The sequence below is a fragment of the Pseudochaenichthys georgianus genome, chromosome 15 (assembly GCF_902827115.2).
Source record: "Pseudochaenichthys georgianus chromosome 15, fPseGeo1.2, whole genome shotgun sequence".
In the NCBI taxonomy this organism is placed as follows: Eukaryota; Metazoa; Chordata; class Actinopteri; order Perciformes; family Channichthyidae; genus Pseudochaenichthys; species Pseudochaenichthys georgianus.
Genome location: NC_047517.1, coordinates 16,912,178 through 17,034,073, shown reverse-complemented (window position 1 = coordinate 17,034,073; position 121,896 = coordinate 16,912,178). Strand labels below are relative to the sequence as shown.

Sequence of the window (121,896 nt, the reverse complement as noted above, 5' to 3'; positions counted from 1 at the left end):
ATATCAGGACTGGCTGTTGCTCTGAAGCTGACAAGGACATATTGGCAAATGAAGATAATTCAGCAGGCCGTCTTATCTATTCGCTCCGGTCTGCTTTATCTAATTTGGCAGTGAAACAACACAGACAATACAAGTCATGTGTGCCGTCCCTTTATTCCCACACCTACAACTCACAGGCTTGGCTGAGTTTTTCCTCCATGCTGGATGTGTGAGATTTCAAGTTTTCCTGCCAGCAATGACCTTTCCTGAAAATGTTTTTTTTTCTTTACCCTTTTCTGATTTCTATTGAAGCGAGTGGCTTATAAAATGTCGCCCTTCACTAGGTTCAGCTAAGAGTGACAGATAAGGAAGGCCCGGGGGAACCTGGGAGGCAGATGGGAGAGATGACTGTCTGAAGGTTTGGAGGATCTTCCTTTTTCTCCTCTCTTCCTTTCTTTTGTGTTGTGTGTGCGATGCGGCTCCCCAGTGAGCCAGAGGAAATTTTAAAGCGCCTGCAGAGGAGAGATGAGCTGCACAGACAAGCAGACCAGGTGAGAGAGCTAATCCTGCTGTTAGGCCTCCAGGCACACAACACAATGGAGTTTTGGTAACTATAATGACAAACCAACTGTTGAATTTTGTTTTTTTAACCATCCTCAGTGCTTAATTCCTGAGTTGTGGTCAACAGAGCTGTGGACTCGGGTCACATGACATTACCTTTTTTACTCTAAAAACACATACAATCCGTTAATTAACGGTATGATTCCACAACTAGTCGACTCTTAATCCCCAGATCCACTATGATAGAATTGACAGCATCTAATCAAGTTTCAGGATGGAACCTTGATTACTTAGATTACTCTAATGAGCGCCAGTTGGAAAAATGAACATACAAAAACGATATGGTGGTCAACAAAAAAAAGGACATACAGTATGCAAAATAAGTGGGTAAAATATTGCATTACATTTGGTAATGAGCGCATAATGACTTTAGGACTCAAAACTTAAAGCTTAGGACTTCACCTGTGACCTCCAGAACGAAGACTTGATCCTACCTAGTTGTGAATAATTCATACATCCAACTTTCTGGTAAATGTGAAAAATAATGGAATCAACATATTGAACCAAGGATTAAACACAACAGCCATTCTGAATAATGCATAGATAGACTTTCTCATATATGAATAATTCCCTGCTATCCCAGTAGAGTAGATGAATCCAACAGAAACCTCAAATCTAATCCATTGTTTGCAGGGAACCTGATATTTGGCTTGCGGTAACCACAGTCTGACCTACACACACAGTCGATAGATTCCCCTCTCCCTTCGTGCACTGCCAGCTGCGCTTTGGCCCCACTGAGCCCTAGTTTAGGTAACGTGATCCTGACTTGGGTGGCACTCACAGCAGGGGAGCATCTGCTGTGGGACTTTGGAAGTAGGACAACCTTGTCCTCAGTCACATGCTATTATGTGCGATGAGCACCAAATAAATCAGTGTAGGATTTGACTGGTGACGGTCAGTCCAGAGCGGAGGACGAACGCCAACATTCAATATATTTACTGCTGACAGTCAAATATTAGAAATCAATGCATGGCTGTAAGCTCTTCCATCTGGTTAAAGTGGATGTTCGATTGGGTCTAACTTTACTGCCTGTCAGCATATTTTTGCAAGGCTGATAAAATCCCAACATGCCATTGCACGCTTTAATTGGTTCCGTGTATTTTTTTTTTAATCTTTCATTGACACCTCCTCTGTCCATGGATCTTTCTCCAGATCTCCTTGATGCCAAAGTCATTTGGTGCCTCTCTTTAGTCACTGGTTAAGAGCCTGAGCGTGCCCTCAACACAACCTGAAATCCTTCTCCATCTGAAACACTTTTGCCTTGTGCCAGTGTGAGCTCCCATCTGCTGTCCTGGCACCGCACAGACAAATGTAGATTAACTACCTCATCTCAAGCACGCTGGCCAAACCCAGACAAATCCACTCACAAATAGCCATCCAGGCATTTTTATACCAGCATTAGGGCGGAGTGGCGGTTGATGGAGAGGTCAGAACAGGCTGTGACCTCCAGCTTCCCTCATAAAGTCATACTAGGGTGAAGCTTTTATTGGATTTGCCTCAGACAAGCTTTGCTGACACAGAGGTGAAGCACAAATAAAAACATTTCAAACAAGCCAACTGCAACTGGCTCCAACTCCCTCAACAGTGAGCCAAAATGTGGGAAAAAATGAATCCAAAAAAGATACAGCCAAACCAGCTCTACCCACAGATCCAAGCACCTGCACAGCCACAAGCCCTGAGAGGACGCCATAGATTGGACCACACTCCAGCAGCTGGGCTGGAGGTTTACGCAGGAAGGAGGAAACTAATTTAATTGTTTTTTCTCTGCACACCCAAAAAGGCTTATGATTAATTATTCAGCATGTCCTTCACCAGCGGTGAAAGGAACATCTGTCATTTATTTAAAGCACAACAGCTCACAGGGAATCAAGTCACAAACACATTATGGTTTCATGTTTCCATTCGAAAGTCTTGGCACACCTGCTGTTTACAAAATAGCAGATCAAAGTCTCACACAAGAGGTTGTCATCCTTGTCTTCTCCTGAGGGAGCTCAACAATTGTACTGTCCAAAATGGGCTCTTCTGATCACATCTGATGAGGACATATACTCAGCTTCATATTCACTTTAATTGTAATGCTTTTGATGCAGACTGAATGTTTGAATTTCTGTAAAAAATATCTGCCAGTTCAATCGACATTCAGTTCCATGTTATTCTGATCCTGCATTTGAGGCACTGGGAGTTTTCAGAGCTCACTTGAAAGATGGATGAAGGAATAAGCTGAACTTTGATGACCAGAACATGTAAATATACATTCACATATCAAGCAGCTATCTTCAAAACTTCAGAAGTCTTTGAGTGCAAGAGAGATTTTTTTCTTTCCTATTTTTTGAGTCCCTGCAGAGCTGTGGTGTAGGGCTAGTAACTTTGAAACGTTTTCACCCACTAAAAGCAAGCATTTCTGTATGAGGGATTAATCTCTTACATTACGAATTTTTGAAAGTGTTAAATAGTTTGACATGCACTATATATTTTCGTAACAAGAGTTGGAGGAAAATCTAATTGCCACTCTCACCTGCACACAAAATGTATAAAGCAACAATTAGCTTAGCGTAGCACTAGAGGGGAACACAGTTAGCGTAGTTCTGTGCAAAGGTCACACCACCTACAGTATAAGGCTCACTCTTTTACATTGTATATGTTGTTCGTGGAAACTTTTTCTTAGTTTTTACGGGGGGTCATTTGCTATTCATTTGAACATAGCCAGGCAAGCTGTTAACACCTGCTTTCAGTCTTTATGCTAAACTAAGCTAAGCTAAGCTAACCCTCTCTTTGGCTCAAACTGAGCTGAGCTGTTTTTTTTAAAACAGAAAAACGATTTCTTAATGACATATTAAGAAAAACAAAAAAACTCAACAACCACAACCCCCCAGAAATGGGAATATATGTTTGAACACCACTGGGGTTAACTTGAGGGGATCATGACATTTGAAATTCTGAATATTGGAAACAAACGCATTTAAGAACACAATAGGGGCTTATTTTTACACTACATTTATTAAAAAAACAAAACCAAAAAATGACCAAAACCAAAAAAAAGCAACCAGTGTCCCACCAGGGATGAGACAGTTTATGGAGAGACACATTTTTAAAAGCATACAAACCAGCAAACTGTAATCTAGCAGCATCCAAATGTTGGAATCTCCAAAATCATCATTTATATATTTAAATATATAGTTGTTTTTTTGCCCTGGCAAGCTACACACTTTACAACATACACAGAGCGTTATCTCTCCTTAGTGCAGAAAAAAAATACCTTTAATAAAATAAACAACTTTAGGTTAAATAAGCTTAAATAATAGTGTTAAATACAAGACACTTCTGTGGCAGATATGTACAGAAATAAACACATTTGGCATTGTAAGTGTGGTTCACTGGCGCTTGCTCTAATGCTCTAGAAACCACTGCATAAGAACACATTTGCTGTGATAAACTACACACTATCAAACACTCTCACACACACATACACAATCATACATACAATTTGATATCAGTGAGCCACAGACAAGGCATGTGTTTATAAAAGAGAAATAAAAGCAAAGAGAAACAATCCATTTACAACCAAGAGTTTTAGGCACAGTCTGTCCTGTTTTATAAATACATGTCAAGTACAACTGCTTCTCGACAGGATCTCTTCACGTTTGTGCTAACTTATTTTTCTCTTTTTTCATTTTAAAACACAGTTTTGTAACTACCACTTCATTATTGCTAGGACATTGTGACAGTGAATGGAAACTACTGATGAATGTGTGTAGGGAAAAGCACCTTGAAACATCAAAATGACTGCCATGTGACCCTACATTACAACACTGAGGAAAAGTAAAAAGGGGAATTTGTTCAAAGAAAAAAAAAAAAAACCCAAAACATCAAAAGCGTGAACGTTTTGGGAGCCAGGGAAACAGAAATCCAGAAAAAAAGGGTCTCTGTTGAGCTACATTCATTTTCCCCCTTGGACTGTATGTTTCAAGACCGCCACATGTGGATTCCTCTTGGTGCAAGCAGACCGTCAGTACCACTTCATTAAGTCCAGTACATTCCTCCCCCTTCCTCGCCTTACCCTCTCCACTTTCCTGTGTCTGTTAAGGCCGGCACAGAAACAGCTGTGTGACAGTGTGCAGTACGATACAGTACAGCTGAGTATACAGCACAGTAGACTGACGTGACATACGTAGGTAGATTATATGTTGACTACAGTAAAAGAGCTTTACATTCCACTACTGTAAGAAGATCCCAGGGACTAGAGCAAGGCTCCCAAGGGTTCTCAAATCCTCACTAGCGCACAAGGTTTTCCCATGAGCCCCCTTGGTCAGGATAAAGAAACCGTTAACATCAGAAACAGCTCCGCACTTCAGTCAGAGGAGGATCCCAAAACTAAGTTCCAGATCAGGGTTTCAAGTCTCTCCACACAGGGCTGCTACAGTCTCCTAAGCAGGGGCTTTTTAAATAGTTTTCATTACTCTGGGGGGCTGGTAATGGGTGGTTCTATAGTTTGTTGGCTTGTGGATCATCTGGGAGTCTAAAGTAGGAGTTGAGTGGGTGCCCAGGAGGAGTGAAGGCCGTCTCCTGCGGGTCTCTTCCTGCGGGTCTCTCAGGGTTTCTTGTCTATGCTGTGAAAGAACCACTCTGTGAACTTCCTGAGCTGAGCCGACGCCGTCTGGCTCTCCTCCTGCAGTCGCATGTTGTCCTGTCTCAGGTGTTGCACCTCCTCCTGCAACATCGCCTTATCATCTTTCTCCTGGAAACACAAAGAAACACACAGACAATCAACACCGGGACATGAGGCAAAAATAAATGGAAGTTGATGAAATCCCCCGCTATAAGAACATGCATCTGTCGTCAGCGCTGTGTTAATGGGAGGCATTAACATGGCAAAGCAGCCTTTTCTCTGTTCTGATTAAAGTGCACTTCCCGTCACTATGTTAAGCGCATTAGTCGAGGTGGGGAAATGTTGGGCTGGGACACAATGAGGGAAGGAAGCAGGATATTGAATTAAGTGGATGAGTTTGTATTACACAGACCGCAGGGCATGCATTACTCAATGTCTGCTCTCCTGAGCTACGTGACACAGACATGCACTGTTTTCTGACCTGGAGGAGGGCAAAGGAGGGCAAAAAGGTGACAAAGACAGAATCAAGAAATCAGTTTGATATATGCGACCTCACCTTTCTGAGGTCATACTGCAGCTGTCTGAGGATCACCTCCAACTGGTTGACTTTGCCGGTTAGTGTGGCGGGGGCGCCGCTGTAGGGGGACACAAGGGTGTTGTTAAGACTCAAGAAAGACACCTTTTTCGAATAAAACACAAAGACCTCTTCTACAGCGATACAGGAGCTGATAATGGACAGTGAGATAAGCCCCGCCCCCTTTAATTACTGTTGTTACGCCTGTCAAGCTGTCCGTTTTCCCATTATTTGAATTGGACGATGGAGTTTTGTGTCTGAAAACATGAGGGTAGCTAGCTGATTATAACAATGTTATAATCAGCTAGCGACCTAGTGTAGGCTAATGCTAAAACGCTCTGAGCTGCCAGCTTACTTTTTTTATATATATATTTTTTTTTAAATCTTAAAATATGTTAGACTCACACTTGATATTATGCTAACAGACAGATCTTAAGTGTAAGTGGATTTGGAAATAAAGGGAGTGCATTTTTCATGTTTTCCAATGTGGAGCTGCTAAGCCTTACCATTTTATTACAGAATTAGGAAACACAAAAACTTGTTCTCACATAATCCTGAAAGGTTTAGTTGCTTACAATTTGGGAAATATTTTGATAAGCAATAGAGAGCTTAGGTTTATGCTAGAGGATGTTTCTCTTTCACCACAGAGAAGGATTTGAGTATAACAAACAAGCGATGACTTTTGCAAAGATAACATTACCTAATGCAGATTTGGATTCATATTACCTGTAACCCAAAATAATATTATACATGCATTAGTTAATGACACGTCCCTTTGTAGTTACAGTTAGCAAATAAATCATGGATAGAGTCCTTAGGTATAATCCTAAACTGGACAGGCCTACCATGTCGAGTTAGGGTTGCTAAACTATGATTATTAAATCTCTGTTTGTGGGCAGGCTCTAACAAACAGTCCTTTTTTCACTTGCTACTGGAACATTGGTAATTGTGTGTTTGTTGTTTTAGCCTACTCTGCTCCCAGGGCTGCTCCCTCCGCCTCCACCACCCGTCTGGTCAGCTCTCTGGAGATATGTAGAGCCTCCGCCCGCTGCATGTCCGTCATGGTGCAGAAAGAGGCCACTCGCTGGTCTGGAGACAGAAGAGGTGACGCAACAGGTCATAATCTGCCCTTAACATCAAAGACAGGAAATGTGTTCAGAAAGGCACTTCATGGTGCCAACATGCTAAACACAACTAAAATAGAGCGGAACAACACACTCGCATGCATGCATTCGTGACAGGATGGGGCGATTCATTCATGCTTTTTTTAATGAATGAATGGTTTTGGTTGAAGCGCTGAAAGGCAGTCCTCCCATACTGAGAGACCTATAGCCAGACAATAGGGAACAAGGTGGAAAACAGAGCATTTTTTAAAGACCATCACAGATAAAGTTAGTCCCTTGGGTGTTGCTGCGGTGCTTCTCCCTCTGAGCTGCTACTGACAGCTGTTTGACTCATAATGGGCTGGATCCCAGAGAGCTGTAAGGCACTAGTCATGCTTGTTTTGCCATATCAGGCCCTTAAGCTTGCTCAAAGCCCCATGGAAAACCCAAACTTGGCATGTTATGCTTGGGGACTGCTCAGTTGAGGCGTAATGCTCTTTTCTTTAGAAACCACACTCTTTTTCTCAAGCCCTTGGTCTGAGACTAAAGATAGGAGGATCTGCATATTCATAGAAAATATTAAGGAAACCCTTCTATTAATTTAGCCTCCAAATGAAAACTAATCCACTCCAAGACAAAAGCTGATGGAGCCCGGAGTTGAATGCGACAGGAAAGGGAGACCAAGCTTAATTTACATATGAATGAATATTTGTGCTCATATGTGCTGGCTGCATCAGAAAGATTAAAGACTTCTAGGATAGCAGTGACGGGCACAGGAAAAGCAGCTTGTCATTTTTTCCCCGTGACATGGTGTCCAGATTCTCTGCGCAAGCTGTTGATAATCAAACCAAAACAGATTACACTGAAGAGAAAAAGAAATCTATGCGAGTGAACATACCGTGCTGTATGTATTTGCGAGGGCATATTAACATAATATGCAATAGTTGACAAAGAGAGCTTTCACTGATTGCAACAAAAGACTGGTTGCTGAAATGTAGACTGTTTTTTATTTCATCCGCTTTCAAATGTTAGGAGGCCACAGTATTTTAGCTCTAAGCTTATCCAAACTGAATATGAGCAGTCTCTCTGGATCCACATGACCAAGGATACGAGTGCTATTATAACTGCTTTACATCTCAGGCAACCTCTTTCTGCCCTGCCTCCAAACAGAGCTGGTTAAACATGGCACGATGTCAGCCTGGAGACACTTTCTGCTCGGCAACAAGACTCCAGTTTACACAGCGTTTTTCTGGGCCATGCAGGCTGCCGTGACAACTGCCTTCATAGTACTCCGCATCATCTCCACTGATTCCACTCGGCTTAAATGATACGATGCGGGCTGTGCAGCAGGAAATGTATCAAAGAAGAAACTCCACAGAGGATTAATTAATTACAACAAACAAATGGTCACATGCAACCCCATCGCTGGGGTCTGGGGGTCAGTCGGAGTTCAAGTGGAGAAAATACTCATGGCATGTTAGCGTTTCCGTGATAGATGGGAAATACACTGGCATGAAAGAAGTAGCAAAACTACTAAAAGAGGGGGGGAAATGAAAGAAGTTGATGATGCTGCTGACCATGAACTGCTGAGACATGTCAATGCTAGTTAAATGAAAATAAGAGTGAATGAAAAGAGATTTTGTTTTGACAGGAACATATAACTCATGTTGTCCAGAGATAACAAACTGTAATATCACCGCAATTAACGTAAGCTTTTGATTCCTAAATTGCTTTCCCAGAGCCCACAAAAAACACAATTACTCTAAAGCAGCCATTCAGACTGCTTATGAGAAACAACATTGTACCTTAAAAGGAAGATTTTTAATCTAAGGAGTGAACGTGCCCCTTAGGGACAGATGAGATTTCTTTTTGTGGACTAAAGAAAATCCAACATCTTGTCGACCATATTCAGATTTATTGGACAAAAGAAGCAAAGAGCAGCCGAAATACCCAAATGATCACCCAAACAGCTTAACAGTCAGTATTCCTGTAAACACTCTCCCGAGTGGCCGTTTGCTGGCTTCAGAGCATGACAATTGGCACCATGCCTGTGCTGACAAATGGTGGCTCACTTTTCCAAGCCACAGTGCTCAATGGGAATCACTATGGGGCTCAGAGCAGAGGCGCAAAAAGCAAAAACCATTCCCTTAAATTGTCCCTACAGCACCTTAGGAGACACTAGAAGAAAACACAAAGCGTACACAAACCTGCACATGCAAGCGAGCTAGCACTTGCAGACGAAAACACACAAAATTGCACACACACACGCTAAGCAGCCAGGAAGAAGGGGGAGGTAACACGAAGTGCCAGCAGCTCCCGCCAGGCTGGTTACCTTCAAAGGCTCGTGCTGCATCAACCAGGTGGGACCAGTCCAGGCCCGAGGCAGGGTCTGGGAGGGGCATGAGGCCCGGGTCGCTGAACTTGGACCTGTCCGCCAAGGAGCCGTCAGAGAACCAAAAGTCATCTGCAGAGACAGGCAGGCACTCGGATCAGTGTCCAGGCCTGGCCTGAGTTTAGAGCTAATCTCTGAGTCACCCATCAGTTTGCATCACAGCAGACAAGAAGGGTTGGGAGAGGTATGGGGGGGCGTAGAAGGGGAGGGGGTTTATTCAAACAAATCGTTGCTGCTAAAGGGAGGTTATTAACCTTACTCTAGCCTTGCACATCAAAACACCTAGCTCGAGTCTATGCTTGGTAAATCCAGTCCTTGATATCCAATCATACCTCCAGTCCAATACTAATCTGAAGCGAAATAACAAATCCTCCTAATCGTTGCAAACGATTTCACTCTAAAAAGAAAAGTTTTCTATTTATGTGACAGCACAATAGGTTCACATTAAACCACCTTCTTTGCGTGCCACTCGCAAGGGCGCTGTCTGAGGGGCGATAAATTACTTGTCTTAGTGAATGTCTTCATGTTTCAATCAATATCTCCTTTCCTTCCACTCTGTCTCTCTCCGCCCTCCCTCCCTCCCCGTCAGCCCTGAAAGATGGGGAATGCAATAAACAAGCTCCCATTCTGCAGAGAGGCATTTAGAAAAGCACGAGTGGAGAAGCAGAAAAGGAGACGGCGAGAGCTTGAGGTGATGCTGACACTCTCCTTTCAATTTACCCAGCGTCTTGGAGCTTGAGTGATTCACTGTTTACCAAATTGGGCTGTTTCAGTCAGGGAAAGAGAGAGCCTGTGTTCTCAACTACCCTTCAAAACAATCAGGAATCCATCAGGTTGACAGTCAGAAGAGGCCAAAGAGAGAAACATCTTTCCAAAAGCCATTTTCTATCCAAAGACGGCAGCCAGAGACGGGGATGAGGAGCGGTATGGAAATGAGACGAGAGGGACAGCGAGGGAGGCAGGCAGGGACTTATGAGTGAATGAAACATTATGTATGACAGACATTGAGACACTCCTGATGGAAAAATAGGCATGTTCATGTCACAGATCTTCCAAAACCTGCAGCGGCGCAGGCAGGACACATCACACCTCTCATCACTAATGCATATTCAGAGGATGCTTGGAGAACAGAGGGGAATACTAGCCAACAGTGACAGGTGTCTGCTTAATGCAGACAGAGCCACGTGGAAGTCGCACGCAGCCTCGCCCAGTTCCAATTAGTTGTCTATATCGAGGAGTGTTGCTGGAGTGTGTACCAGTTGGGTTAAGAATATTGGTAGGACACAAGTGGCTCTTCAAACAAGTATGCATGTCCTGGCTTTTATCTGGGGCCAGAGAAGAGGAATGATAATCCAAGAGCAACATAGATGCAGAGAAACATCAGCTTTCCTGTCTCTAAGAGGTATTTTAATAAGACAGAGTTCTGTTTTGTTTTCTTTAAAGGGCACAGTATGTCATTTCAACCACTAGGATGCTCTCAATCAAATCTGAATTATCTTCAGTGTCTCCTAACAAACAGACCTCATGGATGAAATAGGTAAAACACTGTCTAAACAGTACACATTAAACATCTGTGTTTTTCCTGTGGAATAGCATGGAGGAACTGCGTGCTATAGTATAGTATATCCTTGAAAAACGAACAACATCTGAAAAATGTATCTAGAAAATGTGCAGTTTGACTGGTAAAATGAGAAATGAAAGTTCATCTGTACTCACTCCTCAGGTTGGAGGCTCCCTGGTTGTGGACAATGCGGGGGGGCAGCGTGCTGTGGTAAGGTGGCGTGGTGCTGAAGAGGATGTCGTTGGGCATGGCTTGGTCCAGCATGGAGCTGTGCGAGCTGGTGTAGGACGAACCCTTACGGTTACTGCACACACTCTCGTCTGACAGCGTCCGGTATAGGGAACGTCTCGGTGACAGACTGCCCACCGCTGACACCTGAGAGAAGGAGAACCATTTGTCAACAGAGAGGCACAATCATGCAAATGATGGAGCTGAATGACATTTCCTCGGCACAGCAGGTTTACATGAGCGGGCAGCTGGGCGGGGAAGGAGGAAACATGAGGGAGCAGTGTCAGGAATCAATTACAGCCTTTGCTCTCTGGAAAATGCAGATGGATTGAGCACAGCTGGATGGGGTCTGGCAGAGTGGGCGGAAACAGGCCACAGGCCTCATGGAGGTGGTGACGGAGGTTACTGTGTAGTCACTGAGCTTAATGTGAGAATTAACATTCTGAAACTGCAGAAAGTGCCTAATCGGGATGGAGAAGAAAAATATAAGCTGATATGCAAGCCAGAGATGTATTTGATAGAATAAAGTCACACAGCAATAAGTGTACCAGAACAGAGTATTGTATTGTAAATGGGAGTATTATTTCCCATGTCAATCCTAATCTTTTCAGTGCAGCGAGCATGACTAATTGAGTCAAAATGGCCTCATTTATAGGAAATAAGCCAAGATGAAAAATACTATAGTTTTCCTTAAACTAAAGTCCAGCATGTGTTATTACCCCGGGATTATTGATTCAGATCAATACAACGTCATTTAACTAGTGTAGAAGTCAATTTAATGAAAAGTCACTCATTTGTGAATGAATTATGTTCACATTTTCTTTTGTATGCTTGTTTACAAGTCAGACAAAAACAAATAAACACAGTCCAGTAAAGCAATAAAGTCAAACTAAGGTGTGTTTGCTGCTTTGTGGGACTTATAAAAGCCAATAAAAGCTGTTAGAATATCTGTGGTTTGAAAAGCAGCATCGTCCTGATGTGCAGTCGTCTGTGCAAAGAGAAGAATTACACAGCCCATCATTGCAGGGATAATCGAGTTCCATGACTGAGGCCAGAATTTTTACAGAAGATCTCCTGTTTTAACACACAAAACCACTAAAGCCAATCGAATCCATCATTGTCCCTTTTAGCTTACATAAATATTACAGAAGTGACATCAAAAGTAGCCACAAATGATATGTGGGACATTTCGCCAGATGGGTAAATATCTGCCTTTGGCTTCCCAGCTGTAACCAACACTAGACAAGCATTCCCGCAGGCCAACACCCAGCCATCTCCATTTCAAAAGACTGATCCCCCACAAATCCCACCGTGACAATTTAACAAACATCTAGTACGTGTTTAAAGCGGCGATGTGCATTAGAACTCAAAGCAGCATACATACACCCTGCCTCTAAAGAACACTTCAGGGGCTTTAACTCAACAAGGTTGTCTAACTGCAAGTTTTCCCACCCAACTTTACAAGATTAGACCCCATAACGCTCCTCGCTCATCAAAACAACTTTGAACAGGATTTGCTGCGCTCTCATATAAAACAAAAATAGCACAGATTTAAAGATCTAATACATGGAGTCGGTCCAAATGAAACCATTTGCAAAAAGGGCTTAATGTTTTTTCAGAAGCCTTTTATTTATTCTTTTATCTATTTTATTATTTATTTATCTACAGCAACACATCCGAACACATCTTGGCGTCGGTTAACTGCACATAATGCGGAAAATATTGCTTTAATCAAACCTGAAAGATCATCAACTATTTCAGTGTGTCTAAATCCACCTCAGCTGGCAACGGTCCTCTCCCTGGTTTGGGCTGTTTGAATTCCTTTGCACAAATGCAACGCTCTTATCAGGCGAGGCAGCGGTGACACATCTACCGAGATTCTTCCTGACTTTCTTTCCCTCGGTGCTCGCTCTGAACAAAGACAACAACCAGCATAAGAAACCCTTTGACGTGCCACTTGGGAGGATGTGTCGGACAACCACCTATTCAGATGCTTTTTTTCTTTCCCACAGGAGGTCCAAAAGAGGAACGCTGTGGGAGAATGAGCTGTGAGCGGCCTTTCCTTTACGTCAGCTACACAATAGTCTGCCTGTCTGTGGCACAGCGTCTCAGCGGACACCGTGGCCGGCGAGGGAAATCTCTCCGCACCTGCTCACTAACACAAAGACTGGCATCGGGTGACTACCGGAAGTGACACACGAATTAACCTTTTAACGATCAAACACATTTATTAAATGTGTCATAAATCAACAATGTTTCCCACATTGTCATTACTGTATTTATAATCCTTTACGTGCCAGCTGATGATTGAAAACATGCAGTCCCGGAGAAGCTGCTCCCGGAGAGAGAACAGTATGTGTTTATAGGGATCAGATGTTCATATGGTTGGAGTTTCTGGCTCTGTGCCCTCCTGCATGCATCTCTTTCCCACACATTGTATGATCATACTGAATCAGACTGGAGATTGAGGTTACAACAAAGAATATACCGCTCTTTGGATCCAACATACAGTACTGTGCGCCAGTTGTTTTCATTCTTTGTGGAAACTAGAAGGAAATCACAGCAACGGCCTGACACACCTGCTTTCATGGTTCTCTTGTCAGCATCACATGTTATGTACTGGAAGCCCAGTCAGTTAACAACAAGGCAAACCGATCAGAGCACGCAGCTGCTTCGTGTGAGGCACATGGCCTGCTTGTGCAAGAGGGCATGCCTTCTATCTTCTGTAAGAATGAAGTGCATTTATATTAGGATCGAGCAGCATCCAAAAATAACCCATTTGTATGTCTCCAGGGTCCCTTCCGGGTAGATAATGGATGGGGGGTTGGGCAAATGGAAGATGCAATTAATAGAGTCTGCAGGAACATCAAACACTGCACTCTGTGCAACTCCCTGCCTTTAATCCATGACATCCCGACTGAGCAAACCCAGGCCCCATTATAAATGAAATTATCCAAACACTCCGTGCCAGTCAATTGGGGACTGAAAGTGTCTCGTGTCGGAAGAGACGAGTTGGATCAGCTGTGAGCTCAGCAGCAGGAGTGGCTGATCGGGAGCAGATGTTTGTCCGGCTTTTAGTTGGTTCCCAGCAAGAGGCTATCTAATCTGGTTCTGGCCTTGTTGGTAGTACGCCTGTTAAGTCAGCATGATACAATAGCCTGAGGGGTTTGTGGTCGATCCTAACAATGTCATGTCATCACGCTATCAATCATTATTTCACAGTTTCAACAGGTTTTATTGGTCAACCTCAAAATGACTGTGCCATTAATAGGTTAGTTAGTCAATCAGCTACGATGACCTTACCTTCCGACTTCTGTCTTCTCCCGGAGGGCTGTCCAGGAGCATCATTTTAAGATATTCTTCCTTCGAAAGTCTCTGCAGGGATTTCCCATCCTGCTCGGCAGCCTGGAGCCTGCAGGCCTCCTCTGCGTACATCTGCCTGTAAACCATACCGATGAGGGGGGGGGGGGGGGGGGGCACAGAAGAACAGAGCTCATCAGAAAGGTCATAATGAGCCACATCCTGCATTGGAGGCCTCGGGCCTTCACTGCTTGCCCCAGCTATTTAGAAAATAACGTCAGTATCACACAAAAGGGTTCAGGGTGGATCAGTCTTAGCATGCCAACATCAGGTGCCTCCATGCTAGTCAGGTGAACTTGGGGGTAACCGGGAGGGAGCAGGGAGGGAATTGATTTTCAATCCCACCCTGTCCCATCTCACTCTGCCAAACCGATGGTTAAAGACACTGTGAGGAATGCAGCCAGGCTGTGAGAGGGAGAAAGGAAGGAGGAAAGAAGGGACTGAAATTACATTCAGAGACAAGTGCAAACCACACACTGTGGAGGAGATTTCAGACAACGACAGAGAACACAAGAGCTGCTAGACAGGATTGGCAAAGGATCAACAAGAGGTGACATGTTTTGTTTCTGCAGTGTTTCTGTCTGTCATGATTTTCAGGGTGCTGAGTGTGGAGGAGTTTTACTGGGAAGGGAGGATGTGACTGACCTGCCTGGTGAAGTGGTGTGGCTGTGAGACCTCTGCTTTAAGTGAGCAGCCTGTGAGCATGACACACTGAGTGCTGTTGGCAGGGCGCTAGATGGCCGCGGGGGATCTGCAGCACGGTGAGACGATGGGCAGCCTGGCTGACGGTTACCTAGAGACACTGGTGCTGAGAGTTGCCCTGTTTTAAGCTTTTGGCACCATGGCAACCAAGCCCTAATAGACGGTATAGAAAATGTGTGATTGCCGAAAGCATTCTGACTGATCCATGAGATGCCTGGTTAAAATAAAAGTGATGTATTCTGAAGGCTGCATCCAGGGAAAAAATGAATTAAGCTTGGTATACTAGCGAAGATAATGGAAAAATTAAATAAATTATGATAGAAAAAGATTTTTGATTGCATGTTGATGTTACCTTCCTCTGTCCCTTCTACTTTAAACAAGTAAGAAACTTGAATCCGAGGAAACGGCTTACTCATGACGAGAAGATTAAATAACTAAAACATGTATTTTGTTTTTAAAACAAAACACTCCTTTCAAACCAGCCTGTCCGTTGTGGAGTGTCTTGCTGCCAATCACTGTTGGACACTACCTGGACCACAAAGGCTAGAACATAGAGCACAAAAAGAGCGGGGGTGTTGGGGCGCACTTAACCACAACATGCCTGTTTTGGGTGTAGACAGCTTGCTGCATGTCGCCTCCTCTCTATCACCATGGCGGCTGATAAGGAGTAAGTATTGTGGACAGTACACAGCAGGATTTGGGAGGAGATACAGCAGAAATGTCACAGCCACTGACGCACAGCTGGTTGTCCTCCACTCTCAGCGTGTGCCACGAGTGGGGAGGTGATTCTGGGACAAAGGGTGGGGGCTGGGGAGGTGATTCTGGGACAAAGGGTGGGGGCTGGGGAGGTGTGTGTGGGGGGAGCAGACTGGGCCATGGGGGGTTGACTTTGACTAACTGAGTACCTTGAACGATCAGACAGCATTTTGAGGAGGAAGGCTAACAAGCTCTCCGCTCCTCTGGAACGAGAAGCAGAAGCAAGAGAGAAACAGCCGAGGGTTAGGAGGCACACAGCCTGCGTTACATACAGTGTTAGAGCAAATGAGAAAAACATTTTTAGAAAGGGGGAAGAGAAACTTCATTATGTTACAATATCTGTGAGTAATATGATGCCATTCATCATGAGGCGCTTATGTAAGATGAAATACAACTGTGGGAATATAAAAACAAACAATGGGGAGGGTAACTGAATTATGGAGCTTTTTCATAAGTCGGCAGGAGATGACTTCACTGCATGTGATCAATCACATAGTCCTTAAGTGGCAAATTTCACAGGCTTAATGAAATTACTTGGGAGCTAACGCAGGGGGTGTCTTCCAGGGCAACTCTCACATTTAACCCCTTTTAAAATATGCCCACAGCAGCCCGGACATAAACACCTTGGAAAGCGCACACACACACACATACACACACCATCAAAGCTGTGTTTCAATTTCACCGTCAATGGCTCTCTGTTCTCTACAGAAAACTATTTCATCATCAGACAGATACAGTCAGTCGTCACTGCTTATATAAAGACTGAGGGGAGTAAACAATCTCAACCTGGCTGAGCGTCCGCATGCATTCCTCTGCGGTATTTCTATTAGGCTATTGTGTGGCGGGGTGTGTCCTTGGGCTGTGACAGCCGTGTGTTTTTGTGTGCGGATTGTTGCTTGGCTCCCAGCAGAGATGCTGATCTGGTAGAGGCTCAGCCCGGCAGTCCACGGGGACGCGGCTTCACGGGAACAATCAATAACAGCAAGTGACATGTGCCAAGTGTATTATGTCCGCGGCTTCATTGAGCTTATTTATTTTGTGACTGTCTGCTTCAATCAAGGCCAGTTTATGCACACTGGGTGAGCTGGTGGAGAGGGTTGGGCACTTGTATTGGAATTGGTCTGACTCTAGTGCAACAGAAACTCTTGGAGAAGCCTCTACAGCAAGAGAAGCAGCACCTATCGTGATTAAAAAGAGTGTCATCTAGCTTTGCATGATGGCTACTGAACTTGATGTGAACGAGGAAAACATTTCTGTTAGTGGTTTCGGAGCGCATTTGGTGATGATCTCATACATGATCTCTCTGGCTTTGTCTCTCACACACACTCACCCACACTCTGAAATGTTGGGAGGTCCCTCAGTGCAGTGGGCATCTTCATCCTCATTCGTCTTCATGCCCACTGGGAGTGTGCAACCGGACAGTGGGCGTGTCTGTCCACAGGCCTCTGAGCTGGGTCCCGGCCCCAGCTCTGGCCCTGTGCTGCTGCTCTGGGGGATGGTGTACACCTTGGAGGAGTCAGCTGACATACAGTATCTGGCACCGCGGGCCAATGGACTGCCAGAGTGGTGAGAGCCACTGACCAAACAGCAACAAAAGAAAAGGGATAATGTAACTCATAAGTGATCAAAATGAATGAAAAGACATGAAAGCATAAACAAACATCAACAATGACAAAATGTGCTATTAGTCAACTCGCTCTAATGATTTTCAACTTAAAGTGATTGTTGAAAGCTCCGCTGTTGGCATGGACATGATGACATCATCTCCTCCACAGAGTCAAGCTAATTCACCTCTGACCTACATTGGAAGATGACTCAAAACCAGTCCAGCACGTACATATTACTGCTGAACTTTGTCCTTTAAACATTTAGTCAAATATCAACTGACAAACCGTATTAAAGGGTCAGTTCATTTGATTTAGACAGAAGGGTATTTCCCCCTGTTACTCTGACTAGACTTGGCATGAACACATGCTAAATGCATGGCTAGATATCACAAGGTAAAAGTGGGAAAAAAAATAATTTGGAGGAACATACTCTTGCACCTATGATCAAATAGTCTAAGTAATGATGTATAGAGAAAGATATATATATGTTTTTCACTAAAATGGTTAGTATTGTAGTGATATTCCCCTACATTAACCCGTATGTAGGCCTAACCCTACTAAAGCAGAGTTTGTTTCATGGTAAATGGGTAGTATATGGATTGCATGTGCCTTTCTTTCTTAATGGACAAAACACTTTACAATTTCCCTCCTATTCTCACCAAATCATTCTCTCATTATTTTTTACATTCACAGCACATCACATAATCCTTTCTTTTTAAGCTTCGAGCCTTTTCTTCACTAGTGTTTCAACTTGGTGAAAATGCCTAGAATAACTCTGTATCCTTACGTAGGGCATTAAGGCATTCATGCAGAATGAATGCATTGTATTTGACAGCGATGAGAAAATGAGCCATGCATCAGACAAAGAGCGCTCTGCCTGTCTTTGCTCCTCTTAAAATGGTTCACAGTGCATCCTTTGCAATGTAAAGGTAATCCCCCAGAATGAGACATATACTATGGTTTCCTATTCATACCTTTTATAACATCTAGGGAAGACGGTGTTTGTTCCATATTACATGCCTGGTTAGCTGCCAAACTGTAACATATAGATGCCAGGTTTTAGTCCTAAGGTCTTGTTGTCTATTGGAAAACTTTCAGCAACATTCTTCTAAAATACCTCAGAGACATTGGAGTTGGCTTAAGCTGTGGGCACTACACACTCCGTTTCCATATTCATAACCATCTGGGCCACACCCTGCGAAATGTGCTCCTGCTGCTTCACTGTTTGTTCAGATGACATGTCAAAGCCCATTACGTAAAAGGTGGGAAGCATCGGAGTAGTCAAGGTGATGGCAGGGGATCTTAACTCATTTCTGAATGATGTCCTGGAGTGGACAGCTCTGACAGGTTACTGATCTCAACAGATTGTGCTAACATAATCCTGTACGCCATAAACATATAGATACCCATTCCATTTCATAGAGACAGAGTGCGAATGGCTGCAGGGCCAACCCTCTCTCACACCCTCCTCTTTCCCAGATGGGTCCCAGTCTGGTGACAAGGACTTGGATTACTGTGTGATGAAACCCCCCCCCTCACTGGCTTCAGCACAGCTGGATGAGTCAGGCAGCGGGTCAGGAGTGCGGAGCACGGATGGGTGAAAAGGTCAGTTAACAGCCAGCAACCAGCCTTTTGTGCATGTGTTTGCTTCTGTGTGTGTGTTTAAAAGAACAGATAATGTGGCTGAAGAAATTGCTGGCGGTGGTGTGTGTGTGTGTGTGTGTGTGTGTGTGTGTGTGTGTGTGAGACTGTAACCACGTGTTTGGACACAGCGGATATTGCTCCGAGATTCATACCATGCAAAGGCAGTGATTTGTATCGGTGGACAAATCAATAAGCCACAACAGATTCAAGTAATTGTCAATTGAAGGTAGAACGTCACAATCAAAATTGGCGAGTGTACGAGTATACAGTGTGGTGACAAATAAAAGGAAAACATAACATTCAAATGTCTTAGCATAGACATTCAGAGCAGTTTAGGTTCAATAGGTCGCCCATCTCATTCTTGACTGACCACAAACACTTTTTCCAGCAGCAAAACAGTAGATACCTAAAACAAATAAAAACTGCAAATTTAAAATCTTTTAGGGGAAAAAATAAAAATAAAACACACTTCCCGTCTCTTCACTTTACCTTGAATGGGATGAGATCTCGCTTAGGTCTCCGATGCTTCCTTCTGTCACATGACTAGACATAATGGCCGACGCGTAGCCGTGCGGCATGTACAGTTTCCCATGATCCTCTTCTGACGCCCCGTCCTCATGGTGCTCCGACGCCCAGGGGTGTCCCTGCTCCCCCACCCTGCCCTGCAGCAGCACCCGGGCCCCGGGGGCGACGCATGGATTCGTGTCGATGCCGCTGTCCGTGGACGCCCCTTTGATGTAAGTGAGGCCCAGCATCTCCGGGTCCATCAAGTCTCCGGAGCCAAAGTGCTTATCGTCGCTGTTGCTTGAGGCGTTGCTCGAGAGGGTGTTGCTACTTGAGTGGCTTGAGTTTTTATCGCCAGTCTGGAAGAAAAAGACAGAGCAGGAGGGTTAAAAATACAGTAAATCAGAGGAGGTCAAATCATTCTTACGGTTGCTTTAACATGATTGGTGCAAAACGGGGGGATGGGTTAACCCATCAGGCTACATCACGTGTTCATGTGTCTCTGACTGAGGCTTCCTCAAGCCCATGGCTAGTAAAAAGGAATATAAAAAGAGGATATGCTTAATGTACATATTATGTTTTTGACTTAACCTGAGAGAAATACACATGATCAAGCTCCTAAATTAGTTTATAAAAGGAATGTATTATATCTTATTAGGTTTTGATCAGAAAGCTGTCGCTGTTCATGATTAGGATAAATAAATTGATGTAAAATATGCAAGGCCATGTCTAATTTAGTTTGAGGCATCTAAATTGTAGAACAACAACCACAACATGTTAATGTATTTACTCAAAATCCAACCTCTAGTGAAATGGGGTTAACAGATATGTCTGATTGAAGAATATGAACTAAGACTTCATGATAATGACCCGTCATGTGTGCTTCATCATGCTATGCTAAACACTGCTAAATCATGAAAGCATATTAAATTGCATCACATCAAAAACAGCTACTCTTACATGAAAAAAGGGGGGAAAGGCTGTGAGCATTATGGCACTGGGAATGGCACTGAAAGCACTAAAAGATGCTGTTAGCTGAATCCAGCAGCCTCTGGCATCAGAAGGAGAAAGGAAAGACGGAAGGAGAGATGGTGAATGGGCCAAACAAAGAGATAAATGAGAGGGGAATATAGAGAAAGGAGAAAATGAGAGGCACACGCACTTAATATATTCAACCTTCGAGGAAAATGTGTCCTAGAAAAGTGAGACAACCCCAAACGATGATGAGCTGAGACCTCCGTTAGCATGCTGATGAAGAGAAAGTGATAAGTGCAAAGAGCGACTCGAGGGGACGACATGAGGTTGAATATCCCAACTGAGCTCCTGGTTGCTGCAAAGCACAACAAAGGGCAATTTGACCTCACCCTGGCTCAAACACTAATGTGGGGAGAGTAGAGTTGGGCATTTACTGCAGCACAGGTACTGTAGAGGCTGCTTTAAAAGCTTTTAAATGGTGTGCCCTTTCACAGCAAGTTGACAACAAATTTCCAAACACTTGCATTAAATGTCACAGACAAAGTAGGTCAGACCTGTACCCTGGAAAGCTTGTTGGGAGAGTCTTTGCTGCCTTCTCTCTGCTTCAGAGGGTTCAGGACCTTGGTGGAGGGGATGTGCCATTTGGCCTCTGTGGACAGAAAATAAAAAAGCTAAGCATGTAGAAGTGCAAAAGTGTGAATATGCAGCAAAAAATAAACTTTATAAGAACATAGGACTCACCTGCAGATCTGGTCCTCTCCAGCGTGGGCTCCCGCTCCCTGTGGATCTCTCCGTCTCCCCCCTGGAGGTCACCTGCCTGCTCATGGAGGATTGGGGAGGGACACCTGAAGGCAGAAAGTGGATTGGACACATTGTGAGTGAACCTTGTATTCTAGTCAGAGAAAGGTTTCAATGCATTTACTGCTGTATGTACAGCAATTAGCTGAAGATCATTCAAGGTCAAATCACTTGAGCTTATAATAGAATAAAGAAGCTGCCAGACCACGCTGACAGAAGACCTCCTTTCATTCGATTTTCCAAGCCAGGCGCTATTTTGCTCCTGACAAAGGGAAAAGAGCAGCAAATGTTTTCAATGCGGGTCTTAATTCAATCCTAAAGAGCTACATGTAATAAAGGTTAAGACGGATGAACAGAGGTCGCAGTGTCTGCTGACCTTTAGCTCTAACCGGAGATCAATCAGCTTGTCTGTGAGTCTGCCTCGGCTCTGACAGGCCGCAGTGATCACTGAGAGTTCAGTGCACTTTTGAGGCCTCTGACAGAAAGGCAGCAGTGTGAAGCTAAGCCTCTTGTCATGGTCTGTAACCACTTACAGACAGACAGCGGTCTCCGAAGGATTCTACTCAGTTTGACACATGTTACGCTTGTGCAGTCTGAAGCCCTGCATACCATTATATGATTGAAAGCAGGAATAAAAGCGATGTATATGTGCTGTTGAGGAGATAAAACTCAAACTGAAAAACATTGACAGAAAAAACATCTTCCTGGATACTTTCATTTTGACACCAGCTAAGATCCTTCTCTTTTAGGATTTATTTTTCTTCATCAAAAGCTGTCTTTCTCCAAAATTACATTGTAGTTTGCTAAAGTGGCACTTTACTTGCAGTAGGTAAGAACAACAAAGAATTCTTTATAAGCACTTCCCATCATATGTAAGTGCTATTCCTTACTGAATATTCAGAACAGAAGGATGTGAAGTTCCCACCAGAAATACTGTACTGGGCTTGGATTTCTTTTATGTGAATAAAACGGAGTGGCTTGATTTTCAAAGTGGCCATTTGTGTTTGAGCTAGCCTTTGTGTTCTTCTGAATGTAGCCATGAAAGTAAGGCTTTCAGTTCAAATGGAAATGATCAGAATGCATGTTAAATGAAAAGAAACTCATACATAAAAGTCATCCCCTATCATCTGCCCTAATTTTAAACTCTGGATGTGGTATTAGACCCTGTGAGGCATCATTTTGTTGGAACTCTTCCTGTAACAAAAAACAGAGTGACAAATTGCCAAAAACGCACTGATGATTTGATAATTTCATGTGGAAAAAATTGCTGTCATTTTTCAAAATTGCAAAATCTCGGTAATAGTGCTGGGACTGATTGTCGCTGCATTCATTACTGCAGAGCCGCATATTCCTGGAGTGACTTTTTACAAGGCTGTTTCAAAAGACTGATGTGGTCCCGTACCCATCGTATCCGGGCTGCTGGGACCAGGTGCCGCTGCCACAGGGTCCAGGGTCACTGGAGGAGGACTGGTTACTGGGGGAGCTGCGGTAGTGCTGGTCTCCCTTGTTACATGACGTGACCTGGGGGTTCTCCATGTCCTGCATCGTCCTGCAGAAACAGTGGCAAAGAAACACCGTCATAGATTAAAGGGGCCCTTTAAAGCTGGTTTGGGTTGTTTTCTTTCTGCAGTGTGTTAGACAGGTTGTGCATGCAAACGGTCTGCAAAGGCTGAAATATGGATGTCACAGTAGAGGGACAAAATATAAACATGAAACTCATCATAGTGAGTGAAATCTTCAAACTGCTTTTTTTGTTAAACCAAAACGATTGGATATTCAATTTAAAATGACACAAAACAAAGAAAAGCAGTGAATTGTTTTGAGATGATGACATCTGCAAATTAAAAAACAATTATTTGTAAGTAATTGCTATCCCAATCATCTTAGAGCTGCTCGGTCTGTACATATTATTATTTGAAACAATTGTATACTCAATAACTAAAGTAGACTCTCTAGCAACCGACAGTTCACAACTGTAAAAGCGTCCTATCCCTCACTGTGCAGATATAATGACTTTATTATTGGCTGTCACTCCAGCAAATAGTCCTTTGCGTGTGAGCACTGTGGATAATCTCTAAGAAAATGTGAGAGCTGCCGGTGAGGAAGAAGGTGTCTTGTTCTCCAAAGACAAACAGAACATTAGTTATGGTAATACGCTGCAGTGGGTAATCCAGATGGTGCAGCCCTGTGTGTATGTAGAGTAAAAGACACAAGTGGCTTGTGCACGTAAGAGGACGTGTTAAATTCCTGAGCTTTAAGAAACAATCTGCTCTTAAACTGCTTTTTACAAAACCTCTTAAAGACGTTACGTCATTTACTTACTTGGACTTTGAGCATGATCTCAGCTCAACTTATCGAAAGTGTCTTGCAGTAGGCACGGAACTGACTTAATGCCTTGAGACAAGACGTATGTTTGCTGACTCAAGTGTTAAATAAACACTGGATTCAAGTTATGTCTGCTGCCTAGAGGCCTTTTAACCAACACACAAGAGAAGGTAAAACGACCGGACAGATACAAGACTACAATAACATATGCAGGGTTGCTTTCACATTAAGTCTCCTGTCAGGTTGTAAACTCTTTCTTTTATCTATTTGTTTATGTAAGGAGTTTTAGATTGGGTCGGAGTGAGGCTTCCAAAATGTGTATATTTTCAATAAGTATAAGGGATCCTTCAAAGATCAGAAATATGAAGGTACATTTCATGAAAATAATCCAGTTAAACCTAATAATTCACATTCACATCACATTTCAAATTGCTATTGAGAAGCTGTGAAATGATTGCCCTGACTGATTTGTCATCAGGTTTCCTTTGTCTAGACCTCCATAGGAAACTCACTAAACTGTCAGTAGCTCAGTCAGGGAACACATCATCGAACGCTTTGGCCGGACCGCTCTTTTCCTCCAAGGCTGAAGTGTCGGTTGTCTCAGCCGAGTCCAAGCAATTTAATATGAAACAGCAACAGCTGCTTTTGTTCTCCTTCTCTTGTTCTCTTGACATAATATAAAGGTCTAAATGAGGGAATATTGAACTTTAATTTTCTCTCTGTGCTGCAATAACATGCAAGGCTATGTTCTGTCCCAGTTGGCTGCATATTATACAGTGCCAGGTGTGGACCAAGCTAAATGGAGCAGTGGCTTCCTTATATCTTTTGTTAAACACCTCCCCAACCACATTGATTTGAAATTAAATCAAGTACACTTTTATTGACACCACCCGTCATGTTCAGAATATTACGATAATTGTCTATATGAAGGTCAGTATGTTTGGGTTTCCAATGGACACCTATGGCTAACTATTTAAATATTGGATAAATTACTGATAGCGAGCAGACTAGACTTCTCTGCTTGGCATCTTAAAATTGCTCAATATGTAAATAAAAAACAATGATCTATTTTTCTTGGGCTTCTCAACAACCTTTTCACGTACGCCCTGGCCTTTGCAGAAGTACACACTGGGAAATCGGTGCTGCTGATCTACATTTTTGTAAATGTTATGATTTTATTTGTATTTTAAGTGTCTGTATAATATTCCCCTCCTGTCTCTCTCCCACCATCCCTCTTCAGTGTACGACTCCTTCTTCCCCTTTCCTCTTCTCCCACTCCCTCTGGGGAGCTACATATCGTGGTCCGCGGAAGAGCACTCTCTATGTTTCTGCAGTAATTGGATGAGATGGGCTGAGCTGTGTCAGTGTCCCCATCACCTCCTCCTCAGCAGGGTGCAGGAAGAGGGAGGGAGCGGGGAGAAGGAGGGGTGGGGAGGGAGAGAGAGAGCCAGGGAGAATAAAGTGCTCCCGCTGCCAGGGACTCTGATTAGGCAGAGAAGGCGACCATTATCCCAGTATAGTCAGAACAGACAACACCAGAGGGGGTCAGTGTGACACACTGGAAAGGTTATCATGACTGTAGGGGTTTCAGTAGAACGAACAAATCACTGCTTTACATGGCTCAATGGAGATGTTCAAAAGAGACACCGTCTAGGACAGGAACAAAGTCCAATTGTGGCCTTATCATCTAAAGGGAGATGAAAGGGAAGCCCTGAATTCATTGGACTAAAATGCTCCATTTATATGCATGCAAATAACTGAACACAATAACAGCCCCTCAAAGTGATACTGCAGCTCTTCTCTAAATGAGAGAGGCTCAGAGTTCAAAGATTTCATCTCAAAGGATTGGATCTTTTTGAGCGTTGTGATGTTTGGTCGCAAGCTTTGCTCTGCCTAGCTTTCTAAAAAAAGGTTGAAAGCTTGCCTTCCAAGAGTGTGTTGAAAGAAAAAGCATTTTGGTTTTTTTCGATCATTTTTATCCCAAAAAAAGATCATGTTTTTGCACAAAAATAGTCCTTTTTGTCAGGCAGATAATTGTCTCAAGTTGTGTTTCTTTATTTTTAGGGGATCAACAAAAAAGCAGTGAGCAAAATGTATTTGATTATCTTTATTTTTAAAGTCTAGAGTTACCTGGACCCATCTGGCAGCTTCCTATCAAAGGAGGTGCTTCTTGGGATGTTAGCCTGGTGCTGCCGGAGGATCTCCTGGCACTGCAGGCGATCAGGGCCCTGTGTGGGCGAGCCCCGGGAGAGAGGTGCTCCGCCGGTCGCGGGCACCCGGTGCCAGGTGGTGTTTCTCCTGAAGGGCGTCTTGTACTCGCAGGGTGTGCCCTCGCTGTCGACCTTGTACTCCACCATGGGTATGCGGTAGAGCTCGGAGCAGCCCCTGAGTGGGAAGGACGATGTGCAAGGAGACAAAAAATAAAGTTAAAGGTCAGGAATGAGACCAGGAGGTAAAGGCTTCAGTTAAGTTGCATTTCAGGTTGCACTCCATATTTATTAGGGACTCAAATCTAAGTTAACATGCCGTATCAATTAATTTTTACTAGGCATTTAGCTGTAAGGAGCTAAGTGAACAGTCACAATCGGTGCTGCTAAGAAACATCTACGTTCATTAACGTTCTGTTCAGTAAATGGTGATTCTATACACCTTTCTATTCCAGATACATTCAGCCCAGCATTTCGTACGACAGATTGCTCTGCTCTTAAAAAATGTATTCTCCTGACCTAGCACTTTGTGCATTGGCTCAAGGACATGTTGTCTATTATTTAATTGGCAAAACTGCTTCTGCACAAACCTAAAACACAGTAGATTTGAGATAATCAAATAGATAGTCATCGAGTATCCATAAGGACTCTGACCTGCCTGGCTACATGAGTAGGTGTGCTGTTAACACATAGTTACTACCTTTTTAAATGACTATTTATGCAAGCCTGTCTGGCAGACTTTTTATTTAGTTCCGTGGCTGTGATCCACTTAGTGTTTTATTTATTTGGGATTGTTTGAATAACCTTTCAACTTATTTTCATTGATGTCAAAATTAAAACTTTAAATGAAGTGTTCAAAGTAGATGAATTATACAACTAGAACTATGTTAAAGTGAGTCACATCCCACAATTACTAATTAACAGTTTACATCCATCTACAATTACAATTCATAATGAAACATCTAATGAATCATAAGAATAACAGTTTAGCTAACCTTCATTTTGTCATAATGATAACACATTTTTTTTATTAGTAATGTAATAAAATCCTACTTAACACTACATTACTATTTTCTTCCATTAATTAATAACATTTCTACTATTGCATTACCGGGCAGATTTCAGCGGTTACAGTACAACACAAGTGACCCTGAACATTCGGGGGGAGGGGATTATTCATCCATTCCCATGACTACACTAAAACACACTAATGCTGTCAGGAACAGTTAGCCAGGAGCGGACATCTAAATATAGTGTGTCCATCCATCTGCAGGCATATGTGTGTGTGTGTGTGTGTGTGTGTGTGTGTGTGTGTGTGTGTGTGTGTGTGTGTGTGTGTGTGTGTGTGTGTGTGTGTGTGTGTGTGTGTGTGTGTGTGTGTGTGTGTGTGTGTGTGTGTGTTGTTGGCACACACATGCCTGCACATGGATGGACACAGTTTCATGGGCACATCGGAGACGCATAGAAACCAGTGGAAAACACTTTGCCTTTTTTAATAGTCGAACATCTGTGCTTGCCACTTAATCAGATATAGGTCTCCCCTGAGTAGCTCTGCACGGGAGGTCTTTTCTTCCTTCCATCTCCATCCCATTACTGCTAACATCACTGAGGATCTCCAGGATGGACAAGGCCTGTGAGGCCATTTCATGCAACATTAATCTTTGGGGCCGGGCAGAAGCTTGGTGTGTTTGAAAGGGTGGGGACGGTGGGTTGGGGTTAAACAGCCTGGGTGCTATGCTAGCTCTCCAATAGCATTTCAAGCATGACCCTTATGATTACGCCAACCTCACCTCTCCAAGGTCCATTTTCCAGAATCCAATGGGGGGTGGAAAGCTGTGTATACACTGCTGTAGTCATACATGTACACACAGCGGAGCTTGAGGAGGCTGATTGCAAGGCTGCGAGTAATCCCTCTCAGATAGACCCTTTCATCAAACTGGGCCATGGGTGGCTGGGCTGTTTACAGCTGGCCTCCCACTGGACATGTGGGTGTTAAAAGATCTAACTAGACTAGAAGATCATCGCACGCTTCCTCCTTGTCCACCATGTTGCTCACATCTGGTCAATGTCACCAACGAGGGAACCTCATCCACGATGAAAGACTGTCAATGGCGTACTCTACTTCCTACACAGTTTACATTATTTATTTAAATGCATTTAGTTAGCATCATCACTGGTTCGACATATTGGCCAAGTGAGAGTCATTTGGGTCATTACAGCATCAGAAGACTTTGTAAAAGACGATGGAATTGATCGAGTTGAGTGTGGATGAGGATATCAGAGATTGTTTGTTTTTTTGTGAAGCCTGAGGTTTTGATTAAGTCATTTCTTGTTAACGTCAGAAGAAAAAGGTTGCCAACAAGAGTGTTAGATCTTGACTGTCGGTCAATTGGCTTGTAACAGGGCTGTGACCCACTCATTACCTTGATTAACTGTGTGTGTGTGTGTGTGTGTGTGTGTGTGTGTGTGTGTGTGTGTGTGTGTGTGTGTGTGTGTGTGTGTGTGTGTGTGTGTGTGTGTGTGTGTGAGATCACGCCAGGTTGCCACACAACATTACTCTCTGAATAGACTAAACCTAGCCAACAGCTTGTCAACAGGAAAGGTCTCGGCCGTCGTCACTTGCCCTGCTTTTTTGCGCCATAAAGAGCAAGAACTGACAAGGTGAATTTATCTTATGATGCTAATACTCTCCCTCAGCACTGCTACAAGCTAAGCTGGAAGAAGAAATAGCCATAGTAATCGCCTGATGCATGTGGAATGTGTTTCTTGTTTGTAATGTATAGGGGGACTCGGACTTGATGTGTATAAATCATGAAGAAACGGCAGGAAACGGGTGTTTGGTCAACACTTAATCCTGAGCCGGAGGAGACATGTCCAGGCAGTTGTAAGGAGAGGAGGAAGCCAAGAACTGGTGTGAAATAATGCTGTCTGCTTCCTCTAGATTCCACCAGGAACTGATGTATGGCTGCAACTAAAGATTATTCTCATTTTCCATTAGCTTGTCGATAATTTTTTTGTTCTATAAATCAGTTGTCTATAAAAAAAATCTCCACTGCTGTTCCCCAAAGCCCAAGATGATGCCCTCAAATCCCTTTGTCCACAGATACAAGACAATCCGTTTAAAAGAAAGATCCATAGTAAAGAAGTGGTAGTTGGCTGACTCATTTATTAGTTGAAAGCTAATCAGTTACTCTGCGTCATTCTTCCAGCTAACTGGTCTATAACTTATAGCACAATGGCCTAACATGAGCTTGTAGAGATTGGGAACATTTACAACTCAAAACCAAAATCCAGTCGACTAAAAATAGACTTATCGGAGGAAGTAATTTGACAGCACAATTGGCAGAACTTGACATGACAATACTAAAACACCATTGCTTGTTTGAAATGTTAAAAAGAGTGCGAGGCATGTTGGAGGTGAACAATCAGCCCCTTCAGCTGCTGGGTCTTAAAGAGCTACAATAGATCAGTGTGATAACGGGACCTTAGACCTCTGTCAGAGAGCCGTCACTCTAATGACATGGCCAGCGACTGAAGGACATGCTAATCCATTCCCAGAGTCAGAGTCTATGTCACAGCAAAGACCCACAGGTTGTGACCTCCACCAGGCCTTTGCGAAATGTTTTCAGGAGCTTTATAAGATCAGGTGTGGGGGAAAAGTGCATGGGTTGGCAAAAAAAGGGAGGAAAAAAAGCCCCTTTCAACAACTTCGTAGCAAAATGATCTAAAAGGAAAAAGCGCCTCCTGTGAAGAATGTGAGAGGATTAAGGCGAGCAATTTGTGATGCAGGTTTTCTGCGTTTTGGTTTAGCCGTGCTATCTTTCACAGGGTGTTGGCATGGGAAGTGAGAAATCCGGCTTAACTTCAGTCCAGATGAAAATCCATGATGACAAGTCTGATGACACTTCAAAAAGAAAGGTCACAAGTGGCCATCTGAATGTCACAGGCAATTCTCATTATCAGCAGGGGGCTGGTGCCGGTTGAACCCACTTACATTCGGGTTAGCCATCACTTTAAACATACATCTTTGTGATTAAAACGGAAAAGGTTCAGTACGGTCTGACGAAAAACATAAAAAGGCACTTACTCGGAAAATACAGTTGCTTTTTTGTTTGTTACTCTTTGCATGTCTTGTTGTAATCATCTACTTGAAAGTGTACTGATCCTCTTGTTTACTCTTTGTTCTATGGTGACCATATACCAAAACATACAATCCCTGCCATGTTCTGTACATCACATTCCTGTTTCAAAGAGCTAATCCATGTCATCTTTTTCTCATTAGCTTGATCCAAAGCTAACATGTTGAACTTGTTTAAAGCTTTTCAGAGTGATGATGGAAAAGCCTCTGGTATAGCGCTGGGCTAAAACCACATCCTTCCTTTAGTGTAAATAAATACAGTACTAGGTTTGGCTAATATTAGAGCCATATCTCTGCTCTCTACTCTACTTCAGGCTGAGCAAAGTGAACCCATTTAGGGCATAAACAAGCTTTAGGAGGTTTGCCACAAAACCAATGATACCCACTGGTCATTCAACATAATGTTAGCAGCTATAAGACCCATCAATCCTCACTGAATTTGGAGGAATCACAAAGACTGAACGAAATTCTAACAATTTAAAAACAGAAAGGAGGCGACCCACATCTCCCAGCCCCAACATTTTCTTATGAAAACATTTCTCCTTGTCATGTAGCGAAGCGATGTGGAGCCAGGGTACATTGTTTGGAGGTCATGAGATTCTTGTCCATTGTTGTTAGACTAACCCCCATCTCTGTGGCCACAGGGGACTGACTGGGCCCCTACTGAATTCCTTTCCTTTGAGATAACGGTGGAGAAACTGGAGGACTTATTGTTGACTGCAACACTTTGGCAACTCAAAGAAATAGCAGCGAAAAAGAGTTGAGGGCCCTCGAGATTCTTCACCTGACCTCTCACCTCTCGAGTTGTTGGAGCCTTGGGAGAAAATTCACAGGACCCCAGACAGAGCCTTTTTGGTTCTCATGGGACGAAGATGACAAAATGTGTTTCTTTTAGACAGGGAAATCTCCATGTAAAAATCAACAGCTCTACTAATCTGCCAGATGCATCTGTTTGCAACGCCATATATGGGTCAAGCTCACTGAATTATGCATCATAGCACCCATTATAGACGTACGGCAGAACGCATATCTACTTCTTTATAGCCTTCTATACGTGTGAATAGTTCTAGATTTTCCCACAGTTCTATATGTACATTTTTGTAACTACTATACGTTCTAATTTGCCGTTCAAAGTGCCGTCTAAGGCTTTGGTATAGTCAGTGAAACTAAGCCAGATGTCTTTCACTGGCACAAAATCTGTGTCAACAACTTCTTCTACAGAATCCTACATCCTGTGACCACATCTCAGACACATGCTTTTAGACATATCGTTTTGGACAGTGTTTGTTTCGTCTACTTTCTGCTACGCTGAACATCGATTACGATTGTATCATCATGTGTCATCACAGCTCTTGGTAAGAGGATTAGACGTCGGTTCTGCCAGAGAGGCTGCTGCGGTGGATTCACAGACGGTGCATGTTTGCCTATCAACTGGCTAAATATGTGACTCCTCTGTTGCCAGACAAAAACTTGAAACGTATTTAACACGTGCCAAGTATGCAGAATTCATTATGACACATATATAAATGCACCGTTGTGTGAGATCGTATTCATACAGGGTATTTTGAAAAGTCATTGAGATGATTTTTTTTTTAAACTAAGAAAAATGTATTCTCAATATATAGATGTCTTCTTAAATTCTTCATCCAGCTGTGAGGATGTCACATTTTCCCTTAACAATGTTTAATCACAGAATAATTCACAATGGCAATATTAAAGCAATAACAAAATAATATTTTCTTTGTGTTTTTGTCTAATTTTTTGTTGAAATAATAACATAACAAAATGTGTGTAGAGGTGAAGAGATTCTGTGAACATACTTACCATAATACAAAAGCATACAAAAAACCATTGCACCAATCAACAGTAAAAAGGGCAACCAGTTGAACTGAGAAATAAAGTATCCACAAGGCCTAACATTTACCAACAAGACATTATCATGTGTGTGTTATGATACCTTTTTTTAATTAGTTGTTTATCGTCACAACTGGGTTAACCTTATCCAGCAGAAGGATATCGAAATGCAACACTTGTGTTTAGAAATGCATGCACAATGTAATACGTTTTATTGACATTTTTGCAATTCACTGACAACCTTAGTATTGCCTCAAACCTCACACACGGATAAAGGGATGAAGTGAAGTTATTCTCTCTCTCGCTGTCAAATCACTCTGCTGATCTACAATAAGTGGGAAAAGCACTCGCTGGTAGACGTTTCTGTCAGAACAACCAAAACAAAGATGTCAAAGATGTGCATGTGAAAGAGTGATGGATTTGATTTCACAGGACTGTCTAAGCAGATGTGCTTTCAGAACAAACATTTCACACAGAACTTTATCTCTTGCCATCACAAAAGATTGTTTGAAATATGCCTCGCTCTTTCTTTTTTATGACAGGAGCAATGGAGCCTCCACGTGGGTGTGTCCCCCTAAAAATGGCAGGCACTCCCATCCTAATTACTGAATAGAACATTGGGCAAGGTTTTAAAAAACGCAATCTGCAAATGTGAGCTGTCACACAATGGGAGAGAAGGCTGAGCCATTAATCAAAAAGCTCCTCTCATTATCATTAGTGAGAATCGCTGACTGTCCATGTCTGCGTGACTCTACAGCCCTGCTGGAGCTTTCTCTCGCAACAAAGACGCATCAATACAAAGACTGCCCCCTCTCCAGAGAAATCAGCGGCGAACAACATCAAGCCTCATGCAACAAAAACAGAACGTAAGCATTTCTTTATGCTAATAATCTCAAACACGAGGGCAAATGTCAAGGTAATTTACCCCAGCTGCATAGCAAGAAAGAGAAGAAGAAACGACTCTTCTGTTATGACTTCATCCATTTTCGAGGAGCACCTGTTTCTCTGTTTTACTAACAGCATAGCAGCAGCCAAACATGAAAGACAATAAGAAGTCTGAATATGTTTTGTAAGCATTGTCTGTAGTGTTGATTGAAAGTGGCGGTGGAGTTACCTTCTTGGGGCGCCGTCTTCGTGAGGCTGGATTATAATCACTTTGACGCTGACGGATGTGCGCAGCAGGTCGATCATTTGCTCGTGGGTGAGAGTAGCGACCGCCACCTTGCAGATCTCCACTAGTCGACTGCCCTGCCTCAGCCCCGCCTTCCAGGCGAAGCCAAAGGGCTCCACGTCGGCCACGATGCCTTCAAAGTTGACGTGGAAACCGAGCTGTCCGAGGCCATTCCGACGCAAAGTCATCTCCGATGTCTCACAACCTCTAGTGGTGATCTGGAACCAGAAGGGAAACGGGGTTATTTAAAATAAAAGTATATCCATTTTGTCTTAACTGTAGTTATCCAGATACACGAAGACAGCAGGACTTTAGAAACACTTAAGTAGATACAAAAGTCCAACACATGAATGGATGCAATCGTTCTGAGAAAACAAACAACAAGCCTGAAATGTTGAGTGATCTTAAAATCCCTTAAGAGCTTTCTACGACACAGTTTATTACAACAGCAGCCTTCAACATAGGGCTGCTCAATTCATCGTATTTTAAATCGCAATTACGATTATGTCTTGCAACGATTACGAAAACAACGTAATCGAAATATAACGATTTTATTTTTTGTATTGGTTTTTCAGTTTAGTAATACTTCAAGTTCAGGGTAATCAACTGTTCTCCAATAAATTAATGTTTTAAAAGTAAATGGATAATCGTTTTTAATACTCGTGATATCAATTATTGACCCAAATAATCGAGATTATGATTTTTGCCATAATCGAGCAGCCCTACTTCAACAGTGTACAATTTTGATATTTTCTGATATGTGTGGGTTTCCTTAAACTAGTGAAATACTATTAGAGCACAGTGAAACCCTGCCCTTAAGCAGAAAAACACGTGCATGTTTGTTTGGCTAATTCAAGGAAGCTCTCAAAATGGAAGTTATTAGGAGGATACATGGCGGAGCTAACTGGTTTAGTGCACAGAGCTGCTTAGAGGCAGCTTAAACACACGGGAACTGCAAACATAGAGGCACACCTTTCTCTGTGGACACACATGGACTTGTCTATAGAACTAAGTCTGTTAACCAGAGATAACTTCACCAACACATAACCCACTGACCGCTGATGCATACAACAATATGTATTCTCCCAATTTTTTTGCAGTCAAAGTAACTGCATCCAGAGACTGAAAACTTCACTCGTGGATGACAGTAGCTGTTTATCCAATAGCGTTTGTAAATGAAACTTAAGTATGCTCTTTTCCAATTATGTACTTACATGCAAATGTAGTTGCCTAAGCCACTGCCTAAAAGCAATTCCAGTTCAGCTGAAGTTCAGACAACACTCTTGATTCAGCAACATTACAGTTAAACAAACAACCACCAGACCGAGCAAAATAAAAACACGCCCCTGTAGCCTATCTATGTTCGCCATAATGAAACAACTGAGCTTATTTATCCTGGGTGTGTGTACATACTAGTGGGCATGGACATTTTTTGTGGTAAAACTGCTGGAAACAAACCTCACACTGGATCCAATGAGTTTTAATCAACCATCAGATTGGTCGTGGTTCAATTGTGGGTGACTCCATTTGCCTCAGAGTGGCAGCTGGCTTCAGGGACACATTAACTCAGACTATGGCCTGTCAACACTCCACCAGATTCTCACACTGAGAGAAATCCTACCCCGCTGTGTGAGAGGAGATCCGTGACAACCTTAATGCATCTCCTAGTGAGACACAACCCTAAAACTTTATTAGGAGGAAAGGAACTTATCCTGTTGGTCGAAGTTATAGGTCACTGTCTCGGTTTTTGCAATAAAATCATGCTCAAAAGATCCCGTTTTAAAAGAGAGATGAAACTAAAGGAGCAGTTTTGTGTTATGACCCATGCACTAAACAATTCATCTGCAGAAAATGTCAAGGGCTAAAGAAAAAGGACATCAACTTTCAAAAGGGGAAAGTCTGGAAGTAAATGGTCTGTGTAGGAAGAAGGCATTGGCTGGGGAATTAGGGACCATGAATCAAACTGCCCTTTGTCAGGAAATTCATTAGGCCTAACTAATGGCTTCCTAAATGCCTTCATCATAGAAGCTAATGTGTCCAGGTTCTCCTCCGTATGGCCCAAATCTATAATGTCTGAATCCTAGAGGACACTTGTTATCTCTAGGAGGAATTTGAGACCTGTAAAGATATTTCCATGAAAGATGGTGACAGGAAGTCCGGCAGAGTGCTAGACTGCTGGTGATGTAACGGTACCATACTGTCTCAAAGAAACCCAAAGCATCAGCCTCAAATCTGTTGTCAAGCAGTGTTGCTGGCGGTGATCGTCAGTGAGAGTTCAACAGTCAGAAGTAGCTTTGACATTGATGACACCCTCTGTAGTAGCAAGTTCTACAGACATGAAAACCCCCCGTCATCCCTCTGAAGCTTCAAAGACCTGAAGCACAGATTGGTGTAACTAGGGACACTCGTATCTCTGGGCTGAATATTTGTGAATCAATTTCTAAATATAGGACAGAGGCTTCTGGTGGAATACGGAACCATTTTGCTTAATGGGGCAAGCCATAACCATAATCACATTTTCCCTCATCTTGCTCCTTTTCGTTCATAGAGTGGGTAAATAGAGTTTTGTGTTGGTTTATGAACAAAAAGCCTCAAAATGGTGCCAATAAGAAATGATGAATTGATTTGTTGATCGGTCAATTCATTATTTAAGTTATTAATTGAGGAGAAATTGTAAACATTGATGGAGGTGTTGTTCATTCTTTCTGTTATATTATAAAGCGAATTGGATTTTGGATTGCTCGTTGAACAAACCAAGCAATATAAAGATGTAATTGTACTTTTAATAGAATAATTTTTTTTTTGTATTAAACTCTTGTATTTTAGAATACAGTGCAATTGAAATGAGATCACCACAGCTAAATGTGACATGTTAATACAAAAGATTTTCCATATCCTTGAATATATTGCAAAAAAGAGCATGAAATGATGACATTTGCGAAGCTGGAACTATAAAATAACTGCAGAGAAATTATATGAAATGATTTATAATACCATAATAGCTGTTATTTTCAAAGCATTTATTGTCAATGTTGTCTTTCCCTACTACTACTCCTACTTTCCATCTTTGATCATTCAAATCTCCAGCAGATACAGTGAGTTGCTTTTATCTGCAGCCCTGCTGATGCATACAGTCAATAAAGGAGCACACACAATGTGGGAGGCTGCCTGTACTTTGTCAAGGAAACAAAATAAATGTGGCACCCGAGCCCTGACGACTTGTCTCATAAAAGCTGAACACGCGGCCACCCAGCTCAGCGGCACCCTGGAGAAAAGGACGTTATCACAAAGCTTTTAGCTGTGCTCTCACACTGGCCTCCTCTGTGTGTTACAGTGGGCAATCTGTTCACTATGGTTTGCATTACGTCACAGGTCCGGCAGCCTGTAAATCCTCCCAATGAAACACGATTCGAGACAACCTCCGGGATATTACAGACACCTTTGGGACAAAGTATGCAGGCAGCTTATACCCAAATGTGCCGAATGCTGCTGCTCCACTCTGTGTGTGTACCACAAATCTCACCCACTTATTAATACTCACCCTGAGCTTTGCCTTTGAAATATACCTCACAAATCCCATGGGTAAGTGGACAGTGAATGTGAGAGGATATTAGCATAGAGAATGAGGAAGCCATGTCCTTTGGCTAATCACAAATGCTAATATATCCTACTCTGTCCTTTCTTATGATGAGTTGAGTAGACACTGAATGACACCCGTGTCCTCTTTAATATTAATTATGGTAAATACTTCTTCGGGATCTTGTGCTTTTTGAGGCGGTTGGGGAAAATCTTTGTGCTCATGTTCACATTGTGCTCGTTTTAATCTCTAAGCTCTTTAGAAAATAGTTCCCTGCGAAAGGTGATCATAAAAAAGGTGTCATTATATCTGTACGTAGTTATCCTCAGAAAAAATAAGGTTCCTTCTTGTGTTTTTTGAGGGAAATAGATTTTTACTTGCAAGTTGTTTGCTGAACGAAGGACTTACAGTTTAAGCTTTGTTGGAAATGATGAAGAGCTTGCCAAAGGGATCAGTGGAGGAGAGTGTGCAGGCAGGCAGAATAAGGTCAAAGACCCAGGCTCAGGTTGGATTTTGGGATTCAAGCTCAATGTTTTTTAAAGGAAACAAAGGGCTGCCTGATGATAAGTCCATGGAAACTAGAATTAGGGAAAGCAAGCCTACACAGCAGCACAAGGACAGGAAACAATGCATCTGATGCAAGCGTCCAGTCTGAGGAACCAGGTGCTTTGGCCTATTTTGTCTAGACTTGCATACCCCAAAAAAACCAGACTGTAACCAGGGCTGTGGTAGAATATAATCAAATGTCTGTTTTTATTAACGTTCATTGCTCTCGATGGCAGTGGTCAAGGAGAGATGTTAGTACGAGAATTAGTACGAACCACACTTACACTGGGGTATGGAATTATGCGGCGGCATTCAGTTATCATGCTCCAAATATCTGGAACAAACTCCCAGAAACCTGCAGGTCCGCTACAACTCTTACTACTTTTAAATCCAGGCTGAAGACTTATCTTTTTGTCGCTGCTTTTAATTGAAACTGAGCCGTTGTGTTCATCAGTAAAGTGGAACTTCTGTGTGAACTATTCATATCTTAAACTGCACTGTAACTTTTTATTCATGTACTTTTTATTCATGTATTTTTCCTTTTAATGTTTCTTTTATTATCTTTTACTGTTTTTAAATGCCTTTGTCTGAATGTCTTTCATTTTTGTAAAGCACCTTGAACTGCCTTGTGTTGAAAGGTGCTATATAAATAAACTTGCCTTGCCTTGCCTTGCCTATTGACGGCCAAATGGTGTGTCACTGTCAATTGTGGGACAGCATTTAAAGAATTCTGCAGACTCTTATCAAGGCTGCCACTTTCACTTAGTTAGGAACCTTCCTTTCCAAAAGAGACTGCACCGACGGCAGCTCAGGGCCACAGAGATGTACAGATGGGTAAGGCAGAGCTACAAGATGGGGATGTGAAGTAGTGAGGCCAAGTGTCTTCTATTCTTAGCCTGTCAGAACCACAAAAAAAGCGTTTTCTTTGCTCCTCTTCAAAACTGGGTTGGTGTCCTGATTAAGCAACCCCCTCCTGTACCTGCGCCCAGACATCTGCCAAATTGAGAAAGGGCCAAAATCACATCAACCGTAATCCTCCTCCCTCCCATTTAATTTATTGTCTGCTTCAGGGAGTTTTGACAAAAAAATGCTATGATGTTTCATAACGGTTTATCATATCAAGTCAAGTGCATGTCAGCACAGCATCTGTACTTGTGTGACCTTAACGCTTAACTTATTCTGTGTGATCAGCCAAAGAAAGCTATCAACGTGAGGTCTGTAATCCTCCCTTGACTCCATTGATTTCACATTCAAGTGACACTTCCGCCTCTGGAAAACACAAAGAGGACCAGGCGGAGGCACGGAGGGGAAGTCAGAAAAACATTTTGAGTTATTTCTGTCAGGAATGCTGAGGTAAAGGCAGTGAAATAAAATAAAATACAAGAAGCCCAGCGTGGAGTAGCAACGCCTGAGACTTGACAGGATGGATATAGGTTAGGCAAGCAACAGTTCTGCTGCCATTAAGGCTTGTGGTAAGTAGTAAAGCTACAATGGCAAGAGCAATATTTGCAGAATGCACTGTTTCACCACAGAGCGAGCACAACCTTCCTTAAGTAAAAGGCCTCGCTGCACCATTAAAGTATGACACACAGTCACAATAGATTTTCCTGGCAAACGAGGGACTGCTACTTATGTGTAATTGATGTTAGTTATAGGTCTCTTTTTACAAAATGATGAACTGGTTCTTCTTAGAAATAAAGAAAGTCGTTTAGAAAATAAATTTCGACTAAAACAACCACTAGGAAGAAAACACTTTTGACGAGGCCCTGTTATTCTTTTTGGGGTTTTCCCTTTCCTTTGGCGTGTTATAAAGGTTTTGTGCTTTGTGTTTGATGTAAATGTCAACAAAGGCTAAAATCCTAAAGTTCATACCAAAGGGAGTTTCTCCTTTTGATCATTAAAGCATGTAACCATGTCACAGTCGAGGCACAAAACACAAATATGAACCTGAACATTAGCATTATAGGACCCCTTTAAGTCAGAAGTCAACAACACAGCAAAGGCTCTCACTAAAATGCTTGTAATAGTGATAAGACAACAATTGTGTCCGTCCCAACAATGTAACGCAAAGAGAAGACCAATGCAACAGGTCATCATTTCCAAAAGAAGATAAACTGAGCAACAGGCACAGATAAACGCAGCAAGCAGAGATACAGCCTATATGTTGCTTTCCTCTTCTCAGTTCTCCTATTCTTGGTACACTAAAGACGACCCGTGGCTGAACAGGAAAGGGTGTCGTGAATATTTGTCTAATGTTGATGTTAATCTTTCTTTGCATGTTTTTGTATTCGTGCCAACTTGGGCTGCACCTTGGCTGATCCATTAACAGCATTTCAGACATGCCACAGGAATAAAGACTTAATTGTTTTTACTGTAATATCCTCATTATGTCGAAAATAAAACTGGATGAGATGAAACCCTCAATTAGCCTCAGAGGACTCCTACAGAGAGTAAATTACTCCCACTCTGAGGTGGAAGCAGTGTTTTCAAATCTCTTTGTATTGTGTGGTATGATTTGAGACCGATACAAAGCCGTGGGCATTAAGTATCCTACAAAGGATCATCTCATCTTCCCTAGAAGGCATTAAGACGTCTAAAATAACTGCGATAATGACAGTTGAGTCTTTAAGGATCTTACCTCTAGTCTTTGCACCATCTCCCTGATGTCTTCTCCACAGTTGTCGTGGGCTGACAGCATGACACACTCCCCTCGCTCATAAAATATCTTGATGCTCATAATCCCCGAGGTCCATCCAATGACATCGCGACACGAGCAGTTGAAGACTACATTTTTTGATTCCTCCTCGATGAGCACAATAAACTCATTGGATATGCCCAGCAGGCAGTCCACGTCTAACGACTGGCCAAAGTCCCGTGCACGGACACTCCAGGTGATGGCCCCCACGCTGAGCATTTGTGCATCCTTCCTGGGTTTCACCTTCTCCTTCTTCTTGGCTCCGAGGGTGATGAAGCTGAATTTGACAGCAGAGTCAATAGTAGCCGTGCTAACAAAGTTCTCAGCCAGGTCCTTAAGGTACTCCTGCCGCGTGCGGGTCGCCATGGCTCGGAACTTCTCCGACTTGTGCGCTGCGTTTTCTCCGTTGATGACCTTGGCGAGCAGGAAGTCCCTGAAAACGGCTGACTTTGGGAAAGTCACAGACTTGGGAATAGGGGGCCCGAACGGAGGCACGTCTTTGGACCGGGACACGGCCACGCTGGAAAACAGGAAGTCAAACAATGAATCACAAGCAGTGCTGACAGTTAAGAGAATAAAGAAGTATTGAACTATACGTATAATGAGCAGCCATTTGAAGAGTGTTGAAATGATATGGCTTTCGGGGAATTTATTTCTGGTGGAAAGACTGATCTCAGACTAATCTTCCTCTGTTCAACAAATGCTATGTTATTAACAAAAGTTGTCTTGACTTCAGAAACACTCGAGGAGAGAGTCGTAAGCCTTAATTTCAAGGTGTCTCTGAAGATAATAACTGTATCATCACTGTGCAGATCAAAAGAGCCTTGTGATTCCTGCACATTACTATCAAGTCATGACAGAAACCACAGAAAGCACTCAGCAGGCTATAATTAATATTCTTTCAAATTAAGTGTTCTTAAAAGTCGCTGCAGAGATGAGACATTTATGCAAAGCACATCAAAAGATAAACATATTTCCTTTAATTGTCTGGAGGATATCAATTTGCTTTTCATCCCATGGTGAGGCGCTCTAATGTTTAGGGAGTTTGACTCAATGCCACCAAATTCGGATATTGCATTTTTACTCAGTTAAAAATAGCCATAAGAGAGCCTTACAGGCCTGGTCCACGCGTTTTCTATTTACCTGTAGCAGACGTTATCAGCGCAGGGGTTGTGGACTTTGACGATGACAAACACATGTTGGAAATGAGAGCGGATGTGTTTCGGAGTAAAAGGAAGGGCCCCAGGCTCCTGGAACACTATGGTGACGATATCATTGCCAATGTGCCTCTTCCTTAATAACTATAAAAGGGAGAGAGAAATGGAGAAAAAAAGCATCACATAAAGGGTTAATATAGTACAATAGTTCAAATGTACACAGTTTTATAAACATCCATTAGTAAAGATTACGATTTAAGAGTAAATTCAATGTTGTTTTTTTTAGGTGGGGCTATGTATGATTGCTGATCAAAGATGTATAATAAAAGTTAGTCACAAAAGCAGTCAAACTGACTTGTAGTCAGTTAGAAATATATCTATTTCTCTAACATTATCTAACATCAGGTACCATAAGGTGCTGGTCGTAGAACACCAAGTTACATGTAGCAGCAGAACACTAAAGAATACTGAATTGAGGAAGAGTACGTCTTATTTCTTACAGTATTTTCATACTGTTGCTTTAAGGTGTAGCCATTATGGACACACCTCTTAAGTATCAGTGTAGTTTTGTAGAAGAAAGCTACTGCAGCCTAATTCTGTCTTGCCTTTGATTAGACAAGCCAAGCAAAACCTTATTACAATGTGGAATGACAAATTGAACGAGATGTCTATACAGCATCAGCACCTTCACACAGCTCTGAACTCGCTTTACATACAGCTTTTATTTATGATTCCGAATTGTAATGTAAGATAGAGGCCTTTTTTGCATTTCTAACCAAACTTAGGCTTTGTTGAACAGAGAAGACCTGTTTACTTAAACTCAATTTAGACTTCTGGTATTGCTGAATTGTGCGATTGTTAACCTCATTCTCTGCCTGCTATAAAGTTGTCAGTGAGGGTCAGCATGAGGCAGAATCCATCGAAAGCAGGATTAGAGGGTTCAGTAGGTGAATTGAAAAAGATGAAGAGAAAGGGGTGAGCTCTGCTTGGGCTAAAAGATTACCTCCAGGGATTAAATTAAACTATCCCAGTGTATGAAATACAATTAGCGGAGGAGAAAAGAAGGGAGAAAGAAACCTCCCCTTTAATCCTGCCAATCAGACATTTTAGATACACATGATAAGATTCCGTATGTTAGAGTCTAACTGTGGATCCTGTTCCTGGATATGTATACCTCTGCAGGGTGTACCTACTGATTTTATTATGGGCTCAAAAAATACTTCCACTCAAGCAGTTCAGGGACTAAGATGGTGAACCTCTGTAAACCGCAGCTTTATCGGGCCATCGCTCACCAGTCTACATCCACTTAATTCCACTTGTTAGTGCAGGCAGACACAGAGGCCCATCTAATACCAAGTCAGGTCCGGCCCCTGGGGATGCATTGATTAAAATCCGACGGTGGGGTACCGTTACCATGGGGACGCTCATGCTTTCAACTGATAGGTCATTACCGTGGTGAAATGAGCCTCTGGGGAAGATTGGCAGGATTCGGAATTGAAGATATCCTTAAAGGAAGCTGCTCAGGGACTTATTACCGCCATTAGACGGCGGCTCACCACACTGTAAAGCCAACACGGTGGTCTGCTGAAGAGGATTGAGTGTGGAGTTTACTGACCTGTTGTCTGTTGTTGGGCGTGTAGGGTAGCATGGTGGACACGTGGAACATCAGCTCGTAGTCTTTGTAGGTGGTGTACAGAGAGTGTGAGCCCGTGGAGTCAGCTGTAACACAGGACAGGGCAGTCAAGGTCTCCGGCCTCATTACTAAAAAGGCCATTGTGTTAGATAAGCTGAAGATGTAATTAAATACAAATCACAAGTCAATACACTTTAACCGATATTGATTTTTTTATGTCGGCCTTTGTTTTCCTGTCCTACCTGTGGGCGATAATCTATTGCAGGTTATACAGTCAGTATGAAAAAGTACCTTATACAATCCAACTTAAACATGTTTAACTATCCCTTTATTGAGGCTAAAACAAAAAAACACACAAAACCCCCAAAAAAGCAATATTGTCCAGAGCTGAGCATCTGCACTCAGCAGGGTTAGAAGAGTGTGGGCTGAAATGTGAGTGTTTAGTTTTGGTGTCTTTAATCTTACTCTTGTTATCCAGCTGAGCTCTGTACTTAGTGAAGCCTTTGAGCCGCACCCTCTGGCCGAGCAGATCCAAGAACTCCTCCAACGCAGGGCCGGCACTCTCGTTGTTGTACATCTCTTCTTCTGTGCTCTGGCCCGCCTTACAGTAAAGCACTCCCACCTTGTGCTGGAAGCTTAGCTGGAATGGGGAGCATACACAGACACTCAGCGGGTAAGTATCCTTTCCTGTTGCTGATATGTATCACACACCACCACTCGTTACGTGCTGCACATTGTGCACTCAAAAGCATGCGAGTGCCCCCTTTCCATCATGTCACGGCTAATGTGAAGGCCTTCATAACCCTTCTAGGAGAGAGCTGAAATCCTCTTTTGTGACGCCAGGCTATGGATTTCTAGGAGCTTGGAGCCGAGCATAAATCAAGTCAAGCTAATAGCTGCTACTTCAGAGCAGCTGTGGCGCAACGAGGGATGAAATACTGACACATAGCATGAGGAGAACTTTGCTTCATGACAAGAAACTCAAAGCTTCAATCAATAACATTTTGATATGTTTTTAAAAGACTATACTTAAATTCTAGACGAAATAACAGGCCTTAAATGGCATTGGCAACACCCCACTAATAATACTCTTGATTCCACCATTGTTCAGCAAAAAGCGCCTCAAAAAAGATGCCAGAAATAGTAGTGTTCACAGACATACACAAGCAAGTTAAACTGCACAGGTCTTCACGGGGAGTTTTTTAAAAAATATTATCCGGAAAGGACAGGTCTGATAAGAACCTGTCTCAGGAAGAGACAGGACGGAATAAAACATTGGAGTAATTCTTCGCGCATGGAGAGAGTGGGAGGTCCTCTCCGCCAACATGAATTGTTCATGGTTTACAGCTCACTGATGCTGGCCAAGAGACAGAGTCAAAGGGGGGGAAATAGAAGAAAAAAAGCCCCCCTGTTTGTCACCTGTTACCCAACAAATTCACAGCTAAGGACAGCGTGATCTTGACCCAGGGTGAATGTGTCACTGCGGCAAAAACGTTTCTATGAATGCGAAGGCCAACAAATGATCTTTAAACTGAAACAAATTGGAATCGTCTTTTCCCTCCGTTACAGGTTATGGGTTCCCGCTGCGCTCCTGACACCGTTGTCATGATGACTTTCTCCATCAGGCCACCGCTCTGCACTAAAGCTCCTGCGTTTGGATGGAAAGCTATTATACGATCGAGCCCAGTGGAAATAGCCTCATGTGCAATGATGTGGTCTTCTATTTTTCATCCTGAATGATATGGACTCACTTAACCTCCTGCCCCTTTTAACGGACCTGCCGCCGAAGGCAAGGACGATCACATTGCCCTTTGGTGCAAATTTAGCGGTGCCTGAAAAGTGCAAAACCATCAGGACGAAAATACACGAGTAATGCTCCTGAGGCAAAGCTCATTGTGTAAGCGCCTTTGATGTGGGTTTTTTGGCGGCATCAGCTCATGTCAAGGTAGAGCAGCCATGAAAATAAAGAATTATGCCATAAAACAGATCTATGTTTAGCTAAAATAATCCACTTGCTAGAAATCTGAGCAGAAGATGCTAGTGAGCAGTTTTACTTATTCCTCTATCTATCCAGCGCTGCAGGGTAGATGTTTGCCCCTCTTCTTCTCTTTCTTCTATAAATGCAAAGATAGAAATACTTAATGAGCGGAGAGAGAAATGAGGACACTGCTCCCTTTGGAGATTTCTGCGGCGCACCTGAGGGATACAGCGGTGCCCTAACACAACATCGCTGTGACATCTGTCTGCACTGCAGTGTCCTCAATGCAGGAGACGTTTAAAAATAATGGCTCCCAAAAACAAAGCTACAAGCTTGCATCATTACACAAACAGTGTAACGATGACTTCTGCAGAAGTGTTCACATTCTGCAGAAATACCATCTAAAAAAGGGAATGTGGAACGTATAAGGGAGGAGAGAAAAGTCTCAGGGTGACTCAAAGTTAATCCTCAAGTTTCACTGTGACAGGGGATTGATTTACATAGGAGGGAGTTCAGTTTTGGAGTGTTTGCAGTTGGACGGGTTCATGAGTTTATCCTTTGTTTAAGTTGTAAAACCCAGAACTGCAGAGGAAATGTTTTTCTTTCTAGTTGAGGAAGATGGTAATTTGTTCAGCATAATTGAGAGGGAAAGATAAGTGACCTTTCTCTGACCTCTTCCATGATTTCTTCACTATCACTAAGCCCTTATCTTGTTCATTTTGCCGCCTTTATTATCTGGAGTTAGAAAATTAAAACTTGAAATCATATTTTTTTTTATTTGAAAGCAGCTGATAAACAGTTTTTATTAAACAAGAATTCCATTTTCCAGATGCAACAACAGATTCCTTTCTACATCAATGTTTTTTCTTATAAAATGAAATGCTTTTCCCTGTCCATCTGGCACACTGAGAGTTCACTGTGATCTGAAATACAGTCACATATGTTCTGTTCTCTTCTTACGTCCAGAGCCATTACAGCAGTGCTTTCAGAGATATTCTTTCTGCAGCGCTGATCATGAGGTTCATTTGAAGGCTGCCTGGCTCCGGGAAACTCTCATTCACTAGACTAGCTTTCTGTTCACCAAAAGAAAAGCTTTTTCACACACATGCACACCAACACAAAAACAGAGGACTCTGCAGTGAGCATACACACAACATGAATCCTGGGATAAAGCTTTCTGCTTGCTGTTGAAGAAAATGATGTACTCAAACAAAAACAGGCCTGGAGTCCGCTCTACTTTCTGAGTAGCAGCACTGCCTGTCCAATATTAGCTTCCTCGCATAAACACATTAGAGGGGCGGTGAAAGTCCAGTTTCATTCAAATGATTTTCGATTACGGGGTACTTAACATTTTTTACTTTTGCTCAACAAGCATAACATTAATGATTGAAACAGGACTGTACAAAAATACTGATGTCCAAATATAAAGTGGCTTCCACCGGGTGTTTGGTTTGAGGTCTGTGAGGAGGAGTGCGGGCTCTCCTCCTCCGAAAGTAGTTTCTTACATCACTTTATTGCTTTTTTCTCCCCTGTGTGTCAGTTTCGGTCTTATATCAAAGACGGTATCTATTCTGCATGCAGCCTCTCATACCAAAGGCATGAGGAGCTGCATGGCAGGTGAACAAATTCTCGTATCAGCTCCTTGAGATCTGGCAGGAAGCACTTCCTCGAGCACTTACTTACAAAGTTACTTTGCCATAATTGGATACACATAGTCTGTCATCATCTAAAGTGCATTTAACTTTCTTTGGAGAGGACACTACACTGCTCTTGTTTATGTGTGTAACACAATCTTAATATACAAGAGGACACGGCTGACACTTTCTATTATAAAAAGCCTTTCCCCAGTCAATTGGAAGGAGGGGTTCATGCTGATGAATATAATTACACTAATAAGCAGCCAATTCTCTGATAGTAAGACAAGCAGTACAGCACCAGCTAATCCTCAATCCTCTCAATCCTGCAGTTAATTAGATGAAAAATGAAAGGCCTTAAAATCACACAATGAATCCATCTCTGACACCTGTGACTATGAGAGCCCATATCACTAATAGCCATTTTATTCAAACGGAGATAATGCAAGATGACATCCTGCGCCACGCAGACAGAATACCAAATCATCTGCTCTCAGACAGAGTAAGCTGTCAAAAGTGAGTTACTTTGGCTTGTGTCCGAGTGTCATAACGGCAAAAAATGTGAGTTGAAGTAGTTGATGCTGGCTGCAGAGAGTGGGATTAATATTGATTCTAATTAGGTGTGATATTGGCTGTGTTACGCCTCCATGCGGGAGCCTGTGTTCATCTATAATAAGCAGCCCACATATGGGGTAAAGCTACCTGCTATTTGAAGTTAATCCTTTCCCCGTTTCCTTCTTTAGCTCACACAAATCAGAAATATAGACGGAAGCATCTTATGATATCAATACAGCACACCATTCTGTAATTCTAGCACATTATGTGTAATACTGATATGTGGCACTGAAGGCTTCAGATCAAACAGCTGGAACATATTTGTGGATGATAGTGAATTGGCTATGGCTTTACCTTATTTAAAGGATAGATTTAATGAGGGGGATGTTCATCAGCTGGTTAGCTTTGATTAGCATAAAGGCTGTAAATAGATATAATATAAACCTTATGAGGTTAGACAGTAGTGATTGACTATGGAAGTGATGCACTATTTATACAATGTCAGTATGAACTGAGAGTCTGTAGCAACATTTCCCCCCAAAATATCCTGTATTAGGTTATTCCTAATTTCCTATTGCAAAAAATTAAAAGTGTCCTACTGCTGCAGTTTGACCTTAACTGGGGAGACACGATTTGACTTGTACTATAGAGTAGTCACATGTAATGCAATGTATTGACTAGGGAGTTCGACTACAAAACAAGCTAAAAGTCTAATTCATGACAAATTGTCCAATTGTGGCTGGATAATTAAAACAACAATAATTTGTTTTGCTCACCAAGATATTCTGGGACCTGCAGTATTTAACAGCATTAATGTTAGCATTACATTAAAGAGGGGGTTGTCAAATCTTAAGAATTGCCTTAAGATCAGTGGTGAACAAAATATATCTTTGTTTGATTTATCCATACAAAAAATAAATAGTGGTTTTATGTTACCTAATTTATGCACTATTTTCTGTCAGCATGCAGTGATTTTCTAAAGTCTACACTAGTTTCCTGACAACCTCACAGCAACAACAGGACTCCAATAAGTCACTACAATCAGACAATAATAGGTCAGTTAAACTCCTTTAAAAAAACAGTTAATACCATCAATTGTCATTCTGACAATGCAACTTGTGAACAAAGACAAAATAGTTGCACTCAACACACTATAGGCTTCTCAATGTACTCACCCCCTGCTCGTCCAGCTTGAGGAGCTGCTCCGGGACCTTGGGGGAGTTTAGGGACAGCCTCAGACACGAGATGTTAATTTCAGGGATGACGTATTCCAGTACTTCTTTCAGCGGCAGGCCGCGGGCTGTCCCGTGTCTCGCAGTGGACGGGATGGCATCCTCCAGGATGGCTCCACGGAGTGTGGTCAGCTGGCAGAAAAGACCGATGATAAAGTTTAATCATCGGGTGTTATGAGGTTTTGATGTCCCTTGAACCATATATTAAACGGGACTGTTCAAAGCAAAATCAAAAAAGGTTTTTTCTTGCCTTTATTATATTTGTGAACAGGAATCATTTGTTTATAGTTAGGTAGAAATAAATAGTTACTATGTGAAACTGCTCACTATGAGGTCTTTGGTTGAATCTCTAACACTCGTCAACCCACATTAAAACAATCTAAATAAATAAATAATGACTTTTTGTTTGGGGGGGGTACCGTCCCTTTAAGGTAAGGTCGGCGTGTGTATTATTACCATATAGGTCATTAGGGTCATTCAATCAGTGATTGTATTCATTTGGATGCTATTGAGCCATTATATTTGACTTAGGAATTGATTTTAAATGTAGGCTTATGTGCTAACTGTTGTGTGAGGCCGTTATAATATCCTTTTTATGTTATGCCCTATTATGTAGGGCAATGGCTCCATTACAGCACCTTTGGAAGACATTAGGAACTTATATTCTAAATAATTAAGAGGGGCTAACTGAGCATTAGATGTTAAGTGGTATTTTACTAGTAAGATCGTTAAAGTGCCAGTAAGTATTGACCCAAACGGCTTGAAAACCCCCACTCTGTGTCCCCGGTGTTGTTGTTTGGAGCATCACAGACACATTTACGCCCATAAATCTCATTTCCATCCACGCTGCCTGTGAATGTCAGCAGTCAATTGTTGTCCGACAAAGAGGCTTTCTGAAAATCAGATTACTTAACAGACTTAGAAAGGATTTAGAGTGAGTCGGAGAGAGGCAGAGAGCGCCGGGGCTAAATGATGGGAGCACTTGCAAATAGATGCTCCGGCAGTTGGGGAGTTGAAATAGTGTCTGCGTGCTACTTGAAGGGCTAACGTGACCCAGATACATTGTTTCATGGTGGGAGTGGTGCTTTACAACAAGAATGGCATCGGATATCAGTGACATTTCCCTGCCTGACATATCTGTTACACCTGAATTATTCAGTGGAAGAGACCACCCAGCATCAATCAAGGAGAGCTTTCTGTACCAACAGGGACCGTGGCACTGTGCATTTTAGTTTGTGGATTAATCACGTTGTGTGTACACGCACGTGATGTGTGTGTGCGAGGCTGTGAGCCGGCGAGGACTGATCACGCTGACTCGGATAGACTACAGCATCAGTGTCTGCATGACTGACCAACAGAGTCACAACTGGCACAGACTCATTGTGCACGTTAGGGTGCTGGGAGGAATAGAGAGCTGCAAGGAGCCTCCTCTGGACTTCAGGGCAACTGAAGCATTCCTGAACCCCTGTACTGCTTGAATGAGCCCTGAGCTGATCAACCTTAACTTGTCTTGCTGAATGCATATGTTGGGAACATCATTTAAAAGCATGTTTTCGGGCCTGTAGACAATTGTTCAATAGAGCGATACAAATCTACCCCTAATAGTTCCACGTTGGTGTAAGACAACAAGCAGTGCAGAAAAAGTGCAGATGGGGTATTGTGGTTACCTGGCTGGTTCTGAAGGTGACTCTATAATTGTGCTGCATTCCATCTTTCTCTCTCCCGTCGTCCAGCTTCTCCCTGCGGATGCTGACCGCCACAGGTCCCAGATTTTCATCGACCCCAAAGTAGTTTTGATGTTCTGAAATGGGAAATAATTATTTGAATTAGACACACATTATTACTGCACCGATCCAGATTTGTCAGAATAAGAGTCTTTATCCTTTTTCACATTTGAAGAAATGCACTACTTTCGCTTCAAACAAATATCAATGTATAGCATATAGCCCGTGTATTTGTGTTTGATTATGTGGATTGGCCATGGGTGAGCTGTGACAGTGATTACAGAAAGCAGCAGGGGTCCAGTGGAGATTTGACATTGATTCATTTTGGATTAGAGGTTGGCATGTAGTGGTAGCACTGGGCTTTAGGAAAAAAACAAACAAATCAAAAAATAGAGCCAGGACACAGTTTGAACCTGGGTGACCAGTCACCGACCCAAATAATCTGCAGCATGGCGCTTCTCACACTATCAGACCAAAGCAATATAAGAACGCTTTTGTGTTGCATGGTTCAGTATTAAAGATGAATTTGGGAGTCTGAATAAAATATTTGCTTTAGATTATTCATTTTCAAGTAATGAATGAATAATCCCACCAAACGCACACATGTGTAATGCTGACTTTTTAAAACTTTTTAAGAACAAAAGGAATAGTTGGGAACCTTTTGAACCATTACTGATACGATTAAGGGAGACGTCATTCAATGTCATTTTGCTTTTGTTTTCATGACATTCATTCGATAATTAACCGTACAGAATGAGGAATATATGAAAAGATTTACAGTTAGAGCTACATTTAAACACAGTGGTTACACAGTAAGTGTCCTTAACCACCAGGAAGTCCCCTCAGGTCATGCTCAGAGTATTTCTGTACTTGTCTTTAGACAACATTTTAGTGTTTGTAGATTAAGCCATTATAAGAACTATGGCTAATTTCAGTGTCAACGTACAAATATTTGAAATCTGAAAGCTGCTTAAATAAGACACTCAAAATACACTGTACTTAATGATAATATTGTGTGTATGGGAGTGTGTGTTTAGGACATGGACTGGAGCAAGGCTTTGCAAACAAAATGCAGTGCCTTGAGCAAACAGCCCTTAATCCAGGCTAAAGCTGGGAGAAAGACCTGGATTCAGCCTACGACAAAGAAAAACCTCAGCAGAGACTTAAAGCGATGACATTCATTAAGAGATTTCTGCAGAGGTTTTGGCTTGGCAATGTAAATTCTCTGATTATTGTAACGGTGGCATTAACGTGGGGGCAAAGCACATATCATCATGAATACTGAATTAGTTGAATGGAGGCAACGCGGGGTTAACTGCCAGAGGAATGCAGAGCTTGTCAGGGACGGAGAAGTGAGTTCAAATGCTCTGTGAGGCATAAGGTCAAATGATGGTAGGAGGCCTTGTGGCCTTGTTGCATATGAACCACTAGGCATCAGAATACCAGCAGCATAGAGAGCGACGCAGTGTGGACTGTAGTAGTGAGAGCATTTTGTCAACGCATTTCTATAACATGTCACTGTTACTCAACACTTAGTTTTGACAATTTGCCAAAGGATGCAGACTGGATGAGTTTGATTGTCATGTCAAATGATGCCTCGCTTCCATCTTCCTGTCACTTCACACTTCTAAAAAGTTCGGCACATGTCTGCCTCACTTTTTTGTGACTCAAAGACTTTATTTAATGTCAAATATCTCCATCGGGCACGGTCAGGATGAGTAGCTCTCAGCCACCTATGACTAGCAATGCACTGGTCGATCTGCCACCATCTGATACATTTGCACATTGTGCCGTATGATGGTTAAAGTCAGGCATACAATGGCACAGACTGTTAGGTAAAAGCCACACACACACACACACACACACACACACACACACACACACACCGCATGTCATCGATAAGGTAAGGGTGCAAGCAGGAGATTTACAAGTCAAATCTGGAATGTGGAGGATCAACCTTTCTTTTCAACAATGAGGTCGAAATCAATTGGCCAAGTAAAGTTCAAAAAGTTGCATCTGTACCTGTTACGCTAGAGTGTTGGCACTGTAATCCAATAAAAAACAATTACCTTCCACTTCCTAAAAGGCTAAGAAACCCCTGGTTCACCCTCTATTGTATATCTCAATGTCTATCTACACATATATATATAACCATGACCTGTGTGTAACAAGTCTTGGCCCGTGGGTGTGAAGGAAACACTGTGTCCATTAGGGCGGCCTGGGGACAAACACTCCTGTTGCTAAGGGAAGGAGGACTTTAGGCAATCAATGGGATCAATGTTCAGCCCAGGTTGATAAAAGCTTGCCCTAAAGTGGTGACACACAGCCATGTTTGTGAGATTGAGTGTGTGTGCCTATTTTTATGTGTGTGTGTGTGTGTGTTTTTTGTGGTGAACCAGAGGTGATGACAGACTTGTCTTTCTGATAAAACACCTCGTGAAAAAAGGGCATAGGCTGCATCCACATACTGTGAAAGAGGCATCTTCTGTTAAAGCTATAACATGAGAATGAAGCTGACAGCAACACGGGGTATTTCTATTATACATTTGGCTGAATGAGCATAAAAACACAATACAGCTACACCAGGGATGCGTTAACTATGCGTGAGTAGGCTCAGTTGTACAGTCTGACATACTGTAAGTAGAGCAGATTCCTTTACGCTGGGTCTCGATTAAGTTTTCACGCTGTCACACTGAAGAGTATTTTTCCTAACACAGAGATTCTTTTTGAAGAAGGTCAGGCGTCTCTCAGTGTGAAAGGTGAAGCAGCTGTTTTCTGGGGAGGCTCAAGAATGGGTAACCCAATCTGCTGAGAGCGTCTCACAGACAGTGGGGAAACAGATATGTGAAATGCGGTGATGGGTCGGGGTCTGCGTGGTATTTCCAGTGTCGGCCATGTAGGTGTTTTAATGAGGGGACCTGGGACCTTGGCATAGTTTTACTGACCCTAAAGTTTCATAGGATGGGGTCGTCACACCCCTGCGGCCCCCACGGGGAACAGCTGCAACACACCCTCTCGCTCACCTCTCTCTTCTCACATGACTAATCACTGCTTCTCCGCGGGGTGGACATGACCGCTCTTCTCCCGAGGAAGTTAAACACACACCCTTGCGCCAAACACAAGACTGCTATTGTTCTGTCCCCTTATTTCATCTGGCCCTACAAAAATAAACCGGGCCGTCAAGATATCTGAGGCTATTCCATTTGGGAACTTGCTCACACAGCGTTGTGCATAATTTCAAGGAAATGGATTTGGCCTGGAAAGTTTAATAATCTTTAACATTGAGTCATTTCAATCCTCCTGTTATAACTCTGTTTAACGGAGAAATCACACATCATCATCATTAGCATTCCTTACCTCTGCCGTAGAAGAATTTGTGGTAGTAGTATGCTCCGAGGTCGATGTGCTCAATGATGTAGCGTTTGACCTTCTCCCTGTGGATAGGCTGGTTTTCTCGAGGCACCTCCAGAACAGAGACTCCTGCGTTGGTGCAGTGGGAACTTAAAGATGATTCGAAAGAGCAGCTCTCCGACATACCAGTGTAGTTGGCACTGTTGGCTCTGGAGAGGGAGATCTTCCTCTCGCCCTCGCCACCGACCTCGTTGCGAAAGTGAGGACAGCTCAGCACTAAGCCGTTGCTCTTCCGGTCCCCGTCATCAGCGTCCAGGTTCTCCTTGGGGTTCAACTCCTCCCTGCTGCCCAGTGGAGACTCAAACATGGGTGTATTTCCACTGCTACATGCAGCCGCCCCACTATCTATCCCTGCTCCGGGTCCAGGTCCAGTCATAGCCATAGCCATAGCCAACGCTCCACCTACGACTCCGCCACCGCTTCCTGCCACAGCACCAGGCCCGAGTCCAGCGGAGGCAGCTGAAGCCCCGGTGGTGGTGTTCTTCCTCTGACACAGGTTGGCTCTGCCTGCCACCGCCTCACTGATGTTGAAAAGAACGCTCTGGACGTCATAGTGCGCAAAGCATTTTTGGAAGCTGAGCGGCCGCCGGTCATCCTCTAAAGAGAGCCGCAAGGCATCACTCTCGCTCTTTATGGTACGCAGCTTCCTGAACAGGGAAGTTTCAGACGATTCGGATTTAAGGCGCCTCATGAAGGACTTGTCCGGCTCCCGGCTGTAGAGGAGAGAGTGGTCTATGTAGTCGTAGCCTGGAATGTGGACTATCTCACCCCTGGCGATCTGGGCTGCTGTCTGCAGGCTGGGGGAGAGTGCGACGTCGCAGCGCAACAACTCGGGGAAACCCATGGGCGGTATGCTACGGCGGTCCAGGGTTTCCACTTGGTAACCCCTTAGCATGGTGAAGAAGCCTTGACCAGCCAGGCCCTGGCGGTCAATGGAGGATGTGCTGCCGTACTCACGATGCAGAGACGCACCAGTGTTTGGATTGACAGCGTGCTGGTCCATTATGTCCTCAGAGTCAATGTCACTGATGGTTACATCGCTGTTGCTGCGTTGGCGGATAGGATGGAGACCATTCAGCGGTGAGTGGCTGAGGAGGTCGCTCAGTGAGTATTTGTCAGAGTAGTCTACCTCCAGGCAGACTGACTCTCCTTGCTCCAGTATTTCCACACAGTGTTCCTGCTGGCCGTTCTGAAACACTGGTATCACGCTCTGATAGTTTGGTGAAGGTCGTCCGTCCCATCCATCGCTCCTTGGTGGCCATTCTGTCGCTCTGGCCCTGACGCCCATTTTAGGCATGGCTGGAGTTCCATTTGTTTTATCAGGTTTCCCCTGCATGTTGGGGGCTGGTGGTCCCATGTTACCATTCAGGGCTTTGAGTTTCCTGTTGAATAGCTCCTCTGACTGCATGGCTCTGTAGTATTCTTCTGGGCCTCCCACAATTCCCGTGAGGTTTGATTTGTTATCCGTCACAGGGCTCAAAATACTCATATCCTGCCAGCAGACTCCTTGAAGAGCAGACTTTCAGGACACTTCTTCATTACATTATGTGATTTGCTCACTGCTGAGCGGAGGAGGAGCCTCGTTCCTGAGTCAATGAAGCAGCCGTCGTCATAACTCACAGAAGGCGGCTGGCACGACGATCGACACACAGCATTTGGATGTCAAGGACAAGTGTCTGAGGGGCGCTGAGGCACAGCGGAGCGAAGTCTTTTCTCACAGCGTGCCGTCAATGCAGAACGACAGCTGGAAGAGTTGGATCTGTGGCACGGAAACAAAAACAGAGAAAATGTTAGCACAAGGCGAGAGGGCTAGCACACTGTTACTGAGACATTTTCATTTCAAACGTAGGGAAAGGAAGTTGTGTTCCTTAAAATGACCCCAAACACAGCACATTCAGTTCAGCTATTAACAATGACAGAACGGCTGACCTAGATTGTCTGTACCCTGTTATCTTGAAATAAACTCCCACTAAGGGGTATGTAGAGCTGTATTAGTTTTGAAACTGTGTGGAGCATATCATCGAATACAGCTAATTAATGTATTTTCTAAGAAGAGCTGGTGCCATTATGGGTTTATAACAAGATAGATGGATATCATTGTTGGTGCTTCCAGCCAATGCCTAACAGATGGCGGTGAAGCAAATTACTGCAACAAGAGGCAGATGTTCGGCTAAATGTTCACATGTACCAATATCTGCTTCAACCGCTCGCAGCATCATCAAGCTGCAAATTATACAGAAGGGTAGTTTTGCATATTCAACCCCACTTCGCCTTTTGTATCTGATGGAGTTGATTAGGAGGAAAATTAACAACGACCCAATGAAGTAAATGGGCTATGACGTATAACAAATGTGCGGAAATATGACGTTGTGGTACACTCCACTATCATAACTACAGAAAATTATGTTTTCAAGTTTAACCCTTGTTCAGTTTTGTTTTTTTAACTTGGGGAATTATAATGAGAAAAAGAAAAGCTTGACAACAGCAGTATTATTGTTTAACCTGAACATCTGAGGACAGAGAAGGAGAGTGAAACATTGGTCGGCTTGTCCTAGAGAAACCACTTGGTTCCCCATTAGCCATTTATAGACCTTAGGAAATCAGCGGCGTGTTGGTCATATAGCCTTGTTTGAAACAATTTGACATGGACAATGTAATAAAGATGATAACAGACAAAGAATGCACTGTAAGGAAGTGAGCAACTCTTCTCTCATCAGTCCCATCCCATGCTATGAGATATGTCACAGGGTCCCGGGGGGGGGGAAGTGACTGAGGTGCTACGCTGGATTCATCTCCTCAAACACTGACTTCTGCATAGCAGATTACACCACGCCACAATACAGACACCAGGTCATCCTACATTGGCCTAAATGCTTTTTTCATGTTCTTTGGGCTGGTGGTGTGCCTCATTCCTCCCTTTTCTGCAATCATGTGAAACCCCCCCGGGTTTTAGAGTAAACCCTCCACATCACAGAGAAAAAGGGCACTGCTAGTTTCTTTTTGCTTCAGTGAATATGTGAAGGCAAGTTTAAGATGATTTGTCTTTGGAAGGTTTCTCTCAGTTTCAGCTCCGTCCACTTGCCTTTAATGTATTATATATTTTGCTACCAGACAACTGTTTACATTCCACATGTAGTTAGGGAGGAGGGTAAACTATTTTGGGATTAAAATGTGGGTCACATCAAGATTAGCTGCAGACCGACAGACTAGACCAAATACACTCGGGATGACCGGGAAATAATAAAGTATGCGGCCAAATACAGGTTAATGCAGGCATGACGCAAATGTGTAGAAGTAGATTGATAATGATAACTCCTTCTGCCAAACTATCCACAATCCTCTCCCTCCCATTTCAGACTGGTCTGGTTATGAAACCAGCTTCATTCACAACATAGAAACTGTATTAAACAAAGGTTTGGAGAGGACGGCAAGATTTTGTGTTGTGTCATGTGAATGCATAACGTAGCGACAAGCACTGCTCTGGGAAATATGTCTGTCTGTTACAGTTGGCGTTTGATGAATAATGGAATATCTCCCGGGTTGCAGTGTTCTCCTCAACAATGCCAACGCCTTATTTTCAATGCAGATTACATCTTTATCTTTGTCTGAAAAGGCTAACATGGAAGATCGTGTATTATTCAACACTATTCATAACATAAAACAAACAGTAACATAGTAACAACAGCTATAAGACAAAAATAAGAGCAAAATGTTTAATATGTGATTCTAAATCGTACAGGAGAAGTTGTTGTAAAATGTAATCATTTAAATAAAGTCCAAATTCCTCAAAATGGTTACGATTGCAGTACTTAACAATACATATGGTTGTACTCACATTCCAGCACTGCTGACTGTCTCTTTTAAAAAAAGATGAGCTGTATGCCGATGTGCTCGTCGTGTAAGCGGGCCCCAATGTTACCATTTATTTTGAAGAATGACCCCTATACAAAGTCTAAATCTGTATGTCTATTGTACTTTACTGCATATTGTAGAAGGATAATTGTTTCTGAAATATTTGTGAATCCTAATTCTCAACTTGACAAAAGAGAGAAAATGGGACCTCTGCCAAATGCAATATCCATCACCCCGAGACATCATGCGGGATGCCAAAAGAAACAAAGACTCTTGGGAAAATGACTGTAAAGTGCTACTCTTGCTGCTGGAAATGTATTTGAGGTTTCTGTAGGTCAAGCAAAAATACATGTGTCTAAAAGCTCAGGTCTTTTTCCCAGGCATGACAGTGAGCAGAGGTGACAATATGGCCGTCTGCTGACCAACGGCCAAATGGCACGCATTGACTCAACACAGTCCCTTTCACACTCACAATTAGAGCTAGTGACAGCAAAATGTGCCACCTGTGCAAACAGCTTTATCAATGGGGACACCCCAACAGAGGCTTTAACAGATGACTGAGAACAAGAAGAACAAAGAAACGGACATACTGTAATCTCAAAGCATGACAACAACACCGTGTGAAGGACTATTCACAGTAGTCTGTGGCGAGCAGATAGACAACAAGATGGAGGTGTAATGCTGTGTCAACACAGAGAAAGAAAAGAAAACAATCAAAGTTTAATATTCATTTCAACTGTTAGGAAAGAATTGACAAACTCAAAATTAGGGATGCTCCGATCGATCAGTCACCGATCGAGATCGGCCGATACTCACTCTCTACCGATCGATCGGTGCTCTCTAAACATGCCGACCGCGAGAGCCGATCGCATGACGTAAAATACATGACACTTTTCTCTGTGTGCGGCAAAACAAGCTCGCCAAAATGGCTTCACCGGTCTGGCATTATTTTAAGGTGTCCGAAAAAGACAATAAAATAGCGGTATGCAACGTGTGTGTGAAGCAGAAATCCTGCAGCTCCGCCCGCTGTGACGGACCGGTGAGCGGAGCGAAACACACAAGAGTTAGACCTAACACACTTAGCTATTTTATCTACCTCTGGAACAAGCTAAACTAGTTATTATAAATATATTTATTCTTCACAGTCGGGTCACTCATTACTGGATCAGTGAGCTGCATGAGATACTGACAGGCTGTCAGGAGAGAGAGAGAGAGAGAGAGAGAGAGAGAGAGAGAGAGAGAGAGAGAGAGAGAGAGAGAGAGAGAGAGAGGAGAGAGAGAGAGGGGGGGCGAGCGAGAGAGGGGGAGAGGGAGAGAGAGAGGGGGAGAGGAAAGAGAGCGCTTCCGCTCATTTTAATGTAAACTTGAATAATGTACATCATTTGAATGTAATAACTAAGTTGATTGTTGTCTGTGGAAGCTCCAGTGAATGAGCCCCATTAACTGAGTTGTAATCATCACTTTAAATGGAAGATTTAAAGTGATGTTTAAATCTTCCATTTAGGCCCCGCCCACTCGATCGGTATCGGCCGATACTGATTCCGGCGATCAGCTCCAAAATTGGCGATCGGAGCATCCCTACTCAAAATATAAAAATAGCAATGAAAGCTTAAAAAAAACGTTACGTACGTATGTTTATAGCACATACATCTGTTAATAGTCCACACATTTATTTATATATTATTTTGTGATAAAGTATCTTATTGTACTGCACAGTATTTCATTAAAAAAAATCTGTTTCATCTCATTTGATGTATACAGTTTACTTTTGTCATTTGCAATATGTTCTTGCACTATTTCATGTCTCTTCTCCTTGTATGTCTTAAGGGGATTTTATGCTGCTTTGTTGGACAAGCATGGGAGAGCAACAAATACTACGCTGTCGCTATTGTGCATGTGACAATATTATAGTCTGGAATATTTGAATGGAGCTTCCCTATTTAACCTCCAATTCCCATTTATTTTGAATTTAGCGTGCAAAAATGAAGGTAAAAACATAAGAATAAACAAAGTTCTTGTGTTCATAGTGTCTAGCTTCCCAATGTTTGTGATCTTACACAGGGTCAGTAAGAGGTTAGCTGGCCCTTATTTCCCAGTGAGGGCAGGACAGGGTAAACTGAACATGGTGGTCCGTGTTTCCCTTTCCTGCCTTCTATTAGCCTCTTCCCCTGTGACAGTGATTAATGAACACAGTTGTACCATGTCTCATTCCACATCAACCCCTCCCCCCTGCACCCCCTAATAGAGGGTGCCACAGGCTACTTGGTCAGCAGAATCCGTCTTCTGTGTGACCTGAAGGAGGCACTTTTCTGCCCTTGCCTTTGTGTCTGTGTGTGCAGGGGAGGCAGCAGATGGAGGGTGGGCAGTGTGCTTTGCTAACAGCCCTTTATTACTGGAGTAATGCATCGCCATTATGGGTGTTTAAGACACAAGGCCTGGTGAACAGGGGGAAGGGATGGGGAAGGAAAAGAGAGGCCTAATTACAGTAATGAACTCATGTTCTGTCTCTGATGTTGGATAGTTCATCCAGGGAGGAGTGGCCCAGCGGTTCAGACAGGTCTGAAAATAATCCTCTGACACTGTGGCCTGATTAAAGGCCCGGCGGATATTAATATGCTGTCAAAAAAGTTCACGTTCTGTCCATCGTCCCAAGATTAATCTTCCACTATTACTGATATTTCACCCGGGCAGGACACACGGAATGATGTCGGCCAACTGTGACAGACTCACTAGACTGAGTGACTTCTCATTAGTCACTTCTATGACTTCTAGAAAACTGTCCTGTGCTCATTGAGAGAAAGTTCCTCTTCGCAAAGCTGCCGATTATATCTTTTTGTTGCAGCGCTCCAAGTCCTCCATCTTTATTGTATCTTATAGATCAAACTGGGTAGTAAGGTAGCAGAACAATACTTCACTCCTCAACAAAACTGAGCTATGAGTAAAATAATTGCACTTTCGAAAAAGAGGTTTATGTAAATTAAGTCAATGCAAGGATGTTCTACAAAACAGCACTGCATATATTAACACCAAAGCTCCATTCGATGCCAGATGCAACATTATTAAGATTGCTCCACTCAGAGCTGACAGCACTTAAGCAAATGAGTCACATACTTTATGCTCAAAAAGCAAGGGCCTTGTCATGAGACCTTAGAAACTATTCTTGAGAGGAATGCCAAATCATCTGAATGGTTGGCAACAAGGTCCTTTTCAGGTAGCCATGATTTTCTAAAAAGCCAAACCTGTCACTTGTCTTAGACCTCGGGTAACATTTGAAAATATTGTCTGCAGAATTAACTAGTTGATGTGTGAAGGTTTGGTCAATTATGTGTGCGAAAAAGTCATCTGGGAGTCACAATTATGCAATCAAAATATCACGATTTGCATATGTGTGGTCATCAAAGGCGCCATTAAACTGCATGTCTCTGCCTGTAAACCCATTGCGCATCATTACAGTCTATCATAATAAAACCGCAGCCTATTGTAGTTAAAAGACACATGGCTCCCAATTAAACCAATTCTATTCGAGACATGTTTTTCACTTCCTTGAAATGTCACATTCCTCTTAAATATCCTCTTTAGTGTCCAGCACCTCGGGTCAATCATGTTTATTTAGCCCCTAGCAAGATGCTGGGCCACTCGGAGCCTTGGGGCGAACACAGACCTGTAATTATGGACAATTATCTTTAATAAAGCCCAGAGTAATTGAGCCCTATTAATGCTCCTCTGTTCTCGGGGAGCAGGAAGTAGTAGCCGGCCTCGTCCCCAAGACGCCGTGACCTCCCGAGTCGAGGCCAAGCTGCAATGCAGTCACCTCCCCTCACGCAGCCAAATTAGGGTGCCATGTAGGTTAGAGGCCAAGATTATTACACCCATTTTCTAGCTCATGGTCTTCATCATGTAATGAGTCAGGCAGCGTTACTATGTGAAGCTCATTTACAAGTCTTTGTCAGTCCATTTCTTTTGGTTCCTTTTTACCGGCCTTATACTGCTTAGTGCTGACAGGCTGCAGCCAATCAAACGTCTGAAGTATCACTCTGTTCATCCTTAGTTTCGCTGCCCGACACTTGGTTCCTCAATCAAAAACAATGAATCACATTCCATGACACATCAAACTCAAATACAATCAAATCTTCCTCGCACACAATAATAGTGTTTCGTCCTCCGAGGAGTTGATTTATAACAACGTGGGGGCTCTGTTTTCAATCCTCTATTGAGAGCAGCTGTTGCAACCTTGCGGTGGGAATCAGAGGGGAGTATGCGATAGTTTTGAGCGATATTAAATTTATCGTGAAGTCAGGGAAAGACGGGGAGAACCAGACGCAGGCATCTCCAATCTGATGAAAACACTTGTGTTTCTGCTTCAGTGGAGCGATTATTTACCTTAACTGGGTAAGCAAAGGAGAATGGGAGGTTAAGAAGAGAAGTAAAAGTGGTGGAGTGAGAAGAAGAAAAAAAAGGAATGGGAGTTTTGCCAAACCTAGCTCAAAGAGATTCCTGCAATTAAACCACACGACCAATTAATTGGGTGATGTTATCCTCAAGAGTGCATTACTGGGGCCTGGGAAAACAGGCATACCATCTTCCGTGTGTGTGTGTGTGTGTGTGTGTGTGTGTGTGTGTGTGTGTGTGTGTGTGTGTGTGTGTGTGTGTGTGTGTGTGTGTGTGTGTGTGTGTGTGTGTGTGTGTGTGTGTGTGTGTGTGTGTGTGTGTGTGTGTGTGTGTGTGTGTGTGTGTGTGTGTGTGTGTGTGTGTGTGTGTGTGTGTGTACTGCTTACACCAACTATGAAGGTATTGACCAAAAGAAAACCAAATGCACCATTCAACATCTTCCCCTTTCATCTGCTGCCCATACAATTCAACCTCACAGCAGGGAGGAATCTCCCACCAGCTGACACTCAAATTAGCACTGATGCTAAAGCCCTGCCATTAAGCGCCGATCCCACCCCTTCCTGAACACAGCGATCCCTCCCTATATCTGAGCCGGTAAGAACCCAATCATCTAACTCCACCCTCTCTTATTGTGGTCAGGCCACCAGCCGAACGCGCCAATATTGCACGCCGGGAGTAATGCTGAGGTTTTAATGGCCAGTGTGAAAAGAGGGTCACACCCTCAGTGGGAGGTAAGGAAACCAACAAAATGAGTTCCAGTTCATCGAGCCCGATATGTGGAAACAGCAAACTATATTCAGCCTGGTTATCATTTACAAACAAGGATAAGAGGTTAAAACCACACACGTTTACATTTATTTAGGCTAAGCGGGGTTGCATAAGTGGTAAGCTTCTGAATTAAACATAATACTTTGCAAGTGACCGGTGGAAATGTGACAACATCCTCCACCAGAGAGGATAGAGGGCTGTATGTCAGTAACCAAACAGAAAGGCAGTTCATCCCCAGCCTCCCGGTGTATCCCAACTTCTCCTCTTCATGTCACTCCATTTCTGTCATTTAGAGCTACACTATACTCAATTTGACATCTAATTTGGCTTGTCCTCAAAGGGTGTGACTTGAGGTCTGCACCCTCCACACAAAAGGGTGCAATTTGCAAGTTGTGGAAACATAAGGCCAGAAATCCTGAGGTGAAAGTTGAAATGAATAGATGCAGATGCTCCAGCTGCAGCTTGTGTTACAGGAGGGGGAAGCTGATTTAGAGTCCTGGTGCTGCTTTACAATGACAATAAGCAGACGAGGAGCTAGTATGTTTGTTCTCTAAAACAAACATGGAGACAGAGTGGAGGGATTATTTTCTTCCAACAGAGGAGGGGTACAAATGAGGAGAGGAATGTGTGCCAGCCACTTTTATGATGTGCCAAAATGAGAGTCCCATTACCTTAAAAGTCTCCCCCTATCTACCCCGTCCAAAAAGGCAGGAAATCCATGAACACTCCAAGTAAACACGCTTAATGTCATTTTAATCATTGGAGAAGTATTCAAATGCATTTTGACATATGCTGTATTTTATACTTGATTTAGGACCAGATTAACGCAACTAGTACATTATCAGTGCTGATGTCTCATAATGGCAATATGAAATGTGACGGGTTTAGCGAAGGAGCAGCATTAGTAAATCGCCGTGTGTTTGTGGACCATTCTCATGGAATTACTAGTTTATTGATTTTGAAGAATTGCCTTAAAGTGATTTGTTTTGGTGTGAAATTTGGTCCACCTGGCTTGAAAATAAAAAAAACAATAGCCAAGGAACATAGCTCCTAATCTGATGACTCAAATGTGGAACTGATCATGTTAAACCACACAGAGTTGCTTTGGCTCGGTTATTACTGTAGGTTTAATCCGGCTGCATTCATCGAAACACAATGCAAAACTCAGATGATTCAAACTTGCCATATTGCCCGAGTAAACATGCCAGTTCTGTTTTTTAATATACAACCTCCATGTTCTTAGCTTTAGACCACACTGACCATTTGACATGATGCACACAAACACACGCGGTGAGCTCATACCAACATCACAAAGGGCAGAAGCAGAAGACAGTTTTCAAAGAAGACAAGTGTAAGTTGTAAGTGTAAGAGCGGCTGGGAGAGGGGGGGGTGAACAGAGGGAGCTCCTGCAAGAGCAAGTAGGCGATTAGAGGCTTTCTGTTTACATCTCAGTGCACACAGACCCGAGTTGACCCTACAGCATAAGAACCATCAGTAGAAGAGATAAAAAAAAAGGAGGTCAGACAGCAGTACGGAGTTAACATGCACCCTCATCGTCTCATCATTTCCCGGGCGGCCGGCCTAACAATGCACTGTGGGAAATGCCCAAATTCACGGATACCCTGTCAGTGCCCCAGGTGCACAGACTTAAGAAGAACACACAGGCTCTATCACACAAGCGCAGCAGTGTATCCAGGACTCTATCCTCTGGCATGAGAGCTACTTCAAAAGAAACTCTTTATAATCTGTCTGCATTTTGATCTATATACAACCCACAAGTTAGAAAAACACACTTTGCTTCTGGATTGAAGAGACGAGACTGCAAAAAAAGGAAGTTGTTTCATACCAGACTTAAATACTTTCATAACAACGTTTGAAAATTGAGCAGCTTTCCACAGATATAAGACAGCTGGACTGAAAGAGGCCATGGAGATGAAGCTGCACTGTCTGATATCTGTGGTTACACAGCTAAAGCCGAGGTCACTGCCCTCCACAAGCCATCTCGCCACACCTCATCTGTCAACAGTTGTGCTCTCACGTGTAAAATCAAACAAAAGATAGTGGTTTGCTTTGCCGCGGACTCTGTGGTTCGGACTTGTGGTTATTCCTAGCCTTATCACGGAGGCAGCTTACACGAACATGAGTCTGTTTTCCTACGCCACTGAGTGCACCCATGAGTATGCTCCACTTTGTGCTAGCAGTAGCTCCATCTGGAATGTCTAAAGCGCGGGGGTCAGCCGAGATCCGACTCCATCTCACTTGGTTCAGGGAACAGTGAGTATTTACCCAACAGAAATGGTCAATTCTTTTCATTTCCTGCACACATTCAGATCTTATAATATCTACCATATGCTCAGTTCCAGACAAAGAAAGGGGGTTCTGCCAATAGAGAGTAGTTTGTTTCAAGCACTTTGATTGTGTATTGAAGCCAGGGAACTAATGGGGGGGAGCCATTGTAAATCCAATTATGTGTATAGTAATCCATGCAACATGAAGGCACATATCTTTCACTTCTGCTTCTCTGCAAACATCAGTTGAGTCTTCGGAAAGGAATCGATTGTGTTGTGAAGCACCGCAGCATGTTTTGAAGCCGCGCATGTTAAAAGGGTTCAAAAGCAACATGTTGTGCTATAAAAACAATCAGCGTGTCACTAGCATTTTGGCATGCTAAATGTTCAGTAAGTATCCACTACAGATGTTCTTCAAGTGCTTCAAGAGTCACGAATCTGAGCCAATACTCAATCAAAGTCATTTCACGCAGTATTTCTATTGCAAAAAAAGTATACCTTCTTGTGTAATTTCTAAATTCCAATGTCAGGTAGTGCATTAAGATGACAGCTGTTGATAAAACGTACAATTTACAACTGCAGCTTTGGAATGAAGATCTTTACGGGCCAAGATTAATATAATTACTAACAGCAATCCATCAAGTAGGAGCTTAACCACAGTCACAGCTCTGATGCTAGCTTCAAATAATCACACTGACGAGGTGTAGGGCAGAACTATGCGGTAAAGTTACGTTTTGTAAAGAAAAGAGCCCCTGTTCTTGAGTTGGAGTGGGTCTCATATAAAAGCAGCACAAAGTAGTGTGGGAGAAAGACGGGCCTTCTCCTGGCTCCACTAAAAATGGGAGTCTCCTACCCTGTGGCCCTGCCAGCTGGCTGTGTGCCCAGCGCCTGCCAGGCAGCACACTGCCATTGTCCTTTAGTTGGTTCAGGGTGATCTCAGAATTTAAATAGACAGGACTACAGAATTTGCCAGTTTATACACACATGAAAGTACAGCACTGCGGCAAACTGAGCCCCTCGATGCACTGAGTTAAAAGATTTAAGTGAGGTTGTAAACTTGGTAAAGGATCAGCGAGAGAGTCCCAACTCGGATACAAAATTAATGAACACCGAATAATATGACTAATGGAATAGCGTGTTATTAGAAATGTGGCTAGCGGTGCTACCACGAAGCACTTAGTTGTACGTCAGATAACATTAACAAGCCGCATTAGTATCACAACTGAGACGCACATGCATAGTTTTAGATGTCACTCCCACGGCCTTTTCAGGTCCCACAGACTGAAGCTTCTGTATGCTCCCGACAGAAGGAGGCCGTGTTTGTTTTTGGCTGCTCTAGTGGAGCCCCGCAAACACAGAGCACTGGGCTGTGGCCCTTCTCCAAAAGGGACCATCTGTCCCCCGAACTTGGGCTAGCCACACCAGCTTTCAGTGCTATGGTGGGACAGAGCTGGAAGTGCAGGGTTGATGCGGCCCAGCAGGCCTCCAGAAGAAAACTAGCATCTATTTCCATCAGCACACATCCTCCCTCAGCATGCTGCTTACCCTGCAACCTCCAAAGCAATGACAGCAGAGTGCACTTTCTCAGGAACAGAGAGAAAGAAAACAAGGAGAGGAGGGACGAGATGGTGAGAAGAGGGCTCGCTTTACAAAAGGGAAGCTGCTAAAAGATTCTTTGAGTTTGGATCGAAAGCTCTGGGCTGCCTCTCCTTTTGCTACGGTCAGTAAGAGTCCACATATGCCCCTTTCACACAAACACGTTTTCAGCTCCGGCTCGGAGCTAGAGCCTGAAAAGTACCGGTTTTTCCTGTTCACACCGCAGAGGCGCCGCCTCTTAGCTCCGGAATCCGGTTCACTTCCAGCTCCAAAAAATTGTCGGTCTAGAGGCAAGAGCTTCGGAGCTAAGACGCGGCTTCGCTTACGTCGAGGCGGGGGCAGGGGCATGGGCGGGATCAACCTTCTGAACAACAACAAAATGCCTGCGTGTGATGTTTGTAAAGTTCCAAGTAAAGTCGTCCCTTGTAAAGTCGTCTGATGCCTTCCATTTCGTTTCGTAAGAGGATAACCAAAGCGAACAGCGCTTCAATACAATCGACCATTATTGTTGTTGTTGTCGATGTGAGGGATGTCCGCGCGGTTTGGATTTTATGAAGCAGGCACGTAAACGGTGACGTCATGACGCAGCAGCGGCAGCTCTGGGCGGTGTGAACAGAGCGGGAGCAGAAAAGGGAAACCGGAGCTGAACCAGAAAAGCTCCCGCTCTGAGCTAGAAAGGGAAAAGCGCTGGTGTGAAAGCCGCAAAAGTCACATTAGCAGAGGAGTAGGTAAACTGTGAAACTGCTAAGATTGAGAGATGACACGCTAATGCGCAAACACATTCACACACATCACTCAGGCAGGAGCAAATGCTGACCAGCAGAGCAACCTCAGAGCAGCGGAAACGTATCTCCCTTATTTCAACCGCGGCACACATTTTCTTTTCAAAGTTTGTTTTTTAGCCTCGGACTAGTGTTGCTGACAGAAGACTGGCGTAAGATACAACATTTGGACTTCAGGGCAGCACTTGGAGGTTCCACCGCTGACACAGGATAGAGGTTTAGTCAACCGGAGGATGCGAGGGGTGGGGAGGACACGAGTAAACACGGATGAATCACGGGTTTACTCACCCTGCAACATCTTTCTGTTGAGACACAGAATCACAAATTCCTCTTGTGATACTCCCCAGAGGCTAGAGTGCTCAAACATACATACGATTGGCCTAAAACAACAATATGCTCACTTAAGAGATTCAAGTCAAACTGAGGTCAATATGCATTATTTAGCCTTTAAATGGTTTCCTTCGAGGCCGTTGAATGAAAACCAACATTAGGTATCAACTGTTGCCATGCTTACCTGATTGAGAGAATCCATTTTCATCAGAGCTATAAATCCTAAAGGCAGACGACTCAAAGCCATGCGAGCCGCTGTGCTAATGAGCCCACTGTGGAGATGCTATCCAAGTGCATTAATAAATCCATCAGCCACTTGTTGAGAGGAACCCGCCTCACTCCACAGCAGAAAGCCTCGAAAATAAACAAGCCTTCCTTCTGCGCCTTTACCCAACAACACGTCCGGGGAGAAAATGGAGAAAAATAGACTGAAAAGAAGCTAAGAGTAAAATAAGGAAGAGTCTGCCTGCCATCGGGGAGTCAATATAGTGAAATGCATACAGCTGCCCCTTAATGCTCACTACCCTCTCCCTCCCCCTGTGACCAAGCCACCAACAGAATGAATGATACATTAGCATATGTAAAGGAAAGTAGGTGGCTGTGTTGGGTGGGGGAACTGTTGGAAGTTGGTGGTTGGGGGGGAAGGGGTGGGCCGTGACATTCACAGCTCCTTGGGCTGACAGGAAGGACAAGGGAAAAAGAGGGGGAAAAGCTATTGTCACAGTGAAAAGATGCCAATCCTGTGCCCTTCCTTACGAGTGCTTACATTTGGAGCAACGGGAGATGGAGGAATCCACTTATCTGTTCTGAACCACAGCTTGGTACAAAAGTCTGTCTGACTAACTATGACTTAAACACACTAAGGTAAGAGGAAAAAAACACAACCAGAGAGGGAGAATTGCCCCTTATTTTAAAACTGATAATCCGTCTAGCACATGCCATATGCTGAGCCTGCATATCTTTACCTCCAGCAGAGCTAGGAAACAGACAGGAGGGATGTAAGGGGAGGAGAAGCAAGGAAGAAAAGTGTATGAGAGTTCATCTCTGCAGAGCGCTATACTCTGATGCCTCACTGCAAACAGCTGTGGGTTTAAGGGCCTACACACAGCAAGCCGGAGAATTAGCGGCAACAAAGAATGACGGCAGTGTGCTCAAGTGCAGCTTTGGTGAGCAGACGTGACGCATCAGAGACTGCAGCTGACAGACAGCAAGCCCCAGTCATGTCGGTTCTGCACCTGCACGGCGGGGAATAACAAGATAAGTGGTATATTACAAGTTGCAACTGGCAAAGTCAATGCTTGCATTCAGAAAAAGAGGCAAATGCAACACAAAAAAACATCCAATTTGCGGTTTCAAAACAAATTTGACTATTTAATCCCTTTTCTTCTGGTGCCTGCAACCATTATCAGCTTGGAAAGGCACCAGAGTGGTGACAGCCCTTGACGCCTGCTGGTCTACACAGACTGTAGGTGTGACTTTTCTGCCATGTCATGACCAAGTCTACAACCAATGTGTCTTTATGAGGAGATCTAGATCCTTTCATTTTGACCAAAAAAAAGGGAAAAACAACAAATGATCCAACTAATCGACTTCGATGGCAACAGCCCTAATTATTTTTAAAAAATGTATGAGAAAAAGTAATTGTTTTACTATTACATACAGACTTCTTAGTAGCAATTTCCTCTTATGCAAGCACGGATCCGCTGGTTTTAGCTTTATTCTTTGAAATGTTCAAATTCGACAAGACGTCAGGTTCTGTCATGAAGTGTTTGATCAGTTGCTTTTTGATGCCGCTTGTTGTTTGAGGTCAGCCCAGTGTGTCACGGCCCTATATCATTGTGAAAGTGAAGCAGTCTTGTGACTAAGGGTTTATGGCTGAAATGCGGGTGTGGAGACTGTTATAAAACCCTTCTCAACTACCACTGAAGCACTTCTGAGCAAAGCACTTTGAACAACTATATGACCATCATTAAAAGCTACACTTGTGCTTTACAATAACTATAGGTATGAAGAATGTGTGCGAGTGTTTATGTGACGCCAGTTATTTCTGAAGACGTCAAACTTCTTAAGATGCATAAACAGGGTAAATAAAGAACAACTCTGTGAGGTAAATGAGTTTTGATGATAGATTTCTCCTTGTGTAGTGCAACATAATTGACTTTCGGGGAGCTTAATTGGAAAAACACTAAAACAGTGTCACTAACCACTTCCTGATGACTACTTTGCTCTCTCTGGTTGGAGGTAGGAGCATGTTAATAGCAGGAAGTGACAGACTTTAATCAAGCTGTATGAATGGCAGCAAGTACAGGTCTTTGTGCCACAAACTGCTTTGATCTCGCCTCTGCAGGCAGGTTCTCAGCTTTGATTCAAACTAAGGGGAAGGAAAAGGGTTTTATTTGAAGAGTGGGAAGCCCCAGGAGGTAACACTTAAGAGTTCTTGTCACTGCATCCCAGCAAACTATTCATCAGCCTACACACATGTGCAGCAGGGCTTGTGTAGAAACACACAATCCCACAAACGCTGCTCGTTTGCACATGGACGTCCGGGTCTGATGGGTAATTTACACACCAAGGGTAGTCATTACACAAACGGATACACATGCAAAACGACAAACAAACACTACAACAACATCTTTCACAGCTCATCTTTCAAATGCAGAGTGCAGAGTTTTGACGGATTTAACAAAATATATACAATGATGAATGTTGCTTTTGAAAGAAATGTACTCGTAGTGGCTAAAGAGAATTTTCTTTGAGGAATGTAAAGTATATTTTCTTTTATTCAGTTCGGAAATGAAACGTATTTGGGATTTTTTCTGGACACAACATTTTTGTTGATTTTTCAAAATGACAAAACCTTTCTTCAACATTTTTAAAAGATGAGATGCCTGCTTTGGATCATAAGGTATACGGTTTAGCATGAATGTCGAGCACATCTACATCCTGTAACACCACAATATGGTTTTTTACACTTCTGATGTTTCAATGAAATAACAGATGTAGTAGTTGCTGGTAAACATGTTATTAAGTGAACTTTAGAGGTCCTGCTATATGGATTTTTTATTTTTAAACCTTGGACAGAGTCTTGGTAGTAGTTGACTTGTCTCCAGTTCTTATGCTAAGCTAACTCACCGGCTGGAGCTTTGTATGTATACATGAGTGGGGTATCATAGTCTTTGCAAGAGAGTCTAAATGTGTACATCCCAAAATCTTTTAACATTGCCTTTAAGCTTTAGTATTGGATATTCATTTCAACTGGAGAAGTCTAAAAGATTGTTTTCATCATATACATCAATATGTAATAAATGTATTCCCTTACTTGTTCAAAGTATTATCACAATACATTTCCACATTTCCACTAAAATATGTACGACTTTTACGTTTTTAAATCAAACACTCCTACTGGAGCTTGTTCTTACTCGAAAAGCCCAGAGGGCAAATCCTGTCGTTGTACAGTCAACCTGGTGAGACAGCCCCGCTCTGCATGCTAGTATGGGAGCCATTGAGGCTTGCTTCATAATTAGTACTAACCTAGTTAAAACAGCATAATGTGATAAGGAACTAGGGCTTCTGCCTGATTACTTCCACCGGGGAACATTTCATAATCTACCAAGAGCGAAAGGCACCTGCATCCGCTTAGATTCAGCCCTCATTCATGAGGGCGTGACGATAGCCAGGCATGTGATACATTTGCTGTCCAGTATTTTTAGTCCAGCTGATAACGGCATGCTGTGGGAAGGCAAGTTTCTCCTTAGTGATGCAGAGTAGGAGAGGGGCTGTTTAGGGAAATGGCCTGTTCCTCCTGCAGAGAGGAAGGGAGGGAAAGCAGCTGGCAGGCAACAGGCAGACACAGCATCTCTGAATGTCACTTCTCTCCCCTCTCCGCCCCCCTCCTCTTCTCTCTCTCCACCTCCTCTTCTCTCTCTCCACCTCCTCTCCTCCTCTCAGTTTGTTCCGTATCTGTTGTCTGAATTCATCAGAGAGCAGGAGGCTGAGCTGCCCCCCCCCTCCATGCCACTCCATCTCTACGAAAGTGGAAGACTGGAAGGGGGTAGTTGGCATATGAAGTGGAGGGGTGGAGAGTAAACAGAGCCTTCGCATCCCTTCATGTTGTTGCTAGGCAACTTATACTGCATATGACAGCCTTGAGTGACAGCAGACCTCCCTTCGGAACAAAGACAGAAAGTTGAGTCAGAGAAAGGAGAGGAGCAGAGAGCAGCACAGTGACGAGGGGTGATTTGGTGAATTTAAAGCAATAGAAAACACCACAATGAAACAAAGGTGAACCAAGATGATCACAGTCGTCCACTAATTTGGGGACCCACCAAGAATAAGCTACATCTGACAAATCAGGACATCATTATTATTCTGTTACATAATAACAGAATAAGAAAGCACATTTGACAAATAATGTAAAATAATACAACAAAACTACTCTATGGTAACTACTAGGGAAGATACAAGAACATACTTCTGCTTCAGATAAGTTGATGCCAAAAACCTTAAAACATGAGTACATGCAGATACAGGGAATCAGGACTCGAGGCTCAATCTTATAACTATCCAGGCTCCCAAGGGACAACCCATTACACTGCCATAATGATGCTACATTGTTAACTAAATAAACGGTTTAGAAATTGGCAGGCGAAGAGCTAGTTGCCATAATGGTCCTGTTCGAGCTAACTGCTACATTTAGGCACATTTGTGTAGGAAATTAGTATTGTGCGAAAGTAAAAACAGTATTAAGATGGTAACAATTTGAGATGAAACTTAAAAAATTGTTTTTTATAAAAACAATTAGGGATGCACGATATTGGTTTTTTGAAACCGATACCCTCCTGCTTCTCAAGATACTGATAACCGATAATAATATAATATATATATTTTAAATGTACCTGTAGTTTTTGCACACCTGGTGGTAAAAAAATGACTAGTAGTGAGCAAATAACATGAGCATTACTACCATGAACAAAACAAAGCCAAGAACAGTTCTGACTCTTCAAAGTGACCATATTTATTTTCTCAGACAAATCTGGCAAACTTCTTGCCAAAAGCCTCGTCGATAGGTAAAAGCCCCGGTGCCTTTGCAGCTGGCTTTGGATTCGCCGCTAGTTTAGCAGCGCAGGCGTCTTCGTACGCTTAACACACCATCGTAGCGATGGCGATGTTTCAGGTGACTAATCAGGTTGGAAGTATTATAGCTCGTTGCCTTTTTCCCTCCTCGTGGAACTTCTGCATTGTTAATACAAATAGCAAGCGAACTATCTAACTCTGAAACTTTTAAATAGTCCCATACTACCGACGACATGTTTGTTTACTGTCCTGGCTTCACGGCCGCACACCATTTACGTCACAGCCAGGCATGAGAGAGAATTAGGGAGCGTGGATTTGTGAAAAACTCCCCTCTTCCTAAACCACTAACACCACAGTACTGGCAAAACGGGAGGAGCCGAGTGAAAAACAAGCGCCCCTCATCCCAATCCACCCACACCGCAGTATTATTTTCTTTTTTTTTACCCAAAAAATATATTGTATATTATCGGGGCTATTAATACTTTTATCGGGTTTATCAGGATGACGTCATAATTCCTAATATCGGACCTGCACCACTAAAAACAATGTTTCCATAGTAACCTCAAAAAGACATTTGACCTGTTTAACGTTTAACACCTGCACTTAGCATCTTATAACTACTAATGCCAATCTTTTTTCCTCATCAAAGCAAATATTTCTTATTCTACATGGCAACAAATGTCCCTGGTATCAAATACTAAACGTGTGCCATTTTGACATCCCTAGACATGGCAGATTTTGCATTGTGTCAAGGGATTGCAAGCCTAAAGGGTTGAGAACAAGACTTGCACACTAACAGCACAGTACTTTTTAAAACATTCTGCCATCAGTCCAAACAACGTTATATCTGTTTGTACATGAGGAAGCAAACTTAATTGATGTTGCTGTAATCACACTCCAAAGCACTCTAATGGATTCATATTTGAACACTACAACATTGAGGATGTCTTCAGTAGTTAAGTCATTATCCAAGTCTTGTTTAGAGTTTGCACATACTCTCTCATTACCTATGAACAGGATCTGTAGAAACTCCCGAGGCAGAATACCAGCATTGCCACCACAAACTCCAAACTATACTTTGGCAAAAGTTGGCAGACACCCACAGCACATTTTGTGTGCAGCACAGATGACGTGCTCCATCCATAGGGCATATAATAAGGCTTTTTCTTGACGATGGTAGGGGCTAAAATTAGCACGAGAATAATGATCCTGGCCAGAAAGCTGGTTTTCATTGGAAATTTGGCAGAAGGGAGCGCTCTGGATGCCAGATCAGAGGTGCTGCCGTACAGATCTGTGCAAAGGGAGCATGAAGTCAGGAAGCAAAGGAAAGTTGACACTGGAATCCATACAGTTAACAGCAGTTTGGGAAACGTTGCCAGTGTTTTTAGATGAGCATGAAAGATGCCTGCACAACATCTGGCGAAAGTGGAAAGCTACAAACAAAAGGGAATCTATTCAGAAGATTGTGCTCTGACTCTAGATACCAAAACAACAACAAGATAGACATTTTTCCCAAACTGAAGTCCATGGCCAGCTGTAGCATATGTTGCAGTGCAGCATCTTCCTCCTGTAATTAATGGACTTCTCCAAAGGGAACAGTCTGATTAAGTGAAAACTCTTCTTATTCTCCACAGGCCCATGAAGCTCAGAGAGAAATGGCTCCGATAGAATTCCTGAGAACTTGGCGGCCCTTAGTTTGCCATGCAGCTGGCATCTCTTTCTATGGAGTCACTTTCAAAGCTTTTCCCCCCTACAAGTGGCATCAAAAACATCTGTTCCCACATGAGAGATTGCCCAGTCCCGGCAGGATGGCCTGCAGATGTAAGCAACAGCCAACATGCAAATGTACATGTAAAACCTCAGACGGCCACATTGTGAAAGTTAAGACAACAATGTGCCCATAGTCACAAAGGGGAAGGGAACAGATCGAAAAGATAAGGGCTGGAAAATAACGGCTGTGCTGAAAGTAAAAATTACTCCAAAGGATACAGAAAGGAAGGAGAACACTCAAATAACAAGAGATGACAGGTTCAAGCGAAGGAGCACAATAACTAGTCATTCTGAGCCGGCGTATCCTGGCCATATTGAAAGATGTACAGTGGTTCAATACCAGGCAGAACACCAATCTCAGCTCCATCATGTTCACAACCGTCCTGAGAGTGGGGGGGGGGGGGGGGGGGGGGGGGGGGGATGAAGTAGCACAGCTATATAAAAGGCTGCTGTGTCCGGGCGTTTGGAATGCTTTAAAATGTGCACTCTGCTAGTGCTCAGAGCAGTGTAAAACACTATGCATCATTAAGGGATGTGTGCTTAAGTACTGTCCACGGACCTGTAAAGCCACTGCTAGCGGGGGAGAGTGGATACAGGGAGGCAATGGGAACCAGTCAGAGTTATTTCCATTCCCTCAGCCCGTTTATGGAAACATTATTGGAGCAAGGTTCAGTTCTCATGGAGGAGGAAAAGATTCAGGAAGCAAATAAAAGTGAGAGACAGGAGAGAGTGAAGGAGGGAGTGGAAGAGAAAGAGGAGGGAGTGTAGAAGTAGAAGAGATACAGGGGGAGTGTAGAAGTGGAAGAGATACAGGGGGGAGTGTAGAAGTGGAAGAGATACAGGTGGGAGTGTAGCAGTGGAAGAGATACAGGGGGGAGTGTAGAAGTGGAAGAGATACAGGAGGGAGTGTAGAAGTGGAAGAGAAAGAGGGGGGAGTGTAGAAGTGGAAGAGATACGGGGGGAGTGTAGAAATGCAGCGTTTAGCTGTTTTCTCTGGAAAAGACCTTGCTCTGCTCTGTGTGTGTCCATCATTGTGTGGTTCTCCCTCTGGCAAAGGCCACAAAAGCCTCCATTTATCTAGCCTGAGCATCTAGCCGTATTGAGAGAAGGGCTCTGAAAGGCAGGCAGCCATCACATGTGCCAGGGTGACATGGCTTTTCCCTTGTTAACACTTCAGTCTTGCACCCAGAGTGCACCCCACACAATCCTCACCGGCGTGAGGGATTACTCCTGCTGACTAAACGGGCAAAAAAGAAATAATACATCTGTTCTATATATTTGCATTTCTTTGGTTGGATCACAATGCACCACTTGACTCGATGGAAAGCGAACATTCTCAGTCAGGCGTGAGAAACCCACCCCATCAATGAGGCCTTTTTCCACCCTCTGGTTTCTTTAACCGGGGTAACAGCACATCACAAGGAGCAGCCTGCACAAAACACAGTCTGTCAACTTGCAGGCAGACAGGGCCCGTTTATTCACGTTTCACACTCATCAGTTTCTATTTACTCAGTGTTCTCCGGATTAGAAAAGGAGACCAAGAGCAATTTTAGGACATTGCTATGTGTGCTATTCAGCAATCTGCAGCTCTAATTGCAGAGCAAGAGGAATTTTCTACATCTCTAGCATTGAGGCACAACAGCTGCAGCTGGCATGGCATGTGGTGGGTGTGTTTAAGGGAGGTGTGGTGGCTGAAAGGGTGTCAAAGACTAACCTCCCACTGAGAGCCACCCACACACGCGCACCTAAGCGAAACACACACAACTGCACGGGGTGTTACGTGCGCAGACAACCACATGTTCACAATCACACTGTGTGCTTTTGTCTCCATGTCCAGATTAATAACGTTAATGACACACTGAAAGCATCTGGGGAAATACTGAGCACTAAACTGTGCTTCCCTCTCTGCTGCCACTCAGCAGCACATCCTTGATCTCACTGATTTAGAGAGGAGTCAGCTGTCATAAACAGAAAAACTCCAAACGCATACAGTACATACACATATCCCATTCCTCAAGGTCATCATCTCCTGTGAAATATCTCCGTGCACACGCAGAGAGATTCTTAAACGCGTGTTGAGAGGAGGGATAGGCATGCTCTTTTTTCTCCCTCCTCAAATCTTGTCTTTTCTTGTCCCCACCTCCTTATACCATCCCCCTTCCCGAATGTGGAAAAGGTGTCCAGGGAGATGAGTGCGGATGAGTTCATTCCTCCACCAGCAGCCATGTGCACTGATGCGACCCGACGGGCAGGCTCTCAGTTATCGAGTGACCTTTGACCTTCAGAACTGATCGAGGCCAACGATCTGATGAGGTACTCTTATGAGGCGGGGGATGGGAGTAGAACGAAAAACAAACGTCTCGACAGTCTTAAGGAGTACGGCTGGATTGCCTATGGCAGCGTTTCCTCTAGAGACCTCCTTTGTACATGCATAGAGTCCATTGGCATTCATATTTATGCAATTAAGACCAACATAAAAAGGAGTATATTTAAATGTATTTCTTACTCACTGGAGATCAGGGGCAAAATAAAAAATGTTCACAGGAATGGTGTCTGACTTCGATCACAGAGCTGGCCAGACTTTTACAACAGATTCCCAAATAAGCACATATTCCCTTATTACTCACTTCCTTATCTCTTAACTGCAGCCTGCTCTGAAGAATGTCATCAAGATGGCAGCATTAGGAGGGCACCAGGCACTGGCAGCTGTACAACATGCTTTCGGGGTCACCTACGCCGCAGAATCAAGAGGAAAATCTCTCTTTCATGTTAGTAGATTGGAGAGCAGTGGTATATATCCAGCAGGGTTTAGTAAGACGTACGACTCCCACAGGCAGCTGCTATAAATACAATCTTACTCCGACAGAACAATTCTTTTTTTGCATTTAGTTTGAGTCTGACCTTGAAATACATCCTAAGAAATATGAAATATTGGAGTTCCCACCATTACTTTTGTACCTGAAAAAGCACACAGTACTATTCTATCCATATTAAATCAATAACAACCACATTGCTCCAGTATTGGACTCTGGGGGGAAATCCTATCAAGCAGAGGCTCATGGTGAAGTGTGTGTGTTTTAGGATCCATGATACAATGTTTGCAAACCAATCATATGTTTTATTGTAAACTGAGCCGTGGGTATGTTGTTGATCCTGCAATGTGACGACGACGACCCTGAGGTGACAAAGCAATGATGCAGCAGCGATCCATGAGGTCATCAAACATATCAGCGGCCTTGGTTTAACTGGGGAGTCTGCTCTGTTAGCCCAGAGGGAAAAGATAATGTGTGCGTTTACATGCTTTTGATTATTGTTGTGCTGTAACCTTATTTCTTCAGAGTCGTGTAAATAAGAAAATGTTTCATCTGCAAAGACTTCAATCAAGCAAACTCTGGAAGCATTGTGGAAGAAGTAAGTACAAAAGTAAATCCATCATCATCAAGCTGATCTCTGACCTTTGGTGTTGGTGTGCTCTACCTAAACACAGATTATCTGGAGACGGATGAGAACAGTGTAATTATACAGCTGCTCCTGTGGTCAGATATGCAGCACCTGGCTGTGTATCCAGCAGTTGTGTGTTCGTTGTGTTTTGGCATGCCGCTCCGAGCTGAACTGTATGTGGCCCTACAGCGCTGTTTACATTTTAGAGAGGATCCGAGGGCTTCCAGTAAACATAGCCCGGGGAAGGTAAGCAGGGAATGAACACACAGTGTAGCTGCTAGGCATTGTAGGAATTACAGACCTCTTCTTAGGATCCTTACATAGTGTCTGGGACATTGTTTGCCTGACGGTGTTACGCAATCTCCCCTTCCTTCGCTCCTTCTTCTTCTAAGGCTATAAACCCTTATAAAGGCCAGCACTCAGTGTCAAATGTGCTGCCCCTGTAGCTGCGGATCCCACCCCCTGTGGCTAACCTCCAAACATCCACAGAAGCTTTCAATACACTTCAGCGGACGAGGGGAGCGGTTGATCTCCTCCACATTGACAGACAGTGAGATTACAGAAGCAAGAGAAGAAAAAAAAAAATCAGGCCACTGTCACTCTAGATCATTATCCTCCGTCAACAGCCTTTACAAATCGCATAAAAGGAAGGCTAGTCCAAATGATGTCGCTAAGAAAGAGGGGGGAAAACAAGTGAGATGGAATATACTACTCTAGCTTTGAATTAGCTCTGCTTGGCTGGGCCTGCGCTCCTTAAACACATCATACCGCCGCAGCAGCAGCCCACAGTACAAGGAAGGGCCGGGCTTAGTGCCAGCGCCGCACAGTTCAGCTCCTCTCTGCTTTAGACTTCCCTTCCACTTTGTGTGAAAAGGTTTCCAATACACACCAGTAAGTCCAATATCCCAGGCTTGTCTCAAATAGTCAGACATCTATGTCTTCGCTAGCAGCAAGTTACATGAATAGGCCAAAGGCAACATCGTGTACAGGCATTTCTGTGCTCCAGTAAGTTGATACAAGGGCAACATTAATGTCCTGGTTTAATGGTGTGCATCATTCTAAGTATCTGAACTGAACTAAGAGACAAAAATATTCCTGTTTCAAAGGCATTGAAAGGACGTATAATGTTTATATAAACGTATAATGTTTATATAAACAAAATGAAGCTCGGTGAAAATGAACAAATAAAAATGTCCAAGCCATCATTTAAGAGATTTTGACGGTTTGTTGCTGCTGTCAAATGAAAGAATAACACAATCGGGATAATATATTTGCATCACACTAACGTGATATACACACTTGAAATAAAACTGCAAATGGCCAAAGTTTTGTTTTAGCTCGGGGATTTCCCAGTGTAAACCACATTCATTCGGTAAACTAAACTCATTATCAACTTTATGGATCAGTGGAAACACAAACAAGGGTAACAACCTCCTCCCAACAAGTTTCGTCAGCACTTTAAAAAAACACAATGACAGGCTACAGACCATGACAGGACTTTCTAATTCGTCTCATGTCAGTAAGCAGGCAACATGAAAGCAACCAACACAAAACAGACACTTTCTCACGCTCGATAAAGGGTTGTTTAGGAGAAAGTTCCTTCCTGTAAAACGGCTGATACCCAGAAAACTTGGACAAAGTAAAACGTCTCACAACAACACAAAGTAGCATTGTATTATCGAAGCTATCCTGCTGTTCATGTAGTTTCGACATAGACCCATGCTCAACAACGGTGTGTAAGCACTGCAGTGCTCTGGTGAGGTTAAGTGAAGGATACTGGCTCCGGCAGCAATGCTTCAGTGACTCACGCACACACATGCAAACACCCTAAAGCTGAGCACTTGATGGCACATCTGTCACGGATCTGCTCCATTTGACTTGTTAATTACAATCAACCTCCATCAGAAACACGTCAGCGTGCTTTTACGCTTCAAAACAAGTCAACCGTTGGCCATTTGCTCCTTGGCTCACCCAGGGTCAATTTGACAATCAAGGGCGCAGATGTTAGTACGGGGAATACGTGCAGAAATAGCCTACATTTTATTAATACCTGGTTTAATTTACCGTACCTTAAATGGGCCGAAAATGGCTAATATTACCTAGATAGAGATTATAAAATATATAGTCCTATAGATAATAGAGGAAAAATACATAAATAAACCAATTAAGTGTGAAATTATCCCATATATCCCTTGTAACCATCAAACTGACACAGTTTGAGAGGGGGCAAGGTCGGAACTTATTGGTTACATTTTCATGAATTCAACTTTATGTATCACGTATTGCTCATTTTGAAGTTCAATACCCGGCACATCTACTACGGTGGCGTTTAATGAATGAATAGACAGAGAATCATAGAAAGTCTACAGAGGCAGAATGGCATGCAGTCAGGTTCCTGGCTGTCACCCACACCCAGGCCTGTCTGCTTATTCAGACGGCCCATTCTTTTCTGCTACAGTAGGAAGGAGGTATGCATCGGCTCTAAACCAAATCCCTTCTTATCTCCCATTGGAGGCTGGCCGCGACCAGAGGTCAGCTGTCCCATTTGTCTGGGCCCACTGAGGGGAACACAGTCGGAGTTAACCCCATGGGTCAGGACTGGTCCTTGGACTCAGTGGCAATCGGGTTAATGACTGGCCAGCATTCATTCTCCCCATTGTAGCCCAGTGACAGACACGTAGACAAAACATATAAGGAGGGTCAGCAACTTCACTGGCCTTTCCCCCAACATTCCTGATATGGACACTAATGGGTCCCCATGGGAAGAGAAGGGGCAGACATAATTCATCATGGCAAGACACATTTTCCTATTTGCTTGACTATTGCAAATCCATAATGCATGAACATGATCTTTTTTGCAGGGACATCGTTAGAAGATTGATCCAATGGGTTGAAATGTGTTAAATAATAAAACCATTGTGTGTTCACAGCAGGAATAATACATGGTTCTCCCTGTTTATTAAAGGAGAACCACAGGATGTAAGTGCCATGCAGCCATTGGGGTCCCGTTGTCCCGTTATTATACATAATCAAATATTAAATAATCTTTATTATTTCCCAGTTGGCTATGCGCTAGAAGAACTGAACCAGCTGATTCACACGCCCCAATATAACAGTACGGTTTGGTGCTTTGCATCATGTGCGATAAAAACAAATTGTGATGAATATGTTACTAACTGGCACCAAAAGTACATGCGCTGGAAGGAACACATGTTTGGAACGTGTCGTTCAAGGAAAGTAGTATAAAAATGAACTTCTTGGCATCTGTGGTGCCTTAAGCTGTCAGTGTAGAATACAATCAGACTGTAATGGATTAAACCAGGTTATAGTTCGCCTTCATCTTGCTGTTTAACCTAATGATCAAGCCAAAAGAATGCATTACTTTATCCCAGTATGAATAACCAATGGGATAAGGTGATTGAACAGCAAAGACCTTCATTTCTATATTCATTTTAAAATGGGATGACCCACATTTTGCAAATCATAGAGATTATCTAGAGGATTATTGATTTTCTTTGAGATAGAAAAATATCTTATAGTTAAAGCCTGTCGTCTGCCATGGCTACATCAAGCCACCGCCATGGTGCGATCATCTGTAGCTCCGTCTGTCAGTCATGTGTAAGCAGGAGCTTAGTCCAGCAAATAATGTGAGGTTTTGAAAAGGTCATCGTTAAACAGTAGCCGGTCATAAGATTTCCCTTTCAGATCCAGCTGTAATAGTAACTAATCCGTGGATAGAAAGCAACAAATCATCCATTAACCATCTGCACTGTAACAACGGGGCTTGAAAACAGCTGTAATAAGGATACTGCAAAGCATACTATCTATCATCAATAAATTAATGATATTTCATCTTTTCCATTAATGGTCGAGCTGCATGCGAGCCAGCAGTGATCGCAAAGGCGGTCATCAGAGGGCCCAAACCTTTACTCTCTCCTCTGCCCCCGCGTAACACCTCTTCCTCAGTCCTTCAGTCTCAGCTGTGTGTCACCAGAGGTTGACATGAATCTCACCAGCAGTGGCGCGATCAGCATTTGACTTCTGTCACGTCACCATCTGCTTCATCCAGCAGCTTCCCCTCCAGCCACAGTGCTGCTTTTTCGCTCAAATGCTCCTGGATGAGCAGCAAGAGGGTGGGAAATTAAAGAGCCGAAAACAATAATAGACGTACAAGACACAAGGGATGGTTTGGTGTAGCAGCTATTTTAACCAATTTCACTGAGATAATAGCAAACAAAACAGGCCACAGACTAACTATAACAGCTCATTTGTGCACATCACATAAAGAATAGAAATACGTTGCTTTGAATGGCTGTTGGCGTCTTCCTGTGGTTCTCCGGAACACATGTGACACACGCCAGCGCCCGAGCAAGCTGTTAACATGCCGTCTTAAGGCTATTACACTTACACATGAGTGGTCATATAATGTGCACAGCAGACAAAAATGATGGATGACTAAGAAAACCCAACATGCTGACCTTGGAGCGGTTAAAGATCCTTTGGTTAGCTTCAGCCTTCCTCAGAAAATCCTTTTGTGTATAGTTACTTTCAATCCCTAACCGGAAATGTGTTCAGGATGATGAGCTCTTAAAAGCTCTAAGTGATCATCAGTGTTATACATCTAGCTGATAGCCCAAATCTAAAGAGAAATACGTCTGTGCTGTACATTATGGGCATTGCTCAGTAAACCACATACATCCATCACAAACGGACTCCTAGTGGAACAGGAGATCAATTCATGAAAAAACGTCGACCTAATGACGGCATCTGTGCTTTTCCTGACAGTGATGAGTGGGCTTAGGTCCTTCCATAAATCCAGACTGCTATCAAAACAAAGGCTGACAAAAAAGACGGCGAGAGAGTCTGACTCTCACAACAGGAGCAGGCAGCATGTGATCCCCTGTCTGCTGGTTGGTTGGTTTTGAAGCAACAGGATTTTGTTGGGAGGCCAACTGTGAATCATGGCTAGCAAACCAGCCGGTCAGTCAGCCTGCACAGACTAGACCAGAGCAGGCTGCCTGATCCCCGTCACATGCATAGGGTGTGGGATCTGTTGGAAAGGGCAGCGCCACATGGTTTGGCATGCTTCTTTAGTACAATGAAGAGAAATGCATCACCCCTAACAAACGTGGTCTGAAACTAAGTCCGTTAGATGTTTTTCCCCCTTCTACTGTTCTCCCAATCATGGCCAGTCAGCACACCGGTAGCAAAGCACCGTGGGAACAGAGACAAACAAGGGGATAGACTGTGGCGCACTAGAGGTGTTGTAACAAGAAGACTAAAATCAGCCAGTACTGTTAAGTCATTTCCCCAATCTAAAGAAAGGCCCACAGTTCTTAGTTAGGGTTATGTATTTATAGGCAAACACAACATATCGGCTGTAACTCTAGTCAGGCGTCTCCAAGCCCACTAGGCCAGAAGACATCCTAACCAGCTCTGCAATGATAACAAGTGGATATAGCCTGTGGGCATGTCAAAGGAAGTCGTTCCTCTGCCAATCATGACAGGTGCCTTATTGTTTGGCTGAGCACACATTGTGCTCTGAACTTTATTTTGAAAGACATATCTATCCGGCTCAATTACCCTTTGTCTGGTTAGCCATGCAGAAGGCGCTGTAAGATATAGATGAGAACATATTTCTTCTTGAGGGCTCTGTCTGCACACTATTGATGGCAGAATGCAACAGATCTTTATTCAAACTGTGATGTCATTATTATGGCTGCTGAATATGTCTACCTCCATGAGTGCGCTGCTGGCAGAGGTTGAGATAGGGTACACATGCAGCCTCATTTTCATCTAATTTAAGGAAGATATTGTCTTTAATGTAGCTTTCATCTATCTGGTAAAAGGTCTGCTTTCCCTTCTGTAACAGACACATTCATTTTTCAATTCAACAGGATAGAGTCATTCAAAATTCGAAGATCATCTAAGTTAAACATTGGGAATAATGAGGAATGGCATATATCCGATCTCAACTGAAAAACTGACAACAACTAAATATTTGCATGATGACAAAGAGAATGAGCAGATTAATAGGATTGTTTTCGCTTCTGTGCACAATAACAGCAAATTACTCACACATCACTAAAGATGTCTTAATGCTCATTCAAAAGAGCGGTCAGTTGAAAAATTGCCTTTCTGGTTTGCAGACCTGACAGCTTGAGTTAAGCCAAACATTTTGGGTGCTAAATGAAAATATGTTAAATGTTATACCGGGCCATGAACACCCTGGAGTCACATTAAAGCACTCCTGTGCCTACTTAGTTCAGCACAGCCCCCCGGAAAACTAATCTTTCCCAGACATAAAACCCTATGAAAAATAATGGTGTCCTATTGATTTTAACGCTCCAGGAGAAAATAAATCTTTATGCTTGATCTGTTCAGATGGGAGCTGTGAAGCCAGCAGGGCAGAAATGCAGAGCACTAAAAATCAAACAATGGAAACGTACATTCACACACAAGAGCACATAGTTGTTGTGGCTTTAGCTAGCCAAGAGCTCAGGAATGGGCCTATTTGTTTCCCTTTATTGGGAAGTTAGTTATTGTCGGGGCTAAACTTCCTGCAGGAAGACAGCAAAGGGATATGGTGGTAGAAGACAAACAACATTTCACTTGTTTACTCTCCCTGTGGAGTATACAGAACATTGTATGTCAAATAAGCCATGGGAGAAGCCCAGTAAGCATAGCAGATAGCAGACTGCCAGAGATTGTGTATTATCAAAACAAATATAATGTTAAAGGAAATCCTTTGTCTGGATCTACTGAAAAGCTCCCACTGCTGCTAAAGTAAACCAGATATGGACATAATACAACAGTAAAGCACAGTGGGGTGTGTTATATTCGTTGACCACTGTTTACATACATGGTTTTTATTCCACTCTGGGCTTCCCACAACAATTACATTTGGCCCGTGAGACTAGCTATGGGCCTCACCTTACAGTAAGCATGTGAAGGCTTTATTATCCATGACCAGTAGGACAATGATGCCTTTATCGCCCCCCACCGTTTTCATGAAAGCACTCCACTAGACAAATTCATTCAAAAAACATTTCCCTGCAAATCCAGTCCAATTAACCCCCGCGCGCACACCACCACCACCAGCAATGTTACAAAAATATGACGACAACATTAAAGTAACATTAACAGTCAGAGAATTTTAGAAAAACCAGCAATGACATTCTATAGCCTGCCTCATCTAATATGAACGCAAACATGTATGGTTTTTTGCATTGCATTTGTCTATGCGCGAGGCTAACACGCTCGTGGTAGATAAACAAACAAAGCTAAGTAAAATATAAGTCAGCGACACCATAGCTAATACCATGAATAGACACAAATATAGGCTATAGATAGGGTACAGCTGAAACATTATACTCTCCAGTCGTTCTATATGTGTCGCTTACATTAGTCTACATATGCTGCGGTGCTCGAAAGAAACTTTATCCTTTGTGTTCACTATTACCATCGATAATGCCCGTGAGTTTCTCCACCTTTCGCTACTCCCTGTGTGTGCAGCGCTGGCGCTCCTCACTTTTAGCTACAGCCATACTTTTTAGTTTGTTTGTCCGCTCGGAGGGAGGAAATTACATTAGAGTCATTACCTTACAACGTCAGCGTTGTCCGGTCCAGGTTGCAGAGTTGTTAAGGTTGCTAATTATCCTTAGCGGTTAAAAAAACAGATGAAGCTGCGGTAGCCGGGCTTGCATCTCTCCCTTTCGGTGTCAGCCTCCAGACTGAATTGGCACAGACGGTGGCAATATGCATCCAGCACCTATCTGTGACAACACGCAGCACCGAGAGAGGCTCCGCCCACCCTCAGCCTGCACCTCACTCCACAGACATTTTATCATAGGTTTGTTGGTTAATATTTTGCAGAAAATAACTAACTAATTTACATTTAAAAAGGGAGGTCATAAGCCTGTCCTGTTTAAGTCCAGTGGCCTTTGTGACATTCACTACAGCCCTTTGTTCATCTATAAACCATGTAAGCCCACAGTGGCCCCATCTGGTGAACTGCAGAAAAGTTTTTTTCAAAATGTATGTAAATAAACTATGATCTTCATATCTCTTTGCATTGTAATGTTTCATCTAGCCCTGTAATTTGTAATTTGTATATTATTTATATAATTATATACTGCATTTCAGTGCAATGGGCTACGTAAAATACCCCATAAACTAGGCCTATATTATTTAAACATAGACACACGTAAAAAACAAGACTTCATTTTAATCAGATACATATGTAAATATACACAAGCAAATGACGAGATACGTATACAAAAATAGTCAAATATAGTAACACAAAGCATACATAAACGAAAAAAAAACATTACATTTGGAGCACAGTTTCGCAATTGTAATGGGTTTTTTTGCTTATTTTTCTGTTGTCCTCATAAAAGTTCCATCAATGTTTTGACAACAAGAAACAAATGATTAATCTTCGCAAATGTACATGTATAGTTGTATACATTTGCAATCCTGCCTACTGCAATATGTCTATATATATATATATAATAAATCACCTCTGGCTGGCAGAGAACTCTCTGCTCCATAGCTTCTCTTAGAAAATTGGACTTAAACTCACACTGTACATTTTACATTTATATTCAATCTAATATGTAATATTCCATTCCTCACATACGTCTGTATGTATAATATCCTGCTTTATCAAATCAAATCAAGTTTTATTTATATAACACATTTATAAACGATTTTTGGTCGAGCCAAAGTGCTGTAGCCTACATATAATACAAATAGCTACAGCTAATACAATAGCACAGATTGTTCTTGTTCAGATTATATTTAGTTACTGTACATTTGTAATTGTGTATTTTCTACTTTTTGTAATGCTATTTCATTTCTATTAACATTTTGGAATGTTTATTTTAGTCTTTACATGTTTAATGTTCAACGCCATGTCTTTTTATGCTGCTACAACGCAAACATTTCCCAAATTAGGATCAATAAAGTACTTTAACTTATCTCTTATCTTATCTTTAAAAAAATGACAGTTATCAAGAAAGTATATTTTGTATTTATGCTGCGTTAACCCTTAATAGAAAACAAAAGCACATGTTTAAGGAGAAGTTAAGAATCACAATGTGTTATAAAAATCTAGAAATATCTTGCCACAGTTTGTGAGTACGTATACACTTCCAATTGAAAATACAATTCCCAGGTATTCCGGCGCATTGTGTGACGCATAATGCTCGCGACAGCTGCTTGTTTCCATGGAGCTGATACAAGCTAAAACTGCGGATTAGCTAACAGCTAGTTAGTTAGCTCGTTTTTAAGGTTTCTTTTGTTATCACACGGCTTTCAGGATGTCAGGACGAGAACAAATCGAGACTCTGTTTCATTTGAGCTTTTGGTGGAATCCATCCGAGTGGAGAAAGAAAGTCAAGTTTCCGACGAGCTTGCTCTGGGAGTAAGACTGCTGGATTTCCCAACGCTGCTCATTTATCAGCCTGAGAAAATCAATGCTGGAGGGAACCAACATGCACACAATGGAAAGGATCAGCAGGGGGGATATGCCTTCAACAGAGGGAAGTCTTGTTTCTTCAAAATGAACCTGAACGCACTGTTTACCCATCTATCCAACACTCCTCTGTATGCTATGGTGCTGGATGTGAAAGAAGAGATCCCCAAATGTGTTGGTACCTCTCTTGTGTCACTGGCGAAAGCGATGGACAGAATCAGGCAGGATGTGAGTGAACGTGGTGTTTCTACTCCCTCGTCTCATGGTGAAAGGGGGGTTGTGGGTGTTTGCAACCTCATGGGGGAGAACATTGGATCAATTTCTCTGAGTTACAAACTTCTAAGTCTGGGAGCTAGTTTACTGCCACACATCACAGAAAGAAAGGGACTTCGCAGTGCACATGGCGGAAAACATTTACAAAAAAGCCTCATGGAGAAACAAATCACAGCATCAGTGGCTCTTGATGAGAATACATTAATACATGAGGATAATCAGGACAATGGTGTTCCTGTTGTCCTGCAGAGTGAACACAAGCCAGGGAGACAAATGCCCCAGACGCATGAAGAAACTGAAAATAATTTTGAAGAAGATGTAACTGTTTTTTGTCCGCCACATCTCTTCTACAATAATTCTGCAGAGAAAAAACACACACGTAAAGAAGGGGATTGCCCTGTACCGAATTTAGACTCTGAGGCTTTCACATTTGAAGACACTGAAGATGAAACGAGTGAATATACAAATGAACTTGCAAGTGCTCCAATGATTGAGCAGAAAGTAAGACGTGAAAAAACTGCAAAAAAACAAGAAACAAGCGGGGCGACTCCAAATGTCCTCGGGGAAGCCTTACGACAGTTGCCTCTGTTAAACGCTCTTCTTGTGAGCTGTCACAGTTGAATGGTCAGAACTCAGACCAGCCTCTGTCTATTCATCCCAATCTATCATGGATTTACAGGCCGGCATCCACAGAGCCTTTCGCTGGCCATGGAAACACACCAGGAGAGGTTTCCAAACAGGGAACTAGTCCCAACTTAAAACATGTACATTCACCCAGATCCTGTTCTACACCTGCATCTGTTAAAGTGAGAGACAAACAGGAAGAGGCTAAAAGCTCCAGCAAATCTCCTCACAAGAAGCTTGTGTATGGTACGACTAAAACATTCAATCTGAGGCTGAAGAACATTTCGCCTCTTAAAGTGAAACGACGGGAATGCATGGCCTTAATACAACGTGAAACACAGTCAAGTATCAACAAAGCTAAGACTAAGTCAAGTAATACGATTGTGAAGTCCAGCAAAAGAAAATCGGGCTCCAGTCTAAATGAAAATGTCGAGACAATGATGCAAAACATCGCAACGGACTCTGAATTTCAGGGCACATTCACGCTAAAACATGGCAAAGCTCGAGGTGAAAAAGACACCGACTTTTTGAGAGATTCCGAAAAATCTCTTTCTGAAAAAGACTTGAAGTGTGTTCACATCCCAAGGGTGGAAGGGGATCATGTTACCCAAAATAAAGAAGAGCATCACGGTGACTCAGATCAAGTGAAATCACAGTCTGAATCTGACAGGCATATAGAACCATTTGAATCTTCAGGAAGCAGCAGACATAGCAGCCTCAAATCTTCATTTTCAGACTCCAGCGAGGAAGGAAACGAGGACGCAGACTACGCTGATGACTTTAACAGCCTGGAGCCCAGCGATGCCTACTCCCCTGACCCCCTGAGCAGCCCCGAGTCCACCAGAGCCAAGACCCCATGCTCTCCTCTCCACCGCTCTGACTCAGAATGGGTTCAGAAGAGAGCCGTCCTCCCCGTGCCCATCAAAGCCCCCCGCTCTCCACAGCACGCTCTGAGGGGGACGCACACAATAATCCAAGCCCGATCCCAGGCCTCGGCCCTTAGCTTCTCCTCCGATGACAGTGACCTAGACGGGTCCAGCTCCTTGCAGACCATATGCTCCAGAAGACAGAGGACAGTGAGCAGTAGAGTGGGAAAGAGATCTGATGCTGAGAGTCTGATATCATCCAGAGGTAAACGGAGTGGGTCATCCAAGAACAGCGGTCCTGTGGGAGGGTCTTCTGCTGGGTCAGTGTCCTCCTTTGAACAGCAGGAGGTGGAGGAACTGGAGGATGAGCTTGGGTCTCTGGATTTCAGAAAGGAGTATAAGCATATGTCTGAGCTAGTGGCCAACAAACTCCCTGGTTATACCATGTAAAGAAAATATTTATAGAATTCTACATTAAGGTTACAATATTTCCAAATGGCAATGTTCCAGCAAATATGTACATTTGTATGTAAAAAATGTTGTGTATAATATCTGATACCTTTGAATAAAGAATCTTTTTTAGTGGAAATAATGTGATCACTTTACTTCTTAATCACTTACTTAATACTAGGCTACTGTATATTTGCATAACTTCTTGGACCATGAGTCTTTAGTGACATAAGTGGATGAAAATGTCTCTATGCACACTGCAAGCAAATCATTTTTAACTTAATTGGCTCTCGTTTCCAGTCGAGTTGTCACAAGCTAAAGTCTCCCAGAGCTCCAGCTCCTGATTTCAGGGTGTTTCCTTTAACCGCCTGCGACTTTGCATTTGTCAGTTATTTGATAAGCAAAACAGAGACAGCTATACATGTATTTAAAACTGGTTTGGTTTGTTTTTTGTGTGACAGTTACAGGACTGTGTTACAATGCAAATACGTTTTCATTGTCCCAGTCCCACTGGGACAATGAAAACGTATTTGCATTGGTGGAAATCCATTGATATTATTAATAATAGTAGGTATATTTAGTATTTAAGTACTGTAATTAACTAAAACTCACTAACATACAGTTGCTGAATTTTATGCTACTTTATAATTATACTCCATTACTTCGCAGAGGGATCTTCTGTACATTTGACTTAACTACAGTACAGCTTTAATACAATTCAATATTTTTCAACCAATCTATCTGTCAATGGAGAATATAATAAGATAGAAGCCTAAGTCACAACAATGAGATTGTTAAACATAACAATGAGTTAGTAAAATGAAAGTCAAAATAAGGAGATGCCAAGTCAGAATAATGAGATAGTAGTCAAAATAAGATGTTTCTCATTATTTTGAGGCACAATATTGTACAAATATGTTTTTTTTTATGCTGAGCTATGTTTTGGAATAGTTTCTCATTACTTTCACCTGCAGTATATGTGTTCCCTCTCAGTTCTTCTACTTTAACGTGTTCGTCTTCATTCAGATAAAGTACTGCGGTGTGGTTACTACTGCGCATGCGTCAACAAGCTGTGTACGGAAGTGCTGCAGCAGCATGTTGAAACTGTTGAACGGTGTAAACTGAAATGTTCAAACACGTTTTCCTGACAGGACCTCCAGGTAACACTGAACACCAGCCTGGGCTGCTGCTGAAAGTGCAGTCGCTGTAAATCAAGTGTAGTCATTCAGCTGTAGTTACCCTGTGTCCGAGCCAGCACATGTTTAGGTTGCTTCGGAGGAAAGTTAGCTTGTCTTTAGCTAATCTATCGCAATATACTGGTAACATGCAGAGGTGGGAGAAGTACTCAGATCTTGTACGTTAGTTAAAGTAGAAGTACCAGAGTCTAGGAATACTATGTTACAAGTAAAAGTCCTGCTATGAAAATATTACTCAAGTTAAAGTACCAAAGGTAAAAGTACTCATTATGCAGATCGACCCACTTGAGAATAATATATAATATTATATCATGTTTTGATTATAATTATTGATGGATATATGTTTATCAAAGCTGGTATCAAAGGTGGGACTAATTTGTATAGTTTGAGTTACTACTTGGTATTTTATGAATTTAATCAAGTGTAACTAAAGTCCTGAAGGCTGATTATGTTTTATATCATATATGCAAAGTAGCTTAAGGTACTACATAAATGTAGTGGAGTTAAAGTACAATTCCCTCAACATTGTACTTGTCTTAATGGTTTTAGTTCACATGGCTCACTATTCCCTATGTACATACATATTCATTTAAAGTTGTGTATATTTAGTTTACCCCTTATTGATTATTTATGGGAGAAGGATGTCTTCATCACTAATGCATGGCTAAGACGCATCCTAACATTTCACAGAATCAATAAGTGATATTCAGTTGTTTTACATTGTCTCTTATTGTACTCCCAGGTGTGGGTAAAACCACTGTGGTGCAGAAAGCCTGTGAGGCTCTAATGTCATCAGGAGTGGGAGTGGAAGGGTTTTACACAGAGGAGGTCAGGGAGGGGAGCCGGAGGGTCGGCTTTGATGTGGTCACAGTGACAGGAGAGAGGGGCCAGCTGTCCAGAATCAGGTACCAGGGTCATCCCATCAAAAGTACCTGCTCTCTTTTATCTGTGCTGTTTTCCAGTGACTTATTGTATCTTTCAGAGACCTCGCTGGTTCTTCTCATGGCAGACAGGAACACACAGTTGGGCAGTATGTGGTTGACTTGCCTTCATTTGAAAACGTGGCTCTCCCCCTCTTCAGAGACGTAAGATTTTTAAAACTCTTCAATAGATCACAGCAAGCCAAACCCCTTTCTCCCCTCTTAACAACTCATCAAACCTTTGATTTTCTCTGATTTGATGGAATAATTGGAAGCTCGTAAACACATAAATTCCAGAGTGACGTTTTTAGTGTCGGTGGTGCCGTCTGGCTGTCACTGACCTGATGAATCCAGCATGTAAAGTGAGCCTGGAGTGACGCCTACACATGTGCTGTAAAGGGAAGGTGTCTCTGCCTCGGCCTGGCGGCACATATTCCACTTTCATCTGACTCAAAGCGACTCTGTAATCACTGCTGATCACGCGTTGCATGAAACATACTAACACTATCACAGTGCATTAACATGATCAGCTTTTTCCACAAGTTAGTTTAGCCATTATGGACACCAATGAAACCTCTTTTTATCAACACGTGTCAAACAGAACTTATTTATTTATAAGTTGTTCCTCAAACAAGAACTTATCAAAGGGATAGTTCAGATGTTTTGAAGCGGGATTGTATGAGATAACTTTCCCTAGTAGTGTTTGGAGAGTACCAGCACAGATGATGGACGGGGGAAGCATTATGTCTTTTTAAAAACCCCTCCTAAAAGAATGAAAATCATTTTTTAGTGTTTGCTATATTTCGAATGTTTCACCACTTAACCTGATGTCATAAGCCTTTTATGAAGGGGAACTAGAGCCTTTGTATCCATCTATGCTCTCTTCAAAGGCACAAAACATTGAACAAATAAGGATGCCTTGATCGGTTAGTGTTATTTGGTGTTTAAAGGGTTAGTTCGGATTCACCAAAGCCACACAATGACACTAACTAACTGTTCAGGTAGCAACTTCTGTGTTCTGCTATTTAAAACGTTTTATTCAATGGACTCTGGTGGCTTTGGATACAGCATAGATCGGTTAATGGCTCCAGTTCCCTGTCAGGAACATATGTTTAAAGGAAAGGTTTTGCAGGGAAAATATAGTAAATAAAGCTTACACTCAAACTGAATTTGAATATTTTCTGTTGGTTTCTTTTTTGACGGTGTCCAAAGCAGTACCTTGCCTAACTTCCGTGCTTGTCAGTTTCACGCAACAGTTTCTACTGTACTCCCTACAGATAAATAGCTCCTACAACCCCACTTCAAAGAATGCAAACTACCCCTTTAATGCTAACATCCTTCGTCCTCAGGTAGGCTCAGCAGAGGGGGGCAGCAGGAAGGTGTTCGTCATTGATGAGATCGGCAAAATGGAGCTCTTCAGCCAGCCGTTCATCAGGGCAGTGAGACACACTTTAGACAGCTCCTCCTGCACCGTCCTGGGCACCATCCCCATCCCCAAGGGCAAACCGCTGGGTCTGGTGGAAGAGGTGCGCAGCAGGAGAGATGTCAAGATCTTCACTGTGAGTAAAAACAGTAACACTCTCTGGGTGAACAAATATATTTAGGTCAGTTTACAAGCTCCTTAGTCCCACAATAGCTGTATGGCACCGTTTACACTGTATGTAGTTTGTCTTAGAGGGCAGTCAGTCTGCCTGCTAATGCCCAAAGGGCATTAGCATTATCCCTCACCAGGATTAACTCTAAATCATGCGTGACTGATTCAACAACAAAGGGTGGTCTCAAATGTCAAAATAATTTATCACGGAAGACTCAGTTATGGATATTGTCATGCAAAACACTCATGCTGGAGTAGTTATAATGTAAAACAAGGTTATATGGCAATTTCTTCACCAACATATGATTTGTATTTCCATTACAGTAAGTCAGAGATTTACAACATGTGATATTCTCAAAGTGGTAACTGTGTTGTCTAAGGCTTAGATCTTAGAAGACATGTTTTTTAACGTTATTTACGGTTAGCTTTATGATTTTACGACGATTTATATTGATTTTTGCTTGTTTCTTTTCCTGCTTAGGTGTCTAAAGAAAACAGAAACACCATTCTACAAGACATTTTATCAACGGTGCAAACTTGTCTTCAACCTTCAACCTAATATGGAGATTCGGAACCACTATAAAGGAAAGATGCTCCACTCGTGCATTTATTTTGTGCTGACAGCAACTTTTATTAGTGCATGCATGTTGAGCACACACATCCAGACAGTTGAGTGAATCTACGCACGCTTCATAACCGGGTTTTGACCTAACCGGAGGGCACACGGAGCTGCAGCAGTGTGTCACATGCATGTATTTATGTACACAATTCATTTTCTTCATGCTCCTACAGCTTTAAAATGGATTGCACTCTGAATAATTGATCGTGAGATGGAACCAGGATGGAACACAGCGGGGAATTGTTCAGATAGTGTGTAAATATCCCAAAGACTGCTAGTTCTCAAAACAGCTCGGTTTGATTTTGAATTCAGCTCTGGGTGTTATCAAGATTACCGCAGGCATTTCTCATTTATTAGATTGTAATATTCATTTGCCCACAAGGACAAGTGGTGAATTTAATTGTTTTATATGAAAAGAATATATGTATTCAGGTCTTTGCTATGTGAGCCCCACCTTGTTTGTCTGGTCCACCTGAGGATGCACTCATTGAAAATCAATTAATATTTAACGGTGCAACTATGTCCAATCCTTTCATAGTTTATTCATCCAGCATGAAGAAAAACAATTGAAAATAAACAGATATTTTCCTTCAACTGGTTTCTCTGGTATTCTTTTTTTTTAAGATGACACTGGTTTACACAGTTGTGATAAGCTTGAATGTTGTTATATTGATCCGCGGTACAAATAAATATGCTTCACTTTGCTTTCAGGGATTTTATGCTCCATCCTGGGAGTTAATGGCATTTCTGTCCACGTGCAATCAGATTACAGAAAAGGCTGGACATTGTCACTGAATAAAGGGTTTTTGGAGTGCCTTTATAAAGGATTTAAACCATTGTTAAAGGTCAGGAGGTTAGGGATTTACAGCTATAGAATGAGACGTTGTCAAACGTAACGAGGATTGAAGCTCTATGTAAACAAACGGATGAAAATGTTAATGCTTTTTGATAAAGTGGCTATATTCTAAATACATTTTGGTATTTTAGGTTAGGAAAGTTTTAGTGTCTAAAGTAGCTCAAGAGCGTTCAAAGTCTGCGGACAGACTCGCTGTAAATAGAATTTCACTGACTCAGTGGGAGCTCCAGAGTCTGGCAGTTGTTTTGAGGATTTTCATAGACATCCGCTGGCAGAAGATAGTTGTTTTCAACACTGAAGCATCTTTAGGTCATTTCAAAGTGAAAATACATGGAAGGCTTTCTTGGCTTGTTTTCTAATGCTGCTCACTGATGTAACCTGTCAGTCCGGCTGCAGAGAGAGCTGCCAGCTGTGATCTGCGTCAGACATGCTGCTGTGCCAGCATCTGTTCTGAGGCCAGCGTTCACACTCCTCTGGATAAACTGCCGCTGACAGACACTGAAATGGCCTCAAAGTCAACACTGCAGTGGTCGTGTGTTGGGAATAACATGGAGCTGTGATGCAGCGTTGTTATGGCACAGGCCAGGCTTTACGTTTGATTAGTGGTGATGGTATGGTTCATGGTGGATCGAGTGGTGGTGCTGAATCAGCAGCAGGAGATCCTCCACCTCCCTGCAGCATGGCAGCAGATGGGTTATGTAACAGTGACACAGACTGTGCCAATTTCACCAGGTAAAGGCTGTGTGTGTGAAGGCATTTCATGTGATATGATGTGATGAGCAAACATATTGGGATATTATATCATTTGCAGTAGTTATTTCCAGCAATGTCTGCTGCTGTTGCCAGGGAATACATGGAAAGCTTGTTTTTCGATCAATTAAATAAATACAATGCTGTATCAAATTGTGTGATACTAGTTTTTTTGGTCAATTATTCTATGCCTTAACGGGACTCTATTATGCTCGTTTTCAGGTTTCATACGTTTGTATTTTGTATCTCTACTGTGATGTTTAAATTCGTTAATGTTCAAAAAGCTTTTATTTTTCTCATACTGCTGCAGCACCTCTTTTCACCCTCTGTCTGAAACCAGAGCCCATGTCTGCTCTGATCGGTTAGCTGGCCAGCTCTGATGTGATTCTTCAACAGCTTAGAGATGTCCAAGAGCTCTAGCCAATAGAAGCGTGAGTGTTACATAGTGATGTCATGATACGGAAGTAAACAATGGAGTCCAATGGAGGCGGGTGGGGGGAGTGTGTGAGAGAGAAACTCCCTCTGGAGGGGACTTTGGGATATCAGGAGTCACTTAGAATTGAGAAATACTCAAATTACTTGTAAAAATTTGTATTCACGCAAGTTCATTTTAAGTCTCAGATTATCCTTTGTGTGTTTATGATATTGCAATCAGTCGATATAACTATCAAAAATATAAACTCAGAAATCATGTTCATACTGCGCTCATAGTTGCCCCATAATTAGTTTTAGAAAACAAGGACTGCAATATATTTTAAATTAAGTAGAGATGTAACATGTAATCTATAGCATGTTCTAAAACAGTAAATCATTTAGGTTTAACATAAGAGAAACCCTTTCCATAAAAAAAAGTCTGTATTTAATTTCTATACTTTATTGTAAAATGTTCAAGACATACGGTCGTCTTGCTGTTTTACATTGTAAACGCCATGCTTTTTGAACATGCATAACCATTGTGCCACTGTAACAATTGGATCCTCCGTCAGGGGACTGACTGTATTGATGTGGTGTAAGCCTTCGAGAATAGCTTGAATGAATAAGAAGTGAATTAATATCCATATCGCAGAGATGCATTCACACTGAATCTGCGGGACAGATGATAGCCTTTATCCCTCCACACAGGGAGGACACAGACATGGATGGAGCTTACCAACAATCCAGGACAAAAGGGAGCCTCTGGTGGGAGGGGGGGCGGAGGGAGGATGGGTGAGGAGCTGGTGTTTTGATGAGGACATTGATCTCTAGTTATTGCACTTGGTGGACCGGCCCAGGAGGCACAATGACAACGTGGAGGGGCAAAGTATTATGAAATATTGTCCTAGAAGCCCTCGGCCAAAATGCCAAACACAGCTGGAAATCTTGACATATTATCCAAAGAACACGTGGGAGACACACAGAAGCCTGCCCGGGCTTTCCCAAAGCCGGACTTCAAACTCACAGTTTATTTCCCAAGATGACCGTGTGATTTATTTCAAAGACCAGGAGCTAAAGCTTCTTAGCATCGGTGAGGTCACATTTCTTATTGGCAAAGCTTGCACGTATAGCAAAGCTTAAAACAATGTCATTTCTCAGCATGTAGCCTACTGGCTCTGTGACTTATCAGTGTGTGACGCATGCTTTGTACGACCCACAGGCAACAGTATGTTCCCAGAGAGCTGTAATTGAGGCATAATAACTCACCTCATTGTGCTAATGGTAAAATCTAAGGTCTGCTGGTCATGACAGGTTGCAGTTAATGCCGAGTGGGATGTGAAGGCTGTGGAAATGAAGCCATCTGATCTGAGTTCCTAACCACTATCCAACCCTCCTGCTCACCGCCGATGATTCCTAAACCAGCTCGTCCCATTAGATCACTTCCACGGGCTCCCCGGGGCCGGAGGCAGACAGTGTCCTGTTTCACACGTGTGTATCTGGGCCACTAGCACGCCCCTCTGCAAGGCTACCCTTTTAACCCGGGATCAAAAGCTAAGAATAAAACAGGAATGAAAATAAAAGAGTAACATTTTTGCGGGATTTCAACACATTTCTTCCTTTGCTTTTTAAGTATTAAAGATTTCACAAAAAGTAGACAGTAAGAGTCTACTATGATACTACTAACCCTGTAGTAATGTGTGATGTGTGAAGAGTCATGCATCCTTCCGGAGGACTATATTCCATCAACAGCAGGGGAGGGGTCATGCCTGAGGACACCCCTCTCCTCTTACACTGCCTTCATGGTTCCTTGTGATCTCCGGATCTCTTTGAATGACTGTGGTAACCCCCGGTGAGTCACTCCTTCATACTCCTACATAACAAAACTTGGCCTCACCTTCGGTAGGAGATGTCATGTCGGCCGTTATGAGTGGTTAGACATTGGGAAAGGATTCTACCGAAGCGTGTAGAAGTGTGTGTGTTTTGTGGTGGCCTTTCCATCGCCCAGCCACATTTAAATCCCACATTTCGAGAGGAAGCCTCCAATGTGGTGACACACAAACATCACTGCCCCCCCCCCCCCCCCCCCCCAACAGCTGTAAGAGAAGCAGGGGGCCGATGATCTGGAGGTCAGAGGCCACAGAGAGGACACAAAGATCGGGGCATGGTGATCCATCGTTCGGGCCACTGCGGTGTCCTCAGGGCCGAAAAGGATGTGGCTGTCATTCCAAACTTGACGGAGATGGAAAACTCACAAAAATGTCTTTATTGTGGACGGGAAAAACCCAAATGGTTGTGCTCCAAGCAATGAAGAAAATAGGTGCCACATGTACATGCAGCAAGCACATGTACATGCAGCAATATACCATCATATCCTGGATTATTAGCTTGTCCACAGTAATAAGAGACATATCAATGCAGTGGAACATGGACATGGGATTTTCTATACAAAGTGAACAAACTATGGGTATATTTTACAGTCAGAGACTGAGTCATACAGCGTGCTCTATGCAGTCTGGATAATGATTCACAGATTGCTGACCTGCCATGATTAATGTCTCTGCTGGATGCTTTTGACAAATTTTCACCACAAACCCAGAGCCTTTTGGAGTTGTTTCCATTCTATATGCTACTGTAGCAGTGGTGTGCATGTGTGTATGCATACACGTGTGCCAAGACCATACTGTGACTTTTGGCAGTGTGATATGAACTGAGAGGTGTTGCAGTGGTTGTGCCAGAACTCTTTTTTTCTTTTTACATTTGTGATAGTGCTGCTTTGCTAACATGTGCTTCTTAGTTAGAATGGTGGTTGAAAAAGGTGCACTTTCTTCATGATGTCATGTGACAGATCAGCAGTGTTGTGAGGTAAGTACTTTACTAAATGTACTTTACCTGAATTATGCTACTATTACTTTCAATGTATGCTATTTTGCGGATTCAATTTATAATATATAACTTAACTAATAAATGATGCTTATTATTATTATTATTATTATTATTATTATTATTATAGGTTAAGATAAAAAAAAACGGCTGATATAGGTGAACACATGCATCACTTCACTATATTTCACACAAATTCAGTGATACAAAGTATATTATTATATTTATACCAAGTGCTAACCATGTAACCATTTAACAGTAACCCGTACTGTTCATACATAAAATCTTCACAAATGACTTTGACCTGCACTCACATCTGCACACATATGTAAATAAATGCAATACTCCAAACTCAAATATGTATATATCTTCATTCAAATGATCAACGTTTTACCTGGTTGTGATATCTCGTTTGAACAGTTATGTTATTATTTGTAATTGTATTGTCCCTCGTGTGAATCTGTACTGTCGTGTTTTTCACTCTCACTCTGTTGCTTCAACCTGTTAAACCCCTGTTTGTTTTTTCACGACACTGTGTCTCAGGGGATCTTAATATTTAAGAAACCTATTAATGTGTTATACCAGATTAACGGGAATAATCTCAGCTAATTGACGATACAAACCATTTATACCAAAACAAAACACAAGTCTCATAAGAAGCATCTAAATGACCCCTTAGCGAAAAATGCTAACGGACATTGGCACAGAACTCAAGATAAAAGTACCCTTATTACTTATCGTAGCTGCACATACAAGATATCCGATTAAAGCTGAGGCTCCACAGATTATTTAGCTATATAGTATCATCACTAAGTGATCCGAACTCGCGACAGGGGAAGCAAACACAGACATCACAACACGTACCTTTACGGAGCTTCGATGGAGATCGTCTCACCGTAGCTGTCAATCTGATCAAAAGACGTGTTCAATGGCATTAAAACGGAAAAAAAACGCAGCTGAATCGGTTAATCCATAGGTTTTTAACGTCTCTGTATACAAAAATTATTTCATTTATAATCCATAATTACATTTGTATGTAAAAATCGCAGAGCAAAAGTTAGCTGCTAATGGTAGCCACCAGAGTGGCTGCTGTTTCCGGTCTTGGCTATGCGGCAGTCTAACACACACACACATTACCAAATAAGGACAATATGTGAGTTCCCCTCGATTCCATTGGCTCTGACGGTCAGAAAGAGATGTCACATGTCAAAATCCAGCAAGGGGGGGGCCAGAGCAACCTGATCTCACCAGATTGTGTGACTCCACCACGACTTCTTAACACCACAATGCGTGTGGAGTCACGAACTTTGTTACATTTACGTGTCGGCACCACGCAAACACCCCCAATGTAAAGTGAACTAGAAAAATGCATTTCCTGCAGAAAATGCGTGCGAATGCTGTAAACTGTGAACATGTATGGCTGAATTTAGCTGAAAATGCAGAAAAAGCTGAATGTGTTATTAGCTGAATGGTAGCTGCTTTTAGCAAAAAAAAAATGCAGAAAAAGCTTAATATTTCAAAGAAAAGGTTTAAAAAAGGTATAAACAACAACATGTATAGCCTTGATGTCCTGAAATAGCTGAATAATGTAATAGTTTAATGTTTTCTGCAGCTGAAAATAGGCTGAAGGAGTTAAATATCAGATATAAGTAGTAGGGGTGTAACGGTTCACAGAAGTCACGGTTCGGTTCGTACCTCGGTTTGGAGGTCACGGTTCGGTAACGGTTTCGGTACAACAACAAAAAAGCAAAAAAAAGTCCCAAATGCATAATTCCAGGTTTGTTGTTATTTATGTTTGAACAGTAGTGCAAGTTTCAGTTTAAAAAATAAAGAACTCTGACATTTTGAATAATTAACTGTATTAAACAGTTAAAAAACAAACCATACACAGTACACTCAGATGGCCATATTATCTATAATGGCTGATGTCAAACAAAAAGGTTTCATCAAGCTGTAAAACTAAAAAGGATGTCTTGAAAATATTACATCATAAATAATAAGAAAGTGTTTCAAGAGCGCAAAGTCATTGAAAAAAATATGCCAAAAGATTCCGTTATTTATTGTTGGTCTCTCGGCTCTCATGTCTATTGGCTTCTTAAAAACAGCGGGGATCAGCTGTTGAACTGCTGTTGTCTTTTGCCGGGCTCCGGTGATTGACAAATCTGGGTGATGCCTTCTGATATGATTTAGCATGTTTGGCGTGTGTTTTCATTAGCATACCGCATCGCTGTAGAACAGGGGTCTTCAACTAAAATTCAACGAGGTTAGAGAAAATGTCCCCATGCAAAGGTCCGGAACATCAAAATGTCTAACTTACTTCATGAATTAGTGTGATATATATTGAAGTGACCTGTAGCTTTATCAACGTCTGCATGTAATCAACAACTGACTGCCAATCAAATAAAGAAAGTACAATTCAAAAACAACAATATTTATTGTCAATTAACATTAAATACTGTGGATATGTGTAATGTTCCTCTTGGGCTGCATTTACAAATAAAATAGAGAAAATAAATAAAATAGCTTTTGAAAATATGTACATCTTAAAAGTGCTTAATTTAGATTTAAGCAATAGCTCACGACAGGCCGTGGTATATGCTCATTATATCACAGCTAAGGGGCGTGGTTCGGCCCGACGCGAAGCGGAGGGTCGACAACCCCCTTAGCTTAGGCCTGAAGTGAGCTATTGCTTTATAAAACGGTTACCAAGTGTGGCAATATGAAAAAAAATACACACTCTAATTTAAATAGTTTTTATTAGTCAATAATGATGTTCCAATAAAATAGTCCCTCCGTTACCTTCTGCGCGAAACATAGTGCGAGGTGGTTGCTATGCAACAACACTAACAGCTAGCGAACATATTAGACAGAGAGCGTTGATCCATTATTTGGCTATGTATTTACATTCATGTGTATGTTGCCGTTTATTGTGCAGCCACTGAAAACCTGTCCAGCACCAGTAGCATGGCTTACGTGGTTACTTGTTGAGGTTGTTCTAGGCTGTTGCTTGGCGTGGTGAGAATATTGCTCCACTTTCTCCGGTCCCCGAGATTTGGCTTCCAGCAGCTCTGGAGAGAGCTTTCGCACCTATGGCCACTAACGGTCATACTTTCTCTGCTTTGTTTCAAGACCCGCATCAGAAAGCTTTTGAATGGTGGCACTTCTCCAGTTGGTCTACCTGCTCTTCACGTAGCTCTGCATGTCGTCGTTTAGGTGCTTTTTTTTCTGGAGATAGGCACTGCTCAATCCACTCCTCCATAGTAAGACCCCCCGGAGGTCGAAGTTAATCTTAAATGTTTCCATTTTATGCTTTGTAAATTTGTTTCGTAACAGAAGAAATGTAAATATATTTATAAAACTGACAAGTCAAATCAAGCAATCTGATTGGCCGATAGTATTTTTGCGGACCTCTTTGATTACAGATTTGAAAACATCGTTGCTTGCTTTAAAAGTAGCACAACTCATTATGTCAGACCTTGGAAAGTATCTAGATATCCCTGCCCTTATGCCAAAGGAACTGCACACTGAATATGTTTTGCCGTTTGATGTGTATGTCTGGACCGCTGCGTAAAAAGGAGGGTTTCTGCCCCGTTACTTCTCCGCTGCTTTCTTGTTCCAGCCTAACGGTATACTGTTTTTCTCAGACGCGGAGGGATACTGACTTGTTGTGAAAAGTAACTTACAATTCTACCCGTGGTATACGCTCAGTATATCACGGCTAAGAACCAATCAGATTGCTTGATTTGACTTGTCCGTTTTATAAAATTCAAATAAAGTGTAGCAGCAGCTTGAGTGTCCCTTTCTCTTTGTTAACCGTTTCACATCATGACTTAACAGTTTCAGCCGATTATGTAAGGGATAATGTGCTGCGACGCGGTCATTATGGGGAAAAGAACACCGACAGGCTGATCAGGAGCCCGACGCGAAGCGGAGGGATCTAGATCGGCATGAAGGTGTTCTTTTCCCCATAATGACCAAGTCGCTGCACATTATCCCGCTTATTACATGGCCACATTCTCAACAAAGTAACGTTATGACTCCCAATATTAATTGAAATGCTTTTATGGATTTAGAAAATGATTTTATTGATTTAAAAAATAGTTTTATGTATTGATTTAAATTGACATGCATCCGCGAAGAAAAATAGTCCGATGTTACTGTTTGAACTAACGTAGCAACGGCAGGAACTGCTTCGATAGCGTTTTTGAGGAGCTTTCTGATTACAGATTGAAAACATCGCTGCTTGCTTTAAAAGTAGCACAATTCATTATGTCAAACCTTGGAAAGTATCTCGATATCCCTGCCCTAATGCCAAAGTAACTGCACACTGTATGTTTTGCCATTTGATGTCTATGTCTGGACCGCTGCGTAAAAAGGAGGGTTTCTGCCCGTTACTTCTCCGCTGTTTTCTTGTCCCTCTTGTCTTTTTCTTTTCTTCACTGGGGACTCATCAGCCACTAACCATTACTCCAAATTACTGTGCTCTCCAAATATATTAAAATGAATGTTAAAATCCTCTATGTTGCTATCACACGCCAGCGGAAAACTAAAGACAATCAGACAGTTTGCTTGCTTTTCAAACTGTTACATTTGAAAAACAGTGAGAGCGTCTCTTGTCAGTTTGAAAAGCCAACGGTAGGAACTGCTTGCGTTTTTTAGGAGCTTTTTGATTACAGATTTGAAAACATCGCTCCTTGCTTTAAAAGTAGCACAATTCATGATGTCAAACCTTGGAAAGTATCTAGATATCCCTGCCCTAATGACAAAATAACTGGCAAGTGAATATGTGTCGCCGTTTGATGTCTATGTCTGGACCGCTGCGTAAAAAGGAGGGTTTGTGCCCCGTTACTTCTCCGCTGTTTTTCTTGTCCCAGTTCGAAAAGCAAACTGCATGCAGTTTGCTTTTCGGCCCAACTGTATACAGTTAAATCGACCGGACTTCTTTCTGAAGATGTGAGCGTCCTTAACAACGGTCAATAAGTCCTTGACAGCGGTCTGTCTGTTCGGTATTAACAACGTGTCACGTGTTCTGAATTGACCAATCAGAATCGAGTATTCAACTAAGCCATGTAATAAAGAACAATATCAGTCTTTACACATCATAACAATTTAACAGTTTCAAAGTTTCTCTTTCTTTCCCTCTTATATTGCAGTCCCCCACTCACTTTTTTTAAATTCAGTGTGAGAATTGAGCTGGAGCTTTTCCTGCCAGGAGTTTGTAAATCTGGGCTGATCATCGAGTCAAGTTGTACTTTTTACAGTATTACGGCTTCTACAGGGACATTTTTTTATGGATTTTTTGTCAAAGCACTTAAGCTATTCATTGCTATCGGGATGTTAAGAGCATTCCATGGATTATAACAAAAAGTGTATCTCGAGCCGGTTTCTGAAACTTACCTACCCACCTTTAAGTTAAAAATCAAGGGTTTTTATTATTATTTACAGCAGGGGTGGGGAACCTTTTTCCTTTCAATTTTTACAACATCCTCCGAGGGTCGTACAAATTATTGAACTCAACCTTTGCTTAAAATGTTGAAGTTAAAAGCATCAATCTGGGCACTTTGAGAGCAACATTAAGAGATCTATGGATACATCTCTCAACATCCATATGAAACAGAACTGTAAGCATATTTTTCTTTTTGGATATTTTACAAATCACTCCCCTTAAACTCTATTCTTGTTATTTTTAACAACTTTTTTGTTACTGTCATATAGTATTTTATACCAGTTTTTCATTTAGTCTCATTAATAACTATAATGATCATATCAAGGTGTGCCTTAACCTCACTGAGCTGAGGTTATTTAAGCCTCTCAACATCTAGCTCTCTTCCACCTGGTTGTAGAAAAGCTTTAAATTCGTTAGCATAGCTAGCTAACCAGATGCTAATAACAACAGATCGCCACTGTGTTTACAACTAAAGACACAGCCACGCAAACACTGCGGCATGTGTACGGCTCCTTATGGATTATTATCCTTATATGCAATATTTTAAGGGCTGGAGCGCGGCGTTCCGGTGCTCAGCACTCCTTTCAGACGAGACATAAACCACGTGAATACACGGAAGACACGTTACGCTCGTGTTGTGTTCAAGGAACCTGTCCTTGGCCAGGAAAAACACTACTCGCTTGTTTAATTATTTTTGCGGTCTAGATTTCTTCTTCTTTTGTGAAGTGAGAAGTTGTCCGTCAGTCGGACTGACAGACGGACTCCCTCCCCCCCACCCCCAAAACGAAAACTCTTCGGTTCTCAACGAATTACACAAGTCACCCAAATCAGCGTTAAAATAGAGGGAGGCGCCGAAAAATCCCCTATTAATGTATTGATTATAGCTTCGGGTCCGTATAGGTCGGCGTCTGGGTCCGGATCCGGACCGCGGTCCGCCTGTTGCTGACCCCTGCTGTAGAACAACGCCGACACACCGTCCTCGTCCGATCCACCACTCGCACACCTCATCGTTATTGTTGTCCACAGGGAACCCGAAATGTTCCCACAGCTGATTTAAAAGAAGCAGGTGGGTTGTAGCTCCTGTGTGTTATCTGAACTCACCATACTAACTTTTCTTCTTCTTGTATTTTGTTCGTTTTGTTGTTGTGTTTCTTCTTGTTCTTCATTTGTTGTTTAAGGGGCGGCTGGCAAACAGCTTTTAGGCGCAATACCGCCCCCTGGATTATATATAGTGTAGTGGATACTGCCCTGAATTACTTTCTTCCCACTCGTAAAAAAAAAAAGGCGTATTCGCCGTGTGACTGCATGTGCCGAACCGTGACGGCACGGGACGAATACGGATACCGTTACACCCCTAATAAGTAGTAGTGAATGAATTTGTATTAAGATGAGAAAAGAATGTAAAAGGCTTGGGAAAGCAGAAGAATATTTGAACTGCAAACTTTTGAACTAACTTGATGGTGAATGATCTGTCGCCATGGCAACGGCATTTGATGACATCCCATAATACTCGTAGATGTGTTGATGGCTGCATTGTTACCAAACCTGTGAAGTTTTGGGCCATTTCGAGTATTTTCATTGAAGTTATGAGAAAACCGTTTTCATGGTGAGCATTGTGTTGCCATGGCAACGGCATTTGAAGAAATCTCAAAACTGTCCTGGAGATTTCTTCACGGCTGGACTGTTAGCACACATGTGAAGTTTGAGCACTCTTTGAACATTTGCATAGGAGTTATAGTGACATCATATTTATGGCGAGGGATGCGTTTCCATGGAAACGGCATATGGTGAGATCTCAGATTTGTCGTAGAGCTGTTGAGGCATGGACCGGTGATATACAAGTGAAGATTGGGGGACGATTGGACAGTGTTGATTGGATTTACAGCCTCATCGTGTTTCATGGTGAGTGGTCTGTCGCCATGGCAACGACATTTTATGAACCCCATACTACGCTTAGATGCATTTATGGCTGCATCGTTATCAAACCTGTGACAAAGCTATGAGAAAACCGTGTTTCAAGGCGAGCATTGTGTTGCCATGGCAACGGCATTCGAAGAAATCTCAAAATTGTCCGGAATCGTCTTCACAGCTGGACTGTTGAAGTCTGCTGCATGTCAGTTGGAGTGATGACATCATCGTGTTCCATTACACAGGTGTTTATGTAAGGGATAATGTGCTGCGACGCGGTCATTATGGGGAAAAGAACACCGACAGGCTGATCAGGTTTTAAGGTTTCTTTTTGTTATCACACGGCTTTCAGGATGTCAGGACGAGAACAAATCGAGACTCTGTTTTCATTTGAGCTTTTGGTGGAATCCATCCGAGTGGAGAAAGAAAGTCAAGTTTCCGACGAGCTTGCTCTGGGAGTAAGACTGCTGGATTTCCCAACGCTGCTCATTTATCAGCCTGAGAAAATCAATGCTGGAGGGAACCAACATGCACACAATGGAAAGGATCAGCAGGGGGGATATGCCTTCAACAGAGGGAAGTCTTGTTTCTTCAAAATGAACCTGAACGCACTGTTTACCCATCTATCCAACACTCCTCTGTATGCTATGGTGGGATGTGAAAGAAGAGATCCCCAAATGTGTTGGTACCTCTCTTGTGTCACTGGCGAAAGCGATGGACAGAATCAGGCAGGATGTGAGTGAACGTGGTGTTTCTACTCCCTCGTCTCATGGTGAAAGGGGGGTTGTGGGTGTTTGCAACCTCATGGGGGAGAACATTGGATCAATTTCTCTGAGTTACAAACTTCTAAGTCTGGGAGCTAGTTTACTGCCACACATCACAGAAAGAAAGGGACTTCGCAGTGCACATGGCGGAAAACATTTACAAAAAAGCCTCATGGAGAAACAAATCACAGCATCAGTGGCTCTTGATGAGAATACATTAATACATGAGGATAATCAGGACAATGGTGTTCCTGTTGTCCTGCAGAGTGAACACAAGCCAGGGAGACAAATGCCCCAGACGCATGAAGAAACTGAAAATAATTTGAAGAAGATGTAACTGTTTTTTGTCCGCCACATCTCTTCTACAATAATTCTGCAGAGAAAAAACACACACGTAAAGAAGGGGATTGCCCTGTACCGAATTTAGACTCTGAGGCTTTCACATTTGAAGACACTGAAGATGAAACGAGTGAATATACAAATGAACTTGCAAGTGCTCCAATGATTGAGCAGAAAGTAAGACGTGAAAAAACTGCAAAAAAACAAGAAACAAGCGGGGCGACTCCAAATGTCCTCGGGGAAGCCTTACGACAGTTGCCTCTGTTAAACGCTCTTCTTGTTGAGCTGTCACAGTTGAATGGTCAGAACTCAGACCAGCCTCTGTCTATTCATCCCAATCTATCATGGATTTACAGGCCGGCATCCACAGAGCCTTTCGCTGGCCATGGAAACACACCAGGAGAGGTTTCCAAACAGGGAACTAGTCCCAACTTAAAACATGTACATTCACCCAGATCCTGTTCTACACCTGCATCTGTTAAAGTGAGAGACAAACAGGAAGAGGCTAAAAGCTCCAGCAAATCTCCTCACAAGAAGCTTGTGTATGGTACGACTAAAACATTCAATCTGAGGCTGAAGAACATTTCGCCTCTTAAAGTGAAACGACGGGAATGCATGGCCTTAATACAACGTGAAACACAGTCAAGTATCAACAAAGCTAAGACTAAGTCAAGTAATACGATTGTGAAGTCCAGCAAAAGAAAATCGGGCTCCAGTCTAAATGAAAATGTCGAGACAATGATGCAAAACATCGCAACGGACTCTGAATTTCAGGGCACATTCACGCTAAAACATGGCAAAGCTCGAGGTGAAAAAGACACCGACTTTTTGAGAGATTCCGAAAAATCTCTTTCTGAAAAAGACTTGAAGTGTGTTCACATCCCAAGGGTGGAAGGGGATCATGTTACCCAAAATAAAGAAGAGCATCACGGTGACTCAGATCAAGTGAAATCACAGTCTGAATCTGACAGGCATATAGAACCATTTGAATCTTCAGGAAGCAGCAGACATAGCAGCCTCAAATCTTCATTTTCAGACTCCAGCGAGGAAGGAAACGAGGACGCAGACTACGCTGATGACTTTAACAGCCTGGAGCCCAGCGATGCCTACTCCCCTGACCCCCTGAGCAGCCCCGAGTCCACCAGAGCCAAGACCCCATGCTCTCCTCTCCACCGCTCTGACTCAGAATGGGTTCAGAAGAGAGCCGTCCTCCCCGTGCCCATCAAAGCCCCCCGCTCTCCACAGCACGCTCTGAGGGGGACGCACACAATAATCCAAGCCCGATCCCAGGCCTCGGCCCTTAGCTTCTCCTCCGATGACAGTGACCTAGACGGGTCCAGCTCCTTGCAGACCATATGCTCCAGAAGACAGAGGACAGTGAGCAGTAGAGTGGGAAAGAGATCTGATGCTGAGAGTCTGATATCATCCAGAGGTAAACGGAGTGGGTCATCCAAGAACAGCGGTCCTGTGGGAGGGTCTTCTGCTGGGTCAGTGTCCTCCTTTGAACAGCAGGAGGTGGAGGAACTGGAGGATGAGCTTGGGTCTCTGGATTTCAGAAAGGAGTATAAGCATATGTCTGAGCTAGTGGCCAACAAACTCCCTGGTTATACCATGTAAAGAAATATTTATAGAATTCTACATTAAGGTTACAATATTTCCAAATGGCAATGTTCCAGCAAATATGTACATTTGTATGTAAAAAATGTTGTGTATAATATCTGATACCTTTGAATAAAGAATCTTTTTTAGTGGAAATAATGTGATCACTTTACTTCTTAATCACTTACTTAATACTAGGCTACTGTATATTTGCATAACTTCTTGGACCATGAGTCTTTAGTGACATAAGTGGATGAAAATGTCTCTATGCACACTGCAAGCAAATCATTTTTAACTTAATTGGCTCTCGTTTCCAGTCGAGTTGTCACAAGCTAAAGTCTCCCAGAGCTCCAGCTCCTGATTTCAGGGTGTTTCCTTTAACCGCCTGCGACTTTGCATTTGTCAGTTATTTGATAAGCAAAACAGAGACAGCTATACATGTATTTAAAACTGGTTTGGTTTGTTTTTTGTGTGACAGTTACAGGACTGTGTTACAATGCAAATACGTTTTCATTGTCCCAGTGGGACTGGGACAATGAAAACGTATTTGCATTGGTGGAAATCCATTGATATTATTAATAATAGTAGGTATATTTAGTATTTAAGTACTGTAATTAACTAAAACTCACTAACATACAGTTGCTGAATTTTATGCTACTTTATAATTATACTCCATTACTTCGCAGAGGGATCTTCTGTACATTTGACTTAACTACAGTACAGCTTTAATACAATTCAATATTTTTCAACCAATCTATCTGTCAATGGAGAATATAATAAGATAGAAGCCTAAGTCACAACAATGAGATTGTTAAACATAACAATGAGTTAGTAAAATGAAAGTCAAAATAAGGAGATGCCAAGTCAGAATAATGAGATAGTAGTCAAAATAAGATGTTTCTCATTATTTTGAGGCACAATATTGTACAAATATGTTTTTTTTTATGCTGAGCTATGTTTTGGAATAGTTTCTCATTACTTTCACCTGCAGTATATGTGTTCCCTCTCAGTTCTTCTACTTTAACGTGTTCGTCTTCATTCAGATAAAGTACTGCGGTGTGGTTACTACTGCGCATGCGTCAACAAGCTGTGTACGGAAGTGCTGCAGCAGCATGTTGAAACTGTTGAACGGTGTAAACTGAAATGTTCAAACACGTTTTCCTGACAGGACCTCCAGGTAACACTGAACACCAGCCTGGGCTGCTGCTGAAAGTGCAGTCGCTGTAAATCAAGTGTAGTCATTCAGCTGTAGTTACCCTGTGTCCGAGCCAGCACATGTTTAGGTTGCTTCGGAGGAAAGTTAGCTTGTCTTTAGCTAATCTATCGCAATATACTGGTAACATGCAGAGGTGGGAGAAGTACTCAGATCTTGTACGTTAGTTAAAGTAGAAGTACCAGAGTCTAGGAATACTATGTTACAAGTAAAAGTCCTGCTATGAAAATATTACTCAAGTTAAAGTACCAAAGGTAAAAGTACTCATTATGCAGATCGACCCACTTGAGAATAATATATAATATTATATCATGTTTTGATTATAATTATTGATGGATATATGTTTATCAAAGCTGGTATCAAAGGTGGGACTAATTTGTATAGTTTGAGTTACTACTTGGTATTTTATGAATTTAATCAAGTGTAACTAAAGTCCTGAAGGCTGATTATGTTTTATATCATATATGCAAAGTAGCTTAAGGTACTACATAAATGTAGTGGAGTTAAAGTACAATTCCCTCAACATTGTACTTGTCTTAATGGTTTTAGTTCACATGGCTCACTATTCCCTATGTACATACATATTCATTTAAAGTTGTGTATATTTAGTTTACCCCTTAATTATTTATGGGAGAAGGATGTCTTCATCACTAATGCATGGCTAAGACGTATCCTAACATTTCACAGAATCAATAAGTGATATTCAGTTGTTTTACATTGTCTCTTATTGTACTCCCAGGTGTGGGTAAAACCACTGTGGTGCAGAAAGCCTGTGAGGCTCTAATGTCATCAGGAGTGGGAGTGGAAGGGTTTTACACAGAGGAGGTCAGGGAGGGGAGCCGGAGGGTCGGCTTTGATGTGGTCACAGTGACAGGAGAGAGGGGCCAGCTGTCCAGAATCAGGTACCAGGGTCATCCCATCAAAAGTACCTGCTCTCTTTTATCTGTGCTGTTTTCCAGTGACTTATTGTATCTTTCAGAGACCTCGCTGGTTCTTCTCATGGCAGACAGGAACACACAGTTGGGCAGTATGTGGTTGACTTGCCTTCATTTGAAAACGTGGCTCTCCCCCTCTTCAGAGACGTAAGATTTTTAAAACTCTTCAATAGATCACAGCAAGCCAAACCCCTTTCTCCCCTCTTAACAACTCATCAAACCTTTGATTTTCTCTGATTTGATGGAATAATTGGAAGCTCGTAAACACATAAATTCCAGAGTGACGTTTTTAGTGTCGGTGGTGCCGTCTGGCTGTCACTGACCTGATGAATCCAGCATGTAAAGTGAGCCTGGAGTGACGCCTACACATGTGCTGTAAAGGGAAGGTGTCTCTGCCTCGGCCTGGCGGCACATATTCCACTTTCATCTGACTCAAAGCGACTCTGTAATCACTGCTGATCACGCGTTGCATGAAACATACTAACACTATCACAGTGCATTAACATGATCAGCTTTTTCCACAAGTTAGTTTAGCCATTATGGACACCAATGAAACCTCTTTTTATCAACACGTGTCAAACAGAACTTATTTATTTATAAGTTGTTCCTCAAACAAGAACTTATCAAAGGGATAGTTCAGATGTTTTGAAGCGGGATTGTATGAGGTAACTTTCCCTAGTAGTGTTTGGAGAGTACCAGCACAGATGATGGACGGGGGAAGCATTATGTCTTTTTAAAAACCCCTCCTAAAAGAATGAAAATCATTTTTTAGTGTTTGCTATATTTCGAATGTTTCACCACTTAACCTGATGTCATAAGCCTTTTATGAAGGGGAACTAGAGCCTTTGTATCCATCTATGCTCTCTTCAAAGGCACAAAACATTGAACAAATAAGGAATATTGCCTCATAGAAAGCAGATGTCGCTCATCTTCTGATGCCTTGATCGGTTAGTGTTATTTGGTGTTTAAAGGGTTAGTTCGGATTCACCAAAGCCACACAATGACACTAACTAACTGTTCAGGTAGCAACCTTCTGTGTTCTGCTATTTAAAACGTTTTATTCAATGGACTCTGGTGGCTTTGGATACGCATAGATCGGTTAATGGCTCCAGTTCCCTGTCAGGAACATATGTTTAAAGGAAGGTTTTGCAGGGAAAAATAGTAAATAAAGCTTACACTCAAACTGAATTTGAATATTTTCTGTTGGTTTCTTTTTGACGGTGTCCAAAGCGTACCTTGCCTAACTTCCGTGCTTGTCAGTTTCACGCAACAGGTTTCTACTGTACTCCCTACAGATAAATAGCTCCCACAACCCCACTTCAAAGAATGCAAACTACCCCTTTAATGCTAACATCCTTCGTCCTCAGGTAGGCTCAGCAGAGGGGGGCAGCAGGAAGGTGTTTCGTCATTGATGAGATCGGCAAAATGGAGCTCTTCAGCCAGCCGTTCATCAGGGCAGTGAGACACACTTTTAGACAGCTCCTCCTGCACCGTCCTGGGCACCATCCCCCATCCCCAAGGGCAAACCGCTGGGTCTGGTGGAAGAGGTGCGCAGCAGGAGATGTCAAGATCTTCACTGTGAGTAAAAACAGTAACACTCTCTGGGTGAACAAATATATTTAGGTCAGTTTACAAGCTCCTTAGTCCCACAATAGCTGTATGGCACCGTTTACACTGTATGTAGTTTGTCTTAGAGGGCAGTCAGTCTGCCTGCTAATGCCCAAGGGCATTAGCATTATCCCTCACCAGGATTAACCTCTAAATCATGCGTGACTGATTCAACAACAAAGGGTGGTCTCAAATGTCAAAATAATTTATCACGGAAGACTCAGTTATGGATATTGTCATGCAAAACACTCATGCTGGCTAGTTATAATGTAAAACAAGGTTATATGGCAATTTCTTCACCAACATATGATTTGTATTTCCATTACAGTAAGTCAGAGATTTACAACATGTGATATTCTCAAAGTGGTAACTGTGTTGTCTAAGGCTTAGATCTTAGAAGACATGTTTTTTAACGTTATTTACGGTTAGCTTTATGATTTTACGACGATTTATATTGATTTTTGCTTGTTTCTTTTCCTGCTTAGGTGTCTAAGAAACAGAAACACCATTCTACAAGACATTTTATCAACGGTGCAAACTTGTCTTCAACCTTCAACCTAATATGGAGATTCGGAACCACTATAAAGGAAAGATGCTCCACTCGTGCATTTATTTTGTGCTGACAGCAACTTTTATTAGTGCATGCATGTTGAGCACACACATCCAGACAGTTGAGTGAATCTACGCACGCTTCATAACCGGGTTTTGACCTAACCGGAGGGCACACGGAGCTGCAGCAGTGTGTCACATGCATGTATTTATGTACACAATTCATTTTCTTCATGCTCCTACAGCTTTAAAATGGATTGCACTCTGAATAATTGATCGTGAGATGGAACCAGGATGGAACACAGCGGGGAATTGTTCAGATAGTGTGTAAATATCCCAAAGACTGCTAGTTCTCAAAACAGCTCGGTTTGATTTTGAATTCAGCTCTGGGTGTTATCAAGATTCCGCAGGCATTTCTCATTTATTAGATTGTAATATTCATTTGGCCCACAAGGACAAGTGGTGAATTTAATTGTTTTATATGAAAAGAATATATGTATTCAGGTCTTTGCTATGTGAGCCCACCTTGTTTGTCTGGTCCACCTGAGGATGCACTCCATTGAAAATCAATTAATATTTAACGGTGCAACTATGTCCAATCCTTTCATAGTTTATTCATCCAGCATGAGAAAACAATTGAAAATAAACAGATATTTTCCTTCAACTGGTTTCTCTGGTATTCTTTTTTTTTAAGATGACACTGGTTTACACAGTTGTGATAAGCTTGAATGTTGTTATATTGATCCGCGGTACAAATAAATAGGCTTCACTTTGCTTTCAGGGATTTTATGCTCCATCCTGGGAGTTAATGGCATTTCTGTCCACGTGCAATCAGATTACAGAAAAGGCTGGACATTGTCACTGAATAAAGGGTTTTTTGGAGTGCCTTTATAAAGGATTTAAAGGTCAGGAGGTTAGGGATTTACAGCTATAGAATGAGACGTTGTCAAACGTAACGAGGATTGAAGCTCTATGTAAACAAACGGATGAAAATGTTAATGCTTTTTGATAAAGTGGCTATTATTCTAAATACATTTTGGTATTTTAGGTTAGGAAAGTTTTAGTGTCTAAGTAGCTCAAGAGCGTTCAAAGTCCTGCGGACAGACTCGCTGTTAAATAGAATTTCACTGACTCAGTGGGAGCTCCAGAGTCTGGCAGTTGTTTTGAGGATTTCATAGACATCCGCTGGCAGAAGATAGTTGTTTTCAACACTGAAGCATCTTTAGGTCATTTCAAAGTGAAAATACATGGAAGGCTTTCTTGGCTTGTTTTCTAATGCTGCTCACTGATGTAACCTGTCAGTCCGGCTGCAAGCAGAGAGCTGCCAGCTGTGATCTGCGTCAGACATGCTGCTGTGCCAGCATCTGTTCTGAGGCAGCGTTCACACTCCTCTGGATAAACTGCCGCTGACAGACACTGAATGGCCTCAAGTCAACACTGCAGTGGTCGTGTGTTGGGAATAACATGGAGCTGTGATGCAGCGTTGTTATGGCACAGGCCAGGCTTTACGTTTGATTAGTGGTGATGGTATGGTTCATGGTGGATCGAGTGGGTGGTGCTGAATCAGCAGCAGGAGATCCTCCACCTCCCTGCAGCATGGCAGCAGATGGGTTATGTAACAGTGACACAGACTGTGCCAATTTCACCAGGTAAAGGCTGTGTGTGTGAAGGCATTTCATGTGATATGATGTGATGAGCAAACATATTGGGATATTATATCATTTGCAGTAGTTATTTCCAGCAATGTCTGCTTGCTGTTTGCCAGGGAATACATGGAAAGCTTGTTTTTCGATCAATTAAATAAATACAATGCTGTATCAAATTGTGTGATACTAGTTTTTTTGGTCAATTATTCTATGCCTTAACGGGACTCTATTATGCTCGTTTTCAGGTTTCATACGTTTGTATTTTGTATCTCTACTGTGATGTTTAAATTCGTTAATGTTCAAAAAGCTTTTATTTTTCTCATACTGCTGCAGCACCTCTTTTCACCCTCTGTCTGAAACCAGAGCCCATGTCTGCTCTGATCGGTTAGCTGGCCAGCTCTGATGTGATTCTTCAACAGCTTAGAGATGTCCAAGAGCTCTAGCCAATAGAAGCGTGAGTGTTACATAGTGATGTCATGATACGGAAGTAAACAATGGAGTCCAATGGAGGCGGGTGGGGGGAGTGTGTGAGAGAGAACTCCCTCTGGAGGGGACTTTGGGATATCAGGAGTCACTTAGAATTGAGAAATACTCAAATTACTTGTAAAAATTTGTATTCACGCAAGTTCATTTTAAGTCTCAGATTATCCTTTGTGTGTTTATGATATTGCAATCAGTCGATATAACTATCAAAAATATAAACTCAGAAATCATGTTCATACTGCGCTCATAGTTGCCCCATAATTAGTTTAGAAAACAAGGACTGCAATATATTTTAATTAAGTAGAGATGTAACATGTAATCTATAGCATGTTCTAAAACAGTAAATCATTTAGGTTTAACATAAGAGAAACCCTTTCCATAAAAAAAAAGTCTGTATTTAATTTCTATACTTTATTGTAAAATGTTCAAGACATACTGTCGTCTTGCTGTTTACATTGTAAACGCCATGCTTTTTGAACATGCATAACCATTGTGCCACTGTAACAATTGGATCCTCCGTCAGGGGACTGACTGTATTGATGTGGTGTAAGCCTTCGAGAATAGCTTGAATGAATAAGAAGTGAATTAATATCCATATCGCAGAGATGCATTCACACTGGAATCTGCGGACAGATGATAGCCTTTATCCCTCCACACAGGGAGGACACAGACATGGATGGAGCTTACCAACAATCCAGGACAAAAGGGAGCCTCTGGTGGGAGGGGGGGCGGAGGGAGGATGGGTGAGGAGCTAGTGTTTTGATGAGGACATTGATCTCTAGTTATTGCACTTGGTGGACCGGCCCAGGAGGCACAATGACAACGTGGAGGGGCAAAGTATTATGAAATATTGTCCTAGAAGCCCTCGGCCAAAATGCCAAACACAGCTGGAATCTTGACATATTATCCAAAGAACACGTGGGAGACACACAGAAGCCTGCCCGGGCTTTCCCAAAGCCGGACTTCAAACTCACAGTTTATTTCCCAAGATGACCGTGTGATTTATTTCAAAGACCAGGAGCTAAAGCTTCTTAGCATCGGGTGAGGTCAACATTTCTTATTGGCAAAGCTTGCACGTATAGCAAAGCTTAAACAATGTCATTTCTCAGCATGTAGCCTACTGGCTCTGTGACTTATCAGTGTGTGACGCATGCTTTGTACGACCCACAGGCAACAGTATGTTCCCAGAGGAGCTGTAATTGAGGCATAATAACTCACCTCATTGTGCTAATGGTAAAATCTAAGGTCTGCTGGTCATGACAGGTTGCAGTTAATGCCGAGTGGGGATGTGAAGGCTGTGGAAATGAAGCCATCTGATCTGAGTTCCTAACCACTATCCAACCCTCCTGCTCACCGCCGATGATTCCTAAACCAGCTCGTCCCATTAGATCACTTCCACGGGCTCCCCGGGGCCGGAGGCAGACAGTGTCCTGTTTCACACGTGTGTATCTGGGCCACTAGCACGCCCCTCTGCAAGGCTACCCTTTTAACCCGGGATCAAAAGCTAAGAATAAAACAGGAATGAAAATAAAAGAGTAACATTTTGGCGGGATTTCAACACATTTCTTCCTTTGCTTTTTAAGTATTAAGATTTCACAAAAAGTAGACAGTAAGAGTCTACTATGATACTACTAACCCTGTAGTAATTGTGTGATGTGTGAAGAGTCATGCATCCTTCCGGAGGACTATATTCCATCAACAGCAGGGGAGGGGTCATGCCTGAGGACACCCCTCTCCTCTTACACTGCCTTCATGGTTCCTTGTGATCTCCGGATCTCTTTGAATGACTGTGGTAACCCCCGGTGAGTCACTCCTTCATACTCCTACATAACAAAACTTGGCCTCACCTTCGGTAGGAGATGTCATGTCGGCCGTTATGAGTGGTTAGACATTGGGAAAGGATTCTACCGAAGCGTGTAGAAGTGTGTGTGTTTTGTGGTGGCCTTTCCATCGCCCAGCCACATTTAAATCCCACATTTCGAGAGGAAGCCTCCAATGTGGTGACACACAAACATCACTGCTGCCCCCCCCCCCCCCCCCCAACAGCTGTAAGAGAAGCAGGGGGCCGATGATCTGGAGGTCAGAGGCCACAGAGAGGACACAAAGATCGGGGCATGGTGATCCATCGTTCGGCCACTGCGGTGTCCCTCAGGGCCGCAAAGGATGTGGCTGTCATTCCAAACTTGACGGAGATGGAAAACTCACAAAAATGTCTTTATTGTGGACGGGAAAAACCCAAATGGTTGTGCTCCAAGCAATGAAGAAAATAGGTGCCACATGTACATGCAGCAAGCACATGTACATGCAGCAATATACCATCATATCCTGGATTATTAGCTTGTCCACAGTAATAAGAGACATATCAATGCAGTGGAACATGGACATGGGATTTTCTATACAAAGTGAACAAACTATGGGTATATTTTACAGTCAGAGACTGAGTCATACAGCGTGCTCTATGCAGTCTGGATAATGATTCACAGATTGCTGACCTGCCATGATTAATGTCTCTGCTGGATGCTTTTGACAAATTTTCACCACAAACCCAGAGCCTTTTGGAGTTGTTTCCATTCTATATGCTACTGTAGCAGTGGTGTGCATGTGTGTATGCATACACGTGTGCCAAGACCATACTGTGACTTTTGGCAGTGTGATATGAACTGAGAGGTGTTGCAGTGGTTGTGCCAGAACTCTTTTTTCTTTTACATTTGTGATAGTGCTGCTTGCTAACATGTGCTTCTTAGTTAGAATGGTGGTTGAAAAAGGGTGCACTTTCTTCATGATGTCATGTGACAGATCAGCAGTGTTGTGAGGTAAGTACTTTACTAAATGTACTTTACCTGAATTATGCTACTATTACTTTCAATGTATGCTATTTTTGCGGATTCAATTTATAATATATAACTTAACTAATAAATGATGCTTATTATTATTATTATTATTATTATTATTATTATTATAGGTTAAGATAAAAAAAAACGGCTGATATAGGTGAACACATGCATCACTTCACTATATTTCACACAAATTCAGTGATACAAAGTATATTATTATATTTATACCAAGTGCTAACCATGTAACCATTTAACAGTAACCCGTACTGTTCATACATAAAATCTTCACAAATGACTTTGACCTGCACTCACATCTGCACACATATGTAAATAAATGCAATACTCCAAACTCAAATATGTATATATCTTCATTCAAATGATCAACGTTTTACCTGGTTGTGATATCTCGTTTGAACAGTTATGTTATTATTTGTAATTGTATTGTCCTCGTGTGAATCTGTACTGTCGTGTTTTTCACTCTCACTCTGTTGCTTCAACCTGTTAAACCCCCTGTTTGTTTTTTTCACGACACTGTGTCTCAGGGGATCTTAATATTTAAGAACCTATTAATGTGTTATACCAGATTAACGGGAATAATCTCAGCTAATTGACGATACAAACCATTTATACCAAAACAAAACACAAGTCTCATAAGAAGCATCTAAATGACCCCTTAGCGAAAAATGCTAACGGACATTGGCACAGAACTCAAGATAAAAGTACCCTTATTACTTATCGTAGCTGCACATACAAGATATCCGATTAAAGCTGAGGCTCCACAGATTATTTAGCTATATAGTATCATCACTAAGTGATCCGAACTCGCGACAGGGGAAGCAAACACAGACATCACAACACGTACCTTTACGGAGCTTCGATGGAGATCGTCTCACCGTAGCTGTCAATCTGATCAAAAGACGTGTTCAATGGCATTAAAACGGAAAAAAAACGCAGCTGAATCGGTTAATCCATAGGTTTTTAACGTCTCTGTATACAAAAATTATTTCATTTATAATCCATAATTACATTTGTATGTAAAAATCGCAGAGCAAAAGTTAGCTGCTAATGGTAGCCACCAGAGTGGCTGCTGTTTCCGGTCTTGGCTATGCGGCAGTCTAACACACACACACATTACCAAATAAGGACAATATGTGAGTTCCCCTCGATTCCATTGGCTCTGACGGTCAGAAAGAGATGTCACATGTCAAAATCCAGCAAGGGGGGCCAGAGCAACCTGATCTCACCAGATTGTGTGACTCCACCACGACTTCTTAACACCACAATGCGTGGTGGAGTCACGAACTTTGTTACATTTACGTGTCGGCACCACGCAAACAACCCCAATGTAAAGTGAACTAGAAAATGCATTTCCTGCAGAAAATGCGTGCGAATGCTGTAAACTGTGAACATGTATGGCTGAATTTAGCTGAAAATGCAGAAAAAGCTGAATGTGTTATTAGCTGAATGGTAGCTGCTTTTAGCAAAAAAAAAATGCAGAAAAAGCTTAATATTTCAAAGAAAAGGTTTAAAAAAGGTATAAACAACAACATGTATAGCCTTGATGTCCTGAAATAGCTGAATAATGTAATAGTTTAATGTTTTCTGCAGCTGAAAATAGGCTGAAGGAGTTAAATATCAGATATAAGTAGTAGGGGTGTAACGGTTCACAGAAGTCACGGTTCGGTTCGTACCTCGGTTTGGAGGTCACGGTTCGGTACGGTTCGGTACAACAACAAAAAAGCAAAAAAAAGTCCCAAATGCATAATTCCAGGTTTGTTGTTATTTATGTTTGAACAGTAGTGCAAGTTTCAGTTTAAAAATAAAGAACTCTGACATTTTGAATAATTAACTGTATTAAACAGTTAAAAACAAACCATACACAGTACACTCAGATGGCCATATTATCTATAATGGCTGATGTCAAACAAAAGGTTTCATCAAGCTGTAAAACTAAAAAGGATGTCTTGAAAATATTACATCATAAATAATAAGAAAGTGTTTCAAGAGCGCAAAGTCATTGAAAAAAATATGCCAAAAGATTCCGTTATTTATTGTTGGTCTCTCGGCTCTCATGTCTATTGGCTTCTTAAAAACAGCGGGGATCAGCTGTTGAACTGCTGTTGTCTTTTGCCGGGCTCCGGTGATTGACAAATCTGGGTGATGCCTTCTGATATGATTTAGCATGTTTGGCGTGTGTTTTCATTAGCATACCGCATCGCTGTAGAACAGGGGTCTTCAACTAAAATTCAACGAGGTTAGAGAAAATGTCCCCATGCAAAGGTCCGGAACATCAAAATGTCTAACTTACTTCATGAATTAGTGTGATATATATTGAAGTGACCTGTAGCTTTATCAACGTCTGCATGTAATCAACAACTGACTGCCAATCAAATAAAGAAAGTACAATTCAAAAACAACAATATTTATTGTCAATTAACATTAAATACTGTGGATATGTGTAATGTTCCTCTTGGGCTGCATTTACAAATAAAATAGAGAAAATAAATAAAATAGCTTTTGAAAATATGTACATCTTAAAAGTGCTTAATTTTAGATTTAAGCAATAGCTCACGACAGGCCGTGGTATATGCTCATTATATCACAGCTAAGGGGCGTGGTTCGGCCCGACGCGAAGCGGAGGGTCGACAACCCCCTTAGCTTAGGCCTGAAGTGAGCTATTGCTTTTATAAAACGGTTACCAAGTGTGGCAATATGAAAAAAAAATACACACTCTAATTTAAATAGTTTTTATTAGTCAATAATGATGTTCCAAATAAAATAGTCCCTCCGTTACCTTCTGCGCGAAACATAGTGCGAGGTGGTTGCTATGCAACAACACTAACAGCTAGCGAACATATTAGACAGAGAGCGTTGATCCATTATTTGGCTATGTATTTACATTCATGTGTATGTTGCCGTTTATTGTGCAGCCACTGAAAACCTGTCCAGCACCAGTAGCATGGCTTACGTGGTTACTTGTTGAGGTTGTTCTAGGCTGTTGCTTGGCGTGGTGAGAATATTGCTCCACTTTCTCCGGTCCCCGAGATTTGGCTTCCAGCAGCTCTGGAGAGAGCTTTCGCACCTATGGCCACTAACGGTCATACTTTCTCTGCTTTGTTTCAAGACCCGCATCAGAAAGCTTTTGAATGGTGGCACTTCTCCAGTTGGTCTACCTGCTCTTCACGTAGCTCTGCATGTCGTCGTTTAGGTGCTTTTTTTTCTGGAGATAGGCACTGCTCAATCCACTCCTCCATAGTAAGACCCCCCGGAGGTCGAAGTTAATCTTAAATGTTTCCATTTTATGCTTTGTAAATTTGTTTCGTAACAGAAGAAATGTAAATATATTTATAAAACTGACAAGTCAATCAAGCAATCTGATTGGCCGATAGTATTTTTGCGGACCTCTTTGATTACAGATTTGAAAACATCGTTGCTTGCTTTAAAAGTAGCACAACTCATTATGTCAGACCTTGGAAAGTATCTAGATATCCCTGCCCTTATGCCAAAGGAACTGCACACTGAATATGTTTTGCCGTTTGATGTGTATGTCTGGACCGCTGCGTAAAAAGGAGGGTTTCTGCCCCGTTACTTCTCCGCTGCTTTCTTGTTCCAGCCTAACGGTATACTGTTTTTCTCAGACGCGGAGGGATACTGACTTGTTGTGAAAAGTAACTTACAATTCTACCCGTGGTATACGCTCAGTATATCACGGCTAAGAACCAATCAGATTGCTTGATTTGACTTGTCCGTTTTATAAAATTCAAATAAAGTGTAGCAGCAGCTTGAGTGTCCCTTTCTCTTTGTTAACCGTTTCACATCATGACTTAACAGTTTCAGCCGATTATGTAAGGGATAATGTGCTGCGACGCGGGTCATTATGGGGAAAAGAACACCGACAGGCTGATCAGGAGCCCGACGCGAAGCGGAGGGATCTAGATCGGCATGAAGGTGTTCTTTTCCCCATAATGACCAAGTCGCTGCACATTATCCCGCTTATTACATGGCCACATTCTCAACAAAGTAACGTTATGACTCCCAATATTAATTGAAATGCTTTTATGGATTTAGAAAATGATTTTATTGATTTAAAAAATAGTTTTATGTATTGATTTAAAT

The 121,896-nt window shown here is 42.4% G+C and overlaps 4 protein-coding genes and 1 pseudogene across 7 annotated transcripts; 4 read left to right on the top strand and 1 right to left on the bottom strand.

Annotated features, from left to right (window-relative positions):
* Positions 1–3,577: 3,577 nt before the first annotated feature.
* On the bottom strand, positions 3,578–85,269 carry sipa1l2 (signal induced proliferation associated 1 like 2). 4 transcript variants are annotated; one of them, XM_034100694.1, is made up of 22 exons: positions 85,138–85,269; positions 53,194–55,006; positions 49,780–49,913; positions 48,056–48,244; positions 43,179–43,353; positions 42,696–42,799; positions 41,067–41,224; positions 39,867–40,443; positions 33,049–33,323; positions 25,866–26,120; positions 22,813–22,959; positions 21,354–21,457; positions 21,173–21,261; positions 19,623–19,996; positions 17,213–17,458; positions 16,032–16,085; positions 14,368–14,503; positions 10,992–11,211; positions 9,216–9,347; positions 6,752–6,869; positions 5,763–5,841; positions 3,578–5,335 (listed from the first exon to the last, which is right to left on the bottom strand). In XM_034100694.1, exons 2-22 carry the CDS (start codon positions 54,734–54,736, stop codon positions 5,189–5,191), a joined length of 5,256 nt encoding a protein of 1,751 aa, XP_033956585.1. In that variant the 5' UTR covers positions 54,737–55,006; positions 85,138–85,269; the 3' UTR covers positions 3,578–5,188. The 4 variants fall into 4 exon arrangements, with proteins under 4 accessions (XP_033956585.1, XP_033956586.1, XP_033956587.1 ...); XM_034100695.1 differs by lacking the exon at positions 16,032–16,085 and having other exon boundaries at positions 21,167–21,261; XM_034100696.1 differs by lacking the exon at positions 16,032–16,085.
* Positions 85,270–86,794: 1,525 nt separating this feature from the next.
* LOC117459785 (microtubule-associated protein 10-like) lies at positions 86,795–108,573 on the top strand. Its single transcript, XM_034100897.2, is given in 4 exon segments — positions 86,795–86,830; positions 106,134–106,462; positions 106,464–106,894; positions 106,897–108,573. Coding segments are annotated over 3 exon segments (2,364 nt in total). The 5' UTR covers positions 86,795–86,830; positions 106,134–106,163; the 3' UTR covers positions 108,531–108,573.
* LOC117459399 (uncharacterized) lies at positions 87,840–89,361 on the top strand. The gene has a single exon (XM_034100180.2). It carries the CDS (start codon positions 88,226–88,228, stop codon positions 89,225–89,227), a length of 1,002 nt encoding a protein of 333 aa, XP_033956071.2. The 5' UTR covers positions 87,840–88,225; the 3' UTR covers positions 89,228–89,361.
* On the top strand, positions 90,294–94,150 carry LOC117459786 (cancer-related nucleoside-triphosphatase homolog). Its single transcript, XM_034100898.1, has 5 exons — positions 90,294–90,387; positions 91,166–91,328; positions 91,406–91,508; positions 92,693–92,902; positions 93,419–94,150. The coding sequence occupies exons 1-5, from the start codon at positions 90,354–90,356 to the stop codon at positions 93,494–93,496; spliced, it is 588 nt and encodes a 195-aa protein (XP_033956789.1). The 5' UTR covers positions 90,294–90,353; the 3' UTR covers positions 93,497–94,150.
* A 1,022-nt stretch (positions 108,574–109,595) lies between the features above and the next one.
* LOC117459787 (cancer-related nucleoside-triphosphatase homolog) lies at positions 109,596–113,215 on the top strand (annotated as a pseudogene).
* The last annotated feature ends 8,681 nt before the right edge of the window (positions 113,216–121,896 follow it).

Bases quoted from the DNA above. Each gene is read 5' to 3' on its own strand.
- sipa1l2 (XM_034100694.1), bottom strand. From the start codon at position 54,736: ATGAGTATTTTGAGCCCTGTGACGGATAACAAATCAAACCTCACGGGA. The intron at 11,212-14,367 runs GTAAGGTCATCG...TCCTTCTCTCAG, and splicing joins GAGAAGACAGAAGTCGGAAG to GTGTCAGCGGTGGGCAGTCT. The intron at 6,870-9,215 runs GTAACCAGCCTG...TTCTGTCTCCAG, and splicing joins TGCAGCACGAGCCTTTGAAG to ACCAGCGAGTGGCCTCTTTC.
- LOC117459399 (XM_034100180.2), top strand. From the start codon at position 88,226: ATGGCCTTAATACAACGTGAAACACAGTCAAGTATCAACAAAGCTAAG.
- LOC117459786 (XM_034100898.1), top strand. From the start codon at position 90,354: ATGTTCAAACACGTTTTCCTGACAGGACCTCCAG. The intron at 91,509-92,692 runs GTAAGATTTTTA...CTTCGTCCTCAG, and splicing joins CTCTCCCCCTCTTCAGAGAC to GTAGGCTCAGCAGAGGGGGG. The intron at 92,903-93,418 runs GTGAGTAAAAAC...TTTCCTGCTTAG, and splicing joins GAGATGTCAAGATCTTCACT to GTGTCTAAAGAAAACAGAAA.